Consider the following 144,179-nt stretch of genomic DNA (forward strand, 5'->3'; position numbering starts at 1 on the left):
TGTATTGTCCTATTTTTTCACTGATTTGAAGAATATATGTGTGTGTCTTTGTATGTGTGTGGATGTGCCTATGTGTGCTTACACATATATACATATTTTTATGCAAGTATATATCTTTCCTTTCTGTAATATATTTTTATATCTTTCCTCTTTTCAAATATCTTTCCTATTTTTATATTATCTATAAAAATGTTAGTGATGTCTCCTATTTCATTCCCAATATTGATGATTATTATCTGTTTTTAAATATATCTTGCCAGATGGTTGTCAATTTTTACTCTTAAGAAACACAACATTGTTGGCTTTTTTGATATTACACGTGCTATTTCATCTGCTTATTCTATGACTTGAGTTTTTAATTACTTAACAATGTCTTTTGGTATTGTAAGTCTTAATATTGTTCAATTCATAATTTTTTCTGCATAGTAAGCATTTTGTATCCCACATAAGAAATATTTGCTTGCAACAAGTAATAAAGATGCTCTTTTTTTCTGAAGGATTTATTGTTTACCTTTCCTATGTAAATCTAAAATGTATCTGGAATGAATATTTTTATTCATTCCAGTGGTTTTCCCCACCAAGAGAAGATGATAAGTGATACCCAGTTGACTTAGTACAATTTACTAAAAAGGCCGTTCATTCCTCACTGTACTGCAGGCACATTTGTCATAAATTAGTTGTCTTTATAAATGTGAGTCTGTTTCTAGATTATTTTATTCCATTGGTCTTTTATAAATGTTTACACTAACACCATACCGCTTTAATTAATATAGTTTAACAATGTAACTGAGTATCTGATAGTAGAACACTTTCAGTTTCATTTTTTTTCAAGAATGCCTGCTCAATTATTGGTCTTTTACATTTCCACATACATTGTAGAAGAAACTTGCCAATTTCCCTTAAAAAAAAAAACCGCTATGATCTATATAAGTATTGCATTTAATCTGTTGATCATCTAGTCAAGTAATTATAGGATTATAAAAGACTATGCTTTTATTTGGGAATTATTTGCTTAGCTCTAATAATTTACTGTTTCAATGTAGAAAGCTTATACTTTTGTTTGATTCATTTCTCTATATTTGACCTATCTTGATCATTTTAAATCATGTTTTCTTTAAAGATTATTTTATCATTTTGTTGGTGGTACACAGAAATGCATTGATTTTTGTTCTTAACCTTTTATTCAGAGACTTTACTAAATTCATTTGTTACTTTTAGTAGTCTACAGATTCTGTCATGTCTTTTTACATACAGTATAATGTCAGTTTATCAATAATAGTTTGTAATTCTTCCTTTAAAAACTTCGTGGCGGCGGGACCGGGCCCAACCCCTAGTGCGGTGTTGCAGGATGGGGCCTAGACCTGGGCGGGGTTGGGGCGCGGGGGCTGAGGATGGAGCCTCCGAGGCCTTAGCAGACTCTGTCATCTCTGGGCATGCAACCGTCCTTTCCTAGCGCGACCCCTCTGATAGTGCCAGGAGGAAGGAAGGAAGGGAGGGAGGGAGGGAGGGAGGGAGGGAAGGGAGGGAGGGAGGGAGGGAAGGGAGGGAGGGAGGGAGGGAGGGAGGGAGGGACAGTGACCGCGCCTCAGTGGGAGCCGGGGTTCAGGCAGGTGAGGAAGCCCGCGGATGGTGCATCTGTCGAGCTGGCCGCGGGCTGGGGGAGCAGTCACAATAGGAGGCAGAGGCCCTGGGAGGAGCCGCGGGAGCCTCCCCTCGAAGAGTGAAAGTAGTCGAAGTCCCAAGAGACAGCGTCTCTCTCATTCAGTCTTTGATTATACCTCAGCATCACCAGCTCCCTCACCACCAATGCAACCATGGGATATGACATCAGATAGGCAGTCCCCTTCGGTTCGACTAAGCCAACATCACTTCTCAGGGGAATGACGCAGCACACCTGCTGGCAACAGAAGTCCTCCTGTCAGGCGCCAGAGAGGAAAAGGGATTGTCTGTCTCAACCTACTTACATTAGTCAATATGAAAAGTATCACCATCTCCCTTATACATAGCAGCAAGCAATAGAGGAGCCTTGGTACTTCCAACCTCCAAATGTATCTCCCTGTCTGTTACATCCTCCTGCTCATCCATCCCAGCAGAATGCAGTCATGGCTGACATACATGACCAGCTCCATCAAGGAACAGTCCCTGTTTCTTACACAATAACAACAGTGACACCATGTGGGATTCCAGTCTGCACAGGCAGCACATCCCTGCTTGTAGTACACAGCAGGTCCCAGGATGCTCTCTGGTTTTCAGTGGACAGCACCTCCCTATCTGTAGTATACCTCCCTTCCTCCAATGCTTCAGGCATGTTCAGTTCAGCACTTACCAGTACCATATGCTGCATTCCCACCCCGTATTTCTAGTGATCCATTTCTTATACATCTTCCTCACCTTTCTCCCCATCATACGCGTTTGCCACCACCAGGCCAGTTTGTCCCTTTCCAAACACAGCAATCATGATTGCCTCTGCAAAAGATAGAAAATGAAGTGGAACTCTTAGGAAAACATCTTCCAGTAGGAAGTTTTACTTACCCTCCATCAGCCCACCCCCAACATTACCTCCATCAGCTCCTTTGCAGTTCTTAACACAAGATCCTTTGCATCAGGAGCTGTCCTTTGGAGTACCTTACCATCCATTTGTGCCTCGGAAGCTCACAAGATGTAGTAGCTGTCCATCCTAGCAGCCAATATTACCTCCCCTTATCATCCCAGCTTACTGCCATATGCGTTATCAATGCTTCCAGTGCCACCTGCAGTGGGTCCAACTTTCAACTTTCAATTAGATGTAGAAGATGAAGAAGTAGAAAATTATGAGGCACTGTTCAACCTGGCAGAGTGACTGGGAGAGGCAAAGCTTTGTGGACTGACTAAAGCTGTTAATGAACAACTTCCTTCTTATCGGCTCAATCCTAACAACCACCAGTCAGAACAGACTTTGTGTGTAGTATGCATGTGTGATTTTGAGTCAAGGCAGCTATTTAGAGTCTTACCCTGTAACCACTAGCTCCATGCCAAGTGTGTTGACAAATGACTTAAGGCAAATTGTACTTATCCAATATGCAGAGCTGATGCTTCAGAAGTGCATCGGGATTCAGAATGACCAACCTAAGAAGCAAAAATTTAGGAACATCGAAACTAAACTCATGACATGTATATACAGACTATCCATTGAATTTAATCTGTGAGGCTTCCGGCCCTCCCTTTACCGAAAGGGTCAATTGATCTTTCTTTGCACTATGTGACTTAATCAACTACAAAAGCTTACAATTAGTCTTCACAACTATGGGATTGTTATACTAACCATGTGATTGAAACTCCAAAGCCTTTTTATTTAGCTTAATTTTGTGTGTGCACTAACATTCTCTAGTTTTTGTGTGATCATTCTGAGTGTTACAAGATTACAGTGGACTTGATCTTTTAGCATGTGCTTTTATAAAAAATGGCCACAGTTAATATAGCAATCTACCTTATATAGAGCCTTCAGAAACTACAAGTGGAAATGAATGCAGGGTAGGACAGTTGGTGATAAGTGTATCTGTGTGAGACAGCATGCACAACTACTTGTGTGAGGGCATGGTAGCTAACGTGTGTATGAGATCCTATATACCAGAATGACCAAGAATGTGTGTGTAGTTCTAATTATGCTGTAGTGTATAATCTGGTGTGTTATTTAAACACTAGTAGTGTACACTCCTTTTTTTTCCTTTTGTGTTTGCTGTTGCACACTGATTGCTGAGGGCGCATCAATTACAAGCACTGAATTTTCCATCTTCTTCCCATCCAATGAATGGAATGAGAAAAGCCTTACCTTCAGGCAGCTGTCACCTTCTCTTTATTGGTGGTCCTAAGTGGGTCAACTTGGGAAAAAGAAAGTGTAACAAATTCTCACTCCATGAACCAGATTTTTTAAATTCTATTGTGAAAATTTTTTAAACTCTGACTTGCAGTTTCCAAAAAGAAGGTGCAATATCATACATCATCAGTTAGCAATAATTGCCTTTCAATCAATGATTCGAATGTTGATACTTTCTTTTTTTTTTTTCTAACATTTCCAGTAAGTTTCTTAGAGAAAGTGCCTATGACTTTTTTAATGTTTGGATTTGTAGTCCATTCTGAAGATATTTGATTAATATATTTCTAAGAATTCCACTAGTCCTATGAAGTCTCACCTTGTTGACTTCCACCAGAATAAAATCTGTTAATTCAGCTTGACTTCTTAAATGTGTTCTGTGTTCAGCTCCCATAGGCAACTAAATTGTATTTTTAAAAAAACGATATTTCTGTTCATATTAATTCACTTCCCAGGCTCCAACTCTGAAAGTTGTCTAGTTCTTCTTCATCAAAATCCTTGGTTCAGGATGGATCACGTGCTGTTACAGTTCATGTTCCTTAGACCAGATTTGTTTTGACATTTTAGTGCTTTTCCTTTTTTTTTTTTTGTTTGAATGAGAAAAGTTTAATACAACATGTGTCCGGAATACTTTTAGTATAAATGAAAAGTTGATTTTTGTATAAAAATAATAATGCTGTTAAATTGGAATTGACCTTTATTTAGTTGATATGAGATAATACATAGCTGTGTGGGTTCTTTTTTTAGTAGGTTCTTTGAGCATAATCCAGATTGTTTAAAGTTATTTTTTCAGCAATGTTTAAATTACATTCTCATTCTTTTTGTGTATTCAACATTGTCTACCTCTTCCTGCAGTTGATGTAATTGCTTTGTTTGCAACAGCACAAGTTTTATTCCAGTCAGGACTGTGGTAACTTGCTGCCAGCCCCACTCAACTTTCAACTGGCTCCATGTCAGCTTTCCACTCAAACAATGTTACCTACTTATTATTGCCATGCTGCTTGCCCTCCCTTGAAGTGTCTGTCAGCTCATTTGTAGCCTAGAGTCCAGTAAAATCAATTCACAGAAGCACAGTTTTGCCCTTTTTGAGACACCGTAGCCTCTATCTAGTCATACAAGTAGAGTTTTTGCATACTCTGCCTCTAGGTTGTCAGTGCATCAGAAATACATCTAAACAGTGGTGAAAATGCACGTTACTTTTAAATCATTAAGGTATCCCTCACCTGTTCCTGATGAACAAAAAGTGTGTTAAAGACCAAAACTCTTGGCATAATAATCAGCTACATACAAATCACATATAGTTAAATCTTTATTTTTTTAATAAAAAAATTATGTTTAAAATGGCAAAAGCCCATCTTATACATAGACTCTTTTATATAGCTGCAAAAAATACATCTGTACTGATCTAACATAACACTAATACACTCAGTGTTCATTTTATTAAAGCATGCAAGTAAAGAACTTTTTCTAATTTATATAGAGATACCTAATTAACAAGGCACATTGTGTTAATGACTAGGACAAGTTGCTTTGTTTTCCCTCCCTCTATGAATTCTTATCATAGTGTCCCTTTTTCTGTAAATTTTTGAGAGGCAGTTGGCAGTTTAGGAGGCAGCAGGCTCTGTTTCGGTAAAAATTTGAATTTCATCGTTGCACTCATGATCTCTAGGATTTTTTTTTTGCATAGGGCTCATAGAGATGTGTGCAGACTTGCTTATTGTATTAGTGTGTATCAGGAACACAAACACATGTGTTCTGAGCAGCTCAGGCTTGCCACAGTGATAACTTTGTGGCTAGCAAAAGAGAACAAACAGTTGGTTTGTGCCCAGCTATTGTCACCTTGGGTGACGCACCAGATAGCAGGCAGATGTTAGTTCATTGGCCTTCGACCTCTTTCGTCAAAGGCCTCCAAAACGATATTGGCTTTCCTATCTTAGCCGTGGGTTTTTTGTGGATTCTTGTCTGCTTTTGGTATGAATTGTCATCTTTGGTGTTTTTTAACCCCCACCTCTAAAAAAATAATGCTTCCAGATATCAACATCTCATATTTGGATTTTTGGTCCTTAATTTTTTGATCAAAATCTGGAAAATTATGAAAGCATATTTAAATTTTATATACTATCTGAAATGTGATTTGTTAAGATTCTTAAATTTGGGCCCCTTACAATAATTTTGCATGAGATCTACCAACTCATTTGTGAGAGTATTTTTCACAGATATCTTTGGGCCTTTTCATTAGGAAGCTGTTTGTCCCCATGTCAGAACATTTGGTTACCTCATTTTGAGGTTTGTTTCAGATTGTAAAAGCTCACAGGGTGTTTATTAGAGTCATTTGCTGAGTCATTTTCTCAAATCATATTCAATTGCATCAGTTAACATATAGTTTTAAATGTACATATTATAAATATCTATAACCAAATGTTGAAGGCTTGATAAATTTTTAACAAAGTTTGCACATGTTTTTAATGAAAGTTCCTAGTATTGCTTTACTAAGTAGTGCTATGAATTTTTACTTTTAATCCCTGTGTCCAATTTTGGAGTCAAGAGGGTTGTTGGTAATAAAAGTATGATGTACACTTAAAAATAAATAAAAATAAAGACTGTATATTTTTCTTTAGTTCTTGTGCTGTCTAGGGCATTTAATAAAATATTAAATAAAAGTAGTGAATTGAGCACTTAGGCTTTTGTTTTCAGTCTCAGAAGTAAAGCTTTTAATATCTTACCACTAATTGTATTTTTGTAGTTCTTAAATTGAAATGGTTCAATTTGTTAAGAAAATTTTATATAATTATGTGTTACTAGCCTTTATCTTTATGCATATATTGACATTATTTCTCTTTCATTTTTTTAATAGAGGTGAGTTACTATTTTTTTGTAAAATAACATAAAATCAATATTACATTTTTGAAATGAGCCCCCTGGTTTTTACGGATTATCCTGTTTATTCCTATATTTAATTTACAAATCTTTGAGATATTTTCATTTATATTCATGAGGCTAATATATAATATTTTTTCTTATATTTTCCAAGTCAGATTTTACATCAGTTTATGGTACCCTCATAAAGAGAATTGGAAAGTGCTTACTCTGCTCCTAGCCTATGAAATGTGTGAATAAAATTCATGATATTTCTCTTTTAAGCTTTGGTGAAGCCATTAGTGACTGGGATTTTCTTTGTGGAAAAGTTTTTAATAATAATTTCGGCTCTTTATTGTATACAAAAATATTGTAATTTTCAATTTCTCTGTCATTTTGACCGCTTGTGTTTTTTTGAGTAAGTTTTCCATTTCTTTCAAAATTTTAATTTATTCTCTAATTATTTTATCTTTATATTTTCTATAGAAATATTAATGATATCCGCTTTTTCATCTCTAATATTGATTATTGTTCTCTATTTTTTAGTATGTCTTGCCAGATAGTTGTAAAATTTTTCACTCTTAAAAAACACCAAACTTACTTGGCTTTTTTGATATTACGTCTATGATTTCATTAAATTCCATCTTTATATTTTTCTTAATTGAGGCTTGATTTTTTTTTTTTTTGTTATTTTCAAGTTTCTAGGAGATTAGATTATTAGTTTTCTGCTTTTAAAGTTAATATGACTGGGCATGGTGGCTCATACCTGTAATCCCAGCACTTTGGGAGGCAGAGGTGGGCAGATCACCTGAGGTCAGGAGTTTGAGACCAACCTGACCAACATGGCGAAACTCATCTCTACTAAAAATATAAAAATTAGCCAGGCATGGTGGTGGATGCCTGTAATCTCAGCTACTTGGGAGGCTGAGAGAGAAATGCTTGAACCTGGGAAGCAGAGGTTGCAGTGAGCCAGGATCACACCACTGCACTCCAGCTTGGGTGACAGAGTGAGACTCCATCTTAAAAAAAAAAAAAAGCTAATACATAATAATTATACATATTTATGGAGTACATGTGCAATTTTGGTACATGCATATAATGCATAATGATCAGATCAGGGTAATTCAGGTATTCATCATCTTAAATATTTATTATTTATGTTCAGAATATTATAAATTTTCTCTTCTAGCTATTTTGAAATACACTGTAAAATATTTGTAACCACAGTCACTCTCATGTGTTAAACACCAGAATATATTCCTTCGAATTTCAAGATTTAAATTTTCTCATATGTGCATATAAATATAATTCACTTGAAATATTTTTTGTCTTCACCCTTCAACCTTTTTGTCTTTGTTTTTTTGAAACAGGATCTCACTCTGTCACCCAGGCTAGAGTGCAATGGCTCAGTCATGGCTCACTGCAGCCTGAAACTCCTGAGCCCAAGTGATCTTTTCACCTCAGCCAACCAGGTAACTGGGATTACAGATGTGTATCACCATGCCCAGCTAATTTTTATATTTTTTGTAGAGACAGGAATCTTGCTATGTTACCCAGGTTGGTCTCAAACTCCAGGCCTCAAGTAATCCTCTTTCCTCAGCCTCTCAAAGTGCAGGGATTACAAGTATAAGCCACTGTGTCTGGCCACACTACAACTTTTGAAGTGCCAGGTCATATTATCATTTAATTCAAAAATGTATTTTATTTCCTGTCTTATATTATTCTATTTAAAGGTGAGAATACTGAAACTCAGTGGGTTAAGCAACTTTCACAAAATTAGAGCTGGTACCTGCAAGTCAGTGTCAAATTCAGCACTGCTGATTATAGGGACAGTGCTGTTTATACAGGGGCTTTCTGCATGCCAGAAAGTGAGGTATGCTGTTGCAGCTACATTGCAATAAGAGCAGGCAAGCAGGCATTCAGTGAGCATCAGCTATGTAATTACACAAATTATTACACAGCTTACACTCGCTACCTGATTATTGTGTAATGATTACCACAGCTGATACTCACTGCATGATTATCAAATCATCACTTCGCACCCCTTGAATCTATACAACTTTTATTTGTTAATCATTATATTTTATTTTAAATTTTTTAGAAAGAGAAAAAAGAAAGGAAGAAAAAGAAAGAAAGGAAGAAAGAAAAAAGAGAGAAAGAAAGAAAAAAAGAATGAAAGAGAGAAAGAGGAAGAGAAAGAGGGAGAATGGGAATCTTGCTCTATTGCCCAGGCTAGAATGCAGTCTAAAAATGGGTATTAAAAACATTTTATATGCCAATAAATGTGCTTAACAATGGAGACAGGAAGGAATAAGGGAGGAAAGTAACAAACAAGCAGCCAACCAATAACTCATTTAAACCTGTGAAATGCTATGCAATTGCTGAGGAGTGATTTACTTCCAGTTTTATGGTCACTTTTAAAATGGGTATGATGTGATACTGAGATAAATATATGTTTTGTGGATTTGGGGTGGAGAGTTCTGTAAATGTTTATTAAGTTTGCTTATTCCAGGTCTGAGTTCAAGTCCTAGATATCCTTGTAATTTTCTGTCTCATTGATCTGTCTAATATTGACAATGTAGTGTTAAAGTCTCCCATTATTATTATGTGGAAGTCTAAGTCTCTTTGTAAGTCATTAAGAACTTACCTTATGTATCTGTGTGCTCCTGTATTGGGTCCATACATATTTAGGATTGTTAGCTCTTCTTGTTGTATTGATCCTTTTACCATTATGTAATGTTCTTCTTTGTCTCTTTTGGTCTTTGTTGCTTTAAAGTCTATTTTATCAGAGATGAGAATTGCAACTCCTGCTTTTTTTTTTGCTCTCCATTTGGTTGGTAAATCTTCCTCCATCCCTTTGTTTTGAGTCTTTGTGTATCCTTGCATGTGAGATGGATCTGGATGCAGCATACTAATGGGTTTTGGCTTTTTATTCAGTTTGCCTGTCTGTGTCTTTTGATTGTGGCATTTAGTCCATTTAAATTTGGGATTGATATCGATATATATGACTTTAATACTGCCTTTTAATGCTAGCTGGATGTTTTGCCCATTCGTTGATGTAAATTCTTCATTATGGTGATGCTCTTTACCTTTTGGTATATTTTTGGAATGGCTAATATTAGTTGTTCCCTTCTATGTGTAATGCTTCTTTCAGAAGCTCTTGTAAATCAGGCCTGGTGGTGATGAAATCTCTGAGTACTTGCTTGTCGCAAAAAAAATTATTTTTCCTTCACTTATGAAGCTTAGTTTGGCTGGTTATGAAAGATATGAAATTCTGGGTAGAAAGTTCTTTTCTTTAAGGATGTTGAATATTGGGCCCCACTCTCTTCTGGCTTGTAGGGTTTCTGCTGAGAGATCTGCTGTGAGTCTGATAGGCTTCCCTTTGTGGGTAACCTGACCTTTTTCTCTGGCTACCCTTAGTATTTTCTCCTTCATTTCAACCCTGGTGAATCTAATGATTATGTGTCTTGAGGTTGCTCTTCCTGAGGAATATCTTTGTGGTGTTCTCTGTATTACCTGGAGTTGAGTATTGCCCTGCCTTGCTAGGTTGGGAAACTTTTCCAGGATGATATCCTGAAGAATATTTTCCAGCTTGGATTCATTCTCTTCATCACATTCAGGTACACCTATCTTTTCACATAGTCCCATATTTCTTGGAGACTTTGCTCATTCCTTTTTAGCCTTTTTTCTCTAACTTGTCTTCTCATTTTATTTCATTAAGTTGGTCTTCAACCTCTGATATCCTTTCTTCTGCTTGATCAATTCGACTGTTAAAACTTGTGCATACTTTGCAAAGTTCTCGTATTGTGTTTTTCAACTCTATTAATTCACTTATATTCCTCTCTAAATTGTCTATTCTCGTTAGCATTTAGTCAAACCTTTTTTCAAGGTTCTTAGTTTCTTTGCATTGGGTTAGAACATGTTCTTTTAGCTCACAGAAGTTTCTTATTATCCACCTTATGAAGCCTGATTCTGTCAATTCATCACACTCATTCTCCATCACGCCTTGTTCCACTGCTGATGAGGACCTGCGATCCCCTATAGGAGGAAAGACATTCTGATTTTGAATGTTTTCAGCCTTTTTGCACTGGTTTCTTTCCATCTTTCTAGATTTATCCACCTGTCATCTTTGTAATTGCTGACTTTCAGATTGGGTCTCTGAGTGGACGTCCAGCTTGTTGGTGATGAAGTTTTTTCTGTTTCTTAGTTTTCCTTCGGCAGACGCCTCTCCTGCACAGAGCTGGACCTTCCCAGGTTCAGCTGTGCTTGCTGTGAAACTCTCAATCTTCAGCGCTTCCAATTGCTGTTATTTTTGTGGGGGTGGGACCAGCAGAGCCTGATCACCTGGCTCCCTGTCTCAGAGCCACTTCTTCTTCTTTTTTTTTTTTTTTTTAGTTGAACAGTCGACTCTCTCCCAGGTGTTCCAGTCGCCCACTGAAAAGACACCAGAATCTGTGCAATTTCCACTGTGGCAACCCACTGTGCTGGTTGTTGAAACAGTGGTGCTGAGATTCGTGGTGCTTTTCTGCCTGGGAATTTCCTGGTCTGGCTCCTGGCTTTAGTCTCCTTTTCAATCAGCTGAATGGGTGACTCTGCCTTCCTGGAGCTCCAAATGCCAACTAAAAGGGCACCCAGTACGTATACTCTGTACTGAGAACTGCTGCACTGGGGTGCCGGCAAAACAGCCGCGCCAGCCAACAGAGTCATGCTGGCCACCCATGGGGCTCCTCTGCTGGGAATCTCCTGGTCCATGGGCAACAAAAATTCATCTGGAAGTGTGGTGTCCACTCACTCTTTGCACTTTCACTGGGAGCTACAATCCTAAGCTGCTGCTAATCAGCCATCTTGGATCTCTCCATCAATTTTATTTTTAAATAAAATCAGAGAGCAGGACTCCAGGCTTCAGTTCCTAGGCATCTCATCACCCTTTCTGTCTCCTGGAACCCATCCACCATTGCCTGTTCACGTTGTTTTGGAGGTTATTTTCTGTGATCGTTGTCTGGACCTCAGTAAGGGCATTTTCCCATCTCTTTAACCTTTGGAAATAAGTGTCCCAGAAGTCCAGTGAAGAGAACTGAAGTAGAGAAAAATCCATGCTCTTTTATCAGGTTGATTACATAAATGCACAAGCAAATAGTTTCAGTAACCAAGCTTTAAATTCTCTCCATGGGCCTCAAACTATTTTCTTATATTAATGAAAATTTTAGCCAAGGTAGCACCATCTTTTGAGGACAGCAAACTGAATCAAGTTCCCGTGTGACCCTCTCCTTATTTACCAGTTTTCACTTATGACCTTTTTTTTCCCCTTGGCCATTTGTTTCCTGTGTGGCACCTGGTTGATAAAGTTCCCTCCACCTTGGAGAAAAAGCTGATGCTGTTAATAGGGAGCATCACTGTGTCCCTGCAACTTTCCAGGGCCTACAGGAGGTTCTTCCACCAGGGTTCTAAGCAGAATAGAAATTGACCTCACAGTCAGGGCTGACAGCCAGGATTGCATCAGTGTCATTTGGTAAAATGAAGTGGCAGAGGTAGACGGCATGGTGTCAAGGAAAAGCACAGGCTTTCCTATCAAATACACCAGAGTCTGGATCCCATCTCTGTCACATGCTAGTTCTTTCACCTCATGCAAGATATTACTATTGCCAAGTCTCAGTTTTCTCAATTGTGAGAACACCAGGACGAGCAATATCTCTAACTTAAAGGATTGGTCATAGGCATAGTATTATGTGGATTAAATTGATGATAAAATTTCAGCAGAATCTGGCCCTTGAGATGAACTCAATACAGACATCTTTTTCCTCGTTTTTTTGTTTGTTTGTTTGTTTTTTTCCCAGAAGAAGGCTCATCTGCCTTGCCTACCAACACATGACCCAAAGAGGTAGGGATGTGTCTTAGTCCTTTTTATGCTGTTATATAGATGCTACTCGAGACTGGGTATTTTATAAGTAAAAGAGGTTTAATTGACTCACAAATATTATTCAATTTTAATTATGACCTCTTTTTTTCTTATCAGTTCTATGAAACAGAACAATAGTGCAGTCTCTAGGAAGTAATGTTGATTACTCCACCCTTGTTTTTTATGTATATATCAAAATAACAGAAAACAACTCCGAGTTCTTACCTGCCATGCAGGAAACCTGTACGATGGCTGATTTTTACTGTAGGTAAATAAAAAGTAAAGTCCTGATTGAAAACCTTAATTGTGCAGTACAAACCTCAAAGCAATAGGGTAACCTCTGTAACTCAAACAGAAAATAAAACAAACAGAGGATGTCACACATGAAAGCTATCCTTCACTGCTTATCCCACTCTCCTCATTTCCCACCAGACTGGGCATTTTTGCTGCTTTTTCTGTTTACTTGTTATTTCCTTATATGTTTAGTCCTCCAGCATCCTTATCCTATTGGTTAGTCTCATTTTAACTGAAAGAAATATATCCCTGGCTGTTATCTGCTAAGAGCCATGAGTTTCAGGGGCTCATACTCTGACCTTTCTATTGCTGTATCCCTAACTATGGACAAAAACCCAGGGACTTTCCTTTCATCTAGGCCATTTTTCAGGTGTCCCAAACTAAGAAATTACTTACCCATATAGTCATGGTCCACTATCAGACCTATGAGCATTTCTTGCCAGGTCCTCCTCTCAAGGGCAGGCTTTGGCTATAAGCATGCACAGCCCTAACTTGAAGGAGGGGCAGATGGTGGCTTTTTGCTTGGAAGGAAAGGTGGGGACAGAGCCTTAACTTGAGGCGGGGTTTGCTCAAATATATTTGTATGAGGCCCTTCTGGTGGTGAGTGGGGTTGGGTGTTACTGTGGGCTAGGGCTTCCAACCATATTCTTGTTTAGACTTCATGAATACTATGAGTGGGCCAGTTCTAGGCTGTTTTTTATTTTGAATAAACAGAAAGCGGTAAATTATAAAATGACTACTTTCTTTTCTTTCCAAATATTTCTAATTTTATTTTTCTGATATTTGAGTCATTATAGCTGAAACCGTTCATTTATTTCACCCAATGTGTATTAATATTTGTCTGAATAAAATGTGAAGGGTGTAGTCATCAACAGGAACCAACCAGAACACCTACCATCCTTAACACACCAGGTTGGAACTCTAAGCACACACTGCAGAAAGAGACAGTTGCATGTATATTGTATACATATTCATATTAGGGCATATAGAAGAGTTTAAATAGAATTTTTCATTGAGTTAATCACTTACAGAAAATGTGTTCAGGCTTGACTAAGAACTATAAAACAGGTAAAACTGGAAAAATGTTTTCTAAAATATATAATTTACAAATAAGTTTCTTCACTACTAATAATAATTTTTTATTTTTTTTTGAGACAGAGTCTTGCCCTACCATCCAGGCTGGAGTGCAACCTCCACCTGCTATGTTTAAACAATTCTCATACCTTAGCCTCCCAACTAGTTGTGATTTTACAGCTGTGTGTTACCCCATCCTGCCTATTATCAATTTATACATGGTCAATTACAATGAAATAAAGAGTAAAAAGCACTCTCAATCTTTAAAATTCTCCTGATTAAAATAGGACCATTTAATGTGAATTCATCTATGTATAGGAGTATTTCAGAAGACTAAAATACAAAAATGGAGAATGAAACAGTGCTACTGAGGTTAAGTGAATCATTTTAGGTCTGTTTCAGTGCCCCTGAGCTCTGTAAGCTTACTCTAAAAGATAGAGTCCTAAAGGCTGAATACACAGGCCTTTTAAAACTTCTATTGTCACTGCTTGTGTTGTGTCTTGTTTTTGAAAAATTGCTGAAAGACTTATCATTGTGTTGTCTTAAATGATATATTTTCTGCAAAATCCCAGAGCTAATTTTGAGAAATGAAAGGTTATTGATAAGATACAGTGCTTTCTTGATGGAAGATGAAGAAAGAAGGATGGCTACATGTATATTTGGGGAGGCTGCAGACCCATTAGGTTAGTTACTTTTCAGAACAATGTTAAAGTGAAAAAGAAAGTGCTTTCCCTTTATCTCTATTGAAAGCAGTGGGGGAAAATAAATACAAGCCCTCGCCATCACCATAGAGCACCTGATGCAAAAGTAGCTCTTCCTCTTTCCTCTTATTATTTTTTTTTTCATAAACACTGGTGGTATCTTTCACTTTTATGCTTTTTTTTTGTTGTCGTAACTAATTCTCTCTAGTACTCTGTAGCTTATTCAGGGGCTCCATGTCTAACTAAGATTTGTGAAGAGTTACCTGAATAGTCCCCTAACAATTCTGAGTAAACTTGGACATCCTTACCTCCCACCAGGATATGTAACTACCTTTACCATAACATGTGTGTCTAACGAGTTAAAGGGCGCTGTTTTCTTGTCCCATGATAAAAAGTCTTCACTCAAAGTGATGATAACAACTCCAATGTATATATAATCATATTATCACAAATCTCTCACAAACTTGAACCTCAGTATGTGCTGTACTAAATTATATATTTAATTATCTCACACATACATGGCTTTCATGCCTCACCATGCTCTGGAAAGCAGGGGTTAACAAATTTATCAAAAAGGAAGAGGAGGAATATGGACCTAAAAAGAAAACACCAAGTAGAGCAAACAACAATAGCAAAGGGGATGTGAAATGTTACTTCTTTACAAGTGCAGGAAAATATAGGAAGTGCCATGGGAGTATGGTCATGCCATGAATTTAAAACATGACCAGTCACTATGGCAATATATTTTCTTTAGCCATGTTTGTTTATAAAATGGGTGGAATGTTGAATTTAGACTTGAGATTTTGCAATACAAGTACACTGAGGGCTCAGAGAGGCAACAAAGCTGACTGAATATACAAGGAAGGAATTAGAATAAACTATCCTGAAATATTTATTGAATATAATCTCCCAAAAAAGACAATTAAAATATTAAGTATAACAGTAATAACTACCATTGAACAATTTATAAGTTCCAAGCACCAAGCTGATCTTGTATCATTTTATTTATTCTTACAACATTCCTTTTACCACATTTTCTTTATTCAGTCCACTATGATGGGTATCCACATTGATTCCATGCTATTGTGAATAGTGCTGCAGTATACATATGAATGCATATGTCTTTTTGGTGAAATGATTCATTTTCCTTTGAGTATGTATATACCCAATAATGAGATTACTATGTCAAATGGTAGTTCTGCTCTGTTATTTAAAAATCTTCCACACAGCTTTCCACAGTGGCTGAGCTAATTTAAATTCCCACAACAGTATAAGTATTCCCTTTTCTCCACACTCTTCCAGCATGTTATTTTTTAACTTTTTAATAACAATTGCTCTAATTGCTGTGTGGTGGTATCTTGTAGTTTTGATTTGCATTTGTCTAATAATGCAAATCAAAACCACAAGAAAAAAAGTGATGTTCAGCCCTAACAACATAGTGAGACCTAATCTGTACCAAAAAATCTTAAAAAAATAGCCAGTTGTGGTGGTGCATGCCTGCAGTCCCAGCTACTCAGAAAGCCAAGGTGAAGGGAAAACTTGAGCCCCGGAGTTTAAGGCTTCAGTGAGCCATGATCATGCCACTGCACTTTAGCCTGGGCACCAAAGCGAGACTCTGTCTCAATAAAGAAAAATAAAATAAAATAATTAGGGGTATTGAGCATTTTTTAATATATTGGTTAGCTGCATGTATGTCTTCCTTTGAGAAATGTCTATTCATGTCCTTTTCCTTTTTTAATGAAGTTATTTCTGTTTTGCTTATTGAATTGTTTAAGTTCCTTTTAGATTCTGTATATTAGATTTATAAAATGCATAGTCCACAAATATTTATTCCCATTCTGTAAGTTGTCTGTGTACTCTGTTGATAATTTATTTTGCTGTGCAGAAGCTCTTTAGTTTAATTGATCCTATTTGTGAATTTCAGGGTTTTTGCAATTGCTTTATCACTGTAGTTATAAGTTTTTTGTCAAGGCTGATTTCTGGAATTGTATTTCCTAGGTTTTCTTCTAAGATTTTTATACTTTTAGTTCTTACCTTTAAGTGTTTAATTCATCTTGAGTTAATTATTGTATATGGTGAAAGATAGTGGTCCAATTTTAATATTCTACATACGGCTAGCCAGTTTTCCCAGCACCACTTACTGACTAGAGAGTTCATTCTTGATTGCTTGTTATGACTGAACTTGCCAAAGACAAGATGGTTGTATGTGTGTGACATTACTTCTGGGCTCTCTATTCTGCTCTACTGTTCTGTGTGTCTGTTTTTATACCAGTACAATGTTATTTCGGTTACTGTAGACTTATAGTGTATTTTGATGTCAGGCAGTGTGGTATCTTCAGCTTTGCTCTTTTTGTCTAGGATTACTTTGTGTATTCAGGCCCTTTTTGGTTCCATGTGAATTTTAGAAGAATTTTTTCCAATTCTGTGAAAAAAGACATGGTAGTTTGATAAAAATAGCATTAAATCTGTAAATTGCTTTAGGCATTATACTTTAATGATATTGATTCTTCCAATTCGTAAGCATAAAATGTTTTTCATTTATTTGTGTCATCTTTTATTTATTTCAGCAATGGAGTTCTCCTTGTAGAGATCTTTTCACCTCCTTCATTAAACGTATTATAAGAAACATTATTAGCTCCATTTTATATATGGGAGAGCTAATTAATTAAGTACTTTAAGTTAAATAGTTCATTTATTCAATTACTAAGTATAATATAGTCACGAAACTTATGGAAAATAGAACTAGGGTGAAATCAAGAATGTGTAAAATTTAAAAATAAACAAATACAATTAGAAATTTGAAAGACACATCTTATTACAGGTGTAGGAAATAAGAAATGTGAAACTGGCCAGTTAGATGCAGCCAGGAAGAGGCACTCCCACAGAGAGAGCAAAATTTTGAGTAAACAAACATAATTTGAAAAGATCTTCATAGAGAAAATGCTGAAAGTAAATGAAGACACATTGCAAACACTTAAGCTAAAGAAGAAAGCTAGCAATCCTATGTAGGGTACCCAAATGCTAGAGCTAGTTCCAGTTCTGAACAGCTCCTGGAAAATGAGTAAGTGGAGGAAATATAAGACTTTGTGATTCTAACTACAAGGGATCCCACTTTTCCAATTGACTTCGGAGCTGACAAGATGCTCTTTATCTCCAAAGGACAGAGCCATAAACTGATCTGGAACCCCATGGATGTGGCATGCAGCTTGGAAGCACTGAGCTGAGATATGTGGCCATGATTTGAGCAGAGGAGTAGCTCACACTCTCAGAGTATTGAGAAAGGTGAGATTCTTGTGTTTGTGGGCTGGAGCAGGAGTTGGGTGTGCTTCCGTTAAGAGAGCCAGCCTGGAAAGTGTGAGTGAGCCCTGTGGCCTGGAACACCTAATAAAAGAAATATGGGTGTGTTGCCAGCGATTGGAGTGGGCTCCCCTAAGGCCCAGGAGCAGACCTGGTGGAGGGGCCACCTCTCTCCCCATTGCACCACAGCACATGACTACAAATGTAAGGAAATCCAAAGGGGGCCAAGTGGCTAAGTAAGAACTTATCTGCTGCCCATTACTCTTAAGCACCATTTTCTGAATTACAGCCCAAAGTATAACATCAAAGATATTTTACTAATATACCCCCTGATATGAAACCAAGGGCAATGATTCAACTGCAAATAAAAACCTGATACTTAGCCTTGTACCTTTGAAAACATCTAGAAACGAAGCCAACTGACTCTACTCAACTTATATCACAGTTAAAGGGACACCAACCCTCTCAGTTAAGAAGTAATCAGCGCAAAACTGTTGGCAATTCAATAGACCAGAAGGTCCCCTTTCCTTCAATTGAAGTCCAATAGCTTCCTAGCACTGGTTCTTATGTAGTCTGCAATGACTGAAATGATAGAAGTAGAATTTACAATCTGGACGGCAAAAAACTCATCAAGATTCAGAAGAAAGTTGAAACCTAATCCAAGCAATCTGAGAAACCTGGCAAAATGATTCAAAAGCTGAAGAAAAAAAGTCATTTTATGAAGAAGCAAAACTAAACTTCTAGAGCTAAAAAATTTCCAGTAATTTCATAATACAATAAAATGATTAACAGCAGAATAGATCAAGCTAAGGAAAGAATCTCAGAGCTCAAAGCTGAGTTATTTAAATCAACTCAGTCATAGTATTTTCTGAGTATCTTTTCTATTTCTGTAGAATCAGTTGTTATGTCATCTATGACATTTCTAAATGTGTTTATTTTGATATTCTCTTTTTTAAATTAATCTAGTCAGTAGTCTATTAATCTTGTTTATTGTTTCAAATAATCAACACTTAGTTTTATTGATATTTTGTATAGATTTTTATGTCTCAAAATTTTCAGTTCTTCTCTAACTTTTATCATTTCTTTTCTTCTGCTAGCTTTCGGGTAAATTTGTTCTTTTTTTTTTCTTTTCTATTTCTTTAGATTCAGAGTTAGATTGTTTATTTGAGATTTTTCTAAATTCTGGATGAAGGTATTTAGCACTATAAACTTTCTTCTTAACACTGACTTTGCTAAAACAGAGTTTTGAGGGATGTAGTGTCTCTATTTTTATAATTTCAAAGTATTTTTAAAATTTTTTTCTGAATTTCACTGTTCATCCAAGAGTCATTCAGGAGCAAGTTGTTTAACTTCTATGTACATTGTAGAATTGACAGCCTTTTCAATGAATGGTGCTTGGAAAACTGGGTATCTATATTGCCGAAAAATGACACTAGACTCTTATCTCTCACCACATACAAAAATTAAAATAAGATGGATTAAGTATTTAAATTTAATGCCTCGAGCCATGAAACTACTGAAAAAAAACATTGAGGAAACACTCGAGGATAGACTTCTGGTCAAAGATTTCTTGAGTAAGACCTCAAACAAAGCAGGCAACCAAAGCAACAGTGGACAAAAAAATTACATCAACCTAAAAAGCTTCTGTACAGAGAAGTAAACAATCAATAAAGTGAAGAAACAGCCTATAAAATGGGAGAAAATATCTGCCAAGTGCCCATCTGACAAGGCATTGATAAGCAGAATCTATAAGGAGCTCAAATGGATAAGAAAATTCTGGTACATAATACACAATGACTTATTATTCAGCCATAAAAATAATGAAATCCTATCATTTGCAACAACATGGGTAGATCTGGAGTGTCCTCCAATTAGGTTAAATTAAATAAGCCAAGCACAGAAAGAAAAATACTGCATGTTTTCACTCTCATGTTGGAGCTAAAAACAAAAATTAACTCATGGAGCTGTAGAGTAGAAGGATGGTCACCAGAGGATGGAAAGTGTAGTGAGAATGGGGGATATAAAAGGGTATCATTAATGGCTACAAAAATAAAGTTAGAATGAATAATATCCAGTATTTGGTAGATCAATAAGATGACCATAGTAAACAGTAAGTTATTGTATATTCTAAAAGAATTAAAAGAGTGAAACTAAAATTCTGCCAACACAAGAAAACATAAATGCTAGAGGTGATGGACAACTCAATTATCCTTATTTGATTATTATACACTTGATACTTGCATCCAAAATAACATGTCCCCCACAAATATGTGCAACTATTATGTAACTATAATAATTAAAACTAATATTTTTTTCTAACTAGAATATGCAACAGTTCTTTAAGGGAAATACTAAATGGAAAAGTGCAAGCTGTAAAACCTCCAGTTAGCTAGGATTTTAGCGTGTCATTACTACACAAATATGAAACTGACACTGAAATTTCTTTCCCGAAGATTTTTATTTTTTTGGAAAAGTCTTTAGGTTTCACTTTCCCACTTGAAATTACTTTCTGTGTATGTAGCATCTCTAATTAATGACAGTGGAGTCAATTTGCTTAAGTTTCTGTCTATGCTTTTTTTTTTTACTACTGTTTTGTAGTTAATATGGAAGTGAATAAGAAATATGTAATTGGTGAAAATGGAATATAATTCTAGTTTCCAGTTGCCAGGAAATTCTCAACTTTATTGATTTTGATTTCTTCATCTGTAAAATAAAGATAAGAGAATTTTTGCTAGGGCTCAACATGAAACTATGTGTAAAAGCACTTTCAAAACTCTAATATAAAAATGTGCATCCTTTGACAGTTGCTCAATGTGAAGCCTTAGGTTAAAGCTAGATCTCATTCAAGACTTCGTCTTCAAATAGATTACCAAGCGTTAGGATGTGCTGCCCTCATGTGGATGATGGTCGACAGCGCTGAATAAATATGATAGATCCAAATGATTGGAAATTTAATAATTTTGTTGATGCCAAAATAAGAAAGTTTGTCTAAATATATATATCCAAAACCAAGATGAACACACACAAAATGTTTATGAGAAAATTCTGTGGTTATTCCCCAAGCACTAGGTTTTTTTTATATTTATCAAGAAAGACTTTTTCAGGTGACAGCTAGTGCTATTTATAAGTTAAAATAGCGAAGTAAATACATTAAAAGTTTAAGCAGATTTTATTAGCAACATATAGTCTTCATTAACAGGTTTAAAATAATCTTAAACAGTAAAATGACATCATTTTTATTCTGTACAGGATATTATAATTTCTAAAACTATTTCCATTAAAATCTAAATATCCAGTGTTGTCTGACAGAATTTTCATGATCATTGAATTAAAATATAACTAGGTTTTAAAATAAAACTGGAAAATGCTATTGTCTCGTCTGAAAATGTTCAATACCTAGTTTCCTGAGGAAGTAACAAAGCTAAGACAATAACAATAACAACCAAATTATAACTAGATATTGTACTCCTAGTGTTACTGTGTTTTAATACACTGTTTGGAAATTATTTACATTTGAGATTAAATAAGAGAAAAATTTTCAAGCCTTAAGAATTTATTTTTTTTCAGTCATTCAATTAGGGATCTAAATAGATTCAAATTGCAGAATAACTTGATTGCAGATTTTTATATAGATAGTTTGCATTTATGTTGTATAATCTTAATAATTCTATGAGAAATTATCATTCCACAGAGAAATGGGTCTGTTGGAAAATGTGTGTGTGTGTGTGTATGTGTGTGTTGTGTATCTAGGTTGACAGAACTGGTTGTATTTCACTTGAAAATATTTTTGGGACATCAAATTAAATAGAATCAGAAATTCCAGAAACTGAAATTAATTAATATAGTTGGGAAATTCTACTAAAGTTTGAAAAAAGATATTATCACATGAGAACAGATTTAAAAAGCACAAAAATATCTAGGTGAATTCTAATACATTTCTAAGTGTACTGATTTAAAAAATCTTTTGCTATTTCAGCTGTATCTTCTTCAGGGAGCACTGTAAGCCCAGTGGTTCTTGCAGACTCACAGAGGTATTGCCTTTATTGCCTTGAACAAGATTTGAATGAATTCTCTGATTTACCAAGCAGAGACTCTTATTTCCTTCCCTTTCTTTCTCTCAAACATGCAGTCTCTCTCTATCTCTGGTCTGAGCCACCTAAAGCTGGGAGAGGAATGACATAGGAACTAGGTGGACACCAATACTATGACTGTGCTGAGTCATACATGAAGCCAAGACAGCTCTGGGTCTCACCTAAGTCCTGCTGAAACAACTCCCTGGCACCTATATATTTGTTTAAGGCCCTGAAAGCTCAATCGGCAGGTGAAAAAGCCATCCAGGCCTGTGTTTTTCCCTTCAAGGTTGGTCTAGAAGTGCTGTCCGGGAATCAGAGATTAGAACAAAAAATCTTAGACGTCTATATGGCATTACATTGTATATTGCATATTGTGACCAAGCTGGCACTCGGAACACAAGACTCAGTTCCTTTCACTCTTCCTTCACCTTTCAAAGGCAGAGGAGCCTCACCCCATAGCCACCTCCACCTCAGGCCACATGAAGTACTGCCACACTACCACTGATGTTCTCTTAAGGCCCAAGTTCTCTCTGTCTCTTTCTGTCTCTCTTTTTTTCTTCTTTTCTTTCTTTTGCCTTCCTTCCTTCCTTCCTTCCTTCCTTCCTTCCTTCCTTCCTTCCTTCCTTCCTTCCTTCCTTCCCTCCCTCCCTCCCTCCCTCCCTCCCTCCCTCCTTCCCTTCCTCCCTTCCTTCCTTCCTTCCTTCCTTCTTTATTTTCCTTCTTTCTCTCTTTCTTTCTTTTTTAAGACAAAGTCTCACTCAGTCATCCAGGCTAGAGTGGCACATCTCTGCCTCGCAGGCTCAAGCAATTTTCCCATCTCAAAGCACACGTCACCACACCAGGCTAATTTTTTTGTATGTTTAGTAAAGTTGGGGTTTTCTCCATGTTGCCCAGGCTTGTTTGGAACACTGAGCTGTGGTTCCCAGCCAACCTAAGGTCTTTTCAGTCAGCTTGTGAATGCTACCTTGCCTGGAACTCAACCCTTAGGGAAGCTGGTTTCCCTCGAGCCTAGGGAAGGTCCAGAAATGCCATCCAAGAGTCAAGTTCTGGAAACAGGGACCCCAAGAGCCCACTGGTTCTCTACACCCCTGTGGTCATGCTGGTACCTAAAGTGCAGGATGAAGTCCCCTTCAAACTTCCCTCTGCTTTTCTCAAACAGGAGAAGTTCTGAACCATATCCAATGAAGCTGATAATGTGTTCAGTCTCACCTGAAGCTACCATGTCTCTTCCATGGCTCTGCATGTAGTACCTGAGTATCACTGCTTGTTATTCAGGGCCCAAGGGCTCTTCAGTTAGCAGGTGATGAATGTTGCCAGGACTGGGTCCTTCCCATCAAGGCAAAGTTTCCTTCCTGGTCCAGGGTGTGTCTAGAAATGTCATCTGGTAGCTAGATCCTGGATCAGGGTCTTCAAGACTTTGACTGGTGCCCTATTCTGAGATGGTATCCTAGATTCAAGACAAAATGGTACCCCCCTTCTCTCTACTCTCAAGTGCAAGGAAGGGGTCTCTTTTGGAGCCATAAACTGTACAGCATGGGGTTAGGAAGTAGTGAGGCCAGCACTACCTTGGACGTCCTATCTTGTGTCTCAGTACGTCACATAACTTCCAGTCTACTGTCTATGGGCATGTTTCTACACTAGGACTCACATAAGTGTTGCAATCCTCATGGCCTAGAACGCCATTCAAGTTTACTTGGAGACACAGAGCACTGTAGTCCTCCGTGGTGAGGTTCACAGGCACTCAAGTTCTGATCTCTGGAACGGGTGGTTCACCTCTGACTAGGACTGGTTAAAATGCTCCCTCTGTGGCTGGGTATCAGCTGTGTTTGGGCTGCGTTTGCTTTCTACTTTGAGTTCAATGCTTCACTCTTGCTATGTTCTCCTCCTCCAATGCCCAGAAATGGTCTCCAAACCACACTGCTGCTGTGGAGGAGTGAGGAGGGGTAGCATCTGTGATTCAGAACTGTTTTATTTTTTTTAATTTCTTCAGTGCTTCTTTCAGTGAGTGATATAAAGTTAAAAGCAGGTATTATGAATGATCACCTGATTTTTGTTTCTTATGAAGATTTTTTTTTTCTGTGTAGGTATTTGTTAACTTGGTGTCTTTGTGAGGGGTAGAAAGAGAGAGATCAAGCTTTCTATTCCACCATCTTGCTCCACTTCTTGTAAAATATAGTTAAATGAATACATCATTTAATGCCTTAGAAAAAAACAGAGAACCCAATAGTTGTGGGGTTTTTTTTGTTTTTTTTTTTTTTCTGTTATTGCATGGTTTGATATTTGCATGGTGGTTTCTAGAGGAGATAAGGATAACAAATAACAAAGCTTAATTTACTAGATATAAAATCAGCTAGAATTTCCTAAGAAAAAGAGAAAAACATTTCCTTGTTATTTTTTTCATATGAGAAGGCAGATTAACTGAAAAAAGATTGTTGTTCTGAGCTGTAGCTTTCCCCTTATTTGATATTTTATAGAAATTGACAAAGTTCTAAGACCTCATATATTGGGTAAGTAGAATATAAAAATGTCACCTGATAAACAGGGATTTTTTCCAGCTATGCTGAAATAAGTACAGATATAAATGTCACCCTTAGTTTTTATTTTTTCTTTGCCATATTGCATGGTTGCATATCTTCAAATATGGATAAATTACATTATAAGCAATATTCTTTGAGTGCTCAAAGTACAGAGACTGAAAATGGAAAAGAAGAGAAAATTAGAATTTAAAAAAGATTGGAAGAAACTTACTGATTTAATAAAAAGTGACTACTTTTATGTATTTCTAAAATGTTTTAAACTGTTATTCATGTAGGTTTTATATATGTTTTGTTAAATTTATGCTTAGTTACTTTATTTTTCTTATTATTATGAACAGTTTATTGTTCTTATTGTATAAAATTCTACACGTCTCAATTTAAACTTTAAGTCATTATTTTCCTCTATATACTCTCTCGAACTTTATAACCGTTTCCAAAATATTCCTCCATATGAACTGTAACTAAAGACAGATTACCTCTCCCTCTCTATTTTTGACATAACTGATTGTCTTCTTTTGTCTAACTTTTTTTGTCTATAGCTCTAAACACATGTTTAATTGTAGTAAAGATAAGCTCCTTCATGTCTTAATTTAAAATTTAGTAGAAATGACTCTAAAATTTTCTCATAAATTAAGTGGCTGGTTTATTTGCCATGTTGAGAAAATATTTTTTTACTTAATATATCAACCAGAATTATGTCAAATATTGCCAACTATCTTTTTCCATAAAGAATTACATGAATTTATCCTTAGTTCTATTAACATTTAAATTTTATTAGATTTTCTATCAATAAACCATTCCTTCACTATATCTCACTTTATTATAATTTGTTTTATATTCTTTTTGAAATATATTGTATTTTATTTAATAATTTTTACTAGAAAAGATGGGTGAGATAAATGTGTTAACACCATGTGGGAAAAGCGTATGCAGACAATTCACACTTCTGCTATTTATCAGCCATGGAGTCTAGATAAATCTTATTTTATTCTGACAATGAGAACAATATCTATGATTGCATTTAAAATTCACAGGGCATAAACAAGATGAAGTTTTTAGAAATGATGTTTTGTGTTTCAAAGTGATGACACTAATTTAATGAATTAGTTAAAGCATGGTTTTCCATGACAATTTCTAATCACATCCTACATCATGATCTCTAGAAACTAACACCTGCTGACAGAAGACGTGATCTTGACTGAGTAGGTGTCCCAAGGAGAATGTGCTATTTTAATGTCCTCTTGGTTTACTTTGACAGAAAAGAAATTAACAAGAAGATGATTGATGAGAGTGCTGGAGCTGGAGAATAGGAACCACCACTGCTTCTGGAGCTGCTCATCAGCCACAACTTCCTGCTAACCCTGATGTGGGGTAGGGCAAGCAGTGTGGCCATCAGTCGCTTTGTATATTCATGTACATTCACGTGGAGAGAAAAAAAAGAAGGACTTTGCTACTTGTACAAATAGTATAATAAGTAGATCTTAAACATAGAAAACCATATTATTATGATAATAAAATACTTTCTATGAAATACCTTGCTTTTCTACCCAGCCTTTATTTATTTATTAACTTTTTAATTTTTATTTTTTGAGACACAGTCTTTTTCTGTCACTCAGGCTGGAGGGCAGTGGCACAATCTCGGCTCACCACAACCTCTGCCTCCCCAGTTCAAATGATCTTCCTCACCTCAGCCTCCTGAGTGGCTGGGATTATAGGCACAGGCCACCATACCCAGCTAATTTCTGTATTTTTGTTAGAGACAGGGTTTCACCATGTTGGCCAGGCTGGACTCAAACTCCTTTTTGTAAATTTAATTTTGTTTTTCCATTAGTTATTGGAATACAGGTGGTATTTGGTCACATGAGTAAGTTCTTTAGTGGTGATTTGTGGGATTTTGGTGCACCCATCACCCAAGCAGTATACACTGAACCATATTTGTAGTCTTTTATCCCTCACCCCCATTTCCACTCTTACCACCAAGTTCCCAAAGTCCATTGCATCATTCTTATGCCTTTGCATCTTCACAGCTTAGTTCCCGCATATCAGTGAGAACATACAATGTTTGGTTTTCCATTTTTTAGTTACTTCACTTAGAATAATAGTCTCCAGTCTCATCCAGGTCACTGCAAATGCTGTTAGTTCATTCCTTTTTATGGCTGCATAGCGTTCCATCATACATATGCATAATATTCCACATGTATACATATATATACATATGTATACACATATATGTATGTACATGTGTATATATGTATCTATGTATGTATATATACATACTTACACACACACACACACACACACACACACACACACACACGTTTGTGTGTATCAAGGTTTCTTTATCCCTCCATTGACTCATGGGCATTTGGGTGGTTCCACGATTTTGCAACTGTAAATTGTGCTGCTGTAAGCATGCATTTGTAAGTATCTTTTTCTAATAATGACTTATTTTTCTCGGAGTAGGTACCCCATAATGGGATTTCTGGATCAAAGTGTAGTTCTACCTTTAGCTTTTTAGGGAATCTTCACACTGTTTTCCATAGTGACTGTACTAGGTTACATTCCTACCAGCAGTGTAGAAGTGTTTCCTGTTCACTGCATCCACACCAACCTCTATTGTTTTTTGATTTTTTTATTATGGTCATTCTTATGTGAGTGAGGTGGTATCACACTGTGGTTTTGATTTGCATTTCCCTGATCATTAGTGATGTTAGCATTTTTTCATATGTTTTTTGGTCTTTCGTATGCATTCTTTTGAGAATTGTCTTTTTTATGAGATTGTTTTCTTCTTACTGATTTGAGTTCATTGTAGATTCTGCATGTTTGTCCTTTGTCAGATGTAAACATTGTGAAGATTTTCTCCCACTCTGTGGCTTGTCTGTTTACTCGGCTGACCGTATCTTTTGCCAATCAAAAGTTCTTTAGTTTAATAGGCCCCAGCTATTTATCTTTGTTTTTGTTGCATTTGCTTTTGAGATTTTGGTCATGAAATCCTTGCCTAAGCCAGTATCTGGGACAGTTTTTTCAAATGTTATCTTCTAGACTTTGTATAGCTTCAGGTCTTAGGTTTAAGTCCTTAATCCATCATGAGTTGATTTTTGTATAAGGTAAGAGATGATAATCCAGTTTCATTCTCCTACATGTGGCTAGCCAGTTATCCCAGCACCATTTGTTGAAAAGGGAATCCCTTCCCCACTTTATGTTTTTGTTTGCTTTGTTGAAGATTAGTTGGCTGTATTTAAGCTTATTTCTGGATTCACTATTCTGTTCCATTGGTCTATGTGCCGATTTTTATAACAGTACCATGCTGTTTTCATGACTATGGCCTTATAGTAAAATCAGGTAGTGTGATGCCTCTAGATTTGTTCTTTGTGCTTAGTCTTGCTTTGGCTATGTGGGCTCCTTTTTGGTGCCATATGGAGTTTAGAATCGGTTATTTCTAACTCTGTGAAGAATGATGGTGGTATTTTGATGGGGCTTTCACTGAATTTGTAGATTGTTTTTGGAAGGATGGTCATTTTCACAGTATTGATTCTACTCATCCATGAACATGGGATGTGTTTCTATTTTTTGTGTCATCTATGATTTCTTTCAGCAGTGTTTTGCAGTTTTCTTTGTAGAAGTGTTTTCATTCTTTTGTTAGGTATATTCCTAAGTATTTTATTTTATTTGTTGCATTTATTTTAAAAGAGATTGAGTTCTTGATTTGATTTTTTACTTAATTGTTGTTGGTGTATAGAAAAGCTACTGATTTGTGTATTTTGACCTTGTATCCAGAAACTTTGGTAAATTATGTATTAGTTCTAGCAGCTTTCTGGAGGGGTCCTTAGGATTTTCAAAGCAAGCAATCGTATCATCAGTAAATAGATACAGTTTGACCTCCTCTTTGCCAATTTGGATGCCCTTTATTTCTTTCTCTTGTCTAATTGCTGTGGCTAGGACTTCAAATGCTATGTTAAAGAGGAGTGGTGAGAATGGGCATCCTTGTCTTGTTCCTATTCTCAGAGGAAATGTTTTTAACTTTTCCCCATCCAGTATTATGTTGGCTGTGGGTTTGCCATGGGTGGCTTTTATTACATTAAGGTATATCCCTTGTATGCCAGTTTTGCTCTGAGTTTTAATCATAAAGTAATGCTGGATATTGTTGAATGCTATTTTTGCATCTAGTGAGATGGTCATATGAATTTTGTTTTTAATTCTGTTTATGTGGTGGATCATTTATTGATTTGTTTATGTTAAGCCATCCCTGCATCCCTGTATGACACCTACTTGATCATGGTGCATTATCTTTTTGATGTATTGTTGGATTCAGTTAACTAGTATTTTGCAGAGGATTTTAGCACCTATGTTCATCAAGAATATTGGTTTGTACTTTTCTTTTTTAGTTGTGTCCTTTCCTACTTTGGGCATTATGGTGATGCTGGCTTCTTAGAATGAACTAGGGAGGGTTCCTTTTTTTTCTAACTTGTGCAATAGTGTCAAGTGGATTGATATCAATTTTTCTTTGACTATCTCATAGAATTCTGCTGTGAATCTGTATGGTTCTGAACATTTTTTTTGTTGGTAATTTTTAATTGCCATTTCATTTTCACTGCTTGTTATTCTTCTGTTCAGGGTATCTAATTCTTCCTGATTAAAGCTGGGAGGATTGTATTTTCTGGGAATGTATTCATCTTTTCTAGGTTTTCTAGTTTATGTGTTTAAAGGTGTTCATAGTAGCCTTGAATGATCTTTTGTATTTCAATGGTGTCAGTTGTAACTACTCCTGTTTCATTTCTTAGTGAGGTTTTTTGAATTTCCCCCATCTTTTGTCCATTAATCTTGCTAATGGTCAATCAATTTTATTCATCTTTTCAAAGAGCCAGCTTTTTCTTTCATTTATCTTTTGTATTTTGTTTGTTTGTTTGTTTCAATTTCATTTAGCTCTGCCCTGATCTTGGTTATTTCCTTTCTTCTGCTGGGTTTGAGTTTGCTTTGTTCTTGTTTTTCTAGTTGCTTTAGGTGTGACCTTAGATTGTCTGTTTATGCTATTTTATACTTTTTGATGTAGACATTTAGGGCTATGAACTTTCCACTTAGCAGTGCCTTAGCTGTACTCCAGAGGTTTGATACGTTGTGTCATTATTGTCATTCAGTTTGAATAATATTTAATTTCCATTTTGATTTTGTTTTTCACCCTACGCTCATTCAGGAGGAGGTTATTTAATTTCCATGTATTTGCATTGTTTTGAAGGTTCCTTTTGGAGTTGATTTCCAGTATTATTCCATTGTGCTCTGAGAGAATGCAAGATATAATTTTAACTTTCTTAAATTTATTGAGGCTAGTTTTATGGCCTATGATATTGTCCATCTTGGAGAAAGTTCCATGTTCTGTTGAATAAAAGATTCATTCTCCAGTTGTTAGATGAAATGTTTTGTATATATCTGTTGAGTCCATTTGTTCCAAGGTATAGTTTAAATCCATTGTTTCTTTGGTGACTTTCTGTCTTGATGACCTGTCTAGTACTGTCACTGGGGTATTGAAGTCCCTCACTATGATTGTGTTCCTGTCTATCATATTTCTTAGGTTTATTAGTAATTGTTTTATAAATTTTGGAGTTCCAGTATTAAGTGCATATACGTTTAGGATTATAATATTTTTCTGTTGGACAAGGCCTTTTATCATTATATAATGACCCTCTTTGTCTCTTAAATTCTGTTGCTTTAAAGTTTGTTTGTTTGCTTTTCTTCTGATATAAGAATAGCTATCCTGCTCACTTTTGGTGTCCATTTGCATAAAATATCTTTTTTAACTCCTTTACTTTAAGTTTATGTGAGTCCTTATGAGTTAGGTGAGTCTTCTGAAGGCAGAAGATGGTTGGTGAATTCTTATCTATTATAAGGTTCTGTATCTTTTAATTGGAGTATTTAGGCCATTTACAGTCAATGTAAGTTTTGAAATGTGAGGTACCATTGCATTCATCATGCTCTTTGTTGTCTGTATACTTTGGTTATTCTTGTTTTTTATTTTTGCTTTTAAACTTGTATTTTTGTTTTATAGGTCCTGTATGATTTATGCTTTAAAGAGATTCTGTTTTGATGTGATTTCAGGATTTGTTTCAAGATTTAGAGCTCCTTTCAGCTGTTCTTGTAGTGGCTTGATAACGGCAAATTCTCTCATGATTTGTTTGTCTGAAAACAATTGAATCTTTCATATATGATGTTTAGTTTTGCTGGATACAAAATTATTAGCTGATAATTGTTTTGTTTGAGGAGGCTGAAGATAGGGCTCCATCCTTTCTAGTTTGTAGGGTTTCTACTGAGAAATCTGCTATTAACTGGAAATGTTTTCTTTATAGGTTACCTGGTGGTTCTGTCTCACAGCTCTTAAGATTCTTTCCTTCATCTTAAATTTGGATAACCTGATGAGAACATATGTAGGTGAAGAATTTTTTGTGATAAATTTCCCAAATGTCCTTTGTGCTCCTTTTTATTTGCATATCTAGGTCTCTAGCAAGGCCAGCAAAGTTTTCCTCGATTATTCCCCAAAATATCTTTCCAAGCTTTTAGAATTGTCTTCTTCCCCAGGAACATCAACAGTCTTAAGTTCAGTTGCTTAACCTAATCCCAGACTTCTTGAAGGCTTTGTTCATATTTTCTTATTTGTTTTTCTTTGTCTTTGTTGGATTGAATTAATTCAAAGACCTTATCTTTGAGCTCTGAATTTCTTTCTTCTACTTGTTCAGTTCTATTGCTGAGACTTTCCAGAGCATTTCACATTTCTAAAGTGTGCCCAAAGTTTCCTGAATTTTTGATTGCTTTTCCTTTAAGCTATCTATTTTCTTAAATATTTATCCCTTCACTTCTTGTATCTCCCTCTCTCTCTCTTTTTTTTTTTTTATTTCCTTGCATTGTGCTTCACCTTTCTCTGGTGCCTCCCTGATTAGCTTAATAACTAACCTCCTGAATTCTTTTTCAGGTAAATCAGGGATTTCTTCTTGGTTTGGATCCATTGTTGGTGAGCTAGTGTGAGTTTTGGGGGGTGTTGAAGAGCCTTGTTTTGTCATATTACCAGGGTTAGTTTTCTGGTTCCATCTCATTTGTGCAGGCTTTGTCAGAGGGAAGGTCTAGGGCTGAAGATTATTGTTCAGATTTTTTTTTTGTCCTATGAGGTGTTTCCATAATGTAGTACTCCCCCTTTTCCTGTGGATGTGGCTTCCTGTGAGCCCAACTGCAATGATTATTGTCTCTCTTCTGAGTCTAGCCACCCAGTGAGTCTACCCAGTTCTGGGCAGGTACTGGGGGTTGTCTAAACAGAGTCCTATGATGTGAACCATCTATGAGTCTCTCAACTGTGTATACCAGCACCTGTTCCATTGGAGGTGGCAGAAGGTATAAAGAACTCTGTGAGGGTCCTTAGCTTTGGTGGTTTAATAATCTATTTTTGTGCTGCTTGGCCTCCTGCCAGGAGGTGGCAGATTCCAGAAAGCATCAGTGGTAGTAGTGTGGAGAGGTACCTGTAGTGGGTAGGACGCCAGAACTCCCAAGATTAAATGCCTTTGTCTTCTGCTACCAGGGTGGATAGGAAAGGTCCATCAGTTGGGTATGGAGATAGGCATGCCTGAGCTCTGACTCTCTTTGGGGAGGTCTTGCTGAAGCTGCTGTGGGAGACGTGAGTGAGACTCCCAGGTCACTGGAGTTGTGTACCTAGGAAGATTATGGCAGTCTCTGCTGAATCATGAAGGTTGTCAGGCAAGTGGGGGAAAGACAGCAGTCACAGGCCTCACAGAGGTCCCAAGTAAACTGAAGGGCCAGTCTCACTCCCACCGTGTCCCCCCCAACAACCTTGAGTCTGTTTGTAGGCAGAGGGCGAGATAGGCTTGAAAACTTGCCTGAGGCTTTCTCCCTGCCAGCTGCAAAAGAAAAGAGCTTTAGTTTCTCCCACTTCCTGCCAAGTCTGCTTCACACCCACCCCCAAGTATTGGCCAGGTGGCTTCTCGCTCCATTCAAATTGTTACAAAGTTGAGCTAGAGAATTCCTTTTCCCTGTGGATTTTACCCCCTACTCCTCTGGCCACCCTCTCATTGGCTCCCTGTGGTGTCAGGCAGGAATGGGCTGCTTGGGGACTCAGGGAGCTCCCAGGGCCTTTCTGCTGCTTCCTCTACCCCTGTATTTTGCTAGGCTCAGCTCTCTAACTTTACTTAGATCCAGGTAAAGTTGGAAACTTCTTCCACAGGAAGACCTTCAACTTCTCCAGTGGGGGTGTGTGTTTGGGAGAGGAGGGTCTCCCTTTCCAACTTCTGCAGTTGAGGTACTCACAGTATTTGGGGTGTCTCCAGGGTCCTGCAGGAACAGTTTGCTTCCTTCAGAGGATCTGTTGGTTCTCTTAGGATTGCCGGTTTGTTCTTGCAGTTGATCTGGAGCTTAAATTCACAGTGCAAGCCTCTGTATCTTGCTCTGTCCAGAACTGCAGTCTAGTCCTGCCATGATCCCTGTCATCACAAATGATCTTTTAATAACATTATGACTATCCATGCATATTCTGCAGTCAGATGGTGTACACTTAAGTACTGGTTGTGACATTAAGTTTCTGAGTGATACTGAGCAATTTACATAAGCCTTCTAGGCCTTGGCATTTTCATCTGAAAATATCACCTACGGGTTGTTGTAAGAATTAAATTAGTAAATGTACATAAAATACTTAGAATAACACATGGCACATTGTAAGTGCACCATAAATATTAAATTATAAAAAAGCCAAAAATGCAAAGAGATAAAAATTTATATTGAAGTAAGTAATGTGTGTAAAATTAATCACAGGAAGAGAGAATCATTCACAAGAACGTTAAATTTGAGAAGCTATTTGAGAATGTATTGTGTGGTGGGCTGTTTGCCATATGGCCCTCAAAATTCTCCCACTATGACTCTAGGCTTGGCCAGATTACCTGTTTGATCTACTAGAACTCTACAGAAGTAAAATATGACTTCAAAGCATAATCCTTAAGAAAAGTTGCAGGTATTATATTCACTTTTTTGGGACAATACCAGGGTAAAGGTAGATGGAGGTTCTTTACACGAGAGTCTAAGAACATTGTTTCAAGAGAGTGAGGGCAGCAGCTGACATCCACATCTTATGCAAAGCCATCTTAGACAATCTGTCTGAGTTGAGTGTGTTAGGGTTCTCCAGAGAATGAGAACCAACAGGATGTGTGTGTGTGCGTGTGTATGTGTGTGTGTGTGTGTATAGAAACAGAGAGAAAGATAGACATTTATTTTAAGGAAATGCTTCATATAATTCTGGAAGCTTAGTAAGTCCAAAATCTGTAAGGTAGGTCAGCAGTCTTGAGACTCAGGGAAGAGCTGCAATTTGAGTCCAAAAGCATTCTGATGGCAGAATTCCTTCTTACTTAGTGTAATGTCAATTTTTTGTTCTTTAAAAGCCTTCAACCAACTGGATGAGACCTACCCACATTGTGAAGAGTAATTCAGTGAAATATTTCATTCCCAAAACACCTAGACAGAAAGATTTAGAATGATGTTTGACCAAATATCTGGGCACCATAGTTGACACAAAATTACCATCCAACCAAGTTGACACAAAAATTAACCACCACATAGAGCCACCAGGATGACTTTTGCTTCATGAGGTATACACAGGAAAATCAACAGAACTGCCCAACTGAGCCCAGTACGCACTGCTTACCCAAAAAATTGGTAGCTAATAAAATGATTGTTGGTTGAAGCTACTAAATTTGAAGTGACTTTTTTCACAGCAATAAGCAACTGATACACATAGAAAAAAATAACTCAGAAATTAAAATAAAAAGAAAATATTTGCTATGAATTTTTCAAAATGCTTATTAAACATTGATAAAAAATAATATCACACATAGTATGAAATGTTGTTTTACAAAGAAGCTTGTTTGTTAACCTTGAAGTTGATGATACTTTATCCAGTGTTTAAAATTAATTATAAGTGGTGAAAATTGCTGTTATTGAATTGGGTAAAATGAATCATTTCTAAAAAAATTTCATCAACTTAAACTATTTTCTTGTTGAGTTAATCAGGTGTGTGCCTGTTATTCTTCCCGGGAGAATGAATAGAATAACAGTGCCCTTTTACATCTAGAAATGTATTGGAATCATAGGGAGTCTTCCGGCCTACTGTGCCCAATGTTCATTATACATTTTTCTTATTTTGAGTCTCTCTTTTGTCAAGTTGGGAATCACTCTGTTTAATATTTTCAAAGTTACTGGCTCAGCTCATTCTGCCATAGATAGAAATTTAACCACTTGCAGCAAGTAAAAATCTTGGACAATAAAACAATCTTATATATTATAGTTAATATATTTAATATAAATTTTACAGTACAGAGAACCAAACAGAAAAAAAATTTTTTTTAATTAGTTATCAAAGAAATTATTTGGCTTAAGAGGAATGTGTATGTGTATGTGTGTGTGTATATTTGTGATTAGAATTATAAAAAGACACTAGAGTATGATAAAATAGATTTTATTGAAAACTACAGGGATCCAAAAAATTAACTAACACCCATGCTGTGTTCCAAGTGTGAAGGCAAAAGATATATTATTATAAGTGTGAAAACTCAGAAAAATTTTTATTTGAGGGCTTATGTTGAAATATTTGCATGAAGACTCATCCTATTTAAGCTGAGAAGTTAATTATATTGGCTCTTCAAAATGGAGAAATCATTCTATGAAACACACATATAACTTTTCTTTTATCAGACTGAATTTGCACTACATGAATTGATGAATATTTGTTGTCAGGCATATGCAATCCAAGCTGACTTGAACTAAAAGACCTATGTGGAGCCTGCACTGTTTTATTTCCTCTTCAATGTTATCATACAAAGTATGTCTTTGCAGGACTATGCTGTACTTATTAATTTATTTCCACATTTGTTTATCAGTAAAAATAACAAATGGTGATGTTCTGTCCCAGTACTTAGTTATTGCCAAATGTGACATATTTGAAACACTATGCCAAAATAAATAAATAAATAAATAAATGGTATCTTATATTTTGCTACTTCAAAATGTTTGCACAAAGAAATAGCAGTAATTTCCTTCCCCAAGGATGCTGCATAATGAAGGTGTGTAGCTCTAAAAACCTTATTTCATGATCTAAATTACTATCTTCTTTATTAATGACAAAGATCAATCAAATCACCCACTTTCATCATCTTGAGTCAGGAAAATAAATATATAAATAAATAAAAGGAAGATTTTTTAATTGTTTAAATTTCTTTTTCTAAAAAAAAAATTGTTTGTTTTATGAGTTTGAAGGATCTTAATGCTCATACCTCTTAACAACAACCTCGAGATTACTAACTATTGTCAAACTTATTTTAAATGCATCCTGACATACTTGGTTGGTTGGCGTAGGGACAGAGACCATGATAGTAAATACCAAATTCAGAGCAAATACTTGCTAGGGAACCAGTAGAAGGTTATACCTTTAACAAAAGCTAATCTGTTTACAGTGTAATGGGTGGAAAATGTTAAATGTAAACGACTTTACATAATCTTTTTTTCCATTTAAGATCATATTACTCATACTATTACACTTTCCCAGCAAGGATTTATTTACATTCAGGCTCTTCCTAATGTCAAATGATTGCTGCTAAAGTTCCTCCAGGAAACTTCAGGTAAGAAACTAGAAAACATCATTATAATTAATATAAAATGTATACTTAAATTTATTTTCTATTTTCTTCTTAAAGAAATATCAATCATTAAAATGTTGGTTTACATTTTGGTTTGTTTCATTGCTTACCTATGGACACGTTACTCGTTTTATTTTATAATTTGAGGCATTTTTCTCCCAGACTTTATACTTCAGAATAATTTTACAGATATTGAGGGAACTGTGTGACAGAGCAGTAAGTTGAGAGTTTTGTCTAAGTGTGAACTCATAGGCTCTTTAGGGGTTCTTCTCATGCCTCTTGTTCCTGTGAGTGGAGAGTTGTTTGTTCCTTCATTAGATGACACATAAAGTAACACATAAGAAACTTTATATTGACATGGGGAAGACAAGAATAAGGTGCACAAGTAACCACTGTGGTCTTTAAGACAATACACGAATAGGAGAATGTAAGATGTCATCCTTAGTGGGTATTTTATTTTCTTAATATTGTCTTATTGATTTTTAAATATTTATGTATTTTAAAATCTATTTACTTTAAATGTAAAATAAGCATAATGCTGTAAGTCAAATAAGTTTTATGCAAAATCAATTTTATTTTTTAAAAAAAGAAAAGACAAAGTTTTTCTAAAGAAAATATTGTTGCGAAAGCACAATTAATTGTGTTAATGTAAATGCCATGTTTACGCCTTTATGTGCAATTGTTAACCAATAGAAGGTCTCTGAGTTACCAGTGGCAAATCCTTTCAGATCTGCAGTAACTTCAATTCTCACTTCTTCAGAAGAAAGAATTTGACTGAGGGGCATGACTGAAGTGAGTTTCAGAGCAGGGGTGGAAGTTTATTTTAAAGACTTTAAAACAGGAAAGAAAGGAAAACTCACTTAGAAGAGACTCAAATGGGCACCTGAAGTGACTTGTTTAACCTTGATCCTAGGACTTTATAGGCTCGCCTCTTTTCCATGGTTCTTCCCTTAGAGTTGGTTGCCCACATGTGCAGTGCCCTTCTTCCCCTTGGGAAGTGAGCAATCACAATCTGTTTAGGAAGTGCTATACATGCTTATCTGAAGCTTTCTTCCCTTTTATGGTAAAGTGTCCCTGGATGGTCATACTTCAACATTTTGTCTCTAAATGCAGATGCCCAGGAAGTTGCTGGTCTCTGGCATCTGCATTCAATTGACACTTTAATGTTAACAGCTGTGGATCATAAAGAGATTATCTTTCCCTGGCACTGGCTGCAAAATTATTATTTTTAGAGAGGCAGTGTGATAATTGTTGAACTGTCACCCCACATTCCTAATCCCTATCTAGCTGTAATACAATTAAGCAAAGTATACCTTTTATTATCATTGTCTAAGATGAAAATGTTTCAGTATACTAGCTTCTTCTGAAATATGTTAGTGTTATTCCCTAAACTCATGAGCTTTCACAAATATAGTAATCATATTACACATAGTTTATTTTTAATTTTTAATTTTTATGGGCACATCGTGGTGTTTTGATAGAGGCATACAATGCTTTTTTTTTTTTTTTTTTTTTTTTTTTTGAGACGGAGTTTCGCTCTTGTTACCCAGGCTGGAGTGCAATGGCACGATCTCGGCTCACCACAACCTCCACCTCCTGGGTTCAGGCGATTCTCCTGCCTCAGCCTCCTGAGTAGCTGGGATTACAGGCACGCGCCACTTTGCCCAGCTAATTTTTTGTATTTTTAGTAGAGACGGGGTTTCGCCATGTTGACCAGGATGGTCTCGATCTCTTGACCTTGTGATCCACCCGCCTCGGCCTCCCAAATTACTGGGATACGATGCATTTCTTTAAAAAAATTTCTGCCAAGTACAGATTAGCTTTACAGTGATTTTAAGATCAGAATAATTACAAACACAAATTCAGACCCTCGATTTAGGCAAAACATTTTTATCTAACAACCTCTTTAAGACTTTTGTTGTTAGTATACCTTTATTTAGCTTTCTATTAAATTTAAAAACACAAATCAATCTAAAATGTAACCTCACTAGTTTGAGAAACTTTTTAATACAGATCATATTTCTGAAGTATTTATGCTATATCAGCACATCACAACTATCACATGAATTTATGCATCTATTATGTACTCTGTAAACATTAAAAAATGAAACATGTAAAAACGCTAAAGTTCATTTGTGGCATAACACCAATGGTCTTTGTGCACACTGCTTGTCACCCACATCCAGGTACGCTATACTCCAACGTGAGTATCAAGTATCATACCTTTCATGGAGGCTTTTCTATCCTCCACCCTACACTTAATCCACTTAATCCCTCCCAAAAGCTGTTTTCTATGGATCTCTGAAAACACTCCACCTATGTTATTTCATCTGAAGGCCCTTGTTACTTTTTCTAGAGAAGAGAAAGAGAAGGGATTACATGAAAAAGATAATGCATTTTAAACATCACTTTTACTCCAGGTAATATATTTGTCACTTAATAACTACAATGGTATTTTTTTAAATATATAGTTTTCTTATATGTAGTATGTATTATTATATAATAATATAAGGTTTTTATTGTATATTCATTTTTACTATATTAACAGATATGTTGTTTATCTTATTACTTTATATTCCCAAGCTCAAGTTATTTTAATTTTCATTTTATATATGAGAAAATCAACTCTAATAAATGTTAAGCAGCATAATGTTAACCTAGGATCCTTTGGCCTAATTTATTTTAAAATCTAAATTATTTTTATAAACTATCATGCTGACTATAATGTGCTACACTGATTTTTGTCATGAATATGTATGTAGTTTTCTTATATTCCACTGACAGACTATGAAATTAACATGAGAAAGATCTTTTGGATTCCTCTTCTACCTAGTAAGTACTGCTGTATGTGACTAACAGGTACCCAATAAACACATAGTGAAGCAGCCTAGGTCACTGGAGCAGTCCCCTTGTCTGAGGTATTACCTAAAGTTCTTTGTCTTAGCAACAATAAAATTAAGGAGTGTGGACATCGAGGGTGAGATTGGAGTGAAAGTTTAACAAGTGAAAGAGAAAAGCTCTACACAGCAGAAAGGGGGCTGTGAGGATTGCCATTTCTTGGTTGAATTAAAGGCTTTTATAAAGAATCCAGTGGGGTGGGGTGTTTCATTTGCATTTGGCACAAAAATCCAGTTTCTTATTTGCAAAAGATATGAATTTTTGACAACTCCACACACTTCCTCTAGTGCGCATGCAGGCCTTTAACCTGAGTTACTCCGTATTACCCTATTTCCCTTACTGCACATATGGCAGGAGATGGAATTTTCCATTGCAGACATGTCTGGTTCTGTGTAACTCATCTGTGCAGGTGCAGGCATGACTTATGCAAGCCACCCTATGTAAGTTATCTCATCTGAGTATGTCCAAAAAATGAAAGGAACATGCTAACTGAAGCACACCGTGTCTATATGAAACTTGCTGGTTACAAAAGACCAGAGTGTTTTATGGCTGACCTGGCCTCCTTATCTGTGCTTGAAGCTCATGCAGCTTGAGTTTTTAGGCTCCCCTTTTGTTAGAAACAATTTTGCCATGTTCTATCGGCCTAACGGGTTTCTTGCTTTCCCCTCTCTTAATAGTACCCTATATTTTAGTTGTCTAAAACTGGATCTGATTCCTTGACAATAAATAAAATGAAGAAAATAACAACAGTGAATCATGACCAATTTTCCATCCTGGTGACAATAATGACAATTTTTTTAAAGTTTCCTGCCAAGTCACTATGAACCAGGCTGACACCGGCAAACCAAAAATTTTGTGCACACCATAACATCTTCTGCAGAGAGGCTCAAATAGAAATCCATTCAAGGAATTTTATGATCACTCTGTTAAACTTTGAAAAGTACTTTATAAAAGTAACTGTTTCAATGAAACAGTTGATGTTTCCATAGAGATTATCTCTGGTGATGGGAGAGCTTAGAAGAGAAAATTTTATGATATGACTAAAAACATAGAATTTATAATTTCAGAAGTTTCACTAACACAAAAAGAATCACTTAGCTTATTCACAGACACATGCTTACAAACATATAATTTTCATGAAGATCACTTTAATTGAATTATTTGATTCAATATTATCCAATGTGCGTTACACAATTTTGTATTGTGTTAGCATGTTTTTGGCAGTCTGCTATTCATACAGATTTCTTAGCTGGTAAAGGGACACAATACATTCTGATGGGGCAATCTATCCCAGTGGTTAATACAATAGGCTCTGGGAGTCAGAGATCCTTAAGACTGCTACCACCAGTTCTTAACTTGTATTTATTCTTATTTTTATAGATTTAGGGGTTCAAGTGCAGTTGTGTTGCTTAGATACATTGTATAGTGGTGAAATCTGAGCTTTTTACCCATCACCCAAGAAGTGTATATTGTATTTTCATTATATCCAATAAGTAATGTTTTCTTATTTTGTTGTAGGAACTTGGCAAGTTATTCAATCTCTGGGCAGTGGTTTCTTTTTCTTTGATGTGGGAGTGATTATAGTACCTACCTAATTGGATCTTTTCTAAAATGAGCAAGAAATGAGATTAAAGTGTTAAAGACTTTGGACTTTGCATAATGTCTGACATATAACAAGGACTTAATATATGCTAGCAATCATTGAATGCTGAGTCTAGATGTGAAGTAGCTGTTTTTCATGTAGGCCATCTAGCTTTTGAGCAGCACTTTTGGTAGCAGTATGCTTAAATTCGTAATTCTCTTTAAATAGCTCCTATTCATTAGTAACATTACCTATAATCTCTCGCACATATTTTATCTTATTCATTTATTTATAATATTTTCTTGGTGATTAACATAAAGCATTTTTGTAAACATATTATTAAAGTAGTAATAAATATAAGAATACATGTTATACATATTATATTTATAGATATTTGAATTTAACATATTTATAGTAATATATATTTATAAATATTATTTAAAATAATCATATTTTAACTATTATAATGTTTAATTTTGATAAATGGAATTATATTAATGCATTAAAAATTGTAAAACTTACAGTATTAACATCTTTAAATTTCTGAATGAGTTTTGGTCCTATCTGAGGTTTCAATACCTAGGCCTGAATGTAGACTTGAGATATACTGTAGCTTTATCCAATTTATTTCTAAAAATTTAGCAATTATGAAACACACACAAAATGGTTGCAGGATTAAGTTCAAAAGGAGGATTAGTCAGCAGGAATCATAACTAAAGTACTAAAACTATAGCGACAGATTGGGAAGTAAGATGCATTACCCATAAATCTGTAATTACCCTAAAATATAGAGCCACTATGACTAATATCACTTTGTAGAAAGAAAACTTTTAAGGGTATTAATGGTTTGCCTCAAAACTGAGAAATATTTTTGTCTTTCCTTTTTCTTTTCTTTAAAAGCAGAGAAAAACATCTGCTTCACATCTCATCAGATCTTCCGCATCAAGCCACATCATGTTAAACAACATTCTGCTGTTCTCCCTTCAGATAAGTCTCATAGGAACCACTCTTGGTGGGAATGTTTTGATTTGGCCAATGGAAGGTAGTCATTGGCTAAATGTTAAGATAATTATAGATGAGCTCATTAGAAAAGAGCATAATGTGACTGTCCTAGTTGCCTCTGGTGCACTTTTCATCACGCCAATCTCTAACCCATCTCTGACGTTTGAAATATATGAGGTGCCCTTTGGCAAAGAAAGAATAGAAGGAGTAATCAAGGACTTTGTTTTGACATGGCTGGAAAATAGACCATCTCCTTCAACCATTTGGAGATTCTATCAGGAGATGGCCAAAGTAATCAAGGACTTCCACATGGTATCTCAGGAGATCTGTGATGGCGTTCTTAAAAACCAACAGCTGATGGAAAAGCTTAAAAAAAGCAAGTTTGAAGTCTTGGTGTCAGATCCAGTTTTTCCTTGTGGTGATCTAGTAGCTTTAAAACTTGGAATTCCATTTATGTACTCCTTGAGGTTTTCTCCAGCCTCAACAGTGGAAAAGCACTGTGGCAAGGTACCATACCCTCCTTCCTATGTTCCTGCGGTTTTATCAGAGCTCACCGATCAAATGTCTTTCACTGACAGAATAAGAAATTTCATCTCCTACCATCTACAGGACTACATGTTTGAAACTCTTTGGAAATCATGGGATTCATACTATAGTAAAGCCTTAGGTATGTAACAAATTTTGTTTTTATTACTTGAATTTGAACAAACAGAACTTCGTGTAGCCTCTTCCTTAGTTCCCTATGGCTATTCCTTTTAATTCTACATATTAATACACTATGTATTACTATAACTTGATAGCAGAAAAGATAAATGCCATTGTACTTCAGAAATATGGTGTGTTGTTTTCTAATTTCATGAACTTAAACTCAGTTCTTTTATGGATAAAATAAAGTGACAAATACTTCAGTTTAAAAGTAGGACTATATCTCATATAGATATTATGCTTAAAATAGTAATTGCCTAGAAACTGAAGTGCTGTGTGGAGAAAGCCGGAAAAGATTAAAGTTTCCACAAACCTATTATTAATACAGACTTTAGTATGCATGTTTAAGAACATACATATATGTGGATAATCTTAGATCACTGCTTAATAACTATTAAGAGTAATAAAGAAACAAAATAGATTAAGGTTTTATCATCTTTAATTGTAAAGTGTTAATTAAAAAAAAATCACCACCATTGATCAGGACGATTTATGTATGCTAAGCTTATTTAATTTGCTTAAGTGTGGTACGGTGTTTGCACGATGAATAAAAATATAATCAATGATTATTAGCATCAAAAAGCCTATACCGATAGTGTTGATATGTTTATGCACATATTTGTCTAAAAATCAAATAGGCTTTGTCCATTTCTTATACTTTTGAATTTTATCACTTATTCTTCATTTATTATAGATTTCTTACTCTTTACTAAGTACTCTCTTAGGAAGACTAAAATAAAGTCCCTGGGTTCACGGATTTCACAATCAAGCAGATAAATCAGACGTTAAAAGGATTATTTATTATGTGAAATGTGAACATGGAAATGTACAAAATACAAAATGTAGAGGACTTAGGTATTATGTGACAGGCAGAGTGTGGTATTCTGAAAAATTTCAGAGTTCAGGTGATGCATAAGGATATTTAAAAATACTGAATGTGAGTTTTCCTGCAAGGTAAGAATTGGGAAGGAAAAAGTATGCTCAAAGTCGAAGACATAACAGCACAGGTGCGATGAATATTTCTGATAACAGTATTTCTGAAGGTCCCAGTGTAAGGGAGAGAGACATGGGAAAAGATGCTAGTGACGTCGGAACCACAAGAATGAATGAATGAACTCAATGAATGTTTTCAAAGTCTCCTGTACATCATTCTAAAAACATTTTTAACCTAATAAACAACTGAGAACCATCTAAAGAGAAACATGACCTGATTTTCATTTTACATAAAACACTTGGACAGATGGCAGTAGAGTTGAGAGATGTGAGACTAGACTAAGGTATCACTCTATGAAAGATGTGGTAAGAGCCTGCCTTACAGGTGTGGCTGATAAATGGAGGAAAATAATGCACTAAGAGACCACATAGCAACACAATTAGGAGAGTAGGTGTTTACAGACAATATTCACATAGCAGTCTGTGGCCTGGAAAAGTAATTCAGTCTCCTTGCACCTACACTTCACTTACCTCGTTTCTGACAGGGCTATTAAAAGGACTAAATTAGTTTACATCTGAAAGGACTTTAGAATAGTGTGGCACAATCAACCATGATAGTGAATATAGAAAAGTAAAAATGTGGGAGTGGGAATACTGCATTTAATTGTGAACATGTTGTGTATGTGATACTTTGGGGAATATTTAGCGAAATCCAGTAACAGCTGGATATATGAGATGAGTTCTCAGAGATAATCCATGGGTTAGAGATTTAAGTGTCATCTAAATAAAGATGATACATGTATAATTTTCTCTGGCTTATGGTAACCTAATTTTCATGTTTTCTGATTTCTTACTACATGCAGGTCACCTACAATTTTTATGCTTTCATACATAACATATTTCTGAGATTGTCCACATTCAAAAGATTTAAAGTCAAGCAATGCATTTACATATTCTAAACATGATTATCTTCCCAGGCAGCAAAAATTATTTCACAATACACAGTTACAGCTGATATTTTGTACATAGTCTTATGTGTTATATATTTAATGTTTACTTTGCTCTTTTGCTGAACCTCAGAAATGCAAACATAACCCAATGATAATCAGATAGAGGAGGAATATTTTCCAATTTTGACAAGTTGTATTTCTCTAAGTATTTTTATCTTATTGACATAGATGTACATATTTTGGGGAAACGTGATATTTTGATCCATATAATGTATAAAGATCAAATGAGGATAATTGGGATATTTATCACCTTAAATATCCATCTTTTCTTGATAACAGGAACATTTAAATTATTCTAGCAATTTTGAAACGTACAACAGATTGCTAACTATAGTCACCATACTGGTCTATCAAAGGCTGGGCTTTATTTCTTCTATTCAACTGTACATTTGTACCCATTAATCAAATTCTCGTCATCTTCCCTCTCCTTACTCTTTTCAGCTATTAAGTTTTGAGGCTGTAGCTTCTCATTAGTAATATTAACACAATTTTTGTACATTCGCTTATTGATAACGAAGTAATAATGGCAAAATTGAATGACTAAAGAATTGAACATTGTCGTGCAGAGACTGTAATGTTTGCTAAGTAGAGCTTGTAAGACCTAGAGATGTTTACTAGCTAATGAATGAACATCCTAAATGCTATTTAAAATAATTTAAAACTGACAAAGGGCACTGTGTAAAACAGTGGGTTGCATGAATGTTGGCAAAAGAAGAAAGTGAGGTTTCTAGGTAGTGATACCTACTGACACGTTAGCTTCTTTTCTACAGACCGCTGTTCTAAAATAACTGTAAAGTTTATCCTTATCAATCAAAATAAATATTCATGGGTTAGTATGTGAATGAGGATGTGAGATACTACAGCCATGTGAATGAGTATTATCAAAAGCTGGTAAGGCAATTATAATTAAGATCTATAGCAAAAGTCATAATCTCCTCTGGGTATGTTAAGTAATTGGCCCAAAATTCAAAAACAGATCTAATCTCTTGGGATGTAAAAGAAGAGCTAGTTATTCCATCATTCAGAGAAAACAAACCTTGCTATAATGATTATACATAAACCTTCAAGTGTCCTATAAAGATGAAAGTGAATGGGCAACACCTTAGGGCTAAAACTAGATCTTAATAAAAACAGAAAGGAGAAAAAAATTGAAGTTTTATGAAACAATGAAACTGTCAAGATGGCAAAAACTCCTTCATATCCTCAAGTATGTGGTAAACTAAAAGGGATGTCTGAATATGTGCGGCATCTCAGTTCATGTAAGAGTAGAATGTACATAGGCAGTTTCTTGCGTTTACATTTTTAATCCTAAAAATGTAATCCCACTTCAGTTTTTGTCAACTGCTCATCATCGACCTTGGAATTCTAATTCTCATAATTACTGTGCTCTTTATTTGTGAAGTTATCTGCCAATTTACTTTACCTGAGCTGGCATTCTCAGAATCACGTGTTCCATTTATTTTGCCTGAAATTAATGCTGGTAATAAAAGCACACTATTCTTTCAGTCTTAAGATATGAGGCTAATATTTCTTAACGATTTGTTCAGAGAAACATAATGAAGATTTCTAAAGATGTTCTTATTCTCTGATTTTGTTATATCATGTTTCTGATCAAATTACTCTCTTCTGACTTAGAATGACTATATAAGTTTGTCTTTACTAAGACACAATATTCTTATTGATGCCAGAGACATGAACAGTCATGTTTAAAAGAACAGGTAAGAAGTAAAGTATTGACATTATGGTTACTTTGTGCAAGACTTTATCAATGTAGAATGATAAATGAGAATGATAAATGGAACTGACTTGTAAATATAACATCTTTCCAATTTGTAATTTGAATTGATCTTCTACATTTACTTAAAATTCTTTAATTGCATCATTGCAACAAATTTATAGCCACTCAGGCCTGAAACAGTCTCACCTGAGTAAAGAAATAGAACGGCTCCCTAAGATTACTTCTCTGCAGTGCAATGCGATAAGAACCTCAGAGTGAGTCTTTAATCCCTGCTAATTGGTAGAAATTGGATATTTATAATGTAAAATTACTTTTTAAAATTTTAGATCATGGGTATCTAGGTCAAACTCATGGATATCATAATAGTGATAGCAGTTTATGTTAATATCTTCCTATACACTAATCACTGTGATAAGTGATTTACATATATTTTCTCTCAGTCTTTGAAATGAACCATTGTAGTTAATTGCAAGAAAAAAATTGTTAACACAGTTGAGAATATTAAGGGTTGGAAATATTAAGCATGTTAAATTTTGAGAAAACAGTATCCAAATTAAAATCTTTCTCACACCGAAGCTTTGATGTCATATTTCCCAGTCCTAGATTTTTTCTTCTCTTCTTTTTAAATTTCAGGTGCAAATCTATTAACTGTTCAGAATATTTTAGGTAAAATTTTTTTTTTGGATACTTGTTTTCTTTTCAATGTATTTAGCTTTTAAAATCTGCTATTCTATTTCTTGCCTATTTTTGATTTGTCAAATGAATATAATTGGGCCATTGCATCACTAGGTAACTTACTATTCATTATGGGGTAGGTCTTCAGGTGGTTCTATTGTCTGGGAAGGGTTGTCTAGGGATGTATTTTTGGCAATAAGAGAGCTTTATAAGCCATCTCTAACTGAAAGGAAGTAAAGGGTTCTGCAGATTTCAAGCATATATATTTTTTAAAAATTGAACCAGGTAAATTTTGTTTTTACTTTTATTAAGAAAAAAAAACTGGGGCACATATAAGAAGAGAATAATGGAACATTTTTATCACTAAAAATACTTATAATCCATAAGCATTGCATATTGTTAACAACAGTGCTTTACCCTTTGACCTCTGTAAAAACAGAAAGGCTTTTTTTGTGAATAACCTCTAGATATTTGATGTGCATAATATGTAAAAGTACATAACAATATGTATGAATAATTAGGTGAATAATCTCTAAGGTTAATGCCATCTATAATAACAGACTTTCTTGCAAGTCTATTAAATAAGAAATCTAGATTTTCAAAAACAATTATCATAATACCTAGATCTTTGTTGTTGAGCATGAGTAATTAATGTAAAATAAAGCACTAGAAATGAAACACATTTAAGTATATATACTTCCATGATTCTTGATTTACAGCAGTAACTTTAAAGAAGAAAAACTGTACTGGAGTATTTTCCTGTAGAATAATACATTTCTACTTAGGTCTTTCTTTTATTCTTTTTCTCTTTCTTACTAATCATTTCTTTGCTTTCTTCTCTCCTTCCTTTATTCTTCTTCTGTTTTAATTTACATTAATCTGGATTGGTAAGAATCTTTCAAAAACCTTCTAGTACCATTCCCTTTTCTGCAATGATCCATAAGCTGAATCACAATCACAGGCATTGCATTGGAGGTATTTGACATTGGACATTGAAAATTCTTGGAGATAGTAATCACTTTATGTTTTTTTGCTCCCACTCATGAAAGGTCATCAGAACAAAAGGAAATTGAAGTTACAATTTGTGTGGATATAATCTTGAGTTTTCTATGTGTATTTTTCTTAAAATAAATAATTTATAAACTTTGGTACTCTGTGCGTTGTTAATAACCTAGCATTTGTGGCCTGCCTAAAGACTGAGCATGACCGCTTGTGGGGAAACTCTCAGTGTTTGAGAAATTCTGCACCAAAGCTTAGCTTAGGTGCCCTAGTCTGTCACTGTAGGAGGAGCCAAAGAGTAGAGAAGGGTCAAGTAATGAGATCTAATTAATTTGGTAATTTAAAAAATAAAATTCCCCAAAATATCATAGATAGGTATCACTTATTGAGCCTTGGGAGTGTTCTAAACAATTCACCTGCATCATTTCACACCATCCACAAAACTATAGGAAATAGGTATCATTGTTCTGATCATTTGGTAACTGAGGAGGCTGAGTAGCATGCCTAGTTACAATTCAGAAAGCGGTGAATCATTTGATATCAGACTCCACTGTGAGCTAAAAAATAAAGTGTTAGAAAATACTCAGTTTCTGTATAGCAAAACAAAGAAAAAAGTACGTCTAAATTTAAACTTTTAAAGAATTAGGCAAATACAAATCAAGAAACTCAAATAAAACTGAATAACTCATGTTCCCAAAACAGTATCAAAGCCAATTTCCAGTCTTTTTGGCCTTGGGGAGACAATGAAAAGAGAGCCAGCAGAGTTGAATCCTAGGCATCAGGTTTAATGTTCAGGGAGCACTTAGGAAGAGAAGATTTCTCTGGCAAGGGCATGTCTTCAGGGGAAAAAAAATTTTCATACAAAAATGTTGTTTTGAGGATTATCAATTCACACTAATAGCCTTATATATGTTTTACTAGACAAAAACATTGTTTTAAGGATTATCAATTCAAATTAACAGCATTAGATACATTTATTGTTCTTCACTAAATTAGATAAATATTTTGTTGCCCTGCAGACATCACTTAAAAGTGAAAATTGACCAAAATAATTTTTTCCTCTTACTCCACAGAATTTGGGGATATCTATATGCATTTGAAATATTGTTACATATTTATTAAACTGCTAATATGACTACACCCTTTCCTTGTATGAAGCCATTTGAAAAATAGCTTTACAGATACTATTGTTAATCTATAAAGTAATATAATAAATTAATGGCATTGTCTCTCATTTTTCTTAAAAAAAACTGAGAATGAGAGGGTCTGGATAATTCAGCAGGGTCAGAAATCTTGGAAAAGGACAGTATTAGAATCTGGACTATTGAACTCCAGTATCTACCTAACTTCTCTGAATAACAAAGTCTGTGCTTCCTTGGAGTTCCAGGCCCTGTCTTCTTGATTTGTGTCATATGGAAAAAATCTGAAAAATTTCCTGTAACAAAGGAGTAGGAGACAATGATCAATTTGCTCTATGGAGAAGAAAACTATTCTCTATCAAATGTGTAGTAATTTACCCTATAATCCAAATCATCTAAAACACCTTGAAATGTTTGAGTGAACTTCCCGAGTGAAGGTTGTTTATTGAGTTTTATGAAAAATGTATTATATTAAAAATGTATTTTATGAATCATATTATCACAGAATGTATACATTGTAGGTTTATAATCTCCCTGCTTCCTTTTCTTTACAATAGAAACAGACTTTATTTCTGTTAAGGAATGGTGTGAATACATATAGGAATTTGAATTATATTGTTTATTTTTAATCTAAAGAGCAATTGATCTATGACTGAGTGTTAACATCACATAAATTATTATTTTATTTAAAAATTTACCTAAACATACTTTGAAGGTTTTTTTTTTTCATCTTGAAGGATCTACAGTAGGATGGTTTCCATAATGGATTTCACCATGCCTAAGAAGTTTTTCCAGATGCTGGTTTTTAATTTGACTCTGATTCAAATTGTTCTAGGTGGAAATGTGTTAATTTGGCCTACAGATGGTAGCCATTGGTTAAATATTAAGATTATTCTAGAAGAGTTGATTCAAAGAAATCACACTGTGACTGCACTAGCTTCATCAGCAACACTATTCATCAACTCCAATCCTGATTCTCCTGTGAATTTTGAAGTGATACCTGTTTCCTACAACAAGAGCAATATAGATTCCTTAATTGAGCATATGATAATGCTGTGGATTGACCATAGACCAACTCCTCTCACAATATGGGCTTTCTACAAAGAACTAGGAAAATTTCTAGATGCTTACTTTCAAATTAATATACAAATCTGTGACGGTGTACTAAACAACCCCAAGTTAATGGCAAGACTTCAGAAAGGTGGTTTTGATGTGTTGGTAGCAGACCCAGCAACAGTCTGTGGTGATCTCATTGCTCTGAAATTAGGAATTCCATTTATATACACATTGAGGTTCTCTCCAGCATCAACAGTGGAGAGACACTGTGGGAAAATCCCAGCACCAGTCTCCTATGTACCTGCAGCCTTGTCAGAGCTCACTGACCAGATGACCTTTGGTGAAAGGATTAAAAATATCATATCTTATTCTCTGCAAGACTATATATTTCAGTCCTACTGGGAAGAATGGAATTCATACTATAGCAAAATTCTAGGTAAGTCTACAATTTTCTTTTTTTAATGATTCCACATCCCTTATTTATTCTTATTGTCTTATGATAAAAGATTTCCATTCCACTGCATATGCTAAGCTGAAGATAATGGACTTTTATGTTTCTGTATATACAATTCCCTGATTATTCTCTTTAAATAAATCCTTAAAAATGAAATGATGGTGTTAATATGTATGCTATTGTCTCAATGCAAACAACTTTGTACATATTTAGGTCATAGCTTTTCAATGTATAAATCAATTTCAAAATATAAATGAAAGTGCCTTTGTTAGTATACATTATAGCAATACTGAAAAAATAACCTGGCAAATATTTTTGAGGTAATACATGATTTACTGTCCTCCTTTGTCCTTCATTCTTTTCTTTGTCTGCAGAAAGCTTTGAAAAGCATAGAATCAGGCAATAGAAAACCAGAGTTTACACTCTACCCTGGTTCTCACAGTCTCTCTATCTTTACACTTTTCTGTGTACTTGGCACCATCTCTCAATTCAAATTCTCTCTATCCTTTTGCCAGCCTCACATTTCCTTGAGTGAGAGATTCCTTATGAGAATCAAACAAAATAATATTAACAATCAAGGCCAGTCCTGATAGATTGTTTATATTACTTATTTTTCCTGGCTTTTGTGAGCCTTCCTTTATATTTTTATTTCCTTCTCTCTTGAATGGTTTTGCCTCCAGATCTCTTAATAGTACTCAAGACATTAATTAATAGCAGGAAGTAACAGATGATGCTACCATTGCTACTTTCTTACAGAGGTAATATACAAGATCTTTTTACATACCTTTTGACTTGCCGTCCTTTCTCCCTCTTTCCCCTAGGCATTCTTCCCTCCCTCCCTCCCTCCCTCCCTCCCTCCCTCCCTCCCTCCCTTCCTTCCTCCCTCCCTCCCTCCTTCCCTCCCTCCCTTCCTTCTTTCTTTCCTTCCTTCTCTCCTTTCTTCCTTCTTTTTCTTTTCTTCCCGACTTCTTTCTTGTTCTCTTTGTGTAAAATAACTATTTGTTGAATGCCAGCTTAGTTCCTACAACTTGTCTAAGTAGTAGGAATGCAACAATAAACAAAACAGATCAAAATCTCTACTCTACCTCATGGAACTTACATTCTAATAAAAGGAGACAGAGAATAAATAAAAGAAATATATAAAATATATGGATATTAGCCTGTGAAATATGCTATGTAATTAAGTAAGAAAAACAGATAGTTCTTAGAGAGAGGTTGTGTATTTAAACAGAGCAGGCAGAGAAAGTATCATATGAAAGAATGACATCAGGTCAAAGACCTGAAAAAATGGAAAGAGAATCCATAAGATCCCTGGAAGAAAAGCCTTTTAGGGGAAGGTAAGAACAAGCACAAAGACCTGTGGCAAGTCATATAAGCAAGAGTACTCTTAAACTAACTTCATCTTACTCTTATCTTTCACAAGTGTAATTGTGTATATCTTTTTTCTTTTTTTGATATTGCAGAACTCTTGCAATAATTTTTCATCAAAAACTTTTCAACTTTTTCATGGAATTTTTCTAAAGGAAAGATTAAATGTATCACATATAAAATATATGCAAGGTAAATAAAATTTAAGTTTATTTTTGAAGTTATGGTAACTAGAATTTTATAAGTATAGTTCTGTGTTTTAAAAATTCCCATAAGGCATAATTTAACTTTTTTTCCCCTGGCTTTCAAATTTTATATGCCTTCAAACCACATTTTTATTTCAATTTAGATATTATTCACATGAGTACGTATCAAGGCATTTGAAATGCATTCTATAATAATTATCACTACCCAGGTATGTATTAAATACTGATCATTTTAGCTACTGGATGAGTTAATAATCTATACTCCTTAACTGTGATCTCAGACAAATAACTGAAACTTTTGAGTCATAGTGCTTTCTCTTCTTTAAAATAGGGTTAAAATTTTCACTGTACTCTTTAGGAGGATCATATGACATTTTATGTGATATGTCATGTCAATTATAAATAATTATACTTTTATTAAATATTATTTACAAACTACTTAAGAAGTCTGCAATGATAAAACCCTAGTTACATTACCATGGGGCTCTGTAAATGGGAAGTAGCCAAAAAAAATCTGCAAAAAATAATTGGTTTCTGGTATGTACTAAACCTTCCTTTTCAAAGGAAGCCATAACAAATTAGATAAGTGTGAAAAAGCCTTTGTAAAACAGCAAGTTCCCAACTTCTCACCTTTACAGAATAATAATCTAGGTTCAGAAATTCTATCATTTAAGAAATTAAATATCCTATTTACTTAAATTCTTTATGCTTCTCATGTTACTAAATATTTGAACAACAAATAACTACCTTGAATATTTTATTTCAAATAGAGGCATACTGGGAAGAACTGGCAAAACCCTGTTTTCAGTTTTGTTATCACATTTCTCAAAGGATTAAGAACACCTGGTAACTGTAAACTGATATTGAAAGAGGGCAGATGCACAATTTTACATTATTATGTTTGACCACAGGAGAGCTAACAACATGTCACATTTCTGTGGAGTTTCCATTACAATAGTTGTTCTTCAGTTTTGTGTAAGGAAAATAGACTAAAGAAATAATATGTTAAATTGTGGTAAAGAAAAACTCCAAATGTCTTGAAGGACATAGGAAAAGTACAAGGACATATTCGATCGAACTAGTTAAAAAATTTGTTTTTTTTATATCAGTGAGGAAGTCTTAAATCTTCCAGATGAAATGAGTAAAATAATTAACATTTAATGAATACCTTTAATAGCTAATGGAACAAGGGTATCAGGAATTATGAAAATTATTGCCACTCATATCCAGAAGTGAATCTCTTAATAAATTTTGTGCAGGCCAAGGGTTCTGCATGCCATCATCAAATTTAACTGAACCTTATTTGAACCTTATTTCTCCTCTCTCTCTCTCTCTCTCTGTCTCTCTTTCTCTCTTTCTCTCTGATAAGAACTCTCACTCTATTGCCCAGGCTAGTGTGCAGTGGCAGATCTCGGCTCACTGCAACCTCCCCCTCCTGGGTTCAAAGCAGTTCTCCTGCCTCAGCTTCCGAAGTAGTTGGGATTACAGGCCCGCCACCACACCAGGCTAATATTTGTATTTTTAGTAGAAACACGGTGTCACCATGTTGGGCAGGCTGGTCTTCAATTCCTGACCTCAAGTGATCCTCCTGCCTTGGCCTCCCAAAGTGTTGGGATTACAGGTGTGAGCCACTGTGCCTGGCCTGTGAACCTTATTTCTTCCTCAACTTCTGAGAGAACTGCTGTACAGCACATAGATAGTTCTCACTGTAGAATTTGGGACTAGCCTTTGCTGCAGCAATCGAAAGGTTAAGCTCTTGATCACTGTAGTGAAAACTGTTAGACAGGTAAGGCAACTGGAAACTGGATGGCTCCATTTTCTCCTGTGTTTTTGGGGTTTCCAGGCTGTCTTCATCCATCCCAGAGAGTTGTAGATTGGAAGAGCAGAAAGCCCTGTACTAAGCTATATGACACTTGGCTGGTGTAATCTAGTTTTAACAGTCAGTGCTATGGTGGTCCCTCTTTCCCTGCTGATAGATTTTATTTACTCATTTTTTTTTGGCATTTAATATTTAATTTAAATCTAAACTTTAATCCTTACTCCTCTTTTAAAATTTCTACATATTTTTATTTTTAATTTTTTTTGTGAGTATATAGTAGTGTATATTTAGAGGGTACATGGGATGTTTGGATACAGGCATGCAATGTGAAATAAGCATATCCTGAAGAATGGGGTATCCAGCCCCTCAAGCATTTCCTGCTGAGAAATTTTAAATGGATTCCTAGAACTAATGTTACATTCCCAGCCCATGAAGAAAACAAATATCTTAACAGTCGATGAGAACTCCAGCACAATATTAGATGAAAATGAGAGTAATGGGCATCATCTCATTTTAGATGTCAGTGGAAAAATAATTCATTATTTACCATTAAGTGTGATGTTTGCCATAGGCTAATTGTAGATATGACTTATTAGATTGAGGAATCTCTCTTTTTCTTTTTAATTCAAATAAATTTTTATTGTAAAGGGATGATAAATTTTATCAAATGTTTTTATGCATTCATTAAAATTATTATATTATTCTTCCCTTTGTTCTGCCAGTATGGTAAAACATATAAAGTGATTACCAGTTTTTGAATCAACATTTTACTTTTTGAATAAACTCCAATTAACAAGCCTTTTAACCTTCTCCTCTATCCAATTTGTCTGGAACTGAGCTAGATTAATTATTCATATATTATTTGTATTTTATCTGTAGTTTCTTTTCCAGGCACAGTGTTTTATTTATTGGCTCTCTCCGTTTCTTATCCCCACTCCAATTCTCATTCTCTGCTTCCCACCCTTTTCCTGGAAAACTTGGAGCTTTCTGTTAATCTTTTCTCACTTAAGGCTTTCAAGTCCTTCTTACATGTAGCTTTCCTGTGATCAGTGTGTGGGTTTTCCAAATTTTGTGTAATCTTTCTGTAAAACATAAATTCTAAACTTTATAGTTCATTGAAGTTTCGCAAAATAACCCCACCCTTGCAACCGGCACCCAATTAATACGCAAAACATGATTGCAATCCGTAGCTCTTCTTCTTTCCTTTTCTTAGTCCCCACAACTCCTATCTAAGGGCAACCACTTTCTTGGCTTCTAATACCATAGATCAATTTTCCTTAAGGAACAACTGGTACCTTAGTATATGGTTGTGTGTCCAATTTATAAACTGTCAAGAATCTCTAGTGCATAGTGTATTCCTTGATTAAAAATAAAAGTTGTCTTAAATATAGTTACTTCTTTTTAAAAAAAGATAATCACTAAGGATGATTTCCATATTTGCTACTGTCATGCTTAAGAAGTTTGCTGGCCGGGCGCGGTGGCTCAGACCTATAATCCCAGCACTTTGGGAGGCCGAGGCGGGTGGATCAAGACCATCCTGGTCAACATGGTGAAACCCCGTCTCTACTAAAAACACACAAAAAATTAGCTGGGCATGGTGGCGTGTGCCTGTAATCCCAGCTACTCAGGAGGCTGAGGCAGGAGAATTGCCTGAACCCAGGAGGCAGAGGTTGCGGTGAGCCGAGATCGCGCCGTTGCATTCCAGCCTGGGTAACAAGAGTGAAACTCCATCTCAAAAAAAAAAAAAAAAAAAAAAAGAAGTTTGCCACCTGCTTGTTTTTAATTTGTCATGAACAGAAATTGTACTCAGTGAGATTGTGCTCTTTTGGCTTAAATGATGCCATTAAATGTTTCAAAGAAATCATAATGTGGATATACTGGCACCATCAGCAACTCGACTTCTATTCTGAAAGGTGCTGTGTATAAACTAAAAAAGAATTTCCCTAGTTGTGGAATGCAAGCCCCTTATTAATCCCAAAAACCTAGTTTTTTTGTTTGTTTGTTTTTGAGAAAAAGTCTTGCATTGTCATTCAGGCTGGAGTGCAATGGTGCCATCTCTGCTCACTGTAACTTCCACCTTCCTGGGTTCAAGTGACTCTCCTGTCTCAGTCTCCTGAGTAGCTGGGATTACATGTGTCTGCCATTATGCCTGGCTGATTTTTGGTATTTTTAGTAGAAACAGGGTTTCACCGTGTTGGTCAGGCTGGTTTTGAACTCCTGACCTCAGGTGATCTGCCTGCCTTGGCCTCCCAAAGTGCTGGGATTACAGGCAGAAGCCATCACAGCTGGCCAAAAACTTAGTTCTTTGAGCTTTGTAACATTACATGTTATGCCTTCCCTCTTCCTTCATGGTGGCAAATCAAATTGTTTTTGTAATTTCTTTTGTATTTATATTAAAAAACCTTGAACTTTTAAAAATTTGCTCTGAATGTAATTATCTTTGAATTCATAGACCATATATTATTGCAAATAAACACATAGGAATATATATTTCATTCTTGTTAATCTGTTTTAAAAATAAACATAAAAATATGCATCACATAAGTTAACAGTTTTAGGAATAAAGAAAAACTAATAACTATAATGTGGTATTTATTGGATTCATACAAATTGTGGCGCTTATATTGTGATATTTATAATATTATTTTGGAATTCATGCTTCCGAATATTTTCTGTCTTTTCTTGACAAAAATGCCAGTTAGAAATAGTGTGAGGTGGTAGCCTTGTATTAGATTAGAAATTGAATTCCACCAATCTTTGTTTTTAGCTCAATTGTGATTTCATTAAAATTGATATCCCAGCATCAGTGGAGCCCAGTAGTATGCCAATAGTCTTCACATTCCCCCAAATATCCTGATGTAGTGGTCACAGTTGCCCTCATTTTCAGGTTTTCAGCTGGGATAATTAGTGGACACACCCAGCAATGCCCATATACACACCCCTCTCCTTGCTTGGCACATTGAGATACACAAACATCTGACTATATTGAAATTATGGCTCCTCATCTCAAATAGTATTCATCCTTCTGTTATATTTTGTTATATTCTGTTCCATACCCTGGAAAGATAACTAAACTATGTCTCAATATTGATGGTTAGGCATTAAAATTTATGATGACTTAAACTCTCCACTGAAGCATTTTTTAAAACATTTGGATTATGATTGCTAATTTTCACAATGTATTTACAAAATATTATTTTAATTTTGTGATAAAATAAAAACTGAGAAAAATTAAGTAACTCTCTCATTGAGAAACACCATTTTGAAAACTAAGGGAAGATAGATCCATTTACCTTCAAAGCCCACTTAACTAACTTCGCTAAAATAGTATAGGGCCTTTGTGATTCTAGGATTTGCTCATGCTCTAGCTCTCTGCTTTTCCAAAGAAAAGACATCAATAGAAAGTCAAAAATAAATCATTTGATATTGAGAACGCTATCACTGATTCTCTTTTCATATGAGAAAGTAGTTTTATAGTTTAAAAAAGAGACCAATAGAAAGATTATATTAATGGTTCCATATCTAGACAGCTAGGGCATCCTATCACAGAGAGCAGATTCAAGTTATTAATAACATTTAAGTGGTATTGTTAACTCTGCCTCTTAGTCATGTGTTCTTTAGCATACACCACAGTGTAATGTCTTACATGTATGTATATATGTGTATAATTGATATATAGTGTAACTGTGTGTTGTGTGTATGTGGACCTGCTACAGACTTGGTAAATCAGGAATTCCTCCAGCAGTAGAATTGTATTCACAGTTTCATCTTTATTGTCTGTGCACCATTTCACTAACATAATAAAACATGTATAATTTTCATACATCCTGGGCAACTTGGCTATAACAAATAGTTTTTATTTCATGACCAATTTGACTGTTGAAATTATGTGTCTCATTTTAACCTGCAGTCCTCTGGGATTTTCTTCACTGCCTATTTTGTAATTCCCTGTTTACAACTCTTTTCTACTTGGAGGAGTATTAATATTCACATTGATTTATTGTAGCTCAGAGCATAATGTGTAAATATCATTGAATCTGCAAAGTTCAAATAAAGGTGATTAAAAGAAGGAGAGGCAATAGTTATGGTTGATAAAAAACTATGGCTTGGCTGGGCGCGGTGGCTCAAGCCTGTAATCCCAGCACTTTGGGAGGCCGAGGCGGGTGGATCACGAGGTCAACAGATCGAGACCACCTTGGTCAACATGGTGACCCCGTCTCTACTAAAATTACAAAAAATTAGCTGGGCACGGTGGTGCGCACCTGTAATCCCAGCTGCTCGGGAGGCTGAGGCAGGAGAATTGCCTGAACCCAGGAGGCGGAGATTGCGGTGAGCCGAGATCGCGCCATTGCACTCCAGCCTGGGTAGGAAGAGCGAAACTCCGTCTCAAAAAAAAAAAAAAAAACTATGGCTTGTGGTGCTGAGGAAATGACAAAGGTAGCTTTAAGATAGTCGGGATAAGAGTGTAATTGGGAAGAGGTGGGAATGGGGAGTTATAGAGAGTAAAGAGACTTCACGGCACATCTGGGAAAAATGAAATTGCTTAAAGACCCTGTTGTATGTGGCCTTACTTCAATTATCTTAAAAATCTCAGGAGAAAAAAATATATAGTGGCCAATTACAGATGGAGCTATTACCATTGGTATATCTCCATTAAAACAAAGAGAAAGAGAAATGTCTACAAGACTAGAAACTTAGAGCTCTGATTCGTATGTCTGGATTTTAAATATTTTAATATAATCTTCAATATCTATAATAGTATAAAGTCACATTTAAATCTTAGAAATAAACTCCAGTAAATTATTTTTCGTATGTTATTTTGGAATTTAACTCCACTTGTACATTCAAGATTAAGAAAGAAAAATTTACAAAGAAATTTCTATTGCAATGATAATATATATATTTTGTTTTATCAAATTATTCAAAATGCCTTACTGATTATTCTTATGGATCTACTCTGAGACTTGATGATTCACAGGAAGGACTCACAGGACTCAGAAGTTGTTAGACTCATGGTTATGGTTTATTGCAACAAAATAATACAGATTAAAATAAGGAGAGAGAAAAGACCCATGAGGGGTAGCCCAGAAAAGATCAGATGCAAGCTTGCAGGGGTCCTCTACCAGTGGAGTCGCACAGGATTTACTTAATCTTCCTAACAATGATATGTGAGGACAGGATGCAGTTTTATCAGCCAGCTCACTTGAACCTTGATATCTTGAGTTGCTGTTAGGGCTGAATCACACAGATGTCTCGGGATTGAGTGACTAGCCTCAGCTACCCAGAGCAAAAACTAGTGATCATGGTAAATCACACTGATAACATAAACTGTTCGGTCAAAACAAGTGTGAACCAAGACCTCAACTATATAAAAACACTCCTATTAGAGACTGTATTCCAAAAGATTGGAACTCAGCTCTTGAGAGCCAGCTACCGTTTTGAATATAGGAACACAAGCCTTTTTGGGAATGTACAATTTGAGAAATCCAGACCTGCAAAGTAAACACTTTGCAGTACACCTTCTGAATCAATGCCATTCAGAGTTCTAGGAGGCTACTTTATTTGACTGTATCACCTGGCTCTCTTTCTCTTTGGTATCAATTTGGATTTAACCAATGAATCCCTTTGACACTACTAGCTGAGGGAAATGGAAAGATTGTCTCTCTCAGTATAGACTATAACTTCACAGTGGCTATAGGTTCCTTTGAATTTCAGTACAGACCATAATAGCATTTAAAGTTATGACAGTCTTTTTTTCTTTTATTCAGTTTTTAGGCATTTTATATATATTTTATTTTATAGGCTGAAACTTTACATTTAGTATTAAATAGAAGAGGGCATTCTAGATCATTCATACATTTGCTTTTAAAGAAAATGCTTTTATTTTTTTCTCCCATTTAAATTTATGTTAAATATATAATCATTTGTATTAAATTTAAAAAGTTATCTTTTCTAAGTTTTAAGAATTTCTGTCATCAAATTTGAAGAGGTATGGTTTAAGTTAAGGCTCCAATTTCCTTCTTTTGCTTGTGGACATTCAGTTTTCTTGACATTATTTATTGAAGAGACTACTCTTTGTTCATTGCATATTCTTGACATCTTGTCAAAGATCAGCTGACCATATATGGGTGGGTTTCTTTTTAGGCTTTAAATTCTTTTCCCTTGGTCTATGTGTCTGTTTTAATACTGTCTTGATTCTTGTCACTTTGAATATATTTGATACCAGGTAGTGTGATGTCTCCAGCTTTACTCTTCTTGCTCAAAGATGCTTTGACTATTTTTTTGTGTGATTTTTAAAAAATATTTGTTTTGTTTTTTCAGAGTGAAACACGTCTCTACTAAATATACAAAAAATTAGCTGGGCATGGTGGTGGGCACCTGTAATCCCAGCTACTAGGGAGGCTGAGGCAGGAGAATCACTTGAACCCAGGAGGCAGAGGCTGTGGTGAGCCAAAATTGTGCCATTGCACTCCAGCCTGGGCAACAAGAGTCAGACTTCCTATCAAAAACAATGGATTCATTGAATCTGGATTGTTTTGGTTCATATGGATATTTTGATATTCTGAGACAAATTAAATATTCAACCTACCACCTAAAACCATACAGATCCTGGAAGAAAACAGGGCAATTCTTCTTGACATTGGCTTTGGCAATAATTCCTTGGATATAACGTCAGAAGTGAAAACAAACAAGTGGGATTATAAAAATAGTAGTAACTGCAAATTTTACATACAACAACCACAAAAAAGTAGAGCAAAAAAAGAATACCTAATAAGCCAATAAAATATCAAATAGAATCAAAAAATATGGTCTACTAATCAAAATGAAGTAGGAAAGAAGAAAAAAGAAAAAAAAGAGATGAGATAAATTAAAAAAATATAGCAAAATGATAAATTCCAACTCAAACATATAGATAATCACATTAAATGTGAACGCAGAACCCTCACTAATAGTTAAACATTGTTAAATTGGATTTTTTTAAAAAAAAGCTAGACTAAACTGGTGCCATCTTAAGAAACTCATAAAGAAAAAGGTTAAAAATTAAATGAGAATACATACGATACTAACAGTAGAGTAAAGCTGGAGTGGCTGTATTAATATTAAAGTGGATCTTCAGAGAAATGATTATTATGAGGAAAAAATCATTTTAGAAGTAAAGATGTCAATTCGTGAAGAAGACATATTTATCGTAAATATGATGTACCTAAGAGGAGCAAAGTAAAGAAAGCAAATTGAAAATTAAAGGACAGACAGACAGATTCCCATTTACACTTGGAGGCTGTGATAGCCCTCTCTCAGTAATTGATAAAACAGACACACAGAAAACAAATAAGAAAGTAGAGTTCATATTGTTTATGGAAAAATAATGTTTGAAAATTACATGCTTTTATTATATTTCACAATACATAAAGTGCCTATTTATGGTGCTTGTTCTGGGCATTTTGGTCAGCATTAATATTGTAAAATCTTTTCCTTTCTTGTTTGTATTTTCGTAAACACCCTTGCTCAAGTCTTTATTCTTATTTACTTTACTTTCTAATGAATCTGTTGTTAAAAGCACTAAGCTGAATTTTCTACCTTTATCTCAAAAGTTTTATTTGAATAAATTTTATAATGTGTCATATACAATTTTACACATAAAGTGAGAAAAATCCTGATCTATTTGACAGCCATCTGAAGAAATTGAACATTCTAATATGATTTTGTATACCTTAGCTGCTCGTTTGCTACTTAAAACTGTGATTTCAGTTCTTTGCATCTGTTGAATTGAACTTACAGTTACACTTAAAATAAATTTTAACCAAAGTTGAATCTGAAACGCATAAAGATTTTAGTGTATTAAAGATTCCAGGGATTAATAGTCAATATACAGTCTTTGTGTACTTGCACATGGAAACTTATTTCAAAATATTGTTAATGTGGTCTATTTAAATTCTCATTTAATAACCACAGGGTTAAAATAAATTTACTTTTGGCAGCAGAAATAGACAAAGACCTTTCAATCAATAAACTTAGTAATATGTTATAATTAACTAGATGTTTTTGTGCTTTTTAAATCTCTTCTCTTGTGACAGAACCTTTTGTCAACCTTTAGTGGAATCTCCCAATTAGACTGATTAATTATGAGTTCCTGAGGTTACTGATTCTATTTAATTTAATGCCCACAGATATTTTTAAGAGAAGTATAACCAGTGTTACCAAATTTAATGCATTCATCCCACTTCAACACACACATACAAACACACATACAGGCTTACTCACAGGCCTATTTCTCTGTGAAATAATATTTTCTCATAGAATTATGATGATTATATAACATGGATACTAAATCTCTATATAAAAACTTGTAATTGAGTTTTTTCAATTTGAATCTATTCAGACTTCTAATCAAATGATGTTAAACAAACAAACTTTTAAAGCCTGAAAAATTTTCTCTCATTAAATCCCAAATGTAAGTAATTTCCAAAAAACATATTAAAACACAATAAAGTTAGGATTGTAATGTCTTCTTTACCATTTTTGTTGTTGTTATTGTTACTTTGTTGTTTTTTTACCTCCTCAGAAAACTAGATATTTAAGATTTTTAGATAAGACAATTATTGTCCTGCTTTATTTTGAAACCTAGTTATATTTTATTTCAATTGTCTTGAAAATTTTAACAGAAAAATCTTAGATATTAATTGGATTATAATGTAAATATTTTTAGAAATGTTAATACCCACAAATGAATAATAATTCATATTATTTTAGTGTTTAAAATTATTTTAAAGAACATATTAATGGATCCTGTATGTTGCTAATGAAATATGCTTTAACTTTTCATGTACTTATATTATTATTTTAATTTATAAACAGCACTAGCCTTAATTTGAACCAGGCTTTCTTGCTGAATATCAAGGAAACTAGTGCTTCGAGAATGGCTACAAAATTTCCTATTAAATATGTTGTGTGTGTTCATCCTGGTTTTGTACATCTAAGTATATATGCACACATATTTGTTTTATAATATATATTCTTATATGTTATAAATCCATATATGTTATATATTTATATAAACATAGATCTAAATGAACTTTACACCATCAACAAAATTAATAATTTGGACTCCTCATTCTTATTCAGCACTATCAACCATCATCCACATGAGGGCAGCACATCCTAAAGCTTGATAAACTGCTAAAAAAAAAAAAAAAAAAGGAAGTCTTGCGTGAGCTCTAGCTGTAACCTGAGGCCTAACATTCAGCAACTGTCAAAGGATGCAGATTTTTATATTATAGTTTTGAAAATGCTTTTACAAATAGTTTATTGTTGAATACTCACAAAAGTTCTGTGATTCAAACTTTATTTTTACAGCTGAAGAAATCAAGATCAGAGACGTTAAACGTTTCATGGCAGTTGGAAACTGGAATTATGTCCCATTTCCACCAGCTACATATTTCCTATTCATCTGCATTTTAAACAGTGCAGATGAATAAGTGGTGACAAAAGCATGGGAAGAAACTCATGCAGATTGTTATTTACTCTATTGTCATTGATTATAGATGCCATATATACAGAAGGCAATTTCGAATGTAAAGATCCTTTACATCCTTTGTTAGTTGTATTCCTAGGTATTTTACTCTCTTTGTAGCAATTGTGAATGGGGGTTCGCTCATGATTTGTCTCTCTGTTATTGGTGTATAGGAATGCTTGTGATTTCTGCATATTGATTTTGTATTCTGAGACTTTGCTGAAGTTGCTTATCAGTTTCAGGAGATTTTGGGCTGAGATGATGGGATGGGGTCTTCTAAATATACAATCATGTCCTCTGCAAATAGAGACAATTTGGCTTCCTCCTTTCCTAATTGAATGCCCTTTATTTTCTTTTCTTGCCTGATTGCTCTGGCTAGAACTTCCAATACTATATTGAATAGGAGTGGTGAGAGCGGACATCCTTGTCTACTGCCAGATTTCATAGGGAATGCTTCCAGTTTTTGCCCATTCAGTATGATATTGGCTGAATAATAAAAGTCATTTACAGGTTTGCCATAAATAACTTTTACTATTTTGAGATACATCCCATTGATACCTAGTTTATTGAGTTTTTAGCATAAGGGGCTGTGGAATTTTGTTGAAGGCTTTCTCTGTATCTATTCAGATAATCAAGTGGTTTTTGTCTTTGGTTCTGTTCATGTGACGGATTACATTTGTAGACTTGCGTATGTTGAATAAGCCTTGCATCCCCAGGATGAAGCCTAATTTATCATGATGGATAAGCTTTTTGATATGCTGTTGCAATCGGTTTGCCAGTATTTTATTGAAGATTTTTGCATCTGTGTTCATCATGGATATTGGCCTGAAGTTTTCTTTTTTTGTTGAGTCTCTGCTTGATTTTGGTATCAGGATGATGTTGGTCTCATAAAATGATTTGGGGAGGATTCCCTCTTTTTGGATTGTTTGGAATAGTTTCAGAAGGAATGGTACCAGCTCCTTTTTGTATATCTGGTAGAATATGGCTGTGAACCCATCTGGACCTGAGCTTTTTATGTTTGGTAGGCTATTAACCGCTGCCTCAACTTCAGCCCTTGTTATTGGTCAATTTAGGGTTTAAACTTCTTCCTGGTTTAGGCTTGGGAGAGTGCAAGTGTCTAGGAATTTATTCATTTCTTCCAGGTTTACTGGCTTATGTGTATAGAGTTGTTTGTAATAATCTCTGATGGTAGTTTGTATTTCTGTGGAATCAGTGGTGATATTTCCTTTATCATTTTAATTTCATCTATTTGATTCTTTCCTCTTTTATTAATCTGGCTAGCAGTCTATTTTGTTGATCTTTTCAAAAAACCAGCTCCTGAATTTATAATTTTTTGAAGAGTTTTTTTTTGTCTTTATCTCCTTCAGTTCTGTTCTGATTTTAGTTATTTCTTGTCTTCTGATAGCTTTTGAGGTTTTTTTTTTTTTTTTTTTGAGTTGGAGCTTCACTTTTGTTACCCAGGCTGGAGTGCAATGGCACTATCTCGACTCACCGCAACCTCTGCCTCCTGGGTTCAAGCAATTCTCCTGCTTAGCCTCCTGAGTAGCTGGGACTACAGGCGCACTCCACCATGCCCAGCTAATTTTTTGTATTTTTAGTAGAGACGGGGTTTCACCTTGTTGACCAGGATGGTCTCGATCTCTTGACCTCGTGATCCACCCGCCTTGGCCTCCCAAAGTGCTGGAATTATAGGCGTGAGCCACCACGTCTGGCTTTTTTTTTTTTTTTTTTTTTTTAACCTTGCTCCTCTAGCTCTTTGAATTTTGATGATAGGGTGTCGATTTTAGATCTTTTCTTGCTTCTCATGTGGGCATTTATTGTTGTGAATTTCCCTCTAGACACTGCTTTAAATGTGTCCCAGAGATTCTCGTACATTGTGTATTTGTTCTCAATGGTTTTGAAGAACAACTTTATTTCTGCCTTCATTTCATTGTTTATCCAGTCAACATTCAAGAGCCAGTTGTTCAGTTTCTATGAAGTTGCATGGTTCTGTGTTAGTTTCTTAATCCTGAGTTCTAATTTGATCGCACTATGGTCTGAGAGACTGTTTCTTCTGGGCTTGCAGACAGCCACCATCATGTGTTCTCCTATAGCCTTTCCTCTGCATACGGGCATTCCTGGTGTTACCTCCTGTTTTTAGAAGGTCTCCAGTCATAATAGATTAGAGCCCCACCCTTGAACTATTTTAAGTTGAATTATCTCTAAAGGGCCTATCTTCAAATACAGTCAGGCTTGAATATACAATTTTTTTTTTTTTTTTTGAGATGGAGTTTTACTCTTGCTGTCCAGACTGGAGTGCAATGGCATGATCCCGGCTTACTGTAGCCTCCTCCTCCACCTGGGTTCAAGGGATTCTCCTCCCTCAGCCTCTCAAGAAGCTGGGATTACAGGCATGTGCCACCACACCTGGCTAATTTTGTATTTTTAGTAGAGACAGGGTTTCACCATATTGGCCAGGTTGGTCCTGAACTCTTGACCTCATGATCCAAGTTGTGATTTTTTTGCCCAGGCTGGAGTGTACTGGCATGATCTCAGCTCACTGCAAGCTTCTCCTCCCGGATTCAAGCTATTCTCTGCATCAGCCTCCCAAGTAGCTAGGATTATGGGCCTGCCACCACGCCACCATGCCTGGCTAAATTTTTTGTATTTTTAGTAGAGATGGGGTTTCACCATCTTGTCCAGGCTGGTCTTGAACTCCTGACCTTTAACAAGATTTATAATTAATCTATAGCTTTATTTTGAATCTATAGATTTGATTTATAATTAGTCTATAGATACTGATCTTCCTAAGATTTATAATTAATCTACAGATTGATTTTAGAGAATGGACATCTTTATGAATTTTGTGTTATCTGTGAACATGTTAGCTCCATTTACTTTTCTATTATTGGTTTTAATATAATTTTATAATTCTAAACTTAAATAGATTATGTAACTTTTATTAAAATCATTTCAAGTTTTTCAGTGGAAATTTAAATTTTAAATTAAATTTTTATGTACTTATGCACAGTAATTGCAGTTGCTATGTTATGGTTTTGCATTCAGCAAAATTACAACTTTTCATGTTCGTTTTGAAGATTTATCTATATATTAATTTGGATTTGCCACATAACATGATATCAGATAGATAGTTATACAGATGGATAGATAGATAGAACTAATCTTTTTTAGTATAAAAATTGTTTTTCTTGTTTAACTGCAGTAGTGTAAAATATTGAATTAAAATGTAAAGTGTTGAATTAAAGTTATCATTAGTATATATCATTGATTTTTTCTCATCTTGATAAGCTCTTACTATTTTAACATAAAGTTTTTTCTTTTGAGTCTTTCCCACGTGTAATTTACTAATAGGATTTTAAGATTTTGAACAACTGTTGAGTTTTTTATTCCTTGAAATGATAGGATTTTTCTCTTTTTACATTTTAATTAGGGGAACTTACTTATTTTCAATTTTAAGCAATAATTTCATTACTATAATGAGTCCAACTTTCTCATATCTTTTTTTAACATGTTACCAGATTTAGTGAGATAATCATATTTAAGTTTAACATTATCTATTTTTGAGTACGATAAACTTCTAATTTGATTTCCATTCCAATAATATATTTTTTCTCTATTATATTAATTATTCAGGTTTTCTTACTTTTACTCTGCCATTTAACTTCTCAAGTTGCATGGGTGTGGGGTGCTCTTCCTTTGCCTAAGAGAGGAGTCTCTGAGGGCTAGACTACTATGAATGCTGCTGCTCCTCTAAATCTAGCCACCCAGTGAAGCCGTCACACTCCAGGCTGGTGCTAGGGAATGTCTGCAAGTGATCAAGTGATGTGACCTGTCCTCTAGTCTCCAGCAGTGGATACCAGCACCAGCTATGGCAGAGGTGGCAGGGCAGCTATATAGACTTTGTGAGATTCCTTGGTTATTAGCCTTAGCGTATTAACTTTCTCAAATGCCAGCTGTACTAGTAATGTTTTGGCACATGAACAAACTCAGGACCTTCTGGTTACCCAAAATGATGCTGGCAATAGTGATAGTTGAGGTCATGCACAAGTTTTTTTCCTTCCTGGTGCTGTGTTATTCTGCCTGCAGATGCTGTTATGGACTACGCCAGTTGGCCTCTAACCATGAGGTGGCACTTGCAAAACAGCTCCAGCTGTAGTGGTAGAAGTGAGTTTTGTGCTTGCCTTATGTTACCCAGGGAAGGTACTCTGTCCTTTCTGTTAAGCTTCCAGAGCAGGTTCAGGGGCAAGGACAGGTGGAGGCTGGGTCAGCCAAGTCTGTGTTCTGGCTCTCCCTATGTAGATGCAAGCAGTGGTCACAATGAGGGTCAGAGAGAAGCTCTCGGGCTGCTGTAGTAATGTTCCAGGGAGAAGTGCAGCTGCCTCTGCTGCACAGAAGAATCTACATGGGGAGTATGTGTATCAGCAGGAAATAAACCTCACCTCCTCCCACATACTTGGCAAGGCAGGTTTCACATTTGCATTGTTTCACTAGCAGCAGGTAACTGGATTCCAGGCACACTCCTCTCAAAACTCAAAACTGCTCCAGGTCATAAGCCTTCCCCACTGATATGGTTTGGATCTGTGTCCCTGCCCAAATCTTATGTCAAATTGTAATCCCCAGTGTTAGAAGTGGGGCCTGGTTGGAGAGGACTGGATCGTGGGGTAGAGTATTTATGAATGATTTAGCACCATCCTCCCTTGGTACTGTTCTTGTGATAGTGGTGAGGTATCATGAGATCTGGGGTTTTTTTTTTTTGTTTTTTTTTTTTTTGTGAGACAGAGTCTTGTTCTGTAGCCAGGCTGGAGTGCAGTGGTATGATCTCGGCTCACTGCAACCTCCACCTCCCAGGTTCAAGCAATTCCCCTGATTCAGCCTCCTGAAGTAGCTGGGACTACAGGTGCATGCCGCCAAACCCGCATAATTTTTTTGTATTTTAGTAGAGACAGGGTTTCACCATATTGGTCAGGATGGTCTCCATTTCCTGATCTCGTGATCCACTTGCCTCAGCCTCCCAAAGTGCTAGGATGGCAGGTGTGAGCCACTGCGCTGGCCTTGAGATCTGTTTTTTTTAAAGCGTATAGTCCTTTTCCCCTCACTCTCTCTCTTGCTGCAGCTCCTATCGTGCAAAACAATCTGCTGCCCCCTTGCCTTCTGCCATAATTAGAAGCTTTCTGAGGCTTCTCCAGAAGCAAAAGATACTATGCTTCCTGTATAGCCTGTGGGACCATGAGCCAATTAAACCTCTTATTTAAAATATGTTATTCAGTTTCAAGTATTTCTTCATAGGAATGAGAGAACAGCCTAACACATCCACTGAGATGGAAAGTGCGGCTTTCAGGCCATGCTCCTCTGAAGCTGGGGTGTTCATCTCCTGTGCCTGTGGCTATAGCACACCTCCTATTCAAAGGGGGTTTGTCCCCACTCAAGATTTTATTGTTATTCTCAGTTTATTTACTGGGAGCTTCTCTCAACCTGTGACCACACCTGAGTTAGCTGGCAGACTTCTGCAAGGCCCCTTGTGACACAGGATTAGGAGTGACTTCCCTCTGTCCCTGCTGAGTCTGGGAGTGCACACAAACCATGTCCAGATGCTGCTCTTTCTCATCTATTTCCCACTGTTTAAAGCAGCACCAGTACTGGGCAGGGTTAAGGCATTTCCCCATGGTCTGGATTTCCAGGTTTCCCAGTAGAAGTATATATCCCAGAGGCAGTTAATCTCCACCCACACTCTGGAAACTCATAGTTTTTCGCCTGGTTCACATGATCGGTTGCTCCCCACCACTTTTTTCAAAGGGTTTATAGTTACTTTTGTTCTTTCTGTAAAGTTCCTGTGTTGCTTCTTGTAAAAAAAATTCACAGTATGAATCTCTACTCACTATATTGTCTTTTCAAGTGGGAGAGGCATGCTAACAATGCCTCCAAATCTGCTGTCTTTAAATTATCTGCCATTCAATTGGAGAGAGAAAATGAATGTTAGCTGTAGTTTAATTTTGATGGATTTATTATAGTGAAATGACACACATTACTTCTTTTTCACTAACTAAAATTTTTCTCTCCTTCATTCCTTTCCCAGGTTCCATTCTACTCTCTCTTTTCTTCCCTTTCTCCTTCTTACCTTCTCTCTCTTTCTTTCTATCTCTTTCTTCCTTTATTCTCCCTTTTCCTTGATTTCCTCCCTCCCTCCTCCCTTCCTTTCTTCTCTCCTTCCATCCTTCCTGTTTAATTTCTCCTTCCTCTTAATATGTAGATATGATGTATTCTAGAAAACCTAATTGATTTTTTTCTTAATAGCTTGTCAGGAAATTACTGATACTTTTTTTCCTCAGCAAACACATATGCTAATTTCCCCCATTCAACTTTTTTTATTTTCTCCAGGAAAACCCACTACATTATGTGAGACTATGGGGAAAGCTGAAATTTGGTTAATCAGAACATATTGGGATTTTGAATTTCCTCGTCCATACTTACCTAATTTTGAGTTCGTTGGAGGATTGCACTGCAAACCTGCCAAACCTTTACCTAAGGTAGGTCCACAACAGTGGAGGATTTTATGTTCCTTATAATAAAATACCTAATTTTCTTTTAAAGTTTATAGCCTCAATAACAAATAAATGCTGCTGGACATTTCAGTTTGCTACTCCACGTCTATTTTCCTCATGATAGATTTCTCCTACAGGTGATATTAGGTGTTTTGGAATTTGTATTGACAATTTGAACTGAAGAGTAAAATCATTCTAGTTGTGTCTTACAGATAGCAGTGTCTCTATACCTTGATACTGGATCTGGAGGGACAGAAAACCAGATCATAGAAATTACTAGGGAGACTGCCATAGTCTTCTTAACAAGCCACATAGCATTTTGAACAGGGACATTTACCAAATTTCTTGACAGATAAAGATGTTTTCATGAAAACTCTTGAGTGAATTCCATAGAATTTGGTGAGTAAGAAGTCTGCACAATCTGCATGTGTACCCCAGAACATAAAGTATAATAAATAAAATTTAAAAAATAAATAAAAAATAACAATAAATTTAAGTTATTTAATAATAAAAAGAGGTCATTATTGAAGGAAGACAATGAAATGAGGCAGAGCTCTTAAGTTTTAATCTTGAGAATTTATTGGATAGTTGTGACGTCTACTGTTAGGAAACAATTGGTGAAAAAACTCTTTTGCGTTGACAATGGTGATTGTAGTTTTTGACCTGTTTATTTTAAGGAACCAAAGAGATTTTCATTAATTTCTAGAAATCCTTTAGGTAGTACAAAGTGTAAATCCCAGCATAACACACTGGAAATAGATTCAGATTCATCGGCATAAATTAGATATTATAAAACTGAGATACTCAAATATTGTATTGGTTCTTTATAAATATGGTGTCAGGTTTTTATGACATGAAAAAGAAATTGTATGCCATAACATGAAGTCTTCAGAGAGGAAATATGGAATATCAGAAATGTTATACAGAAAAAGTGTTGAGAAGCAAAATAGAATATAGGTAAACGTGGTAGGAACAATGTATTTAACTATCGATAGGGAGTGAGGAAACAGGTTATTATTTATTTGATGTACACACAAACAAACATAATCTTTTCAGAAAGTTGCAGATTCCCAGAACAGTACTAAATTTCTGTTTATGGCAAAATACATATTTAAGTTTAAGCTTTTATTTTAGGATTCTGAAAATTTTATTTCAGTGTTTTCTTACCTGTCAAGTTAGGCTGCAGGCAAGCTCTAGTGAATGTTCCTCATAGGAGATAATGTATCAATATATAAATAAAGAAAGAAATACACATGACATGTCCATAGATCACTGGATAACAGCCCATGCCACACTATCATATTTTTCCTCCCAAAACCACTTTTTACACAAACACACACACACACACTCACAATTTCACAAAGACAAATCAGCCATATTTTACAACAGCAAACATTCCTCCATTACATATTCAATCAACTTAAATAATGATATAGACTTTGGGAAATATAAATACTAATCTTGGATTATATTGCTGATGAAATAATTATGCCCATCATTGGGTACACAGAATACAAAAGCAACAAGAGACTGTCATATGAAAAATCCATTTTAGTATGGTAAGTGTGTATATTTGTGTGTGTGTGTATGTTTGCATGTTATTTTAATGAAAAAATATCTGTTTGGGAGATGAATCAAAATGGCAAAGCATCAATTCCTGGGACCTCAGAAATATACTACCGACATTAAGCCAAAAATAGAAGTCTATTTTCACTTAAGATATCACCCTCCCCTAATAATTTTGCTAGTCATAAACTAGCAAATGTAAACCCAGTAATGAGCCAGGAAATTTTACTGGCAGAGAAATTTATATTTCACTTTTTCTTTAAGGCTCAAATTAAGGGCACATAGCTAACATCACATCTATGGCAGTTTATACATCAGAAAGACAGAGATGCACTGTCTCATAAGCACAATTGTGATTATAGTTGGAGATACACTTTATCGTCTTCTAAAATACGTTACTATTAGATGACATTTTAAACAAATTTCTTCTCAGATAAGGGAAGGCATAAACTTTAGAAAATAATCTTGAATGCTTAACAGGAACCAGTAAATTTATTAATAATCTGTTAGATATGACTGGCATGCTAATAATTTTTAAAGCTTTACTCAGGATCCTTTATTGGGCTTCCTTCCAAAAAATGTTCCTATGAGTTTGCAAACAACCCTATTGGTTGGTTAAATTAAGCCTTGGGAGTAACAATTTCAGTTACCATGAGAAGATGTGTCCCTTATTTAGTGTTCATTTCTGTAATGGTTTTGGTTCTATGGTTGGACTTGTAACCATTGATTATACATTTAAGTTACACATTTCAGAAACATGTTTTCTCTTAAGGAGAATAGACCTGACTGGGCACAGTGGCTCATGCCTGTGATTCCAGCACTTTGGAAGACGGAGGCAGGTGGATCACTGAAGTCCCAGAATATGAGACCAGCCTGGCCAACATGTTGAAACCCCATTTCTACAAAAACGACAAAACTTAGCTGGGCATGGTGGCATGCGCCTATAGTCCCAGCTACTGAGGAGACTGAGGTGTGAGAATCACTTGAACTGGGGAGGTGAGATTGCAGTGAGCAGAGATACATGCCACTGCACTCCAGCCTGGGTGACAGAGTAAAACTCTGTTCGAAAAAAAATAATAATAAAATAGATACTAGATCTTTCTACATGTCAGAAGACAGTCTAGTCTAACGATTTCTCTGACATCTCTCCTAATTTTACCTACTTCAATGGGTAAGTAAACTTATTTTTTCCTATGATGCCATATCTTTGTAATTGAAAATATGTTATGTATGTAGGAAATGGAAGAATTTATCCAGAGCTCAGGTAAAAATGGCGTTGTGGTGTTTTCTCTGGGATCAATGGTCAAAAACCTTACAGAAGAAAAGGCCAATCTTATTGCCTCAGCCCTTGCTCAGATTCCACAGAAGGTCAGTACAGCCTCGGATTCTCGTACCCAATTTTTACTAATGGGAGAGACAGTGCGGCTAGTAACGCTCTTTCCATATGAAAGTTGAAACTCATTATACACTGAGTATCACTAGTAATAGTTGTGAGTAAAATTGTGTAGAACATTAAAACTGTGTATATTACCAATCATTTGCCTACTGAAGCTCAGCATTATTTTTAAAACAGATGCTTTTATGAAGTCATTTCGTTTTAACGCAATAGAAATGAAAAATTTAAGCCTCCACTGACCTTTTTCTGTTTGAATTTTTTTTTTTGTTCTCCACTGACTATTTTCAAAAGTTCTAAAGTATGTTAGCTCCATAGCCCAGGAAGAGCGAGAGTGTATACACAAAGCAGGGAGAAATTATGCTAAAAATTAATTCAAGTGCCTAGGGTTTATTACAACGCGATCAAAGTGCACTTGGTTTAGAAGTAGAAGCCTAGATTCACTTAGTCTTTCTAGGTTGAATATTCTCTAGCTAAAAATGATTAAAATTCAAATATTATAGTCCAACAACATGCATTTTCTGATTTATGTAATTCAATTAACCTTAATTTTTATCTACACATTTCTGCATTTGTATTCTTTTTATACTCTTGTTCATGAAACTTTCTAGGACTCTTTATATTTACGTATTGGTTAAAACACATAACAGTTTTCATGATTTTTCATCTCCATGTTGTGATTGGTTAAACTGGTCCTGTTTATGTCCTATTTCTTCACTTAAAATCTCACTCCCAAAAGCTTTGAAGTGATAAATATCAAAACAATAATACTATACTTAATAGACTATTAATACAAGACTTTACAAAAAGGTAGATATAAATAGTCCTACTATATATCTCAACATTTGTAAACTACTGCTTATGTAATTCCCAACTTCCAAGTAGCTAGCTAAATGATTTCTAAATATTCTACCAGCTTAAAATGTCCTCATTGCGTTTTTCCTTGCAAAATTAAAGCACAATTTTCCACAGGTTTTATGGAGATACAAAGGACAGAAACCAGCTACATTAGGAAACAATACTCAACTCTATGATTGGATACCCCAGAATGATCTTCTTGGTAAGACTGTGGGGATGGAAAAGCTGTACAGCGGGACAATAGACAAGTATATTTTTAGTAGCGAATAAATTTAACAAGTTTTTAATAATTTAAAATTGTATTTGATACCCAATTTCAAATCAGATATAATTAAATAATTGGTTATTAATTTTAATAGATTCATGCTTCCTCTGGTTCACAAAAAGGCATTTTCGGTTAAGATTCATCACACTTCAAGTTTGATTTTCAGTTCAGATATCTTCTTAGCAATATATTCCCACAAAGCACAAGGACTATTAATTACTGCTTTTCCTGAGATGACAGTTTTCTGAGATAGCAATGCCCTATTTTCTCTGCTTTTGTAGAAGACGGAACCTTCTTTAATGTGTTATATTGGAGCTTTTTGACCCCTTCTGTCTCTAAAATTCTGCTAATGTGTTATAATTACACACCCACTTTTCACTCCACCATCAAATTAGGTCATCCCAAAACCAAAGCTTTTATCACTCATGGTGGAACTAATGGGATCTATGAAGCTATTTACCATGGAGTCCCTATGGTGGGAGTTCCCATGTTTGCTGATCAGCCTGATAACATTGCTCACATGAAGGCCAAAGGAGCAGCTGTGGAAGTGAACCTAAACACAATGACAAGTGTGGATTTGCTTATTGCTTTGAGAACAGTCATTAATGAACCTTCGTAAGTACTGAGGCCCTTAAAGATTTATCTTACATTAATTATGTTATATTTAATACCAGAAAATATTCATTCTTTCATACTTTCGTAATTATTTTTAAATAACAACTATAACCTGATCAATAGAAAATCCGTTTCGTTTGCCAAACTGCTGAAGTCATTTGCTGAAATCGTAAAAAGAAGAAAAACCTAAGACTTCAAATATTCTTTCAATATTTTTTCACAATAAAGAATGCTATGATTATATGAATTCTCATTTGTTGTCTGAATAATTTGCTTATTCTTATAAACTAATAAGTATTTACATATTATAAACTAATTAGTAAGTACAAAATTGAAATGATAATATGCCCAGTAAAAATCATTTAGAAATAACTATTAACACTGAGTATATACCATTCCATACCATTCTATACCAGTATATAATTTATATATATATGTATATGTATAGCTTAGTATATGGTGTGTGTATGTATATGTTTATATATATGTGTGTATATATATATGTGTGTACATGTATATATACATATACTTGCATCTTATTTTTCATGTACATATATACACACAAGCTTATGTACACACACACACACACACATACTTATGTCTTATATTTTTCTCTGAAAGATCTCATCAAAGGTAGGAAATAATATGATATATGTATGTGTAATTTTCAGTCTTTATTTTTGATGATGTGTTTTAATTTTAGCCACTTATAGTTGAACTCCTGCTTTGAAAGTTATCTTATTCCAAATTTTTATGACTTACATTTTAATTTTACTTTACCAATATTTATGTCATTTATTTTTCTCATATTTATTTAGTCTTTTTCCTATATTTTAAGGGACTGAGTGTTCACCATTGAATTAGAGATAATTTGTTCCAAATATTTATGATTTATTTATTGACCAATTATCTCACATGGAATTTTCTTTCAATAAAGTCTTGGATATTGAATTCTCTGAAATAATGTTTAGAAATATTTGCATATTGCTTTGTTATAAGAATCACTTTTGTCTGAATATAATATATTTAGCTCTCTCTTTTTTTCTTCAGACCTGTGGAAATATTATTCATGACCTTCTAGTTTAAATGATGCTATAGGATTTATGAGTCCTGTCTGACCATTTTATCTTTTTGTTTTCTTTTCAGCTTGGAAAAATAAATTTTTACTTTTTAAAATTCGGAAACCCAATTATGGTGTATTCTTTCAAATTATTTTGTATGTTTTCCTTCAATTATACTGTGTCCTTACAACACTGTTAATCTAGGGAAAAAATTATCCAGTTTTTCTTTTCGTAAATTAATTTTCTGTGTATTATTTCTTAGAATGCCTTTTATTTCCATTTTTTATCTTTACTTCAGGAGCACCAGTTTAGTCTTCCCTCTGATAAAATATTCTTTTATGTTTTCCTCTACTATTTTCTGTCTAATTGTTCAAATCAATTTTTACTATTCTTAGTTCATTGAGATTGTCTCAAATAGTTCACAAATTAGCAAATGTATTATTTTTACCATGAACATTTCTTGCTGTTTCTAATTTCTTTGTTAATTCTTTAAGCTGTCATTTTTAACAACTTATTTCATCAGCTCACCTATTTCCTTATCACTGCCTCTTGCTTTATAATTCAATTTTGATATAATATTAACTACCCTCCCACTATTACAATACTTTGAATCTCTTCATCTTTGGCTATATATCATGCCTGGTTGCATTCTTAGTTCTCATTTATTTTTCAATATGTCAGTGGTTATCAAGCTGTTTTTGTATCTTGGTCTTGGTGTTTGCTTTTAAATTCGTTTCTATGCTATATTGGACTCAATTGTTTTTTATGCACAGTCAAAGCTTGAAGGATAGATGTAATAGTCCATTCACTTTTCCTGAAGGCTGAGATTCAGGAAGTAGAGGAGAAAATTAACTCAGATAGAATTTGGTGCTTTTTTTTTTAAAAAAAATAATACTTTAAGTTCTGGGGTACATGTGCAGATCATGCAGGATTGTTACATAGGTATACACATGCCATGGTGGTTTGCTGTGTCCATCCCCCTTCATCTACCTTAGGTATTTATCCTAATGTTATCCCTCCCCAGTGCTCACACCCCCTGCTAAACCTCCTCTAGCTCTCCCACCCTGCAACAGGCCCCGGTGTATGATGTTCCCCTCCCTGTGTCCATGTGTTCTCATTGTTCAACACCCACTTATGAGTGAGAAGGTGCAGTGGTTGGTTTTCTGTTCTTGTGTCAGTCTGCTGAGACTGATCGTTTCCGCCTTCATCCATGTCCCTGCAAAAGACATGAACTCATCTTTTTTTATGGCTGCATAGTATTCCATGGTGTATATGTGCCACATTTTCTTTATCCAGTCTAGCATTGATGGGCATTTGGGCTGGTTCCAAGTCTTTGCTATTGTAAACAGTGCCACAGTGAACATACATGTGCATGTGTCTTTATAATAGAATGATTTATCATCCTTTGGGTATGTACCCAGTAATGGGATTGCTGGGCCAAGTGGTATTTCTAGTTCTAGATCCTTGAGGAATCACCACACTGTCTTCCACAATGATTGTACCAATTTACACTCCCACCAACAGTGTGAAAGTGTTCCTATTTCTCCACATCTTCTCCAGCATCTGTTGTATCCAGGTTTTTAAATGATTGCCATTCAAACTGGCATGAGATGGTATCTCAATGTGGCTTTGATTGCATTTCTCCAATGATCAGTGACGATGAGATTTTTTTCATGTGTTTGTTGGCTGCATAAATATCTTCTTTTGAAAAATGTCTATTCATACCCTTCACCCACTTTTTGATGGGGTTGTTTTTTTCTTGTAAATTTGTTTAATTCCTTTGTCGATTCTGGTGTTGAGGCCTTTGTCAGATGGGTAGATTGCAAAAATTTTTTCCCATTCTGATGGTTGCCGGTTCACTCTAATGATAGTTTCTTTTGCTGTGCAGAAGCTCTTTAGTTTAATTAGATTTCACTTGTGAATTTTGGCTTTTGTTGCCATTTCTTTTGGTGTTTTAGTCATGATGGCCTTGCCTATTGCTATGCCCTGAATGGTATTGTCTAGGTTTTCTTCTAGGGTTTTCATGGTGTTAGGTCTTATGTTTAAATCTTTAATTCATCTGAAGTTAATTTTTGTATAAGGTGTAAGGAATGGGTTCAGTTTCATCTTGCTGCACATGGCTAGCCAGTTACCCCAACACCATTTATTAAACAGGGAATCCTTTCCCCGTTGCTTGTTTTTGTCTGGTTTTTCAAAGATCATAGTGTTGTAGATGTGTGGTGTTACTTCTGGTGCCTCTGTTCTGTTCCAATGGTCTATATCTCTATTTTGGTATCAATACTATGCTGTTTTGATTACTGTAGCTTTGTAGTATGGTTTGAAGTCAGGTAGCATGGTGCCTCCAGCTTTTTATTTTTTATTTTATTTATTTATTTATTTTGCTTAGGGTGGCTTGGCTATGTGGGCTCTTTTTTGGTTCTATATGAAGTTTAAGGTGGGTTTTTCCAGTTCTGTAAAGAAGGTCAATGGTAGCTGGATGGGGATAGCACTGAATCTATAAATTACTTTGGGCAGCATGGCCATTTTCACAGTATTGTATCTTCCTAAACAGAAGCCTAGAAAGAGTTTTCGTCTGTTTGTGTCCTCTCATTTCCTTGAGCAGTGGTTTATAGTTCTCTTTGAAGAGATCCTTCACATCCCTTGTTGGTTGTATTCCTAGGTATTTTATTCTCTTTGTAGCAATTGTGAATGGGAGTTTGTTCATGATTTGGCTCTCTGTTTATCTGTTATTGGTGTATAGTAATGCTTGTGATTTTTGCACATTGATTTTGTATCCTGAGACTTTGCTGAAGCTACTTATCAGCTTAAGGAGATTTGGGGCTGAGACAATGGGGTCTCCTAAATATACAATCATGTCATCTGGAAATAGAGACAATTTGATATCCTCCTTTCTTTATTGAATATATTTTATTTCTTTTTGTTGCCTGATTGCTCTGGATAGAACTTCCAATACTATGTTGAATAGGAATGGTGAAAGAGGGCACCCTTGTCTAGTGCCAGTTTTCAAAGGGAATGCTTCAAGTTTTTGCACATTCAGTATTATATTGGCTGTGGGTTTGTCATAAATAGCTTTCATTAATTTGAGATATGTCCCATCAATGCCTAGTTTATTGAGAGTTTTTAGCATAAATGACTGTTGAATTTTGTTGAAGGCCTTCTCTGCATCTATTGAGATAATCATGTGGTTTTTGTCTTTGGTTCTGTTTATGTAATGGATTACATTTATAGATTTGTGTGTGTTGAACCAGCCTGGCTTCCCTGGGATGAAGTCAACTTGATCATGATGAATAAGCTTTTTAATATTCTGTTGCAATTGGTTTGCCAGTATTTTATTGAAGATTTTTGCATCAATGTTCATCATGGATATTGGTCTAAAATTTTCCTTTTTAGTTGTGTCTCTGCCAGGTTTTGGTATCAGAATGATGTTGGTCTCACAAAATGAGTTAGGGGGGATTCCCTCTTTTTGGATTGTTTGAAATAGTTTCAGAAGCAATGGTACCAGCTCCTCTTTGTATATCTGGTAGAATTGGCTGTGAACCCAACTGGTCATGGACTTTTTTTTAGTTGGTAGGCTATTAATTGCTGCCTCAACTTCAGATCTTGTTATTGATGTATTCAGGGATTCAATTCCTTCCTGGTTTAGTCTTGGGAGGGTGTAAGTGTCCAGGAATTTATTCATTTCTTCTAGATTTACTGATTTATGTGCATAGAGTTGTTTGTAGTAATCTCTGATGGTAGTTTGTATTTCTGTGGAATCGGTGGTGATATCCCCTTTATCATTTTTTATTGCATCTATTTGATTCTTCTCTCTTTTCCTTTTTAATAATCTGGCTAGCGGTCTATCTATTTTGTTGTCTTTTCAAAAAACCATCTCCTGGACTTACTGATTTTTTTGAAGGGATTTTTAAGTTCTATCTCCTTCAGTTCTGTTCTGATCTTAATTATTTCTTGTCTTCTGCTATTTTTTGAATTTGTTTGAACTTGATCTTCTAGTTCTTTTAATTGTAACATTAGGTTGTCAATTTTTTATCTTTCCTAGCTTCTCATGTGGACATTTAGTGCTACAAGATTCCCTCTAGACACTGCTTTAAATGCGTCCTGCAGATTCTGGTACATTGTGTCTTCATTCTCTTTGGTTTTGAAGAACATCTTTATTTCTGCTTTCATTTCGTGATTTATCCAGTAGTCATTCAGAAGCAGGTTGTTCAGTTTCCATGTAGTTGTGAGGTCTTTGATTGCACTGTGGTCTGAGAGACTGGTTGTTATGATTTACATTCTTTTGCATTTGCAGGAAGTGATTTACTTCCAATGATGTGGTCAATTTTAGAGTAAATGTGATGTGGTGCTGAGAAGAATGTATATTCTGTGGCTTTGTGGTGGAGAGTTCTGTAGATGTCTATTAGGTCCACTTGGTCCAGATCTGAGTTCAAGTCCTAGATATTCTGGTTAATTTTCTGTCTTGTTGATCTGGTTAATAATGACAGTGGGGTGTTTAAGTTTCCCACTATTATTGTGTGTGAGTCTAAGTCTCTTTGTAGGTCATTAAGCACTTGCTTTATGTATTTTGGTGCTCCTGTATTGGTTGCATATATATTTAGGATAGTTAGCTCTTCTTGTTGCATTAATCCCTTTTCCATTATGTAATGCCCTTCTTTAGTGCTTTTTCTAAATGGAACTAACCTGCTTAAAAACATCTATTCAGTGCCCTTTGTCACGTGTTTTAGAAACAGAGGCCAGTATTATTTCAAAAAGGAGAGTCACTAAACACTTTGTTTAGATTCATACCAAAACTGAGCCCTTGTTTTTGACTTTATCATCCCATCCACATTCCAATTAATTGACTTTTATTAATACATACATGTTGTATAAGTCATAATTCTAGAAATCATAATTCGGGAGCTAATTGGTGACTTAGAAGCTTCAGCAAGGCTCATTATGCTGTTTTCTTTGACTTTAATGTCTAGTCAATTAGACTATTATAAAGTTGTTAGTTGCTGACAATTTGGTTTATTTTGTTAATTATCAGAGTAGGTAAGGTCTGTGATTCTCTTTAACTCTAGTGCTTAAAATGATCAATAAATTTTATTATTGACTCAAAAACCATAAACTAAAAATAAAATTCTAAGCCCTCCATCTAGCCATCTGAATGGAATTCCTTCTAACTCAGGGTTCTTTGAAGATTTAACCTGAGAGACTGTTTCAGGCGATGATGAGAAGTGAGGGTCAAACATGCCTCATTATACCTCACTGGCATTAGCATCAACACAGACTTTAAGTCTGATAAGAAACATTTCACAGTCTATTCTCTCTGAAGCCTACTACCTGAATGCTTCCTCTGCAAATAAGGACTTGGATCTCTACAGTCCTTGATCCCAGGCATGCCTTCCATTTGATCCTAGGTCTTTAGACAAATTTAACCCATTGTCAACCAGAAAATCTTTAAATTTACATATAACCTGAATGTACCCCCACTTCAAGTTGTCCCACCTTTCTTAACCAAACCAATGTATTTCTTAAATGTATTTGATTAATGTCTTATGCCTTCCTAAAATGTGTAAAACCAAGCTGCACCCCAACCACTGTGGGCACATGTACTCTGGACCCCCTGAGGGCTGTGTCATGGGCCATATTCACTCATATTTTGCTCCAATTAAATATCTTCAAATATTTTAGATGTTGACTCATTTCATTGACAATACTATTGATGCAAAAAACAGAACTATAAATAGTGTTAGAAATTTCTAAATAAATGCCTAAAAATTATTTAATTTAAAATACCTTCACTTTAACCCTAAACCCAATACCAACTCTGGTAACACAGAGTATAGTGTAGAGCACATACATGGATGTATTTGTATTCCATTCTGTTATTTATTAAAGCAACTAATAAACATTAAAAATTACATTTGAATATACCATAGTAAATTTTCATTATTCAGAATATTTTATCATATCCATCATAAAACATTAGTGTAAAATAAAACATTAAATAATGAATTTATGAGCATGGTCCTTGTCCTACATCATTTATAGGAAAACATACCTTTTTCTTATTATATTTTTTTATTTATATGTACAAATTTATTTATTTGCTTCAAATGTAGGCATGCCTCAAATATAGGATGATCCATGTGAAATTACTATCTTGGCCCTACCCTACCTATTGCTATTGTGACAGCAAGTTGATTAGGAGCTCTAATTCTAGGGAAATGTTTTAATTTACCTTAAAAACTCAAAGTTCACATGCCGCTTCTTAAATCACCGGAGTTTTTTGGTTCAGTCTTCATGTTACAGAGAGACACTGTTCTCTTCATCACAAACATACAAATGTGTGCCAAGGAGTAATTATCACAGTGCCAACATCTCAGAACTGTAAAGTAACTCACTAATGTCAATTTCCTTTGTCTGTCATATGAACCAGCTGGACATTAGAGAATATGTTTATGTATGTCTAAAATGATTTTTATCCCACATTAGATTATATACCATCTTAGTCTTGAAACTGTCCTGGATAATATAGTTCACACAGTATCAAAATTATTTTTAGAAAAATTATGCTAAACAAATATATTTATAACTGGCTTTATCTATTTTTTTATGTCTACATTTGACCATCCTGTGTTAAGAATATATTTCATCCACATCCTTCCTTTTGTAACTCCTAAAATTTTGTGCAACTAGAAAAGTTCATGCAAGAATTACATTATTTCTTAACATAACTGTGGACTTCAACTTGTATAGAAAATATGTATCACATATTTATCTTCAATGAAAATAAAAACAAAAATTATCTCATTTCTGCCTATTTATTTGTCTTCTAGCTATAAAGAGAATGCTATGAGGTTATCAAGAATTCACCATGATCAACCTGTAAAGCCCCTGGATCGCGCAGTCTTCTGGATCGAGTTTGTCATGCGCCACAAAGGAGCCAAGCACCTGCGGCCAGCGGCCCACAACCTCACCTGGTTCCAGTACCACTCTTTGGATGTTATTGGGTTCTTGCTGGTCTGTGTGACAACAGCTATATTTTTGGTCATACAGTGTTGTTTTTTTTTCTTTCAAAAATTTGGTAAGATAGGAAAGAAGGTAAAAAGAGAATAGATCAAGAAGAAAAGGAAATATATGTTTTTAAGCTTGGCAAAATCCTGAATGGTACAATATTATTAATTCCAGCCAAAAGGAGCTTAACAAAAACACATATTCCATCATGTTTCCAAATTTTCTATTCCTCTACCTGCCTTAAGCCTACTGATATGATAAAACCTAGATTTCAAAGTGATTATTATTAACTTGTGAGTTATAGTCTTCTATTTTTCCTTAGTCTTTCCCAGCTGACTGTACCCTTTTCCTTTCACTTTTCTGACCCAAGAATACTACCTAATTCTAAATATGTTATATTCACAGTATCAAATTATTTTATAGTTAACCTTAACTGGTGACTAACAATATGCTGAATCCTGGGTAATGCATACAGTGTAGATGGAATTTGATAGGTATAAGAAAGAGTCAAATTCACAAGTTTCCATATACCAAACAAATCAGGGAGAATAGGAGAATAGTGTGTTACAAGAAAGGTAATGATTTCCTTTTTTTAATAAAAATAAACTTTTCTGTTTGCCCAATGTTGCAGGAGTTGGAGAATGAATTTAACTGTGATGTGCATCTTATTAATGTCTACATAATTTTCATTGAGTATATCTATATAATCATGGTATAATTTGCCTGGCTTTCTTCAGCATATATTATTATAGAACCTGTAGTGGAAGATTTGGCTACTGTCTTTAGTAAATAAACCAATCAACATTTTTTATTTCAAAGAGAAAGTTCTATGATATATGTTAAAGGCGAACAGATCATATTTAGAGGATACAACAATGAGAAATAAAGAAAATAACCAGTAATTTTATAAAATTTTTAATTAATGGTACAAATGATTACATTAAACATCAATTAATTATGCTTTAAAATTACTAATGTTCATAATACATAATCACTTTTTGTAATCAAAGTTTAATTTTATGCCAAAAAATAAAAACCATGCTTACTTGAATTTTGAGATAATTGTATTATTTTTGTCTTTATCTTCTACAAATTTAAATTTATCAATTGTTACGTGAGACCTTGACCAAGGATATGGCATAATAAATATTTATCAATGCAAAGCACTCATTGAAGGCAAATATTTATACTTGATTCAGCTTTATATTAATTTAATAAGTATATTAAAAATTTTGCTTTCTTTACCCTTTATAAATTTAATGACATTTCTAAAGTGTTAATTTCAATATTTGAAACTGAGAAGAAATTACATTTGTTGCCTTAGTAAAATTTTTGAAATTCTTCTTTCTTTTATAAATTTTACATTATTTTAAGTTCCAGGATATATTTGCAGGTTTGTTACATAAGTAAATCTATGCCATCATGGTTTACTGCACGTATCAGCTCATCACCTTGGTATTAAGCCTAGCATGCATTAGGTACAGGCATATAGCTAGGAATATGCTCAATGTGAATAGTTCATAAAATCTAGAAATATAGCCAAACATAGAGTCAACAGATATTTAACAAGAATGACAAAACTATACAAGGGAGAAAAAACAGTCTCTTTAACAAATGCCAGTGGGCAACCTGATTATCAATATTCAAATGAATAAAATCAAACCCCTCACCTCAAGTCATATACAAAAATGGACTCAAAATAGATAAAAAGCCTAAATGTAAGAGCAGGAATATAAAACTCAGCAGGAAGAATATGTGTATATCTTTCTAATCCTGAATTTGACAAGGTTTTTATATATGACACCAAAAATGGAAGCAACCACATTGAAGTTGATGAATTGAACTTCACTGAAATTTAAATTTTTGCACATCAAAGAACACCATCATTAACATCGGAAGAGAAACCAGACTTTGGATTATATAGTTGCAAATTACATACATGGTAAGTAACTTGTATAAGAAATTTATAAAAAGAAATCCTACAGCTCAATGATGACAAATAACCCAATCCAAAAATGTGCAAAAGATCTGAACAGGTATTTTTCTAAGAAATATGTAAATGTTCATAAGGACAAATGAACAAATGTAAATGTCCAATAAGAACAAATGAAAAACTGCTCTGCATCATTAGGTTCAACATTATTATATAAAAATGTTAGTAAAAACCACAGTGAGATACCACTTCACCCTCACTAACCTGACTATTATCAAAAAGACAAATAATAAAAAGTGTTGGCGAGGATGTAGAAAAATTGGAATCTTCATACTTTGCTTGGATGAATAAAAAATTACTCAGGCCCTTTGAAACAATTTGCCAGCTTATCAAAGGTTAAACATAGAGTTACAATATAATCCAGCAACTCCACCTCTAGTAATATACCCAAGAGAAATGACCTAGGACTATACAAAATTAATGCATGAATGTTGATAAACAACCTCTTAACCAAAATTGGAAGAAAAACTACAGTCTATCACTGATGAATGAATAAAAATGTATGATATATCAATACTGTAGAATATTATTTGGCAATAAAACTAAAAAAGTCCTGATGCATGCTATACCATTAATTAAACTTTTAAAGCGTTATGCTAAGTATAGATTACAAACAACAAAGATCAATATGTGATGCCCTTAATAGGCAAATTGATAGAAATAGAAAGTATGTTAGTGTTTGCCTAAAATGAAGGATAAGGAATTGCTAAGGGTATGGTGTTTTTTTTTTTTGGAGGGGGTGGGTGATAAAATATATTCATTCTTGTTCTAGTTTTTGCAAAATTCTGTAAATATATAATGAACCATCATATTGTATATTAAAAAAATTTTTTGAAGACAAGGTTTCACTTGTCACCCAGGCTGGAGTCCAATATTGCAATCTCCACTCAGTGCAGCCTCAACCTCCTGGGTTCATGGCATCTTCTCACCTCAGCCTTCCAAGTAGCTGGGACTGCAGGTGCAAACCACCACAGCCAGCTAATTTTTCTTTTTGTTCTTCCTTTTTCTTTTTTTCGTTTTTAGAGACAAGGATCCTCTGTGTTATCATCCATGTTGATATCAATCTCCTAGGCTTAAGTGATCCTCCTTCTTGACTTTCACAAAGTAATGGGACTACAGACAAAAGCATTTCACCCAGCCATTGAGTTGTACACTTTAAATTGATAAATATATAATATGTGATTTGTATGTGTACAAATTTTTTATACACGAAAGTATCTTGAACCATGACACCTAAGAAATGGTGATTCAGCTGTATAGTTACTTTATTTCCAGTTTTGTGATTTCACCATTGTACTCCAGCCTGAGTGACAATGTGAGACCCTATCTCTTAAGAAAATAAAAGAGGAAAAAGAAGAGGAAGAAGAAGAAGGAGGAGGAAGAGGAGAGGAAGAGGAAGAAGAAAGGAAGCAGAAGAAGCAAAAGAAGAGAACAGGGAGGTAGAGGGGAAAGGAGAAGGAAAAGGAGAAAAAAAGGAAGAAGATAGAGGAGGAGGAGGAGGAAGAACAAAGAAGAAGAAAGAGGAGAAAAAGAAGGAGAAGAAAAGGAAGAGTCAAGCAGAAGGAAGGCAGGTAGGAGGAGAAGTTCAGCTACCCCATAAAATATATTAATAACTAACTTTCTAATATATATAATACTACTTTGATATTTGAGCATTTATGAGATATTCTTTAGTTTTATATCCTATTTAGCCTTCCTCTGAAGTTACCCTTAATGCTTATATAGCAAATATATGTGTTCATTATATTCTAGTATGAAGATTTTTTGGTAATTCTAAACTTAGTACTCCATTTTAGTATTAGGCATGTACCAAATGGCTTAGCTATAGATGACCATAATTATCACTGCTGTCAACACTTGTAGCATTTCAGCAAAAAGTTAACAGTAAGTTGAACAAAATTTAGCATCATCGCTATTTTGGAACTTTGTCAACAGCCTCATTATTTATGAACTGTCAATCACCATTTCATATGTTTACAGAATTTACAATGCTAGTAAATGTGATAATATTCTGAATATATGGAAATATCTCACTTGAATTTTTTATGGAAGAAATAATAATTTGCAATCAGAAAGAAGTTATATGTAATTTCTAGAATAATTAATTTAGTTCTCATACATAATTGCATAGATTTGCTTTTTTGTAAATCATCAGCTGTCAGATTCTAACTTATAAAACAAGTGAATATAAGTAAATTTACTCCAATTTAATTTATTTAAAAATTAAAAGCTTAATATTAAATTTGGTAGATGAAAGTGAGTATAGTAAATACATTAATGAAGGTGTAAACCTTTTGTAAGTTATTATTCTTTTTTTACATTAAAATTATGACTGCCTAACACTTAAAGGTTTGAAGTTGTCATTTATTATCTTATTTGTCTAAGTCACTATGCATGATGCATCATGATTGCATTTACCCTAATTTAATGTAAAAATAAATCCAAAAAATATATAGGTTGGTGCAAAAGTAATTGCATTAATCACATTACTTTAAAAAATGCAATTATTTACACTAACTGAATATTTATTTATTTATTTAACTTATTTATTTATATTTACTTTAGTCTTCAGTAGTTCTGCTACTTAACCTGTCTTGTCCTCCTATCCTTACCTTTTTATGGAAGGCATTTAAGTAGGTGACCTCTTTATCTTTTTGGAATTCTAACAAATATGCTATAATTTGAATTTAGGTCATATGTCCAGGTACTTTCTTTTTCTAACTTTCATTTTAAGTCAGGGGTAGAAGTGATAGCTTGTTTACACAGGTAAACTTGTGTCACAGGGGTTTGTTGTACAGATTATTTCATCACCCAGGTATTAAGCCTAGTGCCCATTAGTTACCTTAACTAATCCTCTTTCACCTCCCAGCTTCCACCCTCTGAAAGGCCCCAGTGTGTGTTGTGGCATTATATGTGTCCATGTATTATGATCGTTAGGGTCCCTTATCTGTACGGTTACATGGAAATTTGATGACAGGAAATCAGATACATTAATATCAATACTCAGCTGTATAAGTGAGTATCAGGCAATCAGGATGAAAACGGTTCAACAGAAACCAAACTGATTCAACATTTATGATTTAATAACTCCAAATCTCACAGCTTTACATTTGTGTTCCAGTCCTGGGGGAAAATATGATAAACTGTATCAGTTGGCATTTTATCATACAGAGTCATGTTATTTATGGCCAAAAACAAATGATCTTTATTTTAAGTGCAGTTATATTGCACATATAATTTTTCAGTAATTTTCTGGGTTGTCTGTCTCCTAATTAGAATGTTCACTTACCCTTTCTCCTAATATATAAATATTTTAAATGCAACTAAAAATTAACAGTTCTTATTTTATTACCAGTGAATGAGTTTTCTATAGGAATAAATCCCCAGCCTTTATCATGAAATGGTAATGCATTTCGTTATGGAGTATGGCCTTTTCTTCCTCTATTCAAGCACCACCAACAACCCCCTCCCTGATTCTTTGGACACCACGCCCAACCACACTCAGTGACTTCACCATTTATCTGAGAGAATATGGTTTAGCATGAATCCTGCTTTGTGGGGGCTGGAGTGAGGGATGTGCAGTTTTCTTTACCCATATTATGCTCTATTTGTCCACTTGACAATCTTGTATTCATTCTTCAACTCTCAAGCCACATACCACTGCTTCAATGTGCAGCCTTCACTTATTGCCCCAGAGGACTTGGTGCTTCTTCCTCTGAGATCTGAAAGCAATTTTAATGCAGTTTTACTGTAATAGTAATGTGTTATATAGAAAAAAAGGCCTGCTTAATTGCCTCATATTGTGTATTGCTCATTTTATTTCTGAGACTTATAATAAATAATTATTCAAACACTTATCCAATCCTAGGTCACCCAAAATCAAAGCTTTTATAACTCATAGTGTAGCCAACAGCACCTATGAGTGGATCTACCATGGAGTCCCTATGGTGGGGAGCTTCCTTTGTTTGCATATCAACTTGATAACATTGCTCACATTAGGGCTAAGGAAGAAGCTGTTAGACTGGACTCAAAATCAATGTCAAACACAGATTTGATTAATGCATTAAAGGCAATCATTAATAACTTTTCATGAATGTACAGGTTTTTAAAAACTGTTTTTTTTACTGCATAGCATGTATTGATAAGTTTTCACATGAAGGCCAAAGGAGCAGCAGTGACTCTGAACATGAAGACAATGGTGAGTACATATTCTGTTATTTTAATGCTTAAAGACAATCATCAATAAACCATTGTGAGCATCACAATCTGTTCTTTTTTTGTGTGCAGTTTCAGTGGAAACATTTGTCAGAATTTTTAGGATAGTGCAAACGTTTTGAAATAGCTGGAAAGTGAAATAAGAGAAATTGCTGATGATGGTAAAAGAAAGATTATAAGAAAGATTGAGAACAAACTTGAAGCAGGGAACCATGAATGCCATGACAGTATTGATGAGTTTTTAGCACACTTATGCAGGTTTTTCAGCATTAGAGCTCATCAAACGTTTTACTTTAAATAAATTTTCTTTTACATATTGAAGGTATACAAGGAGAACTACAAACCACTGCCGAAGGAAACAAGAGAGGACACAAACAAATAGAAAAAACATTCCATACTCATGGAATAGGAAGAATCAGTATCATAAAAATGGCCATACTGTCCAAAGTAATTTATAGATTCAGTACTATCCCCATCAAACTACCATTGCCTTTCTTCACGGAATTGGAAAAAATGCTTTAAACTTCATATGGAACCAAAAAAGAGCCCACATAGCCAACATAATTCTCAGCTAAAAGAAGAAAGCTGGAGACATCATGCTACCCAACTTCAAACTATACTACAAGGCTACAGTAAAAAAAATCAGCATACTGTTGGTACCAGAACAGATATAGAGTCCAATGGAACAGAACAGAGGCCTGAGAAATAACACCACACATCTACAATCATCTGATCTTTGAAAAACCTGACAAAAACAAGCAATGGGAAAAAGATCGCCTATTTAATAAATGGTGTTGGAATAACAGCTAGACATATGCAGAAAGCCGAAACTAGATCTCTTCCTTACACCTTATACAAAAGTTAACTGACATTGGATTAAATACTTAAACATAAGACCTAAAACCATGCATACTCTAGAAGAAAACCTAGACAATACCATTCAGGACATAGGCATGGACACAAACTTTATGACTAAAACACTGTAAGCAATGGCAAGAGGAGCCAAAATTGACAAATGAGATCTTATTAAACTAAAGAGCTTCTGCTTAGCAAAAGAAACTATCATCAGAATAAACAGGCAACCTACAGAATGGGAGAAAAAATTGTGATCTATTCATTTGACAAAGGGCTAATATCCAGAATCTACAAAGCACTTAAACAAATTTACAAGAAGAAAACAAACAACCCTATCAAAAAGTGGTCAAAGGATATGAAGAGACATTCTAAAGGAAGACTTTTATGTAGCCAAAAAATCATATAAAAAAGTTCATTATTACTGGTCATTGGAGAAATGCAAATCAAAACCACATTGAGATAGCATCTAATGTCAGTTAGAATGGTGATCATTAAAAAGTCAGGAAACAACAGATGCTGGAGAAAATGTGGAAAAATAGGAACACTTTTACACTGTTTCTCGGAGTGTAAATTAGTGCAACCATTGTGGATGACAGTGTGGTGATTCCTCAAGGATATAGAACTAGACATACCATTTGATTCAGCCATCCCATTACTGGATATATATCCAAAATTATTTATACAATTATAAATAATTCTACTATAAAGACACATGCACATGTATGTTTATTGCTGCACTGTTCGCAATAGCAGACTTGGAACCAACCCAAATGCCCATCAAAGATAGACTGGATAAAAAAAATGTGGTGCATATATACCATGTAATATGATGCAGCCATAAAAAAAATTCATATCCTTTGAAGGGACATGAATGAAACTGGAAACCATCATTCTCATCAAACTAAAACAAGAACTAGAACAAACCAAACCTCACATGTTCTCACTCATTAGCAGGAGTTAAACAATGAGAACACATGGATACAGGGAGGGAAATTTCACACACTGGGGCCTGTCGGGAGTGGGGAGCTAGAGGAGGGATAGCATTAAGAGAAATACCTAATGTCGATGAGGGGTTGATGGGTGCAGCAAACCAACATGGCAAGTGTATACCTATGTAACAAACCTACACATTCCTCACTTTTACTCCAGAAATTAAAGAATATTTTGTTTAAAAAAGGAAATCTTATGCATCTGACAGATTTTAGCCTGTAAACCAAAATCTCCATAACCACCTTGAAATAAAGTATTTTAGTTTTCATCCACATTTATGTGACACTCGTTTTAGACTTCTGCAAAGAATGTTCATATATTTGTTTTCTAGTTTATTCTACAATTGGTGTCTATTTGATTTTCCTTTAGCTGTAAAGAGAATGTTGTATTGTTATTAATAATCCATTATGTTCAGCCTATGAAGCCCTATGTAGTCTTCTGGATTGAGTTTGTCACACACCAAAAAGCAGCCAAGTAGCTGTGCCAAGGTAGTACTGAAACCCACAACTTCACCTGGTTTCAGTACCACTCTCTACATGTGCTCGCCTCTGTGGCAATTATTACTCTATTTGTCATAAAATGTTGCTTTTTTGGGTATCAGAGGTTTGTCAGGTCAGAAAAGAAGGAAAAGAGAGAGCAACACTCTTTGTGATCTAAGACTGGTAGAAATGACACAATGACATGGGAGATCCTTGCATTTAATTCCACCACTATGCAACAAGTTGTGGCAAAGATTCTCCTCTATATTTCACAAGACCTGTAACTTCCTGATTTACCTAAATGTTTTAATCTTGGTTAGACATTAAGTAATGTGTGATTCTAATTTTAGAAATCCTCAAATAATTCCATTTTAATGCTTATATATGTATATTTTTAAAGTAAAAGAACAAGATTCACTGGAGTTTCAACCTGTTGATCTGAAATCAGAAAGACTAGATGTTTAAACTGCATTTTTTACAGCATCTGCAGTATAAAAAGTACAATCAAGTAGAATATGTGTGTTTCTGTCAAAGAAAAAAAAGCAAGTCTCTTTTAAAGATTGCAAGACAGATGTTATTTTGACTGCTGAAGTAGGGAATAGAGACTACAATATAATCCGAGTTTAACTCCAACCAAAACAAAAGTACTAAGGTTTCTAAAGAGACAACTGATATGAATTAAAAGGAAATATAAGAATAGAAAAATGAGAAAAGGGACTAGTGGGACTATATGAAAATGGAATATTACATAAAAAGAAAATGGAAAATAATTGACAATTGTTTGGAATCATGGGTTAGACAGTGTATGTTTTGCAGTTTGGCAGGATCATGCTATTTTGAGCAAAGTCTGAGCATGGAGGCTAGGGTTACTTTTAAGAACAAATCTATGACCTAGTGCACATATAAGCTGGGCCAAAGTTGGCCAAGTCTCTTACCATAGTGTTTAAACAAGTCTTTTGTGTTACACAAAATTTTAATCACATTCTTTATGAAATACAAAATATCTCCTCATGAAAATTTTCTTTGTTTCAAACATAGTAGATGGTCATAACTGACTTTCTATCTAAAACTATGAAATCTGATAAAATATTTGTTTAGAAAGTCTAAAGATGTTTTCCACACATGGCCTTAAATGTATTTCAGTTATTATTTTTGTTTTAGTAGTGACCCTTTGTGATTGGATAGTAATACACACAACAAAAGGGGAATCTAATTCCCTTTAATTATGGCTAATAAATGAAGCCCAGCAAGTTTAGTCCAGTCCCTCTAGATTATAATGTTACCAGATTTCTCTACTGCACTAAGATCTCACATTTCTTGGCCTTACCTTGTCAAGGCAGATACTTCCAACTACTTTAATATCTTGAATACTGAGGATATACAAACCAGAAATGTATATAATTATTTTACTTATTATCCTCTCATAACAAATAGAAAAATAAATTGTAAATTAAATAAAGAGGCAAATATCCTATACAACAATTTTAAAGTCTTTGCTGAAGAATGCATAATAGATGGCAAAATTTCTCTAAATCTTGCCTTTAAATTTTGGTCATTATAACCTTCACACTCAGAACAAGAATTGCAAAGCAAATCACAGAGAAGAAAAAAACAAGTTAAGAGCAGTTCTTCTGTCTGATGAGATATATCTGAACAGAAATAAAAAGCATAATAATAATTTATGACACATGAGAAATTGTAGGAGATTGGTCAGGGTGGTGGGAAAAATTATAGGAAAGAAACAAACCTTCTTGGAAGGCCAAGAGGTTTTGAAAAAGCCTCAGGAAAGAGTTATGGCTGAAGGCAGCTAAATCCTCTTATCTTGGGATTAGGGCAAAGGGCAGGTTACAAGGGGGTGTAAAGGAATTTATCTAGATAACTTTGTTTACCTATTTTCCTAAAAACCAAACTTTGATCCATTTGCATGCATGACTGCTCTCTAATTGGGGGGTGAGCAAAGTTAATTACCCACAAATTATGTTGCTCAAGACCTTTGTCATTAAATCTGTTGTAAAATGAATACAAGCATCTCCAACATATTGGGGCTGCATGGCTGCACTTCCTCTTTGGGGTCTGTAAGCTGTGTGGTCCCCTAGCTGCACTCTCACAGGCTAAATACCTGTGATGTGTATGAGAACTACTTGTATCCATCACTTGGCCAGAGTCTGTGGTTCAGACTCAGCAGCTGGTGCCCCCCATGAGAAACACTGCAATGGGTCATGATGGAACTCTCAAAAACGAAGGTGATGAGACTGCACAGTCAATAACAACAGTTATCAGCACACCATGAAGAGTACATAAAAGTATTGAAACAGCTGCTTAAATCTGGCAGAGCCCGTTTCCCAGGCTCAATTAAGGGACCTAATGCAAACTGTTGTTTCCCATAAACTATGGTTCCTAGAAGAAGTTACACTACATTTAGAGCTCTGGGAACAAGTGGGGAGAAACCTTAAATAGCATCATGCCCAAGGGCAATGGGTCCCAGTAACATCTCTAACATTATGGGCCTTAGTTAGAGCTGCTCTGGCCCTGCTCTACACAAAAGAGTCCAAGAAGGGAAGGGAAGAGGAAACATCACCTACCTTACCACCTTGTCCCCCTCCCTCAGCCCCATAATTAGCAAATAAAAGTGCCACAGAGAAAATAAAGGTTTCCTCTGAACCCCCACCCACAATTAATTAGAAAAAAGACAAGGGAGACACTACAGCGATGGGACCCTGTCTTAGGCAACCAGCATAGAAGGGGAGCTCTTGGCCTGCCTGGTAATGAAAGATCAATAAGGCAATCAGTTATATGAACCCATTTCTTTTGATGCTTATAAAGAGATAAGAAAACACATTAAAGAAAATGGAGTCACTAGCCCATTTATAAAAGGATTAATGGAAGCCATAGCAGACAACTTCCATATGCTCCCATGGGACTGGTCAGTGCTAGCTAAATCAACTATAGACATCAGACAATACTACTCTGGAGGGCAGAATATGGTAAATTATATGAACTGTAAACAGCAAACCCTTTTTGTTTTTTTAGACAGAGTCTTGTTGTATCACCAGGCTGGAGTGCCGTGGCACAATCTTGGCTCCCTGCAACCTCCACCTCCCAGGTTCAAGCAATTCTCCTGCCTCAGCTTCCTGAGTAGCTGGGACTACAGGGGACCACCACCATGTCCAGCTAATATTTTGTATTTTTAGTAGAGGTGGGGTTTCACCATGTTGGCCAGGCTGGTCTCGATCTCTTAACCTCGTGATCCACTCTTCTTGGCCTCCTAAAGTTCTGGGATTATAGGCGTGAACCAAACCCTTACCTAATAATTGTCACTGTTATTCCTCCCCGACCTATAATGTGGCTTTCTCAGGATCATATTTGGGTAGAGCAGGAGCCATTAAAGAGAGAAATAACATCGAGTCCATGAATTAGTTGAGGAGCATTTAGCAGCCGACCATACAGAACCATCTATCAGCCCTTGGAATTCACTCATTTTTGTCATTTCCAAAAAGTCTGCCAAATTGAGACTTTTGCATGTCTTACAGGCTAGTAATTCTAATCTATAACCTTTGAAGCCTCTCCAACAGGGACTTCCTTCCCCTGTGGCAATTCCTTGAGATTGGCCTATACATTTTATTTACTTAAAAGACTTTTAATACTATTTTTCTGGCAGAACAGCACAGAGAAAAATTTGTATTTACGATACCAGCTATCATTAATGAAAAACCAGCTCACCAAGTTCATAGGAAAGTGCTTCCTCAAGGAAAGCTGAACAGTCTACCATGTATTAGTATCATGTAATCAGGCTTTACTCCCCAGTAGAAAGGAATTTCCTAATTACAAGATTATTCATTTTATGAATATTACTGGCAGCCCCAATGGAGCCAGTACTTTTAAGTTTTTATGCTTCTGTCCAAAGAAATACAAAGTTAAGAGGTTTCATTGCAGCACCTGAAAAGGTACAAATGTCCTCTCCTTGGATACAGACTAACTCCCCGGTCAGTAAGGCCTCAAAATGTTAAATTAAAAACTAGCAACTTGCATACTTAAATGATTATCAAAAATTACCTGGTGATATTAACTGGCTTCGTACACCTTGGGTTAACTACTGAAAGGTTGCAAAACCTGTTTTCTATCTTAAAAGGCAATGCTGCCCTGGATTCTCCCAGGTATTTAACACCTGCAGCAAAAAGGGAAAAATAGGAAATAGAGCAAGCTATTTCTCAGAGGCAAGTGGATCACATAGACCCAAAATACTCAGTTCAATTGTTTCTTTTTCCTACTAAAGATCCTCCAACAGGATTACTAGGACAGATGACCCCAGGGCTATGCTTTCTAGAATGAATTTTTTGCTCAGGACTAAAACACTATCTTTCTATATACAGCTAGTTAGTAAAGTCATCTATATAGGCTGCAGACGATGCAATGAGTTGATAGGTTATGACCCTGATGTCATAAGAATTTCCTTGAGTAAAAAGCGATTCGAAGCAGTCTTGCCCATAGCTCTAGATCTTCAGATAGCACTCTCTGATTATGCAGGCCACATAGAGCAGGCCCTTCCTTCTGACATACTACTTCAGTTCTTATCTCGTACTCCTGCAGTTGTGCCTATAAAGGTAGTTCACTCTCCCATACCTAATGCTTTAACACGTTTTAAGGATGGCTCTGATAAACATTGAAAATTGGCTGTTTAGTGGAAACCATATCATTTCCTCACTCAATCTCAATTTACTAGTACTCAGAGAGCTGATGTTGGAGCCTCAATATAAGCTTTGGAAACCTTTTCTGCTCAACCCGTCATTATTGTTAGTGACTCTCCTTACTCTGTTTATTTATTGCAGAACCTTGAGACAGCCTCCATTCAGTCTACTCTTAAGGCTACCCTGTGTGCACTTTTTCTTCAACTTCAGCAATTGCCAGATCTACAAACACATCCTATTTTCATCACACATATTGGAGCTCACAGCTCACTGCCTGGCCCACTGGCTTATGACAATTATCAAGCAGACCTGCAGATTATAAAGTCACTGCTTGACCAAGCCACCCAACTCCATCCATTTTCCACCCGAATTAAAGAACTTAACTAAACAATTTTAACTTACCCAAAGACTAGCTAAACAAATTATCCTGCAATGCCCAGATTGGCAACTCACGGGTACACTCTCTGTTTCACAGGTGTTACCCCTAGAGGACTAAAACCTAATCAGTTATGGCAGACAAATGTTACACACGTTCTTGAATTTGGAAAACTAAAATACGTACATGTATCCACTGATACCAATTCTCACCTAATTAGCACATAATTAGTGCACTTAATTAGCATCTTAAAGAAGATGTTTAATGATACATCTGAATAATTCACCAGATATGTTATTAAACATCTTCTCTTAACTTTGTGTTTATGAGGCAGCCCATGAAAATTAAAACTGGTAATGGTCCAGCTTATTCCAGCTCACAATTTCAACAATTTTGTCACACAAGGAATGTCCAACATTCCATAGGCATCCTATATAACCCCCAAGGACAGGACATAGTAGAACGTACCCACTTCACGTTTAAAAATATGCTCAGAAAACAAAATAAGGGAAAATATGTGTAATAATTCTGCAACACTACTAGCACAAGCCTAATCTACCCTTAATTTTTAATATTTAGATGAAAAATTTTAATCAGCCATTGAAAAGCACTTTGTTAAAGCCTCTGAAGACATAAAACCTGCAGTTTTATGGAAAGATATGAATAGTAATGTATGGTGTGCTCCAAATGATTTGCTAACATGGGGGAAAAATATGCTTGTGTTCACACCCTCTCAGGCCCTTTTGGATTCCAGCACAATGTGTCAAACCATACCATGGTATAGCTGGGACCCCACCTGGTACCAGAAATAAAGGAAATACCCCTGGAGGACCTACAGCCCCAGGAGATGTGGTTTCCTTGGACAACACAAGCCCCAAACATTACCTGGGGGATGCTGAAGAAGACAACTCAGAAGGCTGAAAAAAATCTCGCTCCAAACACAAACACAATTTACTCCAGATAATCTGTCCCTTTTTTATTCTCTCACTTTGCCTGTCACCTGTACCTGCCACACTCTATTGAGCCCATTTTCTAAATCTGGCTTTATTTCCACCTGCTATTTAGGCAGACACTCTCTTCCTAGCCTCTAATGATGCAGCTGTTTGGCAAGAAAGGATTAACATATCCATGGTGGGGTCCCTCATTAATGACACACATTGGACTGAGGTGCCAAGTAATATTACATGTCACTCCTTGATTGGAAAAGTATGTTACTAATTATATTAAGTTTGTCTTATGTTATTTACTAATTTTAGGATGCAAAGCTGGAACACAACTTATAACCGCTGTGCCTGACAAACCTGTTGCTGTACACATCTGTACTCTTCAATCGACAAAACCTGGTGCAAAAAAAACAGAAAAGAGGGAGATGTAGGAAATTGGTCAGGGTAGTGGGAATAATTGTAGGAAAGACACAATCCTTCTTGGAAGACCAAGACATTTTGCAAAAGCCTTGGGAAAGAGTTATGGCTGAAGGCAGCTAAATCCTCTTATCTTGGGGTTAGGGCAAAGGGCAGGTTACAAGAAAGTGTAAAGGAATTTATCTAGATAGGTTTGTTTACTTATTTCACCAGAAACCAAACTTTGATCACCCATGTGCATGACTGCTCACTCATTCGGAGGTCGGCAATGTTAATTACCCACAAATGGTGTTTTCTAAAGACTTCCTTCATTAAATCTGTTCTACAATAAATACAAGAATTTCTGGTGTATCAGGGCTGCACAGCTGGACTCCCTCTTTGGAGTCTGTAAGCTGTGGTGTTCCCTAGCCGCATTTTCACAGGTAAAACATCTGTGTCTGCAAACTTTTTTCATCTGTCTCTTGGCCAGAGTCTGCAGGTCAGACTTGGCAGGAAATAATTTTACAGCATTGTCCTCTATAAATAATATTTTAAACGATAATTGGTAATGAAACTAAATATGTAATAATGACTAGAAAAGAAGTATGCCCTGAATATTTTATTAAACTTTGAACATATAGTCATTCCATTAAAAAGAAGAAAAGTGGTAAAATACAAGGAATGAAAAAAGTAATGCACTAATGCTCTATAATTAAATTAAATATTTTTAAATGGTAAACCTCACATATAAATATTAGTCTGAGTCAATAATGAAGCTCAATATGTACTACACAAGCTAAATTCTATTTATTTATATTTTCTTAACAAAATATCTTCCGGAAATGTATTAATGTCATTGCCTTGTCAAAACAGATCTTTCCAATTCTTATACCACACAGCCAGATACATATCTATATCTATAAGAGATCAAAAAATACTTTTGCTTATTTAATTTTTAAGTCTTTTACATAAGGTGATATATACATGTATAGCTAGAAAAATATGTAAGCATAAAGGTATATTTGATAGAGAGTTATAAAAATCCCAAGGTATATTAAATTTCAAAAATTATAATATTGTACATGTATTTGTCTTTTTGATATTGATTTAACAAGCTTTTAAATGTCTCAGCCATTAGCAATATGTAAACACATAAACTTTGAGAAGTCACATAGAATAACTGAGTTTATGTCACATTCTTTATCTCTGTGATAATCTTTTCCATTTTTATTTTGAATATGATGCTTAAAGACAGGAATATGCAAGCACCACAGAGGTTGAAGACACAAATCAAATAATTGTGAACTTAATTTTGAAAATAACATATGAAACTGGGTCTATCTATGTCAAGAACAAACTGTATACATAGGCATTTTCTATATTAATTCCTGTGCAGAATGCTATGCTTTTCAAAACATAAATAAACATGCTAATTGAAAGTTTCCTTCTTATATTCATTAAATATATTTTTATTATTTTTAAGTATATTCTTTAAAATCCATAGTGCTAAAACCCAATAATCATCATAAAAATTATTGAATAACAGTAAGAAGTGGGGCCTTGAGAGGGATGCATCTCTCTGTCTCCACCACCTTGCAGTCACTCCAGTGTCCTCTATTAATGAAGCTTACCATTCAGACAGCTGGCAAATAAAAAATATTTACAGGGTCCTGATTCAACATCACAAAGTTTATTTGGACCTGAGGGACAATCAGTTGAAAACTGGTAAAGCAAATGTCAAATTTCCCATTTGTTAGCATCCGCAAAGTTCTTATACCCTTGGTCATTGACTCTTAGATTCTCATGAGTAAGAGTCATGGCTTTCTTTTGAAAATAATGTTTTTGTAAGTTGGGGCATATAGAGGTTCCAACAAAAATGAGGTTAGAGTTGGCCCACAGAGTTTTCAGTTCCCCTGATACTCAGTTTTCTAATGTCCAAATGCATAATAAGAATGGAGATACTAGTAGGTTGCAATCTGCTTTTCTGAGCCTCTGTGTACCCTTCAAAGATCACCAATCATATTCCCAACAAACCAGCTCTGGAGTTACTAGTTATTTGGTGCTTTGCCTATGAATAAATATTAATGTTATTAATGTAAATATATAAAAATGTGTCATTGGTTTCACTGTAAATTTCTAGTTATTAATCTGATTAATCACTTTTTAAATTTATAATCCAGTCAGAATTTTGTTCCTATTCTGCCCTCATTTTTTCTTGAGGTTTTTTTTTTTATAGTTTCTACTCTGGTGTAGAGACTTTACAAAAGATAAATTTGTTATTTGAAGGAGATCTAGAATCCTTACTCATCATGACTGTGACTCAGAGTGACTGGCAAAGACACAAGGTTAATCAAGGTCAGAAAAATAAGTAAAAGTTAATGAATAATCCTTGGTCAGATAAGGTGAGCTTTGCAGTTGAATTGATCAGTCATTATAAGGAGATACAAGAAGAGCTGGGATAGCATGAAATAAAAATGGAAACAAACACATTGAATCAGATCATAAATATTTTAACAAAGCATCGGATGGATAGTTAAGATCAAGAAAGTAACTAGAAACATGAGAGCTTTAGAAGAAAAACAGGTCATGAGGACAGCTTTAATGTAAGTTGTTAACAAACAACATTATGCTTTAATCAGTTTACTGGCAATTTCTAGATCATTAGGTGATTCCTCTTAAGAGTTTATCAGTGAGGCATTTCGTTCTATTTTATTTTATGTAAGCAACCAATATTTCATATACTTAGAGAATCAATTTCTGGGCTGGGCGCGGTGGCTCACACCTGTAATCCCAGCACTTTGGGAGGCCAAGGCAGGTGGATCATGAGGTCAAGAGATCGAGACCATCCTGGTCAACATGGTGAAACCCCGTCTCTACTAAAAATACAAAAAATTAGCCGAGCATGGTGGCACACGCCTGTAATCCCAGCTACTTGGGAGGCTGAGGCAGGAGAATTGCCTGAACCCAGGAGATGGAGGTTGTGGTGAGCCGAGATCACGCTATTGCACTCCAGCCTGGGTAACAAGAGCGAAACGCCGTCTCAAAAAAAAAAAAAAGAATCCATTTCTATTTTTAAAAATACAAATATCCAGTTTTTTTTTTTTTTTTGCTGTTTATTTGTTTTTTAGAATTCATCCTTTCATCTCATCCTTGTCTTATGTTAGTGACTGTTTTATCTCTAAATATTTGAATCATGCTTATTTACAATTTTTAATTCTGGCCGGGTGCAATGTTACACATCTGTAATTCCAAAACTTTGGGAGGCCAAAGTATTGCTTGAGCCTAGGAGCAACATAGTGAGAGCTAATGTCTACAAAAAATTAAAAACATTATCTAGATGTGGTGGCATGAATCTGTGACCCCAGCTGCTGAGTGGGCTGAAGTGAGACAATTGCTTGAGCTGGGAGGCTGAGGCTGCAATGAGCCATGATCATACCACTGAACTCCACTCTGGGCAATAGAGCAACATCCTATCCAAAAAAAAAAAATTAAAAATGAAAATGAAAATTAAACACAAACATTTCATTCTGACGTTTTTCTCTACCTACAAACCTTGGATGCAAATCTTTCTATTGTGTATGGTTAGCTATTTTCTTATATGGTTTTCTTTAGAAGGTCTTCAACAAGTATAGATTTCTGAACACTTCTTATGTAAGACCATCTCTTCATATTTTTTTGAAATTGCCTCTACTTTAGTCTAGGAAGATCTCTGGTTTTATTACATTTGTTTTATTTTATTTTTTCTTAAGCAGGAAGTCGATGAATTCTAAATTTTGTTCTGTACTTCCAGGGATTGTCTCATTTGGTTTCCTCCCAAAAGTCACTTTTTCATAGCTCTTACAAGCATCTAATCATAGAATTCCCTAGAATGTTAACAATTTGTGGACATAATGTATTCCTTTTATACTAGGCTGTATATGTTGTTCAATTTCATTTCTTCTTCTGGAAGTCTATGGTTCTGGGGCAGAAGAAGTGGGAAAGAATTGAGTCACATAATCATCTCAGTATATTACACTGTACTAAACTCTGAAATGTATGTTTGGAGAGTAGTGCATTCCTTTTTAATCAATTATTATTTTAAAAAATTTATTGCACTGTAGTAAGATATGTCTAAAATAAATCTTTCAGAATTTGTTGAGATCTCATCTGTGGCCTGTACCTGAGGTCAAAAGAATTTACGTATTTGTATTAGTCAGTTCTCAAATTGCTGATAAAAACATACCCCAGACTGGGTAATTTATAAAGAACAAGAGGTTTAATAGGCCCGCAATTCTTATTCTGTCAGGTGAAAGGCAAGCTTTACATGGTGTTGTACATGGTGACAGGTGAGAGAGAAATGAATGCCAGCAGGCGAAATGCCAGATGCTTATGAAACCATCAGATCTCATGGAACTCACTATCATGAGAACAGTATGGGAAAAACCACCTCCATGATTCAATTATCTCCCACCAGGTCCCTCCCACAACATGTGGGGATCATTACAATTCAAGATGAGATTTGCATGGCTTGGAGACCCAGAGCCAGACCTTATTAATACTGCCATATACTTATTCAGGGTTTGGGAGACAATTAGAGCTGCTTAACTTTAATGTGCAGCCAGAGTCAGCATATCATTTTTTCCCTCTGAAAACATAGATTAAAACATATCCCAGTAGTATTTATGTGGAATGAGAAAAATAGCAATGTCAACGTGCTTCTTGCTACAAAATTGAGTCATTTAGAGAAGTTTTGCTTTCGGCACCTACTTTTCAGATATGTTGTGACATTCAACATGTTTATAAAACACAGTTTAAACTCAGAATTATTATTTTATATAGCCATAATTTAGATGAGCATGTCTTATTCCTTCTCTCTTTCCTCAGAAGACTATTGTTATGCTCTTTTCAAAACATGAAATAATTTGGCATGATTAAATATAGGGTAGTAACAAATTTCTTTTAAATCTAGGCATACTGTGGTTAATCATAATAATTAATAACGCAAAAAATACAAAAATTACAACAATCTTATGGATATTCACAGGGATATTCCAGGCTCTTCTGAAAGCTACATATAAGCAAAGTACTTTACGATGAAAATTTTATGTTAAACACCACCACCACAAGAAGTTGTCTTTATTAGTAAGAAAACTATCATTCAAATTGTGCAAGAAATATTCTCCAGGCTGAGGCATGAACTTAACTTAAAAACATATTAAAACTTTGACACTAAGAGAATTATCCAAAGAGTTTACAATAGAATTTTTAACTCATGTAGATAATTCATATACTTTTAAAGAAAAATAGAACCAACATACTGCCATCATAGATAATATTTTCTAATTTTTCACATAAGCCAGAATTAATTATTATCAAATCTATTCTACAAAACATGGAACAAAAGATTGGCATCCATTGGACAGTAAAAGTAGTAAAAATTATCAACCAAAAAGACAAAGAGACCAATATAAATATAGGTAATATGTGAACAGGCAATTCACAGAAGTAAAAAAGGCAAACAATGTAAAAGGCAGTAAAAGTCACCGATATTTAGAGAAAAAGTATAAATCAATGAGTTGTTTTCCAGAGATGATTTGCAACTTATAAGAGTCTATGATAAATTTTTTGATGAAATGTAACTTGGAATAATCTTTTCACATTAAATGTGAAGATACTGTTCAGATCCATAATTCTCCTTTTGATCCCATTTATCTATGTTTGCTTTGGTTGCCTATACTTCAGGGTATCACTCAAGAAATATTTTGCCCAGACCAATCTCCTGGAAAGTTTCCCCAATGTGTCCTTGTATTCGTTTTATAGATTGAGGTCTTATATTTAAGTCTTCAATCCATTTTGAATTGATGTTTATGTAAGAAATAGGGCTCATATCATTATTCTATAGATGAATATTTTATTTTCCCAGCACCATTTATTAAAGAGACTATCTTTTCTGTACTGTATGTTCTTGGCAAGTTTCTCAAAAATGAGTTCACTCTATATGGGTGGATTTGTTTCTGGGTTCTCAATTCTGTTCCACTGACTTACGTTTCTTTATTCATGCCATTACCATGCTGTTTTGGTTACTATAACGCTATAGTCTAATTTGAAGTCAGATAATGTAATTCCTTCAGTTTTGTTCTTTTTGCTCAGGATATCTTTAATTATTCTGTTTTGTTTTGTGTGTGTGTGTGTGTGTGTGTGTGTGTGTGTGTGTGACTTCACATATATTTTAGGGGTTTTTTTCTATATTTGTGAAGAATGTAATTGGTATTCTGATAGGGGTTGCATCAAATCTATAGATTGCATTGGGAAATATGAACATTTTAATAAAATTGATTCTTCCAACCCATGAAAATAAAATATCTTTTTATATTTTGTGTCCTCTTCAGTTTTTTGAATCAGTGTTTTATAGTATTTATTTTAGAAATCTTCCATTTCATTGGTTAAGAGAAATATTAGGTATTTAATTTTATTTATGGCTCTTGTAAATGAAATTATATTTTTATTTCTTTTCCAAATTGTTTACTGTTTGACATATAGAAATGCTATACATTTATGTGTGTTTGTTTTGTATGTGCAACTTCATGGAATTTATTTATCAGTTTTAATAGTTTTTTTGGTGACACCTACAGGTTTTTTGAAATATAAGCTATATTATCTGCAAACAAGGATAATTTGACTTCTTCCTCTCCAATTTCAATGTCCTTTATTTCTTTCCCTTGTCTGGTTGCTGTACCTAAGACTTTCAATGACATGAAAGTCATTGAGAGTCAATGACATGTCTGGTTGCTCTACCTAAGACTATGTTGAATGACAATGGTGACAGAAGGCATCCTTATTGTGTTCCAGATTTAAGAAGAAAGACTTAGTTTTTACATCTTCAGTATGATACTAACTGTGGGTTTGTCACATACGGCTTCTATTAAGTTGAGGTATGTTTCTTGTATATTCATTTTATTGAAGCTTTTTATCAGGAAGGTATAGTAAGGATTATCAAATGCATTTTTGGCATAAATTGAAATGTTCATACAGATTTTGACCTTCATTCAGTTAATAAGATGTATCACATTGATTTGTATATACTTAATTCTCCTAGCATCACTGCGATAAATTCCACTTTGTTGGGATGAATATTGTTTTTAACGTGCTGTTGAATTGGATTTCTTAGCATTTTGTTCAGGATTTTTACACCAGTGTTTACCGGGGATATTAGTTTGCAGTTCTTTCTCTCTCTTGTTTTTAATGTGTCTTTTCCTGGCTTTATATTTGTCCCACAGAATGAGCTTGGAAAGGTTCTTCTTATTCTATTTTTGGCAGAGATTGAGAAGTATTGATGTTAGTTTATTTTTTTTTTTAACTTTTTAATGTTTGGTAGTATTCAACAGTGAAGCGATTGGATCTTGGGATTTTCTTTCCTAGGATATGGCTTCAGTCTTGTTCCTTGATATTTTCCTGTTCCAATTTTGGATCTTTTTATTGTACAATTTTGGTAAATTGTATGTGTCTAGAATTTGTTTATTTCTTCTAGATTTTTTTTAAATTTCAGCTTATAATGGCTCATAGTAGCCACAAATGATTCTTAGAATTTCTGCAGTATAAATTATAATGTCTCATTTTGCATATCTTATTTTACTTATCTGTGTCTTTTTTTTTCTTAGTCTAGCTAAAGGTTTGTCAATTTTCTTTATCTTCTCAAAAAAACCAACTTACTGTTTTGTTAATATTCTGTGTTTTTTTCTTTCAAATTTATTTACTTCTGCTCTAATTCTTATCCTTTTTTTCTTCCACCAATTTTCTGTCTGCTTTGCTTTTGCTTTTCTAGTTTTTGAAGATGCATTATTAAGTTAGTTATTTGAAGTTTTCGTTTTTGTTTCTGGCAGTTACAGGTATCTTTTTAGTACTGCTTTCACTGAATCACATTGGTTTTGGCATCTTATGATTTTATTATTTTTTAAAAAATTTTTTTTAATTTTCAAAAATTACTTCATTGATCCGCTAGTCATTCAAAAACATAGTTTGATTTCTATGTGTTTCTATAATTTCCAAAATTTCTCTTGTTACTGATTTGCAGTTTTATTCCAGGGTGATTAGATAAGATGTTTAATATTATTTCACAATTTTTCTAAATTTTAAAAAATTTGTTTTGTGACCTAACATATGGTGTCTCCTCAAGAATGATTTATGTGTTGAAGAGAAAAGTGTATTCTTCAGCCACTGGATAGTATTTTCTATAACTATCTTCTAGGTTCATTTGGTCTATTGTGAAGATTTAGTACCATATTTCTTTGTTATTTTTTTTTTCCTGCGAGATTTCTCCAGTGCTGAAAGTGGGGTATCAAAGTCTCCAGCTCTTATTGTATTTAGGTATATCTATATCTCATTTCTACTAATATTTGTTTAATATATCTGTGTGCTCCAGTGTTGGGTGCGTATATATTTAAAATTGTTATATCATCATACTGAATTGACTGCTTTATTATATGGTGTACCTCATTTCTTTTCTATAGTTATTGTATTGAAATCTATTTTGTCTGATGTAAGTATAGTAACTCCTACTCTTTTCTCATTTCCATTAGCATGAAATATCTTTTTTCATCTCTTTATTTTAAGTCTACAAGTTTCTTCCTAAGTGAAGTGCATTTCTTGCAGGCAACAGATCAATGGCTATTTTTACTTTTTACTCATTTAGTCATTCTACATCTTGTAATTGGGAAGTTTAATCATTTACATTCAATGTTAGTACTGATAAGTAGAGATTTACTCCTTCCAATGTGTTTTTTTTTTTTTTTTTTGGAATTTTTCCCATGGTCTTAGCTTTTTTTTTTTTTTTTTTTTTTCCTATCTTCCTTTTAGTGAAGGTGATTTTCACTGGTACTGTATTTTAATTTCTTGCTTCTTAATTTATTTTGGTTTCAGTTGTATGTTTTCCTATTTGAGATGAACATAAGGCTTACACGTACTGCCTTATAATCCATTATTTTAAACTGATGACAACTTAATCCTGATTGCATAAACAAACAAACATGCAAAAAGGAACTAATAAGAACTCTACACATTAACTTTATCTCTCTGATTTTTAACTTTTTGTTTTTCTCTTTGTGTCTAACTGTACTGTCTTGAAAAGTTGTAGCTATTCTTTTTGATTGGTTTATTATTTATCTTTCTGCATACCACAATTGCAGTTTTACACTATCCTGTGTTTTCTGTGTGCTTACCATTACCAATGAGTTCTATAACTTCATATGATTTCTTCTTGCTTAAAACATCCTTTTCTTTCAGCTAGAACTCCTTTTAGCATTTCTTATGCTACATGTCTATTGTTGATAACTCTCTATAAGCTTTTGTTTGTTTGAAAAGATCTTTATTTCTTTTTCTTTATTAAGGGGTGTTTTTACCAGACTAACTATTCTTGAGTAGAAGATTTACCGTTCGGCCTTTTAAAAATATACCACTTTCTCCTGGCTAGTAAGTTTTCTACTAAAAGGTCTGCCAGCAGACTTATTATAATTCTATTATATATTATTTTTTTCTTTCCCTTTGCTGCTTTTAGGATTCTTTCTTTACTCCTGACCTTTGGGAGTTTGATTATTAAATGCCTTAAGGTAGATTTTTGGAAGTTAAAGCTGTCTGATGCTCTATAACCTTTTTCTTGAATGCTGATATCTTTCTCTAGGTTTGGGAGGTTTTCTGATAGCCCTTTGAATAAACTTTCTACCTCTGTCTCTTTCTCTACCTCCTCTTCAAGGCAAATAACTCTTTGATTTGCTCTTCTGAGGTTATTATCTAAATTTTGTAAGTCTGCTTTATTGATTTTTACTCTTTTTTTCTTATGTCTTTTCTGACTGTGTGTTTTCAATTATCCTGTCTTCAAGCTCACTAATGGTGTTATTATTATTATTTGGTGACTGTCTCATTTTGTCACTCAGGCTGTTGCTCAGTGGCTTGATCATAACTCAGCGCAACCTTGACCTCCTGGGCTCAAGTGATGCTCACACCTCAGCCTCCTGAGTAGTTTAAACTATAGATTCACACCACCTTGCTTGGCTAATTGTTTTATGTTTTTGTAGAAATGAGGTCTCCCTATATTGTCTAGGCTTGTTTATTGTATTATCTTCTATTAAAATATATTTCTATGTGTCCTTGGCTCTTGGCTGTAATCCTAGCACTTTGGGAGCCTGAGGCAGGACAATTACCTGAGGTCAGGAGTTGGAGACCAGCCTGGGCAACATGGTGAAACCCCGTCTCTACTAAAAATACAAAAATTAGCTGAGCATGGTGGCTATCCTATACTTAGAAGACTTGAACTGGGGATGTGGAGATTGCAGTGAGCTGTGATAGTGCCATTGCACTCCAGCCTGGACAACAAGGGTGACATTCCATCTCAAAAAGAATAAAACTAAAGATTAAAAACCCCATATATTACTATATATCCTATTTCTAAAGAAATTATTCTTAGCCCTATTAACAATGGAAGGTATATACAAGAAAGAAATAATACTCAATGCTTGCCTAAAAGAAATGGAGGTCATTTTATTTAAAAACTTCAGCCATAAAAAAGGATGAGTTCATGTCCTGTGCAGGAACATGGATGAAACTGGAAACCACCATTCTCAGCAAGCTGACAGAAGAACAGAAAACCAAACACCACATGTTCTCACCCATAAGTGGATGTTGAACAGTAAGAACACAGGGACACATGGAGGGGAATATCACACACTGGGGCCTGGGGGTTGGGGGGCTAGGGGAAGAATAGCAAGGAATGGGGGGATTGGGGATGGATAGCATTAGGATAAATACCTAATGTAGATGATGGAGTGATGGATGCAGCAAACCACCATGGCACATATATACCTATGTAGCAATCCTACACAATCTGCACATGTACTCTAGAATTTAAAGTATAATAAATGAACTATTTAAAAATGTGGTTTTAAACTGGCCTACTGCTAATTTCAGAAGCAAAGAGGTCAGAACTCTCTTGGGCTTCCTTAAAAAGAATATTTTAGTACATTTATAAACAACTTTGTTGGTTGGTTAAATTATGCTGTTCAAGTAACAGTTCTATGCACCATGAGAAGAACTATCCTTTATTATCTACTCAAATTTTTTCTAATACTTTACTATCTACTCAAATTTTTTTCTAATTCAATTTTGTTCCATGCTTTTACTTGTGATTACTGATAATGTATTTAAGCCATAAGTTTTAGAATTATAATGATTCTTTAGGAGACTAGACAGATCTATGTGTCGGAAGAAAGCATCAGCCTAACTATGTCTCTGACACTTCTTTACTGTTTCTAGTTAGAAGTGTATATGAAAATTTTCTTTTCCTCTATGATGCTGGATGCTGGTAATAGAGAGAATTTTACCTTTACAGGAAATATAAGAGTTTGTACAAAGTTTAGGTCAGTATGGGGTCGTTTCTTTTCTTTAAGATCAATGGTCAAGTATCTCACAGAAGAAACATCAGCCTTATTGCCTGATATGTTTTTTCTGTGTCACCACCCAAATCTCATCTTGAATTGTAGCTCCCATACTTCCCACATGTCATAGGAGAAACCTCCTGGGAAGTAATTTGATCATGGGAGCAGATCTTCCCCTGCTGTTCTCGTGATATTGAATAAGTCTCATGAGATGTGATGGTTGTGGAAAGGGGAGTTCTTTCACACACCTTGTATTGCCTGCTGCCATATAAGTGGTGCCTTTGCTCCTCCTTTGCCTTCAGCCGTAATTGTGAGGCCTCCTCAGCTATATGAAACTTTGAGTCGATTAAACCCTCTTTCCTTTAATTGGCAGTCGTTTAGTCATAGATGGTTTGTATTATTTTGAGGTATGTTCCTTCAATGGTTATTTTTATTGAGGGTTTTTAACATAAAGAGATGTTGAATTTTATTGAAAGTCTTTTGTTAATCTATTGAAGTAATCATGTTTTTTGTGTTTAGTTCTGTTTATGTGATGAATCATATTTATTGATTTGCATATGTTGAATCAACCTTACATCTTATGAATAAAGCTTATTTGATTATGGTAGATTAGCTTTTTGATGTGTTTCTGCATTTAGTTTGCTGGTATTTTGTTGAGAATTTTTGCATCTATGTTTATCAAAGATATTGGCATGAAGTTTTCATTTTTATTGTGTCGCTGCCAGGTTTTGGTATCAGAATGAGACTGTCTTCATATAATGAGTTGGGAAGGAGTACCTCATTCTCATTTTTTCAGACAGTTTAGAAGAAATGGTAGTATCATCTTTTGTCTATACATCTGGTAGAATTTGGCTGTGACTCCACCTGGTCCTGGGCTGTTTTTGGTTGGCAGACTTTTTATTATTTATTCAATTTAAGAACTTGATGTTAGTCTGTTTAGGGATTTAATTTTTTCTGGGTTCAGTCATGGAAGGCTAAATGTGTCTAGAAATTTATCTATTTCCTCTGGATTTTCTAATTTGTGTGCTTGGAGTATTGTGTTCATTTTAAGTTTTGATTTTTTTTGTTTTTCTGTGTGGTCAGTGGAAACAAGCCATTTGTCATTTGTAATTGTGTTTATTGAATATTTGCTCTTTTTTCTTTTTACTCTAGCCAGACGTGTATTTTTCTTTTTAATTCTCACAAAGAATTAAATTCTGTATTTATTGATTTTTTTTTTTTTTTGGTTTTGTTTCTTTTGTGTATCAATTTTCTTCAGTTCAGCTGATTGTTTATTTTTTGCCTTCTGATAGCTTTGGGGTTGGTTTGCTCTTGCTTCCCTAGTTCTTCTAGTCGTGCTGCTAGTTTGTTAATGTAGGCATTCATGCTATCAACTCCACACTAAAACTGTTTAACTGTGTTCTGGAGAATCTGGTATGTTGTATCTTCGTTCTCATTAGTTTCAAAGAATATCTTGATTTCTGCTTTAATTTCATTGTTTATCCAAATGTCTTTCAGTAGTAGTTTTTTCTTTTAATACTTATTTTCCATATAATTGTATAATTTTGGGTAATTTTCTTGCTATTAATTTCTATTACCATTATGCTTGGTCTGTGAGAATTGTTGATACAATTTTGGTTTTTATTTACATTTGCTGACTATTGTATTTTGTCTGATTATGTGGTTAATATTGAAGTCTGAGCTGCATGGCTATGAGAAAAATGGAAATTCTGTTGTTTGGGTAAAAACTTCTGTAGATGTCTATTGAGTCCATTTGGTCAAGTTTTGAGTTCAGGTGATCAATATCTTTGTCAATTTTCTTCCTTAATGATCTGTCTAATATTGTCAGTGGGGTGTTGAGGTTTCCCACTATTATTCCATGGGAATCTAAGTCTTCATAGACAAAATAACTTGCTTTTTAAATCTGGGTGCTCTATTGTTGGGTGCATACATATTTAAGACATTTAGGTCTTCTTGTTGAATTGGACGTTTTACCATTATATAATGCCTTTCTTTATCTTTCTTGAACTTTGTTCACTTAAAATTCATTTTACCTAAAATTAGGATTGCAAGCCCTGCTTTTTTTCTGTGTGTGTGTGTGTTTTTTTTTTTTTTCATTTGTTTGGTAGAATTTTCTCCATCCCTTCATCTTGAACCTCTAGATATCGTAAGATGAGAAATGGATCTCTTGAAGACAGCATGACATTGGGTCTTGCTTCTTTATCCAGCTTTTCACTATGTGCCATTTGAGGGACACTTAACCTATTTACATTGAAGGTTAGTATTGATATATGCAGATCTGATCCTGTTATTGTGTTGTTAGCTCATTGTAATGCAGACTGGTTTGTGTGGTTACTTTATAGTGTCAGTAATCTCAGTACTTAAATGTGTTTTTTAGGGGTTGGTAACCATTTCCTTTTAGTATTCAGCATTCTTTCTGGACCTTTTAAAAGTCAGCATTGGTGGTTAAATTCCCTGAAAATTTACCTATCTAAAAAGAATCTTATTTCTCCTTCATAACGCATTAAATTGGCTGGACTTCATAATGCATTAAATTGGCTGGATATGAAATTCTTGCTAGGAAATTTTCTTCTTGAAGAATGCAGAATATAGGCCCAAGCTCTTCTGGCTTGTAGATTTTCTGTTGAAAGATCTGTGGTTAGCCAGAAGAGGTTCCCTTTGTAGGTGAACAGCCCCTTCTCTCTAGCCACCTTTCACATTTTTAAATTGCTTTCAACCTTGGAGAATGGGATGATTATTTGTCTTGGGGATGAGGGGTCTTTTTGAATAATTGCAAGTGTTCTCTGCATTTCCCAAATTCGAATGTTGGCCTCTCTAGTTAGTTTGTGAAAGTTTTAATGGACAGTATCCTGAAATATATTTTCAAAGTTGCTTGCTTTCTCCATGTTTCTGTCAGTTATGCCAATAAGTCATAGATTTTGTCTCTTTACATAATTACATGTAATCTCCTCTCAGATATTATTTATTTTTATTTATTTTTACCTGACTGAGTTATTCTGAGAGTTTTCCATTAAGCTCCAAGATTCTTTCCTCTGCTTAGTCTATGCTGTCCTTGCTTTTGCGATTGCATTATGCAATTTTTGTAGTGTGTTTTTTCAGCTCCGTTAGATTAGATTGTTTCTATTTTGTTACGTCTATTTTATCTTTCAGCTTCTGCATTGTTTTGTTGTGATTCTCTGCTTTGTTGAATTGGGTTTTGACGTTCTCCCGAATCTCAATGATGTTTTTTTCTATCCATATCTTAAATTATATTTCTGTCATTTTAGCCATTTCAGCCTGGTTAATAAACTTTGCTGAAGAACTAGTTCAGTCATTGGGAAAAAAAGAAGGCACTCTCACTTTGTGAATTGCCAGAGTTGTTGCATTCATTCTTTCTCATTTGTGTGGATTGATATTCCTTTATTATTTGAAGCTGCTGTCCTTTGGATGGGATTTTTTGCTTTTTTACTCCTGTGAGTGATAATGATACTAGGTGGATCTGGTTGACTGGCTTCAATTCTAGTTCACTCCTGGGTTTTGAAGTAGTGGACTGCTTGTGCTTTGTCTTCATGTCCTTGTTTCTATTGTTGATTGTTTTGGTCCATGGGGCTTTCTCAGGCAGGAGCCACAGTTGTATGCCATATCCTTGGCAGGGCAGCACTAATGTGTTATCTGTATGATTTCTGGGGCAACCCAGGGTTCTATCTATCAGCAGAAATTAGATGGAAGGGGGAATACTAGATTGAAAGCTCTAAACAATCTAGATGTTTAGATGGCCATCTGACTATTGTAGGTGGGGATGATTGTAGTTGCCTAGCCTGTAGTATGGGTGTTTTCAAGGCAGTAAGAGGCTATGATGCTCAGCAAATTCAGATAGCAGTGGAACTGGTGGGCAGAAAGATCTAGCAGTTATGGCTTGCCTGGCTATCAGCAGCATAATTGTTGGGGACACCTACCTTCTTGTCTGGTTGCTTCCTGGGGAAACAAGAGGCTGTACCTACCACCTGAATTCCCACAGAAGCAGGACTGCTGGTTCAGAAGCATCTAACAGCTGTTAGGGAAAGTTGATCCTCAGCGTGTGTGTGTGAGAGAGAGTGTGCATGTGTGTGTGTGTGTCCATGTATATATTGCAGCTGCAGTGACTAATCCAGTGTGCATTACCCATGAATTTTTCCCAGCTGGTCTTCTAATGATAGTCAGACAAAGCAAGATACCTGCAGAACATCAAAGAGAAGGAGAAGAGAAAGCAGCCTATATCTTATCTGCTCTTTCTACCTTGGCCTCACCTTGTTTACAGTGACTGTGTCTCTCTGCAACTCCATCATTTACCACGTTATCTTGTTTCCACAGTTCTACTGCTTAAGAAACTCTAAAATATCACTTCTTTTACTTTTCCTTTCTAACCTAGGGTTGATGGAGAGTTTCTTCTCTTGAAAAGTCATAGTTCCTAGTTTATTTTCTTAGCTCTGCCAACATTCCTGGAAATAGTAACAACCTAAAGCTGAATTATCCTGGGATATACCTGTGAATAAAATTAAGCCCCTAACCTTTCAAGCAAAACAAAACAAACTCACCAACCCAGGCAGATTTTGTGGCTTTGGCAAGGCAGGAGGTTAGTCACACCTCAATGCTACCCTTCCTTGATAACTGCCATCAGACTTTATTTTCTAACTGAACAGACACCAGTTCCCAAAAAACAACAGCTGAAAGATTTTTCCACCAAAGTTGACAGACTGTCTAACATCATGATTAGACTCTCTTCCCTTACTATGGTTTCTCTGGGAGAGCTGACTGGACCTTAAAAGCATTATTTCCTAAGCATAACAGTTGACCACAGACTGGTTCTGACCAGCCAACAATGACTGTGCACGAGATGCCTTTATGCCCTCTGTTTGACTTTTTGACAAGTTTTACTTCATTTTAATGTTAAGTCTCCATGCCAAAGTAGACATGGGATGAACATACATGTTTGTTCATTATGCATGTGTTTGGCCTTCTTCATAGACATTCCTAGAATATGTATGCATAACTGGTCCAGTTAGGCATAAAGTCTAGCCTCTTTTTTTGTCTCTAAATTATATACTTTTGGTATTAGCTGGAGACTCTGTTTCCTAGCCTGCAGATTGTAACTTTGTGTAACAAATAAATCTCTCCTTTCTCTTTTCCACATATCTCATGGTATTTTGTTAACACTCTTTCCTAAAGCTCCTAAGCACCTACCAAGATCTTAAATTGACAATTTCAAAACAATTCAGTAAATTATTATTATCCATGCATATATTTTAAAAAGCCAATTGAAAAGAATAATTGAGAGGGGAAAAGAGACAAATAAGTCTGACTCTTTAGGATTGAATTTAAGCCAAGTGTTGAGAGTATTCCTATTTGGAAATGAACACATTGTTCCTTTTGTCCAGAAATCATGGTACAAAGGCTTTGAAAAGATTATTTTATTAGACTAGGTCCACTAAAAAAAAATGCACAGAATTCCATTTGGGGTTGACTTCTCCCTTACTTCTCAAATATCAGGCTTCAAAAATAATTGGAATATCATACCTATCATTCAAGTTTGGACACCGAATAAACTAATTGTCTTAGATAACCTAAAAACAAGTTTAAGGCACCTATACAAAGTTGGAGCAAATACTTTGAAAGCACAATAAAAAAAACATGACCTAATAATCATTTATACAATATTAATTTTTTCCAAATGACACACTAAGAAGACAATCAAGCATAACATACCCTGTAGTCTGAATGTGCCTTCCAAAATTTATGTATTGAAACTTAATTGCCAGTTAAAGGTGGGCCTTTAAGAGGTGATGAAATCACAAGGGCAGGATCTTCATGAAAAAAATTAGGAGCCTTAAAAAGGGCTTGGAGGGATGGGCTTCTTCTCTTTCACTCTTTGCCATGTAAGAATACAGTATTTTTCTTCCATCTTTTTTCTTCCATCTTTTTTTTTTCCCACTATTTTTCTTCCATCTTTTCTGCCCTGTGAGAACACCAAGAAGGCACACTTTATGGCCTTCAGCAGATGCTGAAACTGCTGGTGCCTTGATTTAGGACTTTCAAGTTTCCAGAAATGTGTGAAAATTAATTTTTCTTCTTTGTGGATTGACAAAACTCTGTTATTTTTGCGGCAGCAGAAACAGGTTGAGACAATATGGAATCCCCAAAAGAGGATATTTGAAGTAAAATAAGGATATGAGAGTAATGAAGACTAGATCAAAAATCTGATTTTAAAACCAAATGATAAAAGAGATAGGTGAGATGTCAAATTAAATTGTGAGAAGTAACACTTCAAATAATTAATAAATAAATTAGAAATAGAAAGCAATGCTTATGACAAAGTGAATTTACTGAGATTAAGGCAATCTCTATGAGCTAAGAATAGCAAAAATTAATTAAAACAATTAGAAAATAATGAGGATAATCAAAATATTTTAACAAAGAAAGAATTGAAATCTGATGTCCCTAAAGTAGAGAAAACATGGAACTAAAAGTTATCCTAATAAACAAAAATTAATTTCTTTTTTTTTTTTAATTTATAAACAACAGAAGTTTATTGCTTAAAGTTCTGGAGGCTAAAAAGTCCAGGATCATGGCTTTAGAAACAGAAATACCATTTTACCCAGCAATCCCGTTACCGGCCATATACCTAGAGAATTGTATATTGCTCTATTATAAAGACACATGCACAGGTATGTTCATTGCAGCACTGTTTACAATAGCAAAGATCTGGAACCAACCCAAATGCCCATCAATGACAGACTCCATAATGAAAATGTGGCACAGATACACCATGGAATACTAGGCAGCCATAAAAAAGGATGAGTTCATGTCCTTTGTAGGGACATGGATGAATCTGGAGACCATCATTCTCAGCAAACTGACACATGAACAGAAAACCAAACACCGTATGTTCTAACTCATAGGTGGATGTCGAACAATGAGAACACATAGACACAGTTAGGGGAACATCACACACTGGGGTCTGTTGGGGAGGGATAGCAGGGGGTGGGGAGGCTGAAGAGGGATAACATTGGGAGAAATAGCTAATATAGGTGACAGGGGGATGGAGACAGCAAACACCATAGCATGTATGTACATGTGCAACAATCCTGCAAGATGGGCAAATGTACCCCAGAACTTAAAGTTAAAAAAAAAAGAAAGAAAAAAGAAATGAAGAGTACCAGAAAAGATCAATATGTGATACATATCAAAGATCTATTTTAAGTACTTTTGTTATTTATATTCTGCATTTAATAAATTATGCTTGTGTGGAAAAAAAAAGACTCATAATGAAAAGTTGTCAGTTCTCCCTAAATTGATCTGCAATCTGAAAGGCAGATTCTAAAATGCAAATGGAATATCAAGAACCTAGAGTAGATCAGCTTCTCTTGAAGAAGAAAAACTTGGTAGGATTATTCACAATAGACAAAAAGTAGAAGTAACCCAAGTGTCCATCTGTGGATGAATGGATAAAACAGCACCACATATATATGTGTGGATACACACACACACACACACACACACACACACATAATGGAATGGAATAATATTGTGCAGCCTTCAAAAGGAAAGAAATTTTGACACATGCTACAACATCTTGAGGACTTTATGCTAAGTGAAATAAGCCAGTCAAAATAGGACAAAGACTATACAATTCCACTTACATGAGGTATGTAAATTAGCCAAATTTATAGTCAGAAAAAGTAGAATGGTAGTTGCAAGGGACTGAGGGGAGATGGAAACAGGAAGCTATTGTTCAATGGGTACGGAGTTTCAGATGGATAGTTGTAATGATTGTACTACAATATGAATATACTTAATGCCACAGAACTGTATGCTTAAAGAATAATTACAATGGTAAATTTAGATTAGATGTATTTTACCACAATAAGAAAAACCTTGCTAGGAAATTTGCTCTACTGGATTTCAAAATTTATTATAAATGTTAGTAACTAAAATATTGATGTCAGTACAAAGATGGACACACCAGTAAAACAATAGAGTCCAGAGACAGATCCTCACATGTCTGTACACTTAATTTACAACAAAAGCATTTCTTCCATTAGTATCTACATATTTTTTCAGATTTCTTTTTCAGGCATGTCAGGTAAAAATACCACATTATAAGTAATATAAATTATTTTTACACTATTGCTTACTTTATCTCTATATCATTTCTAGCTTATTTTTATGTATGTTTCATAATCTATAAATATATTTTTATAATTAAATACACATGTAGCAGAGGTATACAATAAAATCATTTGGGGCATGCTGTAGTCTGAATATATGTGTCCCCTCAAAATTCTTATTAAAATTGAATCCGCAATGTGTTGGTATTAAGTGAGAGGGCCTTTGGGAGCTGACTAGGTCATGAGGATGGAGGCCTCATAAATGGGATTAGTGTCCTTATAAAAGAAGCCTGAGGGAGCTTGTCTGCCTCTTTGCCCTTTTGCTATGGAAGAACACACAGAAGGCACTGTCTATTAGGAACAAAAATTAATTCCTAAAATAAAAATGAATATATTAAATCTTAGATTAACAATGTTATAAAGATACACTATTAGCCTGGAAAATGTATACAATTTATAAAAACATTAAAATTAAGCTTCTAAGTTTAAAATATAATGATTTTCTTTAGTCAAAATGGAAATTTTAAAAAGAAGAAAATAATTAGATCTCAAAAGTTATTTAGTAGCATTCAAAGATAGAAGACTGAATAATATTTGTACAGTTCTGAAGTGAAGAAAATGAGTGCTAAGTGCATGATATTAAGATTTAGATTATGGTCATTCTTACTTAAAGTTAGTGAGTAAATATTGCCAAATTGATCTCAGAGAATTAATATTCATGAGTCTTTATTGAAAGCATATTCTGTATAACATAATAAAACTGGAAAAAATTTGAAACATTCTGGAATAATCTCTGATTCAATGGTGAGCATTGAATTCCTTTGAATATAGCAAAAAAAAAGTCAAGAAAATAAGTATCAAAACTATTGACAATTTATAATGACAATATAAATAATATAAATTGAGGATGAAATTACTTTTATAGCAGAAGTCTGGCAAATGGCTAAAAGTAAAAAGCATGGTTAAAAATAATGACTAAAACTATGTATAGATATATCATACTATTTCTTAATAATATATAAAGATATATATCTGAAGTTCGAGATTAGAGTTCCATTTCAACACCTTTAAGCTAAATCAAGTAAAACTATATTTAAAATTTTGTTTAAAAATCCACAGATAGGACTAATCCACAAGTGTGAATGACTCCCTCACAAAAAGGCTGTCACACTTCCCCTCTGCTCTTGTGGTGGAGGGCAGCTGTCCGACAGGACAAGGCAAAGGACAAACTTAGCTGTTAATGTCTAAGCCGTCCACAGATGGTCGAGCTGAAAGTGCATTGTAACACACCCTCTGGAGCTCCAAGGGGTCACAGCCATCTCTACCTTGATGCTGCCGTGGGGTTCACACAGAATTTGCTCATGCTGGCACCCAAAGTAGCTGGCCAGATCTCATACTCCCTTGACTAGATGCTCCCTCCCACAATGGCTTGAGCCTGACAAGTTGAGTTAATGGAGTTTGTTCCAACCAGCACCCAAAAGTGGTTGTCCAGTTCCTGCACTTGCTCACTCCATATTCCTACACTTGTTTGCTTGCATGCTCCCTTCTGCAAGGGGTACCGGAGCAATCTGGGTAAATGAGAAACCTCTGTGTGAGTCCCACGAAAGGATCAAGAAAATATCCTGCATCAATAGGTTAGGCTTTATACACAGTGGTACTTATATGGAGGTTTATTAATGACTGCTCTTAAGACATTTAAAAAATTAACTCTTGTCATTGTGTTTACATTCCTCTTCACAGCTGCCACTTTGACTTTTATGTGAATAATGTCGTTAGGCTGATGAGCAAATATGGGAACCCACACCATACAGACCTATGAAAAATAGCTTTATAAATTCCCATTAGTTACACCTTAAGTGATAAGTGCTTTCGTTTTGAGATGACCCACCTTGTGGAATGGATGAGAATGAGATAAGGATTTCATTCAAGGGCAGGGCCAAGATAATGAACTACAATGAGTTCATGGTGTGCTGCTCTCAGAAACAAAAAACAAAAGGGTTACAGAACCCTGACCCTGCAGGTCAATCTGAGAAACCATGCAGGTTTCCCATTAAAGCAGCAGGGGAACACAGAGAGCTGAGAGGAGCAACCATCATCCCGTCATCTACATTAGGTATTTCTCCTAATGCTATCCCAGCCCATCCCCCTGGGCTGGGGATGTGATATTTCCTGGGGTGTGGTGTTCCCCTCCCTGTGACCATGTGTTCTCATTGTTCAACTCCCACTTATGAGTAAGAACATGCAATGTTTGGTTCTCTGTTCTTGTGTTTGCTGAGAATGATAGTTTCTAGCTTCATCCATGTTCCTGTAAAAGACATGAATTCATCCTTTTTTATGGCCACATAGTATTCCACGGCATAATGTGCCTCATTTTCTTTATCCAGTCTATCACTGAGGGCATTTGGATAGGTTTCAAGTCTTTGTTATTGTGAACAGTGCCACAATAACCATAGGTGTGCATGTGTCTTTATAGTAGAATGATTTCTAATCCTTTGGGTACATAGCCAGTAATGGGATTGCTGAGTCAAATGGTATTTCTAGTTCTACACCCTTGAAGAATCCCGCACTGTATTCCACAATGGTTGAACTAATTTACACTCCCACCAACAGTGTAAAAGTGTTCCTATTTCTCCACATCCTCTCCAACATCTGTTGTCTCCTGACTTTATAATGATCACCATTCTTACTGGTGTGAGATGGTATCTCATTGCAGTTTTGATTTGCATTTCTCTAATTACCAGTGATGATGAACTTTTTTTCATATGCTTGTTGGCAGCATAAATGTCTCCTTTTGAGAAGTGTCTGTTTATATCCTTTGCCCACTTTTTCATAGAGTTGTTTTTTTTTCTTATAGATTGGTTTAAGTTCTTTGTAGATATTGGTTACTAGCCATTTGTCAGATGGGCAGATTGCAAAAATTGTCCCCCAATATGTAGGTTGCCTGTTTAAATATTTTTAAGAGACACTCCTGAATGGGACTGTAAACCCTACGTTTTGTTCTTTATATTGGAAATTACCCTATGAATCTCTAGGCAGGTATTAGGATTGGTTTAAAATTATTGTTCAGTCCCATAAGAGCCTTATTTATCTTCTAAAATGATTTACATATTTTTCTGAAATTTCTCAGTCCTTTTATTATGTAGTTATGTTCACTAACAGTAGAGTAGTGGTATTAATGTTCTTTTATATTTTTTTGTTGTGACAGCAGAATGGCCATCTCAGGTAGCATAGGTTCTTGGTGCCCAGGGACAAATATTAATATTAAGTATTCACCAGAACTGGATAGTAAATCAGGGACTATTTTTCTTTTCTTTTCTTCTCTTCTCTTCTCTTCTCTTCTCTTCTCTTCTCTTCTCTTCTCTCTTCTCTTCTCTTCTTTCTCTCTCTCTCTCTCTCTCTCTCTCTCTCTCTCTCTCTCTCTCTCTCTCTCTGTCTCTCTCTCTCTCTCTCTTTCTTTCTTTCTTTTTGATGGAGTTTTGCTCTTGTTACCCAGGCTGCAGTGCAATGGCGCGATCTCGGCTCACCACAACCTCCGCCTTCTGGGTTCAGGCAATTCTCCTACCTCAGTCTCCTGAGTAGCTGGGATTATAGGCACGCGCCACCATGCTCAGGTAATTTTTTGTATTTTTAGTAGAGACGGGGTTTCACCATGTTGACCAGGATGGTCTTGATCTGTTGACCTCGTGATCCATCCATTTCAGGAAAATAGGTGATAGTTTTGCACCAAAATCCTAGGATTCTTTTACTAGATTTTGTTAAAGGTTAACTAACTTTGGTACTTATTACAGACATAGAAACTTGGATTTTCTCAATTACAAGATGAATGTTACAAGGTTCTATAGGAAACCTAATTATCTATCTGTCTATCTACTAATTACAAATACATGTTCAATACATGCATAAGATATATAGGATATGTGTGGGTGTACACATAGGATATCTACTTCATATATTCATAAAAGATGAAGCAATATCATAGTAGGCTGTTTATAAATTTTATTCCAAAAAGTAAAATGAGCAATTAGGCAATTCTACAGTTACCTGCACAATTTTGGTCCTTTGGCTGGATTTGGTACTTTTTCCAAATCAAATTTTTGTAGTTAATATAACCCAACCAGCCTTTACCATTATGGGTATCTGTTATTTCCACTGAAATTGTGGATCCCAGTTATATTTCAACATCTTTTATTTCCATCTCTACCCTACAGAAGAAAAACACCACAGAGATTTTCAAAGATACTGATATGCCTATTACCAATGCATTTTTTAATGTCACTGGTATGGTGAAATGGATTCTGAGCATATTGCACATAATACATGTCCTGTAACATTTTCATTTCCCCCAGCCTATAGATTATTTTCATGTAGAATATTAAAAAGTCATAAAGTTTCAACTTTATTTACTATAAACCATGTTAAATCCAGTCTTTAATTATCTAACCAAATGCCCAATAATGACAAAATTAACAATTTGGACCAACACATTTACTTCAAACAGCTGGATAAATGGATCTTTATAAAATGTTGGCCTGATAAATATTATTTTTAGTAGTTTTTTTTTTTAATTTTTTATTGGATTTTAGGTTTGGGGGTACATGAGCAGAGCATGCAAGACAGTTGCGTAGGAACACACATGGCAGTGTGCTTTTCTTTCCTTCTCCCCTTCACCCACATTTGGCATTTCTCCCCAGGCTATCCAGTAGTTTTTCTTTAACATGAAAAATAGGCCTCTAGTTCAGTCCATCAAAGTTATAAAAGTGTGCTTCATGTTGCTGTATATGTGAGAGGACTTTGCAATTCTTTTCTTGAACTGAAGCATTGAGAAGTGGTAGAGTTGGATCTTATGGAATCCATAGATTCCCTTGCTAGATCATTATTGCAGTCCAAGTTATTACAAAGTTTTATACAACACAAAATTAGTGTTTTTAGATAGAGAGGGAGGGTATCATTTAGCCCACAAAAGAAATTCAAGGAATTTTAGGAGTACAAGTTTCTAAGTTGTCTATGTCTGCTGAAATATCCCTCTCTAAATCTTAGGGTCCTACTCATTTCTACTCAGTTTCCTGAAATAACATTAAGCAATATGGAGACATTTATAAGCTTGCACGTTGAACAGTAATTACGATTCCCCACTACAATTAGATCTGGGGCCTGATAGTCAAGATTTCAATTTGGCTACCTTATATTAGGTGTTATTTCCAATTTCCTTCCATAGAGGCTTTTTTCTTCTTTCATGAGTTATAAATTCAAAGCCCTGAGCTAATATTTCCTTTACTATCTATGTCTTTTCCAACTTAGTCAGAAACACTTGTATCCTTGTGGATCTGTGATTAGCATTATAACAAGAAAGTTTCAAATTTGAGCTCACAAAACTTGCCCACAATAAACATGTGAGAACATATTACAACCAGTGATAATTTGAAGAGTCAAGAACACTGCTACATGAAACCTGTGACCAGAGTTCTATTTTTTCATAAAAAGCGTCTGTGTATCAGTTAAGCATGAGAACAACCTCAGAGTCAGACAGGGTCTGAACAATTAGAAACCTTGTGAAATTTCCCAGACTCTGATAACCAGCCAACAATTAAATATTAACCCTAAAGTCTTCTAGAGTCCAGATAGCCCACATACAACCAGTCTCAAACATTAGAAGTCCCAGTATTTACATGATGAAAAAAATATTTCCTATAAATCTCTATATGTCATTTTGTAATGTCTACATAATATACTCCATCAGATGACACAGCTGGGCAAATAACCCACACTAACCAAATTAATAGACTTTTTGCTTTCATTGATGTGATCCCAAGCATAAAATGAATCAAGAACAAAAAATGTCATACAATGATTATACTTGAGAAGCATCTGAGCTGAACTTTATATTATAGGCTACAACTTGAAAATACTTAAATAAATTAAATTTTGCAATGATGTTCTTTAAAGCCATTGAAACATGAGCATTCAGAATATGTCTACATAATTCCCATAATTTTTCCAAAATGTATTTTGTCATCTTGCTCACATTTTTATTTAGATACACATCAATTAATACAATAAAGATAGCCAAAGGTAGCAACTGATTCTGTTTGTCTCCACATTCTTTGTATTTAGCAATCATCTGGGCACAAAGAAGAAACTTGGTAAATACTGACTAAACTAATCAATAAATAAAAGTACTCACATTTACTATAGAAAGAGACTATCATATCCAATCAAGAAGAGGGAACAAGCAAAAAATAAGAGAAAACTGTGAGGTTATGGTGAGTCATAAATCAAAGTAAGAATTTTAGTAGAGTAAAATAGTATTGAATTCTAGATTGTGTCAATAAAATGACTGAAAATATTTTTGCAATCTGATTTGAATACTTTTTTTTTAACCTAATTCTGGAATGTTTGCTATTTCAATGAAATGGCAGCAACAGAAAACAAATTACAAAATAGAAAGTAAGGAAAGAAGATAAAATGCATAAAACTAAGTTGTGAATGGAAGAAAAGGAAATAAGATGAAATTGAATGACTGTAAGATCCATGAAACTTAAACTATCAAAATCAATACCAACCTGAAGATATAGCATCAAGATCAAGACTGTGTATGTTGTAGTATTGTTTTATGTTAAATAATTAATGTTATTTTAAGTGGGATGTATTAACTCAATAAATTCTTAAATATTATAAGAATTGTATTCGTTTTAGATAAATTTTACCCATAAGAGTGCAGAGACAAGTAGATTATATAATTTTACAATGTTATGTTCATCGGTAGTGATTGGGGAAAAAGTTACCATAAACTGATGGAGCCCAGAGTCAATACTGTTTGAAAATGCATTAGCTATCTCTAATTTAAATGAGAGTTATTATGAAAGGGAAGTTATGAATACAAGAAAAAAGGAGGCATAATAGATAAGTAAGGATCTCCAGAAGACTGTCCTTAATAGAAGTGAAATTCAGCATAGAAATTCATTCAATAAATACAAAAAATTAGCTGGGCATGGTGACATGCACCTATAATCCCAGGTACTCAGGAGGCTGAGGCAGGAGAGTTGCTTGAATTTGGGAGGAGGAGGTTGCAGTGAGCTGAGATGGTGCCCCTGCACTCCAGCCTAAGTGACAGAGTGAGACCGTGTCTCAACAAAAAAAAAAAAAAAAAAAAAAAAAAAAAAAAAAAAAAAAAAAAAAAAAAAAAAAAAGAAAGGAAAGGAAGGAAGGAAGAAAAGAAGGAAGGAAATAAATTCAATGGAAGAGGAGGAGTGGAAAAGAGGATTATACTTGTAATTGATATTGTGGCATTTAGGTTAGAAGTAAGCAGCTTGATTTTTTATAAAGATAAGGAAGATTCCTGTTTCACCTTTTCTTCAAATTCTATGCAGATGCTAGTGTTTTAAACTTAAGCTGTGCACTACATATGCTCTTACTAATATTAAGAACTGTATTGTTCATCTTATCTGTCATTAAATTCTACCTGAAAGTACTAATAAAAAATTTATAATTTTCATGTGTACTCTGCCTCTCTTTACTCTGCAGTGACCTCCTATCTTGTTTTACTCTAAGTGTGTCAAAGTTTTGTGAATCATTCCATATTCCATCTTCTCCAACAAAGACCATACTCCTTTCTTTTTTCTTTTTTTGTCATATACAGCTATTCTCACATGGTGGTGGGAAATAGTAAATGTGTAGGGGCCCTACATAACAATCACATTATTTTAGATTTCCAGGTCCAGGTGTAAGAACAAAACATTCATGAAAGTAAACAAGCACTTTTCAGATAATCTTGTCTCTTTCTTTCCACATCTTCAAAATATGAATGTAATATCATACCTCCTTGAGTGAAAATCTTGAGGTTTCTTGTTAAAAATTAACACTAAATTTTAATACCTCTAGCATCTTAACTTTTTATCTTTCCAACTATATTCTACTGTATAGGTTTTTCTGGCTATAACTGTCATCCTACCAGTTTGTGGCTGGAAAAGTAAATTAAATATTTGCATAGACCATGGAATGACAAATACAAGTACAACAGAAACCAGAAAGTGGAAGTCTTTATATCTTGCTTTGAAGGTAAGTGTTTGGCTAATTATCTACATGTTACTCAAACGGCAGAGATGTGACTTCTGATTCTTTCTCCCATCTCTGGCTAATGAGTAAAATCTGTGTGTCAAAAAGGCAATAAAGTAATTTAAAAATATTCTATGTCTGACTTCTTCAATGTTTTCTAATTTATTTACATTTTTGCATATCAGTGTAGTTTCTTCATTTTTATACTATAATATCCCATTACATACATATACAATTAATTAAACCACATTTGTGTATATGCCACATAGAAAATTCAAAAAGGTTTCAATATTATGGTTTCTTTACCACAACCAAGTAGCTATAAAAAAAAGACCCATTTAATTTTTTACTTTGTACTGTATATGGACTCTTCTTCCTCAATAAGAATGAGGAAGAAAAACTCCCTCATTATTATTGAACCAACAAGAAGTCTTTATCATACAAATGTACTGGGGACAACTCATAGACATATTAGTTATTTTGGTAATATCCTTGATAATGGTTGTATTAGTCAGTGTTCTTCTTCAGAGCAATAGAACTAATAGGACATATGTGTATATAAGGGTGTTCATTAATAACAATCGGTTCACACAATCACAAGGTGAAGTCCCATGATGGGACATCTGCAAGCTGGGGAAGAAAGAAGCCAGTAGTGGCTCAGTCCAAGAACAAAGCCTCAAACACAGGGAAGCCTAACAGTACAGCTTCCAGCCTGTGACTGAATATCCAAGATAACCTGGCGAACCACCAGTGTAAGTTCAAGAGTTCAAAGGTCAATAAACTGGAAGTCTCATGTCCAAGGGCAGGAGAAACAGATAGAATACTCTAGCATAAGAGAAAAGTAACAACCAGAAGACACAAGTCAGCTTATTCCACATTCTTACTGCTGCTATGATCTAGCCATGCTGGGAGCTGAGTTGATGGTGCTCACCCACATTGAGGGTAAGTCTTCCTCTCCTAGTTTACTGACTCAAATGTCCATCTCTTCTGGCAATACCCTCACAGACACATCCAGAAACAGTACTTTACCAGCTATCTATGCATGCCATTACCCAAGTGAAAACATACGGTGTTTGGTTTTCAGTTTCTGTGTTAGTTTGCTGAGGATAATCGCTTCTATTACCAGGATGCAGGCATTCCTGCAAAAGGCATGATCTCATTCCTGCTTACGTCTTCATAGTATTCCACAGTGTATATATAACACGTTTTCTTTTCTTTTCTTTTTTTTTTGAGACGGAGTTTCGCTCTTGTTACCCAGGCTGGAGTGCAATGGCGTGATCTCGGCTCACCGCAACCTCCGCCTCCTGGGTTCAGGCAATTCTCCTGCCTCAGCCTCCTGAGTAGCTGGGATTACAGGCACGTGCCACCATGCCCAGCTAATTTTTTGTGTTTTTAGTAGAGACGGGGTTTCACCATGTTGACCAGGATGGTCTCGATTTCTTGACCTCGTGATCCACCCGCCTCGGCCTCCCAAAGTGCTGGGATTACAGGCGTGAGCCACCACGCCTAGCAACACGTTTTCTTTATCCAGTGTATCATTGAAGAGCATTTGGGTTGATTTCCTTTGCTATCGTGAATCGTGCAGCAGTGAATGTATGTGTGCATGCATCTTTAAAATATAATCATTTAGATTCTTTGGGTATATACTCAGTAATGGGATTATAACAATATTAACCTTAAATGTAAATGGGATAAATACCCCAGTTAAAAAACATAGAATGGCAAGCTGGTTAAAGAGTCAGGACTCATCAGCATGCTGTATGTAAGAGATCCATTTCACATGCAAAGACACATAGGCTCAAAATAAAGGAATGGAGGAAAATTTATCAAGCAAATGGAAAGAAGAAAAAAAGGAGGTCTTGCTATCTTTGTTTCTGATAAAACCGACTTTAAACCAAAAAAGATCAAGAAAGATGAAGAAGGTGATTACATAATAGTAAAGTGTTCAATTCAACAGGAAGAGCTAACTATCTTAAATATATATGCACTCAAAACAGAAGCACAGAGACTCATAAAGCAAGTTCTTAGAGAGTTACAAAGAGACTTAGACTCCCACACAACAATAGTGGGAGACTTTAACACCCAAATGTCAATATTTGACAGATCAATGAGACAGCAAATCAAAAACAACATTCAGTACTTGAACTCAGCTCTGGATCAAGTGGACTTGACAGATATCTACTTAATTCTCCACTCAAAAACAGCAGAATATACATTCTTCTCAGCACCACATGGCACTTACTCTAAAATTGATGACATAATTGGAAGTAAAACACTCCTCAGCAAACGCAAAAGAACTGAAATCATAATAAGCAGTCTCTCAGACCATAGCACAATAAAATCGGAACTCAAAATTAAGAGACTCACTCAAAAACCCCACAACTACAGAAAATGAACGACCTGCTCTTGAATGACTCCTGGGCAATAATGAAATTAAGGCAGAACAAGAAGCTCTTTCAAACCAATGAGAACAAAAAGACAATGTAACAGAATCTCTGGAATGCAGCTAAAGCATTGTTAAGAGGGAAATTTAAAGGACTGAATCACCACATCAAATAGCTAGAAAGACCTCAAATTGACACAAACATCACAACTAAAAGAACTAGAGAACAGGCCGGGCGCGGTGGCTCAAGCCTGTAATCCCAGCACTTTGGGAGGCCAAGACGGGTGGATCACGAGGTCAAGAGATCGAGACTATCCTGGTCAACATAGTGAAACCCCGTCTCTACTAAATACAAAAAATTAGCTTGGCATGGTGGTGTAATGTAATCCCAGCTACTCAGGAGGCTGAGGCAGGAGAATTGCCAGAATCCAGGAGGCGGAGTTTGTGGTGAGCCGAGATCGCGCCATTGCACTCCAGCCTGGGTAATAAGAGCGAAACTCTGTCTCAAAAAAAAAAAAAAAAAAACAACAACAACAAGAGAACCAAATACAAACAAACCCCAAAGCTAGCAAAAGACAAGAAATAACCAAGATCAGTGGTGCTGAAGGAGATAGATATATAAAGAACTATTCAAAAAACTCAACAAATTCAGGAGGAGTTTTCTTAAAACAACAAAAAAATAGACAGCTATCTAGACTAATACAGAGGAAAAGAGAGAAGAATCAAATAGACACAATAAAAAATGATAACGGGGATATCATCACTGACTCCATAGAATACAAACCATCTTCAGAGATTACTATAAATACCTCTAAGCAAATAAACTAGAAAATCTAGAAGTGGATGAATTCCTTGACATATGCACCCTCCCAAGGCTAAACTGAGAAAAAAATGAGACCAATAACAAGTTCTAAAGTGGAGGCAGCAATAAATACCCTACCCACCAAAAAAAAAAAAAAAAAGCCCAGGATTAGATGGATTTACAGATGACTTATTTTTCTCCATTCTCTGTGGATCAGTTGCTTCCTTGATTAATCCCAATGCAAGTACCTGGATGTTTCAGTTGAAGGTGCTGTATTTACTTACTCCATCTGTTTCTCTCCATGAGAGCCATGCATATTAGCTGCTTCTAGTTGACCATCTTGGCCACTCCCCTACTTATAATATTTTTCAAGAGTACATCTTATATGAGGTGATTTTGCTAATACAAGACATAGTGCTGAGATGCTGCAGATTTGGTCCCAGTCTACTACAATAAAGCAAAACCTGTGATAAAGTGAGTCACACAATTTGGTTTGGTTTCTCTGGCACATAAAAGTTATGTTTACACAATGCTGCAGTCTATTAATTCTGTAATAGTATTACGTTCATAAAAAGTACATGCCTTAATTTAAAAACACTTCATTGCTAAAAAGCGGTAACACTCATCTGAGCCTTCAGGGAGTTTTAAACTTTTTGCTGATGGAGAGTCTTGCGTCAATTTTGCTGGCTGCTAACTCATCAGAATAGTGGCTGCTAGAAGTTGGCATGGCTGTAGCACTTTCTTAAAAGTAAGAAAACAATGGCATTTGCTACATCCACTAACCCTTCTTTCACAAAGAATTTCTGTTTAGCATGCATTGTGTTTGATAGCAATTTCCCCATAGTGATGCTTCTTTCAAAATTGGAATAGATCCTCTGAAAGTCTAATGCTGCTTTATTAAGTAAGTTTAAGTCATATTCTAAATTCCTTGTTGTTATTTCAACAATGTTCAGATAAATTTCACCAGGAGTAGTTCCATCTCAAGAAACAACTTTCTTTGCTTTTCCTTAAGAAGCGACTCCTCACGTATTTGTTTTATCACGAGACTGCAGCAATTTAGTTACATCTTCAAGTTCCACTTCAAATTTGAGATATCTTTCTATTTCCACCATATTTGCAGTTATTTCCTCCACTGAAGACTTTGCTATAGGGCCAGCAGGTTCATATGTCCACTCTGCAATAATAGACCAATTACACTGAGACATTAGATTTTGTAGCAAAGAAATAATTTAATAATTGCAGAGCACTGAGCAGGAAAATAGGTGGAAACCCTAAAACTTACCTCCTTAAGGAGTTCTGGGCTAGAGATTTTAAGGGGATAATGGAAAGTGATGGACTGAAAAACTGAGGTCATAGATTAGCCAGGAAAATGGAAATAAAATCATTAGAACTTGGAAACTGTATTCTTTGGTGAGTCAGCTCCTTGCGGGGTCCTTTAGAGCAGCTGGCATCAATGAAGTCCTTCAGGTCAGCTGGCATTAGTGAAATCCTTCAGATTATCTGGCATCAGTGAGGTTCTTCATACCAGCTAAGGCAGTAGTTTCATCAGTATGTTGGACCTGAAGGAATACCTTAAAGAGAAAACAACATTTTAAAATGTTTAAACTTTTATCTATAGAACAGTTAAGATGAACTATAATATTGTTCCAGTGTCTGCGTAATTTTAAGACAGTAGCCAAAAAACCTATGAGGAAGTGAGTCAGAGAGCAAACTAACCTAATGATTAATGCTGAATGTACTGCAGACTTGGTTTGCTTTTGTTTCTTTCCCTCCCTCTATCCTTGATTAATTCAACAAAGTCTATAGGATTAATTTCATCTTGAAACTCTCTAAATCATACATGATGGTCTTAAAAATCAACATATAAACATATCATAAATGAACCTTTAAAATATTACACTAAGTAAAATAAGCCAGTCATAAGAGATCACATATTGTATGATTCCATGTATTAAAAAATGTCCAAAATAGGCAAATCTAGAGATAAAAATTCAATTAACCGTTGACCGGGATAGGACAAATGCAGAAAGTAGGGATAGGGAGAAAAAGGCTAAAGAGTATAGGGTTTATTTTTAGGAGATAAGAGTTCTCTAAAACTGACTGTTATGGTAAATGCACAATTCCGTGAATACACTATGAAACATTAAATTTTACACAAAAATTGATAATTATATGAATTACGTGTCAACAAATTTACAAAAGTTTTGAATCACATTTAGTTATTTTATCTTAAGTTCTGTGTTAAAGAGACTGTAGGAACATGAGCCTCTCACTGCTACTCTTATGGACAATATTCTACAATATATTGCATGAGTCAGGTGATGTGTCCATGCAAGATTATTAATATTAGATGAATTACAGCACTTAAAAATATGAAAAGGACATTAAACTCACTTGTGTAAGAGATCATCTACTTTTGTCTCCTCTCATCCACATGCTCAGACTGTTAATATAATGTATTTACTTTGAAGTGTAAAAGTTACATATTAACTTTGTGACTGATTTATCTTTGCATACAACCATGAGAAATGACAGAAAGGAGCAGCAACTAGAAAACAAGCATTGCATTGCATTGCATTGCATTAGGATGCCTATGAAATGGACTTCCGTTCTTCTGCTGATACAGCTGAGCTGTTACTTTAGTTCTGGGAGTTGTGGAAAGGTGCTGGTGTGGCCCACAGAATTCAGCCATTGGATGAATATGAAGACTATCCTGTATGAGCTTGTTCAGAGAGGTCATGAAGTGACTGTATTGGCCTATTCACCTTCTTTTCTTTTTGATTCAAACAACTCATCTGCTCTTAAATTTGAAGTTTTTTCTACATCTTTAGCTGAAACTGAGTTTGTGGATAACATTATTCATCTGGTTGAGAGATGGTCAGAAATTCCAAAAGATACATTTTGGTCATATTTTTCAAAAGTACAAGAAGTGCTGTGGGCATATGGTGACCCAATTAGAATGTTTTGTAAAGATGTAGTTTCAAATAAGAAACTTATGACAAAACTACAGGAGTCAAGATTTGATGTTGTTCTTGCAGATGCCATTTCCCCCTGTGGTGAGCTGCTGGCAGAGCTTCTTAAGATCCCTTTTGTGTACAGTCTCCGCTCCTCTCCTGGCTATATACTTGAAAAATATTGTGGAGGATTTTTGTTGCCTCCTTCCTATGCACCTGTTGTTATGTCAGAATTAAGTGATCAAATGACTTTCATGGAGAGGGCAAAAAATATGATCTATGTGCTTTATTTTCGATTTTGGTTCCAACTATTTGATATGAAGAAGTGGGACCAGCTTTACAGTGAAGTTCTAGGTAAGTAATTTTTTCAATTGGTAGCTTGAAGATCTAACATTCTTGCGCCTTTGAATCTAAACCTGTATAAAGCCATAAAGTCAGGGTAGTGGGTTTTTTTTTTGTAAGTGAATTTGTCGTATGAAAGTATAAGATGATCTATCACACTCACAGAGGCTATAGAAAAGATAAATTATCGGATCAGTGAAACCCTGTGGACATCACTCATACAGAACACTTCAGTGAGTCATAAATCTGTAAATTAGTGCACCTTAGATTTCTGTAATCAGTCACGCATCTGTTTTATTATACATTTGTTTCATCTTAAAGTCAAATCTATCAAGAAACATCTTGCTGAATGCATACTGGTAGATTGAGTAGTTACACATTTTTCTAGAACTACCTATGTATCATTACAGAAGTTGTTTTTTTCTTGTACACCCCAGTCTCCTTGTTTAGTAATTACAATATATACCCAGGTTACCAGAAGATTTTCTCTACAGTTGAGAGAAATGTCTTCATTTCAGAATAAAAAACAAATTACAAGTAGTTTGAAGTTTCTAATGTTTCTATAGTCCTTCACTAAAGGATGGGAAACCATTTATTTTAAGGCCAATCATCTTGTTGAAGTGTGAACATTAAGTTATAACTGTATAGTTTTTGTAATTATGTCTATTTAAAAATATGAGCTAAATTAAGGTGGAACACAAATTTCTATTTTAATAATTTCTCAAAGTTTTCTGGCTACTATTTGCAAACATGTTTACTTAAAAATGAATATTATTAAGATCTTAGCATGAATCAAATGTAGTAGTAGGTACAAGGATTTCAGCTGTAATTTCAAAATAATCAACAGTTTATCTGAAGAACCAAAGATGAAAGAACTAAATTAATGAATTATGAAAATTAGACTCTTCCTTAGAAATTTATTTTTATAGGTAGAATTAATTAATCATGGCTCAAAGAGTGGTTTTTATGTATATCTGGTACTATTGAAGGTTTACCAACTAAAACTGAGATTAATTCTCTATGGCTTGTTTGTGATTGTGAATATATTGATGTGATATAAAGAATGTAGTTTTCTCTCATGATTCTCTTACCACTTTGCCTTTCTTATAAATACACATGGAAAAATATATAATACATAAAAATTAAATTATGCCTATATATGTATATATTTTTTCAAAGCACTAATAGTTCGCCTACATTATTCTAACTTCCTTCCGAAAATTACCTAGTGTAACTATTTTGTGTCATCTACATTTTCTTTTCTTTTTTCCCCATCAGGAAGACCCACTACCTTATTTGAGATCATGGGAAAAGCTGAAATATGGCTTATTCGAAACTACTGGGATTTTCAATTTCCTCATCCATGCTTACCAAATGTTGAGTTCGTTGGAGGACTCCACTGCAAACCTGCCAAACCCCTACCTAAGGTAAACTAAACCCCTACCTAAGGTAAACTATTACTGTTTGTTTTGTTTGCTTTGAATGTTCAGTATGAATGGTTCTACATTCATTCAGAGTGTTTGACTTACACTGGCAAAGATGGGAAGTGGGAAAGGTAAAGCAGATACTGATTAAAAACTCACGTACATATACATGTTGATACAATCACAAGTTTGTGAATATCACCATTATTACAGCTAAAGAGGGATACTAAGGAGACTTTGAAAACAGAGTTGGTGAATTAAAGCTTTGATTATGCAACATATAAGAAGGCACTAGCCATTCACTGAAAGAATATGTATAAACAGATTAGCACACACAACAGGTAAGTGTGTGGAACACAGTTTCTGTCCCAACACACCTTACATTCTACTTTGAAAGACAGAATATATGCAAGTAATAAAAATTATGTAAAAACTATTAACCCTAGGGAAAAAATGATGCTAAGAAAGCATCCAGTGTAGATACTAGAAAGTATCCTGGAGTCACTGATGTTAACAATTAAGATGAGAGCTGAACAATATGCAGGAATAGGTGAAAAAATGAGGAAGAGAAAAACACAGAAGGAAAAGTAAGTGAAGTTGTCAGGACAGTTCTTAAGACTCAAAGTTTAGTTTGCAAGGGAGGTACTGAGTAAGAATCAGATGATGCTGACAGGCAAGATAAGAGCCAGATACTCTTTAGAAGCTGAAATTTATTAAGCACATTTAGGAACTACTAAAAAGAGTTAAGGCAAAAAAAATATGTGACAGTATTATATTTTTAAAAATCTAAGATGTTCAATGGATTAAATTGCAGAAGGGCCAGACTGGAAAGAGCTGACCATTTGGGAAATTTTGTGTGAATTCAGGTAGCAGATGATGGAAAAGTGGATTAGGAAGCAGATAGAAATAATTATGCCTACATTTACAGTAATGCTACTAACTTCATATTGTGTTGCATGGAGAAAAGTTAATACAAATAAACCACTTAAAATGTCTCTGGCTTATACTGATTCTGAAATATTAATTTTGCAATTGTGGTTATTTTTGTTATTACTAATACTACTAATTACTTAACATGTGTAAGTCACTTGAGATATCATTCCTCATTTAGTAGAAACTAATTATTCAGCATTTCAAGATTACATTCTCTAACAAAGTCCCACCTGCCTTCTGTAGGACAGATACCCTTTGGACTTGATTAAAAGAAGACATATCAGTTTTGACAGTAAGATGAGCAAGCTAAAATTCTAAAATTCAACCATAAGTGATAAAGATCTTCACCAGTATTCTAACTTATAAGAAAATAATTCCTTAACAAAAGAGATGTGTGATCCTATATTTGCAGCCACACCCAATGTTCACTTGATTTTACTCAAGCATTTAAATCATTCTGCATTATGATTCCAGAGGTTTACCTCTTAGCATAAACATACCGTATTAAAGCAGGTGTTTTATGCTTTAAGATGAGCAACTCAGTAATGCTTCCGGGGATAACTTGTGTCTCGACATCATAACTGCCTAACAAAGAAGCACAAAAAAAAAAATGAGCAATGTATGTATAATAAATAGCAAATAATTTCTACCACTTATATCTGAACAGTGCCCTTATTTACAATAACGAAATAATTCTGTCGTCATTTAACCTTATATTCTTTATGAAAGAACATAAGAACTTTATATATTTTAAATCGATGTCACACTTCTAAGAAATAGGTAGAAAGGAAGCATTCTTTATTGCATTATTATATAATCTCTTACAAGATCATTTTTGTCTACCTCCTTATTAGCAGCAACATGAAACTGGTATTTTATTCCATGGTTAAAATTCAATATCTATGTTGAATGCAAATTGTATGGGCTCTATATGGTAACTTTCTAAAGTGACAAAAGCTGAGGTAAGACTAATGAAAATTCTGTGCCATCCTACCCTACTCTTGAAAGATTTCATCACTTGCATTAAGGGAAAGTGACAGTGCCTGTAGGAGGGGGAAGAGAGTAAGAGGTGTAGAAGGACAAGGAAAAGGAAGACTAGTAGTTCAAGAGCAATAATTACTAAAACTAGCTGTTGTTATTAACTTGCAGAAAGCTTTGAATGCCAGTCTATGGTTGGGAAACCCATTCTCGAATTGTTTATTATGTAAAATAATTGTAAACCCAAGTTGCTTTCTAGTCAATTAAATATTAGATTCTCAGATAATTTATATATATTATAAGAGACAAGGACACTTGGCAAACGTATCAAGTGTTAAAAATGCATATAGCCATTGGTTTTCTAATATATTCACATGAAATGCCATAGTAAAAAAGGAATCATGATGTACATATTTAATATTTATGGAAAATATTCATAAAATAAACACTGGAAGTAATCAAACATCTTAAATGAAGGAATAATTAAAAACTTACACTAGATGCATACTATAGCATTACAATAATTTTATCAATAAAATGTTCAATTACAGTCAGCTATACAAGTAAAGTGAGGTAGAAAATCATAAATATTATAAGATGATACATTTCTTGTAGGAGGAAAAGGTATATTCAATAAGAATAAAATTGTCTAAATAAATGTCACAAGTTTACATTCAACTATCAAAATAGAACAAAAGCCATGATGAAAACATATGGAGTTTACTAGGGTAACATCTCTAGACAGATATTTTAGAAAAAAATTATTTTCGTTTTAAAACTTTTAACACTTTTAGAAATATCTTACATAAATAGTGTATTTTTTTAAAGTTGTCACAGAATGAGAAGCATCCAGTCCACATCAATAATGAGACTGTAAACAGAGTTTATATTACTTTAACACTAGGTGGATGAAGAAGGCTCTAGGCATCAAGTCACTGAGACAAAACACTGAAGAAAAGTTATATTTAATGTGGCTACAGGTAATTGCAATCACACAAAATCCCTGGATATCCCATGTATTACCTGGAATAGTAGCACAATAACTCTCACTTCATTAACACTGATGTCTTAAGAGTAAAAATCTTTTTAAAAAAAATATTCATCCATATGTGATCTGTAAAGTAAACATTTGGAATTGTTTTGTTTTGTAAAGAACACTTAAGAAAAAGTTTTACCCCAATGATTATATCTAAAAATATTTAAATAAAAAAATTGGTGTAGATTGAGGAGCACAAGTCAGAATGATTCTCAATAAATTTCAGCCAAGTACATCTTCCACCATAATTTTTATGTAGTGGGAGTAAGCTACTCAAGAGGGTGACCAAATCTCTTCTGCAGAAAGGCCTGGTAGTCACTTCACTGTGGTGCAAGTGCTGCTGCCCCTGAGACACAGCAAAGTGATGAGGAGAGTTCCTCACATGCAGTTACAAATAGCGCATAAATTTAACAGTGTAATTTCAGGGAAAAGTTGTTCCACTTAAACAGTAACATGAAACATGATCGTTCAACTATATAACTGTCCAATTCTGTCTTATACATACTATACAAATCTGTATTATGAATGAGACCTTAGAATTAATTCATAGAAATTCCAGACCACAATACCAGACTCCAGTGTTTCTTAACCACCACCTTTTACAGTTATTATTATTTTCTTTTTTGAAAAAAGCCTAGAAAACTCTGACAAACTATAAGTGAAGTGTAAAGGATTCTAGAGTAAGATAAATGTAGATATAAAATAATCCCAGCTGTGAGTAACTGTTCCTCAGTACTCATAGTCAGGGAAGTAAATCACTAATGACTTCAAACTAAAATAATTCTATAGAAAACCTGCCTAAAATAAACATGTCTTATTTAGTAGAGCAACAATATAGCATTAAAGACAAGTGGTGCCACTTTCCAAGAACCTATGTTAGTAATTACAATATTACAAGTGAAGTATTTGGGTATAATGTTTTCTAATATTATCTCCCCAAATATGATGTAATAGCACTATTTCATTTCTCCCTTTCACACATGCACACGTGTACATACATACACACATATATTTACACAGATACCCTTAACAGAGGCAAACTATCTCATAATACACATCTTGCAAAAAATATGAGTAATTGAGTCAGTTAAAAAAACATCCTTTACTCCAATAATTCCTGATAATACTTCATTTTCTCTCTTTAGTTTTTGAACCATTTATTCCACATGTGCTGATACTCTATTATGATAGAACACTTTTTTTTCCACAGGAAATGGAAGACTTTGTACAGAGTTCTGGAGAAAATGGTATTGTGGTGTTTTCTCTGGGATCAATGATCAGCAACATGACTGAAGAAAGGGCCAATGTAATTGCATCAGCCCTTGCCAAGGTTCCACAAAAGGTTAGATAAATTGTCTCAATAGTGTGGAAAATTACTGAAAGAGGCTGCTAAAGTTTGTAAAGAATCCAATTATCGAAATTTCCTGCCTATAAATTCAGCTGCTTGGAAAACACTAATTATCTCAGATATTAGTTCAAAATGAAATATATATATATATACACACACACACAAGATCTAAAATAGCACAAGGGATGTTTTTCATTGATACTAGTATTAATATTGTGATCAGGAATAAATTAAGAGTTGTAGGTAAAGTTTTGGTATTATCATGATATTAGGGTCAAGTAAGAGCTATCATCAAATTCTGCCCGTCATTTGATCCTTTTGTTTAAAGATTCCTGAGGGAGCTGTACACACTACAGATGTTAGAAAAAGTTATATGTTAGTGAGCAATGTCACTAGCACAGTAATAGCAGGTATTTCAAAAAGTCTGACATGTGTCATGCAGTTTAGACTTGCCATGTTATCCAGCCTTGTTTACTACCTGGTCATTTTAGGTTAGGCCTATTCAAGTGATGCTCAGGGTACTATCAGAGAAAGGACGGCCTAGGCTGACTGACAACTAGTCTGAGGACCCACCCAGCCAGGTAGATTTAGAGAAAGAGAAAAAGCAACCTACCTTGCTGGGCTGGGCCCAGCCAATGTCCGAAGCAGGAAGATGAAAGAGAAAGGGTAGAGATGGATCCTGCTCCGAGGATGGACCCTGTGCAGTATAAAGTGTGAGGACTCTGCACTAACTATCAGATTAGCAACTCCTCCCAATGGAGGCAGCAGTTGGAAATATAGTAAGGAGCCAAACAAAAGGAAGCCAGGCAAATTGTCACTTGAAATTTTTCTTGGATGTAGTGCTTGATAATTTGTAATTTCAAGTAAGTTATACATGCTACCTTTGCAGCATTAATTGACTCCTTCCAAGTAGCTTATTTTATAGACTTGCATTTTTTTCAATCAAAGGACATCATACTCTATTAAAATAACTTACAGACAAGTAGATATATGTGAATCACTTCCCATATTACTGAAAAAAATTTAATATTATATTGATAGATGAAAAATAATACAAAATACATAAAACAAAATAATCATGTAGGTCATTAGTAAATTGTTATTGCTTTATCACACTAGAATTATGACTATAAAATCTTTAATGCATGTAATTATTATTTTTTAATATTTTTAAAATTTAAATTTTATTTTTTAACTCTAATTGCAGGGATACATGTGGAGGTTTGTTACATAGATAAACTTAGGTCTTGGGGGTTTGTTTGTTGTACAGACTGTTTCATCACATAGGTATTAAGACTAGTACCCATTAGTCGTTTTTCCTGATCCTTCTCTTCTCCCAACCTCTACCCTCCAATAAGCCCCAGTTTATGTTGTTCCTCTCTATACGTTCATGTGTTCTTATCTTTTAGCTTCCACTTACAAGTGGACATGTGGTATTTGGATTTCTGTTCCTGCATTCATTTGCTAAGGATAATGGCCTGCAGCTCCATTTATGTTCCTGCAAATGACATGATCTTGTTCTTTTTATGGCTATATAATATTCCATGGTGTGTATGTGCCACATTTTCTTTATCTAATCCATCATTAATGGGTATTTAGGTTGATTTCATGTCTTTGCTAGGGTGAATAATGCTGTATGAACATATGCTTGCATGTTCTAATTTATAGTCCTTTGGACATGTACCCAGTAATGGGATTGCTGGGTCAAATGGTATTTCTGCCTCTAGGTTTTTGAGGAATCACCACGCTGTCTTCCACAATGGTTGAACTAACTTACACTCCTTCCAACAGAGTATAAGCATTTCTTTTTCTATACAACCTCACCGGCGTCTGTTATTTTTTTGAGTTTTTAATAATGGCCATTCTGACTGGTGTGAGATGGCATCTCTTTGTGGTTTTGATCGGTGATGTTAAACTTTTTTTCATATTGTGGTTTGCCACACGTAGGTTTTCTTTTGAGAAGTGTAACAAGTTTTTTAATACTTGAACTTTTCATTGAAAAATCATGATTTCCCCATACACCTAATTATAAAAATTTTAAAAATGAAATGTGAGTATTTTATTTACATCAGCATAAATAGTTCTTGTTACTTAACATCCCTTGTTCTCATTGTTAATCTCTTTAGAGTGCTAACATTCTATGACTTTGGAGTTCCACTCATGGAATAAGATATTTTCTTTAATGTAACAGGTTCTGTGGAGATTTGATGGGAATAAACCAGATACCTTAGGACATAATACTCGGCTGTACAAGTGGATACCCCAGAATGACCTTCTTGGTAAGTCTCTGGAGAACAAATACTTAATATATTCATAACGGATCATTAGAATGTTGATGGCTCATCATGAAAGAATCTGGTTGAACATTTTTATGGAAAAACTTAAAAATAAAATAAACTGAAACTTCTTTATATTTATTTTTCAGTCCAGGGAGAAAATAATAAACTATAATTGTTGGCATTTTGTGATATGCACTCACATTCTTTATGATCACATTCAGAGTATCTTTATTTTAGGTGTTATTACCTCTGACAGAATTTTTCTGGCCCTTCCTGGGTTGTCTTCCTTTCTCCTATTTCTGCCAACTTTACACCTGTTCTTTCCTCTCCTTCAGGGATATTTCAAGTGCCACTAAAAATAACCTTTTGCTATTACCAGGGACACTGCACTTTCTGTAGGATTAAATCCCTAATCTTAATCATATAGTGAGGACACATTTTATAATGCAGTGCAACCTGTCCTTCCTCAATTCTAGCAACATAACCTCACTGCCTGCTGCCTTGCACACCCCACATGCCATACTCCATGACTGCACTTAAAAGAACGCATTTTGGCTGGGCATGGTGGCTCATGCCTGTAATCCTAGCACTTTGGGAGGCAAAAGTGGGCAGATTGCCTGAGATCAGGAGTTTGAGACCAGTCTGGGCAACATGGTGAAACCTCCTCTCCACTAAAATACAAAAAAGTAGCCAGGTGTGCTGTTGCACCTGTAGTCCCAGCTACTCAGGAGACTGAGGTAGGAGAATTGCTTGAACCCTGGAGGGAGAGGTTGCAGTGAGCAGAGACTGCACCACTGCACTCCAGCCTGGGTGACAGAGCAAGACTTTGTCTCCATAAAAAAAAATAATAATAATAATAAATTAATTAATTAATTATACAGTCTTACATCCCTATCCCTTTTCTTCCTTTATGTTTTTGGCACATTTTATTCCTCTTTTTTAAATTGCACTTTTTCATTAGTCCAACTGGTAATCTTGTATTATTATTATTATTATTTTTTTTTGCGACAGATCTTGCTCTGTTGCCAGGCTGGAGTGCAGTGGTATGATCTCCGCTCACTGCAACCTCCACATCCTGGGTCCAAGCGATTCTTCTGCCTCAGCCTCCTGATTAGTTAGGACTACAGGCACTCGCCACCATGCCCAGTTAATTTTTGTATTTTTAGTAGAGACAGGATTTCACCATGTTGGCCAGGGGTGGTCTCGATCTCTGGACCTCATGATCCGCCCACCTCAGCCTTCCAAAGTGCTGGAATTACAGGCATGAGCCACCTCACTTGGTGTAATCTTTTTAGCATGAAGTTGCACACACCATATAAACTTCACTTACGTCTCCAGCAGAAGTAGGTGCTCAATTTCAATTTAGTTCAGTGTGTTATACAGAAAACACTGTCACTTTCAGAGCCTTCCATTGTGCATTTCTCATTTTAGTCCTATGAATAATTTTGCTGAAATTCATTCAATCCTAGGTCATCCAAAAACTAAAGCTTTTATAACTCATGGTGGTGCAAACGGCATCTACGAGGCTATCTACCATGGAGTACCTATGGTGGGCATTCCAATGTTTGCCGATCAACCTGATAACATTGCTCACATGAAGGTCAAGGGTGCAGCCGTTAGATTGGACTTCGATACAATGTCGAGTACAGACTTGCTGAATGCACTGAAGACTGTAATTAATGATCCTATGTGAGTATAACTTTTTTTTTTAACTAAGTGGTATTTATAGTTAGGTTCTCTTGTCATGATTTTTATCTTTTTTATAAGAGACTGATTTTGAAAGAATTGAAACAATGCAACCAATCTGAAATCTGCTTTTATTTTTGAGTGGTTATTTTAAAACTGTATCTGAACCACATACATTTAATGAATAACCAATTATTAAAATACTTTACAACACAAAAATAATTTTAAGGTAATATAGATAATAAAAAGACATTTTAAAATAAATTTGACAGAATCAATCCACAGTAGAAAGGAAAGATAAACTTGATGAAATATAATAACATATTTTAATTCAATGTCTAAAATGTCTCAAAGTATGTATGTTTTCTTACTGAAACATTTATTTTTATTATTATAGTATACTTTATTGTAACAGGCATATTAAATTTAACTTCCATGACATAAATCCCTCCTATTTAAAGTATAAAATCCAAATGTATTTATGCTTACAATCTTGAAGCCATCACCATTATATAATTTTAGAATATTTTAAACCACATTAAGTAAATCGTAACAACATAGAAGTCACTTTCCATGACCCCTTAGCTCTAGACCAACACCAATTTGCTTTCCTTTTCTATAGATTATTCACTCTATATAATTCATATAAATTGAATCATACAATTTATAATATTGTATAAAAGACTTCTTTCACCTAGCATAATGTTTGTTGTTTTTTTTATGGATTTTAGCTGTATTTATTTTGTGTGTACTAATATTTCATTTATTTTTACAGCAGTATATTTTATAATATGTATGTGCCTTATTTTATTTGTCTCTTTATTAGCTCATTAGCCCTTTGTTTCCAATTGTGGTTATTAGGAACTTTTTTTTTTTTTTGCATGGACATGATTTCATTTCTTTTGGGTAGATACCAGAAGTGGAATTCCTGGCCCCTATAGGACCTATATGTTAATGAAGATTTGCCAAACTATTTTCCAAATGATTGTTCCATTTGTCATTACCTCCATCAGTACAGGAGCGTTCTAATTCCTTCACACTGTTGCCAACACCACATTATTTGTCTTTTTATTACACCATCCTTGGTGGGTGTGAAATGATCTCTCATTGTTGCCTTGGATTGTATTTTCATTATGCCCAGAGATGTTGAGAATCTTTATATGTGCTACTGACCATGCATATATCTTCTCTAAAAGATGTCTATTTCAATCCTTGAAACATTTTAAAACTTTGTAACTTGTTTTATTATTGAGTTTTATGTAAGAATTATTTATACATTATAGATGCAATCCCATATCACATATATATAATTTTTAAATATTTTATCTCATTCTTGGTGAAGTAATTTTTTACTTTTTCGATGATGGTCTTTGAGCACGAAAATTATATTTTTAATAAGTAAAATTTATTCATACTCCAAAGAAAACAATGTGCAAAATGCCTTGCCCAACCCAGCTACTATCAAGTCAGCATTTATAACTACTATTAATTATGTTTTTATATAAGAAAGGTTACACCTAAAGGAATACTGTAAAAATACTTTTTCACAAATAATATAGAAGGATAATGAATAATCAAAGTACCTTTAAACACTACAGGAAATAATTGTGAAAGAAACACAAAACAGGTTGAAAAAATAGAAAATAAATATAAGGTGGGAGATTTAAATGTGAATATACAAATACTTTTGTTAAATCTAAACAGACTTGAAAAATAAAACCAAATAATGAGTAAGAACATAAAACATTTGAAGAACACAATTAACAATTGCCACATTGTAATGTAACACACACACACACACATAATACACACATAAGTATTTTGTATATCAACCAGAAGATACATTATTCTAAAGCACGCTGAACAGTTAATAGTTATTTGAATTTACATGTGGTGGGTCATAAATCAAGACTCAGTATGTATATCATAAAGAAAAGATGATCCAGCCTTAGTGAATGTGAGAAATTATAAAAATGATAATTAAAACATCTTTAAATTTTGAATATTAAATACACAAAAAAATTTTAATAAAAAAGTAAATCATAATTATGCATGCACTTTTATCTCAGCAATTCCACTTTTATCTCAGTAATGCCACACTCACACCCAACAGATACGTATAAATGTACAAATCTATTGCTATATACAAGAATGTTTATACAAAATTATAATAGTTTCCAAAAATTGTTGGCAACTCAAATATCCACTGATCATAAAATGAAGAGCTAATCTGTGGCATTATAAATTAATGAAATGCTACACAGCAACAGAATTAAATCAACAACTGCTACATTTTAAGAAAAGACACTTTGGGAGGCTAAGGCAGGCAGATCACAAGGTCAGGAGTTTGAGACCAGCCTGACCAAAATGGTGAACCCTTTTCTCTACTAAAAATACGAAGTTTAACTGGGCATGGTGGTGCACACTTGTAATCCCAGCTACTCAGGAGGCAGAGGCAGGAGAATTGTTTGAACCCAGAATGCAGAGGTTGCAGTGAGCTGAGATTACACCACTGCACTTCAGCCTGGGTGACAGAGTGAGGCTCCATATCAAGAAAAGAAAAAAAAGAAGACACAAATGAGTATTTGTTATATAATTTAATTATACAAGCAAACAAAGCTAAAATATGGCATTCAAAATCAGGTTAATATTTAATTGGAGGACAAAAGTAAGTGACTACAATGGTCCAGGAAAAGAGAGTTCTTCTAAGTAGATTCTGATGTCCTCTATCATGATCTGAGAAATAGGTAAATGGGTATCTTCACTTCAAGATAACGTTCAAAATGATGACGCCTTTTTGAGCTATGTGTATGTATATTTATTTCACTTATTTTGTAGTTGATGTGTATTTTAGAAGACATGTAAT

The 144,179-nt window shown here is 34.9% G+C and overlaps 2 protein-coding genes and 1 pseudogene across 8 annotated transcripts in view; all 3 read left to right on the plus strand.

The window, feature by feature from the left end:
* Positions 1-1,791: 1,791 nt before the first annotated feature.
* LOC100408862 (E3 ubiquitin-protein ligase RNF38 pseudogene) lies at positions 1,792-3,100 on the plus strand (annotated as a pseudogene).
* Positions 3,101-36,129: 33,029 nt separating this feature from the next.
* On the plus strand, positions 36,130-83,689 carry UGT2A1 (UDP glucuronosyltransferase family 2 member A1 complex locus). 7 transcript variants are annotated; one of them, XM_035293622.3, is made up of 8 exons: positions 36,130-36,229; positions 41,628-42,396; positions 49,791-50,420; positions 69,718-69,866; positions 72,684-72,815; positions 73,813-73,900; positions 74,359-74,578; positions 82,461-83,689. In XM_035293622.3, exons 2-8 carry the CDS (start codon positions 41,682-41,684, stop codon positions 82,738-82,740), a joined length of 2,214 nt encoding a protein of 737 aa, XP_035149513.1. In that variant the 5' UTR covers positions 36,130-36,229; positions 41,628-41,681; the 3' UTR covers positions 82,741-83,689. The 7 variants fall into 7 exon arrangements, with proteins under 7 accessions (XP_035149513.1, XP_035149509.1, XP_035149510.1 ...); XM_035293618.3 differs by lacking the exon at positions 49,791-50,420 and having other exon boundaries at positions 36,133-36,229; XM_035293619.3 differs by lacking the exon at positions 49,791-50,420 and having other exon boundaries at positions 36,170-36,229; positions 41,631-42,396.
* A 47,155-nt stretch (positions 83,690-130,844) lies between these two features.
* LOC100414245 (UDP-glucuronosyltransferase 2B4) overlaps positions 130,845-144,179 on the plus strand; it is a 14,750-nt gene continuing 1,415 nt past the window's right edge. The window contains exons 1-5 of the mRNA XM_002745784.7: positions 130,845-131,641; positions 132,908-133,056; positions 137,211-137,342; positions 139,540-139,627; positions 141,097-141,316. Of these exons, the coding sequence (XP_002745830.2) occupies positions 130,855-131,641; positions 132,908-133,056; positions 137,211-137,342; positions 139,540-139,627; positions 141,097-141,316 (1,376 nt within the window). The 5' untranslated portion in view covers positions 130,845-130,854. The remainder of the gene's footprint in view (positions 131,642-132,907; positions 133,057-137,210; positions 137,343-139,539; positions 139,628-141,096; positions 141,317-144,179) is intronic.

The sequence above is a fragment of the Callithrix jacchus genome, chromosome 3 (genome assembly GCF_049354715.1).
Source record: "Callithrix jacchus isolate 240 chromosome 3, calJac240_pri, whole genome shotgun sequence".
Lineage (NCBI taxonomy): Eukaryota > Metazoa > Chordata > Mammalia > Primates > Cebidae > Callithrix > Callithrix jacchus.

Excerpts from the sequence above, each read along its gene's own strand:
- UGT2A1 (XM_035293622.3), top strand. The coding sequence starts at position 41,682 with ATGTTAAACAACATTCTGCTGTTCTCCCTTCAGATAAGTCTCATAGGA. Across the intron at positions 73,901-74,358 it reads ACCCCAGAATGATCTTCTTG|GTCATCCCAAAACCAAAGCT; the intron begins GTAAGACTGTGG and ends CCATCAAATTAG. Across the intron at positions 74,579-82,460 it reads ACAGTCATTAATGAACCTTC|CTATAAAGAGAATGCTATGA; the intron begins GTAAGTACTGAG and ends TTTGTCTTCTAG.